We start from the raw sequence: 144,179 nt of genomic DNA, 5'->3' as shown, positions 1-144,179 counted from the left end.
GTCAGGTGGCCGAAAAAATCTCCCAGAATGGACTTCCTTAAACAGTGCCCTAATTTGACAAGACCACAAGGCATGATGAGGCTCATTCTTTTGCATCCTGGAATATCCCCCAAAATCTACCATTAAAAAAAAATGTTTCTGCATTATGTATCAAAAATAATTGCTGTATCTTGGAACCTATAATGCCTCTTGATTCCATTTGTTTTTATAAAGAGTTTGGAGACCTCTGCATATCTGAAGCAGATATGGTTATAGCTATCCTCTTATTAAAAGTTAATCTTTTGATATCTTTAAAATCAGCTGAAGGGTCAAATGTATCAAATTCTCAGAAATGTATTCATGAAGTAAATGACATCCTATTTCTTCGGGATGGGAAGTGTAATGAATTTTTATGTATTTTTACATAATTTAGATTTGAATAAATCCAAAAATATAGGATTAATTTCAAAGTAAATATGAAAATTACTCTGATGCAACCACATATAATATTCAGCCAAAATTTCCAACTGTGTTTTCCAAATAAAAAATATGATATCCATGTATATTTGTGTATGTTCATTAATCATATATGTGTATGGTATAAGATTTTTTAACCAAAGTTATCTACATTATTTCTCTTCAAATGTATACAAAAGTAATTTTTCAATTCAGTAACTATAATAGCTATTTCTTTAATTTATCAGTGAAGTTCTTTTTCAATCTGAAAATAATTCTATTCAAGAACTTGTTGACTTCTGGTTCTGGTTCACAGCGTCACTAGACATACAGAGAGACTCCTCTCCTGTCGACTAGGTTTCCCTTCATTGGTGGACCCTTATATAGGTCCAAAGTCGCCCTGGAGGGTGCGACTTCTGTCGAGGAGGCTGCGGTCTGGCTGCAGAGGAGGGTTGGCTCCTCCAGCTGTCCGGACAAATCTCTGAGGGCTGACGGAGAAGAAGATTGGCCATGAAAATGGCCGATCGCCCTGCCGCTTCAGACCATAAGTCAGAAAATATCTAAGCTTTTAGTGCCCCCATGGTGAATCCGAGTGAGAATTTTTTCTTATTTTTCTCTCTATTCTGCTTTTTTCTTTGTGTGTGTGCCTGTAAAGAGCTTTTGAAATTATTTCCCTGGCTTGGAAAGGCGGCTTCTGCTTTTTGGGGGGAAAGAAGGCATTTTACAAACACTGAAAGGCTATAAACTGGACACAAAAAAGGAAAAAAAAGAAGGAAAAGGTTTCCTCTCTCCTCTATTTTTAAGAACGTTATTATATATATATATATATATATATATATATATATATATATATATATATATATGTGTGTGTGTGTGTGTGTGTGTGTGTGTGTGTGTGTGTGTGTGTGTGTGTGTGTGTGTATGTATGTATGTATGTATGTATTATACCTTAAAAGATAGAAAAAAAGAATTGATTTTTGGAAAAGACTTTCCTAACTCACTGAGGACATCTAGTGGCGAAAATTTAATATTGTAACTTTGCTTACTTTTTTTATGAACTTCAAACATTAAAGATAAGCTGTGCACCTGTGATGCTGTGGGGGTGGATGTTTTTACATTAAACAAAGCCTCTACAAAAAAGAAAAAGAGATTTCCTTTTAAGAGTATTAAAATGGAGAAACCTCAGATACAACTGAACTGTGCACTTATATTGGAAAATATTCATGAGGCTACTGCAGAAATTTGTGCTACATTTAAAAACTGTACTTTAGAATTAAGATCCAGAGACTCTACTACATTTGCTCAAACTGATGTCCAGATTACAACTGATCATGTAATAAATCAAAATGTACCAGAAGAGGAATCTTCAGAGATAGAAGTGGAATTTACTTCATCTGACAATCCCCTCTTCAGCAACTTAGAGAACCAGAAAAAGCAAAGACTAAGACTTCAAAATACAAAGCAACTATATTGCAAAGAGAACTGCAGAGGAAGAGATCTATACTCGCTCAAAGACTACTACAAGCAATAAGAAATGATCTATTGGTTGAAAGAGAAAAAAAGATGTTTACTGCAGAGAAAGAGATATACATTTGCTCAAAGATTATTACAAGATTGAGAATGGAGTTATTGGTTGAAAGGGAAGCGTTTTTATGGAAGCTTGTGTGACATAGAAAGCAACCCAGAATTAGATTGAAAAAAAAATTAAAATCTTTAATGGAGTAAAAGGCAATGTTGACTTCATGGATTGTTTTAAGGATAATGATCTAGAATGGAAAAATGCAATTATATACATGCATGTTTAAATTAGTAAAAACTGTTTAATGGATTAAAAGGTAATGTTGGTTCTATGGATTGTTTTAAGGATTATAATTTAGAAGTAAGAAATCTACAATTATATTTATGTGTGTTTAATTTACTTTTTTGTTTTATGGAAATTTGATATGGAAATATGAAAGTTAAATGTGGAGTGAAAAAAGAAACTTGGCTTTATAGAAACTAGGAATGCATTCCTTGGAATAATAGATTGATTTAGACTGGAATTTTGAAATGCTTAATTGATTAGGAGATTTTTGTGTATAATAATACGTCTTGATATGGTATGATAATTAATTGGATGGAATTTGGTTTCTTTAATGAATGGAAATGAATTAAGTCAAAGACTACTATAAGTAACAAAAATGGATTTATTGGCTGAAAGGTTAAGGATAATGATTTAGATTTAGAAGTAAGAAAACTATAACTATATATATGTGTAATGTTTAATTACTTAAGAGATGTTTGTGTATAATAATACGATTTGATAAGATATGATAATATTTTTTTAATTAAACTAGTTATTATTGGAAGAAGAAATAAATACGATTGGTGATAAAAAAGGGATGAGAGGGATTAAGAACTTGAATATATTTGCAAGAGGTATTTGAAGTGATAATATGTTGATGTAAAACACTATCTGATTATGGTAATTGAAATTGATTTAAAGTTTTAATAAACAGGTTTAGTAGTAATAGAAATTTAGGATAGAAATGAAATATATTAAATTTACTATGTTACTTGAGGGAAATAGAGAGATGATTGTGAATGTATTAAGTTGAGCTGTTATTGTGTGATTTTATGTTGGAATCTTTGTTTACCCAAATACCACGGTGTGTCTTAAACACTTTTTGTTAAAACTATAAAACCAATAAAATATATTTTAAAAAAAAAGAACTTGTTCTATTAGAGTTGTCAGAAAATAAGATGGAAAGTGACTCCTGATACAATTTCAAAGCATTATCTTGTGGAATATTCATACAAAATGATATAATATATAATATGATCTGTCTATCCTTTTAAGGTTCTATTTATCTTTTGATCAAACCCATGAAATCTTTTATGCATAAATGAAAGGCCCTGAAAAATTAAACCACATATTGAGAGAAATAGTTTCAAAATAGAATTATTTCTGGACACAGCTGGATGACCAGAAAGTAGATGAATATTTTTATATTTTTGGAATGAATATGTAGAGCAGGGCTTTTCAACCTTTTCACCGATTGTACCACTTTTAGGATATGGCAATATTCGAGTACCACCAGTTGCCTAGCAAGGTGTCAAAAACTTGATGACCCAAAAAAAGGGAAAAAGTGATAAAGTACAGGTAGTCCTTGACTTACAACAGTTTGCTTAGTGACTGTTTGATGTTGCAACGGCACTGAAATAAGTGACTTATGACTATTTTTCACACTTATGACTGTTGCAGCATCCCCAGGATCATGTGATTACATTTGGATGCTTGACAACTGATTCATATTTATGATGGTCAGTGTCCCATGGTTACAACCTTTTGCAACCTTTTTATTATTATTATTATTATTATTATTATTATTTTAGACCAAAAAAACAAAACAAAACACAACAAACATTACACACATACACACGTAATATATCCTTTTTTGTTAACAGCAGTTTGTAACAGTACTCTTCTATTCTTTACATTTCCCCCCTCTTTCTTCTTTGAAATATTTGTCCTTATTGCCCCATTGTTTCTTATTTACATTTTCCTTCTTTCATATTCTACTGCTTACTAGGAATCCAACATTATTCATTGTAGTAACACTCACATTTTTTATAAGACTTGACCGGGATTCCATCTAAGCATGGTGATCATATAAATATTCTCATATTATTTAGTGCATATACTGTTTTTACTCTAATACTATTTCCAACATTAAAATTCACCCCTTTTCATCCAAGTATATTTATTTAATTTTATTTTTCTTTGACATATATAATAATTCCTCCTTTCTTGTTTTATGCTAATATTGTGTATAATGTTTTTAAATTTTACTTTCTCTAGTAATTTTCTATAATCCTATTTTATGTAAACTTCCTAAAGATACATCACATCTACATCCAATTTCCGTAAATTGTTAAACGTCTAAACTCTTTTTCTTGATATATTTAATCCATTAATATTTATAGAAAAGAGCTTAATTACGTCTCCCATTTTTAACTTGATCTATTTTTTCTTTTTCTTTTGTTTTATCTTGTCTCTATAAGTCTTCCTTTTGCTTCTCTTTCTAACCTTTCTCTTTCTTATAACTTTTGTATTTCTCGCTCTCAATCAACTTCCTCTAATAGATCTTCATCATAACTTTTACTCTCCGGCTCTTCCCTACTTTCTTGTTCTTCTCCTTGTGAAAAGTAACTCTCATAAAAGTCCTGTGCTTTCTCAAGTGTATCTATCTTGTATTTTTTCTCCTGCCAAGTTAAAAGTATGCCTTCAGGTATTAACCAACGAAACTTGACTTTATATTTAATTGAGTCGTTAAAAATTGGTATTCTCATCTCTGATTTTGTATACTACGTGGTATTTGTTTTAATACAATTATTTCTTTACCCTTATACATTATTTATTCATCTCGTTTTTTTATATATTTCATCCCTTATTGATCTTCTAGTAAACTTATATGAACCTCTCTTGCCAATCTATGCCTTCGTGCATAATTTGTGTATACTCTATATGTTTAACTACTGTAGTGATTCACTTAACAAATGTGGCAAGAAAAGTCATAAAATGGGGCAAAACTCATTTAACAAATTTCTCACCCATTCTCCTTTTCTATCCTCTGCTCTCCCCCTCTTCCTTTTCTATTCTCTCCTCTCTCCCCCATCTTCCTTTTATATCCTCTCCTCCCCCTCCTCCTTTTATATCAGGGGTGTCAAACTTGATTTCATTGAGGACCGCATCAGCATTGTTGTTACTGTTGGGAGGTGGGGGTATGTGGCCAACCCAACATCGTTCAGGTCGGGGATCTCCAGTGGAGGGGGATGGGACTGGGGTGGGTGCCAGAGCATGGTCCACTGGAGAAGCCTCCCCTCCTGTCTTGGGCTGTGCGGGGAACTCCCAGGTGGTTTTGAGGGCTGCTCAGAGCCCTGGGCAGCGAAGGGCAAGTGCCCAGTCCAGCCCTCAAGCTCTCAGGGCACCAGGACCCCGCAGCCCAACCCAGTCCAACCCCACTTCCCTGAGAGGACATCCGGCTACGCTTACCTTCTCCTCAAGGCTGTTGTTGCTATGCTTGCTCTCCTTGGCCAGGTTGCTCATGATGGGTGCAGGAGGGCAAAGTGCATGGGTCAGAGGGAGACCCACTCCCTCTCCATATGAGGAGACCCAGCTTTGTAACCAAATTATCCTTAGCGATAGGATGGGAGACCACCAAGATAGCACAGGATAGGCAAGGGGATAGTGAAAGGGCAGAAGGGCTGCTGTTGGCCAAGTGCTAAGAGGCAGAACTTCCCTCAGACCCTCCGTCCCTCTCATTCTAATCACCTCCCGCCCACCCGTTCTTCCTTGCTTGCCTCCATCTTTCTCCTTCCTTCTCTTCTCCCTTTCTCCTCACTGCTTCTCTCACAAAAATTACTTTTCTCTCTCTGTTTCTCATGCACACATCCCTCCAAAATTCTTCCCATTCTCATGCACACGTTCCTCCAAAATCCTTCCCATTCTCACCCACACGTCCCTCCAAAAATCCTTTCCTCTCTCTCTCTCACCGTTTCTCCGAGAAAAGCCCTTTCTCTTCTGACTCTTTCTCTGATGTTTTTTTTCTCTCCCTCTCCCGCCAAAACTGCCTCCTTTTATAGCCTCTCCTGTCTCCGCCCCCTACTACTACTTTCTCTTCTGGGTTTGCTGGAAGTGCCAATCCTGGGGCCTTTGTCTCACCCCTGCAGCTCTTGAGGACTCTCATGGCAAGTCCTGCGCTGTGCTTTGGCTCGTTCTGTCCTGCTACACTTGGCTAGGCTGGACAGGGTGGCATACCACCTGCCAGGTGCCAATGTACCACTGATAGTACCCATACCACTGATTGAAAAGCCCTGATCTTGTCCAACCCCCTGCTCAGGCAGGAAACCCTATACATTTCACTTCAGACAAATGGCTGTCCAGTCTCTTCTTAAAAACCTCCAGTGTTGGACCATTCACAGCTTCTGGAAGCAGGTTGTTCCACTGATTAATTGCTCTAACTGTCAGAAAATTTCTCCTTAATTCTAGGTTGCTTCTCTCTTTGATTAGTTTCCATCCGTTGCTTCTTGTCCTGCCTTCAGATGCTTTGGAGAATATCTGCTAAAGAGCTAAAGCTGGAGAAAGAAGCTGCAAAATACCCTAGTGTGAGGCAAGGAAACACAGAATCAGGCTTTCCTTCAGAATAGCACAGAAGAGACAGGACAGGAAAACAAGACCTAAGTTCGTTCAATTATGGTCATACTTCGGTACTCGACGTTAATTGGTTCTGGGTGTCACCACAAGTAATAAAAACTATGAATGCCAAACAAACCAGGTGACTTACCATGTGACCCTTTGTTTTGGCCAGGAAGAACTTTCTATCTGTCCTTTTTCCTATATTGAAGATCTTCTCAGCATGGCCGACTTCCTGTCCACCCTTCGTGGCTGTCCCCCTCTTCCTTTTGCTGTGTACTAAATATCAAAGAAGCAATGAGTACTGGGACAATATTTGTTGCCTCAAAATGTGTTGAATATTAAATTCAACAAGTTTTGAAGCAGTCAAATACCAAGGCACCACTGTAAATGCATTAAACAGGCACAGTCTGGCCTATTCCACTGCTTTGCATTCTCTGAATGCATCTTCTAACCAGTGGTCAATTAAAAAAAAATAGGAGTTCTATTTTTGTTTAAATCCGAAAGAGGAATTGAGAATTAGGGTCCAACCTGGGATCAGTATTCCAAAGGAAATCAGCAGAACCAATTGGAACTAAGGTTTGCTACTGACCTAGTAGCTCTGATTTCCAGCTTTTATCAAAGCACATCAACTCAGTCTATCTTGCCCATGAATTGTATTTGAAGGCAAGCTGCTAAGAAAAAAGTAAAATTTCCAGGGAAGCACATATTAAAACTTCCTGAAGATATACAGTGGGGGGGGAACACAATGAAGTATCAAAAACTTTGGGCTAACTTCATATGAGGCCAAGGACGCTAGTGTGGATTTGCCAACAGATGTTATTCATCCATTCTCGTTTATTATGTGGAAAACAAGGAAACGGCTTTGAAGGACATGAGGGATAGTTGCTGTTAAGTCCTTTGATCATGGGCAAATGATGGAGACTCATTGTGTAGTTAACAGCTCTTTATTCGTTTAACAACAACACCCCAACAACGCAAACAGCATGCAGGCCTCTCTTTATCTGCCCAGAGACCCAGACACAATGACAACAAATAGCGGAGCATTTTCGCACCCTGCACATGCGCGCAAGGCTGGCGCCACTCAGTCTGGTCCCGGACAGCTTTTGGAATGCCTGGGACCAATGCAACGTCCCGAGCCTGCTTTTGTAGGCTCAGGACACAACACCCCTCCCCCCTAGATGGAACATCTTTGCACACATACATGTATGTCCTACATTGGGGAAGTGATATATAGTTCCATAAATCAAATGCACAGAATGTGGAATATTCTAGGTTACCCTCAGGCAAAACCCCCTCCACTTCGTTTTGGGAATAACTGTATCCAAAATCAGGAAATAATACAAAATAACTGTGCCCCTTTATTCAGGGCCCTTATGAGTAGTCCCCTTTCAACTTGACAGTGACTTCACAGATTCCCTAAGATATTTGGGTGGGCACTTGGCCCACTGCGACCTCCTCGGACCAGGAGAGATTGCTTGGCCCACCTGCTCACCTACCAGGCTAGGTGGGCCAAGGCATTGTTGCCCTAAATTCCCAGGTGACCCTGATGCTGTTGCCTGGCCTACCTACTCGCCTACCAGGCTCGGCAGGCCAGGACTTTGCTGCCCCAAATACCCAGTTGACCCACCTATCTGCTGGCTGGCTGGACCCTCTAAGTCCAGGTCAGCATACCTTGGAGGGGTGGTAGTCACCAGATCCACAATAGACCCTTCTTGGGAACACAAGGCCAGCAGATGGAGAGTGCTGGGTAGCTGAAGTGTCCCAGTACTCTGTGGCCCCCAAGCACGTGTCAGAAGTGCCAGAGTCAGGAGTAGCCTCCTGGCTACTCCGTTCCCTGTTGACCTCCTTCTGGGAGCAATTGCAGAATTAGGCCAGCGTCCCTGCTGTACTTCTTGTTCTCTTGTTGTCTGTGAATTATGTGGATACCCCCAGTCAGTCTCCCTGTCTGGAGCACTCTGTGACATGTGTGAATAATGTGGATACCTCCGGTGTGACTCCCTGTCTGGAGTACTTATGACTGTGTGGGATGACCCTCTATCCTGTGACTTCCTGTTGGGAGCACTTGCAGAACCTTGGGATGACTCCCCCATAGCCTCAGCAGCGGCTAATGATGGTCTGTGAAACTGAACCTCAGAATGCATATTATGGTCCTCCTCCCCCCCCCAGAGCAGAGCCAGGAGCGGAAGGGTGAAAGTCCAGTCTCCAATGCAGTTGGACAATGTGTCTGCGAAGAACGCGGCCATCTCCCAAGGCTACTTAGGATGAAAGCGGTCCAGAGACCTTGCAGACCACACCTGTGACTTAGAGATGACCAGACCCATAGTTCCATGCCCAGACCGGATCGCCCACTTGGAGTCTCCTAGGTGCCCACGGTTGTGACACCTGTAAAGCCACCCGGTCGGGGTGCAACCTGTCCAGTTTAGTGATGAGGCGGCGACCCCAGCGGAGTTCAGCAGGGCTCTTCCCTGTGGCAGTGCATGGTGTGGTGCGGTGTGCAAGAAGGAAATCTGCTAACCTGTGATGCCAGTTACCGTGAGTCAGTTTGTTGAGGGCATCTTTGGTGGTGCGCACCATTCTCTCTGCCAATCCGTTGGAGGATGGATGGAAGGGAGCTGAAGTTGCATGGCGGATCAGGTTGGCCTGAAGAAAAGCCTGGAACTCAGAAGAGGTAAATTGAGGACCGTTATCTGAAACCAGAACATCTGGAAGGCTGTGTGATGCAAAAATTCCTCTCAAAACCTGGATGGTCCTGGCAATAGTAGTGGAGGACACAGGAACAACCTCTAGCTACTTGGAATGGCCATCAACAACAATCAGGAAGAATTGCCCCTGAAAGGGCCCAGCGTAATCTATATGCACCCTAGACCATGGGGTTTGAGTTTCTTCCCACCTGTGTACTGGGGCCTGAGGTATTTCAGGCCGAGACTGTTGGCACACTTGGCACCCGTGCACCTGGGCCTCATTGGCTTTATCGAGTCCAGGCCACCAAAGATGGCTACACACATTTCTTTCATCCTGACTATGCCAGGATGTCCCTCATGCAGAGAGACCAAGATTCTAGACCTAAATGAGGCTGGGATCACTACCCTGCTACCCTATAACAGGCATCCCTTGAAAGTGGAAAACTCATGCTTCTTGTGCCAGAAGCTTTGGAACTCAGTATCTGGGCACTTGCCAGGCCATCCTGACAACACCCATGTCAGCACGCGTGTAAGCGTGTGATCAGTGGCAGTTTCTGCAGCCACATCCCTAACATTGAGGGGAGACTCAGGCAATTCTTGAATGGACAGGATATTAACGGCTGAAGCAGGATCAGGCTCCAATTGGTTCAAGGGCAATCTGTTCAGGCTGTTTGTAGAATTCCTTGAAAGAAATTCAGAGACGAGGTTCGGAGTAGCAGAATAAAGTTTCTTTTATTATCAAAGTTGAGTTTAGTAAAAGAAAACGGTTTGCAAAGCGTGGTGAAACTTAACCATGCACTCCCAAGAGTTGCAGGGAAAAGCCACACCTCCTACAGAAGCGTAACAGCAGTTATACCCCTCCCTATCTCCTCCTATACCTACGTCAGCTATTCCTGACGTGGCAGGTCACAAACCTATCAGACGACACAATTATTCTATCTTACCTCCTACCTTACCATATATGGGTATTCTTTTGTTCTCTACATGCGGACATTCTTTACTTAGTTCCAGGCACGTACTCAGGTTTTCTTGCACATGCTCAGTGAGCCTGTTGCTGAATAGAAAATTTTAAACTTTTCTAGAACCTTCCCATTCAATTCCCCCATTTCTTATTTGGTCACTAGTTTAATATTTTCTTTTTGAAATGCTTTCCATGTTTCCGACTCCTCAAGATTAGCCTTCTTTACTCGGGTATAATGAGTCCAACCCTTTTCTTGTGTTCGAATGGCAGTGTCTGTGGTCAATAACACCAAGAACGGTCCATCCCACTTCGGTTTGAGGGAATCATCTTTCCACGTCTTTATCCACACTTGGTCTCCGACTTCTATGGAGTGGACTTTGAAGCTTAGAGGAGGAGTTTGTATCAAATAGCCAGTTTTTCTGAAAGAATCAAAAGTCTGGGACAGTATTTGCAAGTATTGAATCAGTCCCTTATCTTTACTAGGTAGATTCCCCATTTGTATACCAGCATTTCTTAGTGGCATGCCAAATAACATCTCATAAGGTGAAATCCCAACATCCCTCCTAGGTTGTGTTCTTATTCTAAACAGGGCTATAGGCAAAGTTTTCATCCAATTCATTCCTGTTTCCAAATATAATTTCGTTAACATAGTTTTAATCTTTCCATTCATTTTCAGGTCTCTGTCTTGCTCCTGTTTTAGCTAGACCTACATATATACTAAAATTGAAATATGTTGGCATTGATGGATCATAACATTGTATCTTCTTGTCTTCTCCCTTACAAACTGAATATTGTGTGTTATTTAATTGACACATAGATTGAAATATACATCCCCTAGGTGCTGGGGTATAATATACCAAGGTTTTAATTACTGCGTTTCCTTTGGTGGCATTCATAATGCAGGCTTCACATCCTTCTGTTTTTGTTGCTCTCCTATATCGTTCTCCAGTCATAGATCTGGTTTGGACATTCGATTACTGTCGCTTTAAAGGTTCTGGATTTGGAACACAGGTCCACTGTTCTTTTGGTTCAGCTACTGGTCCCTTCACTCGTGTGTAGTGGGTCCACCCTTTTTCTTTCGTCCAGACTGCTGTTTCAGAGGTCAGCAACACTGGAATGGTCCTTCCCACTTAGGTTGCAGTTTTTCCTCCTTTCACGTTCGGATCAGGATCCACTGTCCCACCTCAAACTTGTGGACAGGAAATTTCAAAGGGGGTGTTTAGATCAGCAAGCCTTGTTTCCTGAGATAAGACAAAGCAGAAAACAGCCCCAGTATCTAATTCTTTATAAACATGTCATTAGTTTTCATATTGTGGAATTTCCTACTTGAGATGATTTAAAATCAATTTGAATGCATTGAAATAGCCTCACCATTAGATGTTATAGAGCATTTTATGTATTTGTCTACATATCATATAACCAACCATATATTAACCATAGAAAAGTATCAATTATCCCTCCCCTAGCCATTTCTTTTATCCGTATTTACAAACACATTGCTTAGTAAAGAGCCAACAAAGGAGCTCTCACCAACTCTGCTTGAGTTTGTTTGCATACAAATCTTTATTCAAAACATCATAGCTCATTTATAATCCCAAAATTTTCTCAACTCCTTCGTTTTAAACAAGGGTTGAATTACCATTCCTTCAGGTCTCCTAGATATTATGTTTTTATCAGTGTGTCCTGCACACAGACATAAAAACATAAAAATAAAACTACAGTATAGGTATATTCAAGTTCTTCTCATATTTCATTACTATAAGAATGGGTATTAAATTTCACATCCACCCCACCTTCCTCCCAAAGCAGAATTCCAAGCGGAGAAAAAAAGTTAAAATGAGCAGCCCCCCCCTTTTCTTTCTGTCTCTCACTCTTAAAGCAACACAGCCAGCTGAAAACGAAGGGGGAGGAATAGCTTTCTCTCCTTCACATGAATTTGCCATAAATTCTCTCACATTCTCCATGGAACTCTTCTCATGCAAACACTTGCTAAAACAATAAAACCTGCAGTTTAAATGGGGGAGAAACTCACTCACACACACACACACACAGAGAGAGAGAGAGAGAGACAGGATCAGCATATCCATACATTCACTTCCATTCAAACTGCTTGTATAAACACTTTCATATAGGGATATTTCATTTCATACTTTCTCTTGACAAATCAATAACTATTATTATTATTTCAAGGAGCTGTTCAAAAGCCAATGAGCTCCTTTCCCTCCCCTAGTAAAAACTATCCTCTTCTTCCCACACTGAGTAAACTTGCTGTTCTCTCGCGCGTTTAGGGCAATTTTTTTTTTTTTAAAAGTGGCCCTTCATTCCACATCCAAAGCACGTTGTCTCCTTATTCTGGTATCCACCTTGAAATCCTCCAAATCCCCTTCCTCTACTCCCATTAACATACTGGTTCCTTTCATCCCCCCTATATCTTGTCTCAAAGGGACTTCTTATCCCCAAACTCTCTTCTAGGAGGTTTTTCCTGCTTCATTACTTGCTGTTCTCTTGCTACCATCATCTGTCACCCAAATTAGCGCATAATCTAATTCATTATCTAAACTCTTACATTTCTTTTTCTTCACATAGTTATATAAATTGTGACACTGAAAATAATCTGTGGAGCCATTCCTTGGCCACTCCACATTATCGTCCTCCCACCAAACAAAACAACATAAATTGACCATATCTTCTTTATTCAACCCCAACCTCAAAATCTCCCGGTTATAGGGCGGGGATCCCCATCCAGCCAATATTTTGCCCAAAGGGCCATTCGGGTCGATTTTAAGTTTGGGGTTTTTACGGATCCTTTTAACACACTTTTTCCCCGGATTGGTCGACCCTGTATTGCCCCCCATTTCTTTTATGGGTGCTCAGCCTATCTTGAGTATGTGTGCCTATGTCCCTCCCAGCAACTCCTTCTCAATTCCACACGTCACCGTCTCCGGATATTCAATAATATCCCCTTCACTCACTCCGTCCTGCAGACCTCCCCGAGGTCCCTCAAAAGGACTTCCACCCGGCCCCGTTGCCAGTTCTCACATCCACACACTCTATCCCGACCGCCCTGGACTCTTGTGTTCTGGTGTTTTCAAACCAGTACTCACCAGGGTCTGCGCGCAGATGTTACCCGGTCTGTCTTCAGGCTGTTCCGCACTTTATTCACCCTTCTCCTAATACTCGTCTTTATTAAAATTTTACGGGTTTTCCAAGAGCTCCGCAGTCCTCTGGGTGGTTCCCCTCCTTTCAAAAGGAAAGGGGTGCACCTAAGGAGGACCCCTCAGAGTCCCAGCGCAGATTGGATCCCGGTCGAGCCCCCAATTTGTTTGTAGAATTCCTTGAAAGAAATTCAGAGACGAGGTTCGGAGTAGCAGAATAAAGTTTCTTTTATTATCAAAGTTGAGTTTAGTAAAAGAAAACGGTTTGCAAAGCGTGGTGAAACTTAACCATGCACTCCCAAGAGTTGCAGGGAAAAGCCACACCTCCTACAGAAGCGTAACAGCAGTTATACCCCTCCCTATCTCCTCCTATACCTACGTCAGCTATTCCTGACGTGGCAGGTCACAAACCTATCAGACGACACAATTATTCTATCTTACCTCCTACCTTACCATATATGGGTATTCTTTTGTTCTCTACATGCGGACATTCTTTACTTAGTTCCAGGCACGTACTCAGGTTTTCTTGCACATGCTCAGTGAGCCTGTTGCTGAATAGAAAATTTTAAACTTTTCTAGAACCTTCCCATTCAAGGCCATCGGCATGACCCATTTCTTTTCCTGGTTTGTGAACCAAGGAAAATGGACCATCTCAGCATACGAGGAGAAATGATATGTGGGGTCTCTTTGTTAGAGGTAAACAACCCCAGCAGAGGCTTATGGTCAGTATAGACCATGAAATGGCGGCCATATAAGAAATCATGAAATTTCTTAATGCCAGCCACTATAGCCAATGCTTCTCTGTCAATTTGAGCATAATTACACTTTGCAGAAGACAGAGTCCTTGAATAATAGGCCTCAGGGACCTGTGTCCCATCAGCCTTCAGATGGCTAAGTACAGCTCCCACCCCATAAGGAGATGCATCGCAGGCGATACAAACAGGCAGTTGCTCATTGAAATGTGCTAAAAGAGCATTAGACGTGAGCAAGGCCTTAACCTCATTGAAACTCTTGTCATGGACTTTAGTCCACTGCCAAGGAGCCTGCTTGTCCAAGAGCCTGTGTAAAGGCTTTGCCACAGCAGCCTTATGTGGGAGAAAGGCATGATAAAAATTTAATAGCCCCCAAAAGGCTTGTAGCTCACTCTTAGATTTAGGGCTTGGGGCCTGCTGAATAGCTTGCAATTTAGTTTCAGCAGGGTGAATGCCTTGAGCATCTATCCTGAATCCTAAGAAGTCAGTAGAAGTGACTCCTATCTTTCAATTATCCTTCTTTAGTTTAAGGCCTGCTTTTCAAAAACGAAGCAGACAGCCCTTAATCTCTCTGCTAAGTTTTGAGATGACTCTCCAGCAATGAGGACATCATCAAAATAGGGACAGACTCCAGGAATACCCCAAAGTCTGCTCTCCATGACACTTTGGAATATGCCAGGGGCTACATTTACCCCAAATTGCAGTCTCTTGACCTTGAAGTTCCCTCTGTGAGTTACAATAGTCTGTGCCTCAGCAGCTGCTCATCAACAGGTAGCTGTTGATAGGCCTGTGCCAGGTCAAGCTTCGCAAAAATGTGCTCCCCTTTGAGGAAGACCAGGATGTGACTTACTACAGGTACTGGATAAGCGTGCTGCTGCAGTGCCTTTTTCAGTGTACACTTGTAGTCTGCACATATACATATGTCCCCATAGCCTTTAGAGGCGTTATTATGGGGGTTTCTCATGGACTTGAGTCTACAGGTTCTAAAATGCCCTGCTGGAGCAATTTGTCCAGCTCAGCATCAATCTTGCCTTTGAGGGCGAAAGGTACCCTCCTAGGCTTAAACCTGATGGGCATGATGGTTGGGTCTAACCGTAGCGAAACTGGAGGCCCCTTATAGGATCTAAGCTCTGAACTAAACACATCTGAAAACTCCTTGCAGACTTCTGCCAGGCTCAACGTTTGCAAATGGTGCAGCCCAGTGACCTGGATTCCCAGAGCCTCGAACCAATCGAGTCCAATAAAACTCGTGTGTTCACCCCCAACAACCACACATCTAGGGGACCTTCAAAATCCTTGTGCTGTACCTTAAGGGTGGCCTCCCCCTTAACACATACCATAGAATTCTGAAAATATGTGAGTATTATATTGTATGGCCTGAGTTTGGCTCGAAAACCATTGCTGTTGCAAATCCTTTTGAATGTGTTAATGGAAATAATGGAGAGAGCAGACCCAGTGTCCAACTCCATGGATAAAGGAACCCCTTGCAACCCTACTTTAATGGACAGATTCTTCTTTAGGGGTTTATGTGTGCCTGTCCTCAAAATACTCCTGCGCGATCTGCAGAAACCCACCCTATGTTGGCTGGGGATCCTGGTACCTTTCAGACGCAATTCTTCACGAGGTTGGACCTTCTGGCGACCCAAACAGACAAATGCAATGTGGCCTTGCCTGCCACACACTCTGCAAATGGCAGAGCGGAACCTTTAGTCAGCTCACTTGTGGCGTCCTCCACACCAGAAGCATTGAAGAGCTGCTGGGGCCTTGTCTGGACATTCCTTCTGCCTCCTTTTAGCTGTCTGGTAAAGCCTATCCACCTCTTCTTCAGGATCTGCTTCCGAACCTTCTCGAGCATCCTCTTTATGGACGGTGGCTGCCTCTGGAGGGCTCCTGGTGGGCCACAAAGTCTTTATTGCCCCGCATGCTGCTTCCTCAGCTGTCACCTCTCGTAAAGCATCTTGGAAAGAGACATCTTCTTTTGTGAAAATCTTCTGCTGCAAATCTCTGTTCCTTAAACCGCATACAAAGCAATCTTGCAGCCTCTCTTCCAGATCCTTGAACTCACACAGTCTGGCTGCTCACCTTAAGGCCGCAATAAAATCCTTAGCAGATTCACTTGCCCTCTGGTCCCTTTGCTCAAACGTGTGCCTCCAAGCAATAACAGACAACTTGGGCTGGAAATGTTCCTTCAGCAGTTTCTTCAAATCAGTATACATTACTGACTCCAGAGGTGCAGGGGCCACCAGGTTCTCTGCAATTTCAAAAGCTTCATGTCACAGAACACAACAGGGTTGCAGCCTTCAAGCCATCTTCTCTAATCTGGTTTACCCTGAAGTAATTCTCCACCCTTGCAACATAGGATTCCCATCTCTCTGGGTGTGAGACATCAAATTCGGATAAATGACCAATCTTCGCCATCCTGTAGTTTAAAACCTTCACCACTCACTCCTCTGCAACTTCTATTGGGGAAAGGGTCTTTCAGCCGAGCTCACCCTCCAGCAACGTTATATTGGCAGGCTGGGACGCTGATTCCAACGCCGTCTTCCCCTCTTCAGGACTTCTTGGGTAAGTCTTTAAAGCTTTCTTTTCTTCAGCTTGTAAAGCATCCCACCTTCATTGCCAGTGTTAAGTCCTTTGATCGTGGGTGAATGAGGAAGACTCATTGTGTAGTTAACAGCTCTTTATTCGTTTAACAACAACATCCCAACAACACAAACGGCATGCAGGCCTCTCTTTATCTGCCCAGAGACCCAGACACAATGGCAACAAGTAGCAGAGCATTTGTGCACCCTGCGCATGCACGCAAGGCTGGCACCACTCAGTCTGGTCCCGGACAGCTTTTGGAATGCCCAGGACCAATGCAACGTCCCGAGCCTGCTTTTGCAGCTCAGGACACAACAGTTGCTACCAAGGCAACATCAGATAAAAGGAACTTGAACATCAGATAAAAGGAACTTGAGTCCTGGCCAAGAAAATAACTTAAAAAGCAACTCAGAAAAGTCCCTTCCTAGCTGACAGAAATATAAAGAGAGGAAGAGGAAAGCATACATTACAAGTTTCTGTTATTACAAGTATTTCAATAAAAGCATCCCAAGCTATATAATATTGGTCTCTTAGTCTGATTTATTTTCTTGGATTGAAACATTATCTCTTTCTTTCTCATCCTGATTCATATATATAAAGAAGCATGCAACACATTAATCATTTCCCCCTATTTTCTCTTTTTTCCCATTTCTTTTTCTTTTCTCTTCTCTTCTTTTTGTTGCTTTTCCTCTTCGCTGCATTCCCAGTAACAATTACAACCTGAAAAAAATGGCCCATTAGTAATAATTCAAATATAGCTACTCCTGCCCCAAAAATCTAATTGCTACCCTGGAGAAATTGGGCCAGTATCCCACAGGAATCCCTTGTCAGCAATAATTCTTTTCACAAAAATGAGTATCCCTATGCTGTAATTAGATTTTTAAAAGATAAAGTTCTCTTTACTTGAACTTAACCTGTTTTGAATTCTTAAGATCAATTGCTCTAGATTGGGGATAGGTGTGGATGGGGGGGGCAAATTAAATCTGAAAGTGTTGTGGGACAAAAATAAATCATAAACACTGCTCATTCTTGTTGCTTAGGTGGCCTGTATGTTCCCTTCTAATTATTGTACAGTGTCTGACCTATTATGTCCAAAAGATCATTGTATTAATTTTCTTACAAAATGAATGGATGCAACAGATGGAAACAATTACTGTATTTTCTGGTGTATAAGATGACCTGGCGTATAAGACGAACCCCAACTTTGGCGCCAAGTCGCATGCCTAGAAAGTCGTCTTATATGCCGGAAACTACCGTTATTTCCAGCATATAAGATGACTTGGTGTATAAGATGACCCCCGACTTTGGCGCCAATTTCAACACTTTCGAAAGTCGTCTTATACACCGGAAAGTATGGTAGATGGGTGCTCAAAGATAGATGGAATTATTGTATAAAGAATTAAAATTATGGCTTTGGAGGATATGCTCTTCTTGCTTCCTATTATAACAGGGAAAAGTTTCAATTATGAGATTCAGAATAGCAGAGCAGTAACTAGAAAAACCAAACCTAGCCATTTGCATTTCCTTGACAAGCAGCTACTGAACGTCAGGATATCTTTTTCACATAATGTTGGTACATTTGTTTTAGCATTGGATAAAACACAGTTAGGAAACTTTACAAGCCAAGCTTTGAGCAGCATGCCAAAACTTACTACAAGTGAGGCATATTATGGCTTTGAGCCATCTGGAAATCCAGCCTGTGTTTACAACAAATTTGAAACAAATTATAGAATTGGATTATGAGGAGGAATGAGTATGAATGTACTTATGGAAAAGTGATTGTTTCTTGGATAAACTGTTTTCTACTATCTACTATCCATCAGAAAAAAAGGGAGGGAGAAGACAGATATATAGCAGCCTTCACCATATTTACAATGATCCAAACAAGTTGACTGATCCTCAGAGCTGAATCACTGTGGAGGAAAGAGAAGACAAATGTGTCAGTCCAAATGCAGAGGAGAGCAAAATTAATTAATCACTTTGCTGCCAGCACTATCTCCGTGGCAACCTGTGGATACTGCTTGATGGAGATCTAGGACGCATTCTTTGACCTTTGAATAGCGCCTATGCATTCTTCCATCTGCATGCTTCATTTGTGATGGCAGTTATTGGAGACACAATTTTCTATGTAATTTATGCAGACTGATACATGCAAAAAGTTTCTAGGTATTTAAGCCCTATCACATGTAAAGAAAAGAACATCAGCTTCTTGGCCACACTTTGACTTACCAGTATTTACATATTCCTATTCTGTGCAGATGTAAGAATATTTCCATTCACATGACTAAATATTACTTCAACAAACTAAACTACATAAATTAGCCGTTAGGCCCATAAAAACATTTCAATAACATATACCAAACACTTTAGGTGCATATTATGATTATTATAAGCAGTAAAACAAATATATTCTTTTGAGTCCCATGATGGAGCTTACTGTCACAATCATTTCCTTTCATGTATTCCTTGCACCCAAATTTATGTGAACTATGTTTTTTTCTTCTGATTCCCCTCTCTTTTTCTTCATTGGCTTGGCTCACACAATATCCCATCCCATAATGCTGAGGCTTAGCTCAGCATGTGAACTACAGCTATTTTAATCCATTGACCAAGTTTTTGGACCTTAATATTTTTCATGAATTAAGCTTATTGTGGAATATTGAATAAACCATAGTTATGCTATTACAAGGAGTGATATACAAACCCAATTGCTATGTCATATTCTTCCATATACCATGCATATCACTAAATCTGGATAATTGGACAACTTAATTTATTTCTGTAGTAAATATTATGTAAATTGTTTCATAAAATCAATGAAACATAGAAAAATTATGGAGTCATTAGAAAAGAAATGGATTTCCTCAATTTGAATTAAACAGGTAGTCCTAATCCAACATACAGGCATGTAGTTATAATTCTTATTTTTCCCCTTTGTTTATCTTTGTTTTGTTTATACTGGGAAATTACAAAGAGCTATTTGAAATTCAGTAGAGAATTCATTGAAAGCATCACTAAAAGAACAGCTCCTATCCAAGCAATTTTCTATTGTTTGGACTTTCAAATCCTAAAATACTCCGCAAAAGGATCCTAGGTAGGAATTCTGGGAGATGAAATGAAGGGTGACCAGATTGGGAACTTGCTACATAACAATAAATCAGATATTATATGCAGACACAGGAATGTGCCTTTTTGACTCTTCCACACCTAAGATTCTTTGTTCTTTGTTCTAGACCTGGTAAGTGCCTCTGAGTTCTATGTTACTTTTTGTTGAAATTGCCAGGGAATCAGTGCCATTTGTAAATATGGAATGTGGAATGTGGAAGAACACATAATTTGGTATATATGCCTATTCTTGAAGTTCAAAATGTTAAGGACACATTACTTCAACAATTTTTTCAGCAGTACTGTCAAGGCTGTAAGGGATTGGACTGAGTATGAAGTGTGAACTCCCTGACTCTTTCTATTCATTTGCAATCAAGAACTATACCAAGTTGATTGCTTCTCTGCACATGGATTGAAGTTGTCTTAATCTGACCCAGACCATTCGTCCATTTCAACTAGTATCTTCTACAGGATAGACTGGCTTACATTTTTGCAGTTCAGTTTGGAAACAAAGATTCAACCTCTGTCCTTATGCATATAAATCAGAGTTTTAACTATTAAGTCATGTCCCTGTCTGATAGAATAAACAGAAATAACATTTAACATTTACAAGTAATCCTTGACTAACAACATTCATTTGGTGGCCGTTTAAAAATAAAATAGCACTGATAAAAACTGACTTACAACTGGTCCTCTCACTTATGACTGTCACAGCATCCCCCATTCATGTAATTAAAATTTAAGTGCTTGGCAACCTGCATATATTTACAATGTTTGCAGAGTCCTGGAGTCATGTGATTGCCTTTTGCAATTTCCTAGTTGACTTCCAACAAACAAAGTTAATGGGGGAAACCAATTTTTCTTAACAAATATATAATTCATTTAACAAATACAGTGATTTGCTTAACAATCATAGTAAACAAAGTCTTAAAGTGTGACTCACTTTAACAATTGCCTTGCTTAGCAATTGAAATTCTTTCTCAGTTGGATAGTAGCTCAAGAACTATCTGTATATAAAATACTGCTGCAAAGAACATTATGCTGTATTTTTTTCCTATCAGTGACCATTTAACTTGATGGAAGAAAAATTGTGTTAAAAATTTGAAATTAATTTCAAGGAAGAAGAGGATTTTAATGAAATTCACATAAGTGAAGTGTACTGAATATGCACTTCTGTAGTTATGAGATGGCCAAGATGGATATCTGTACAATCATTCGTCCCGAACCTGCAAAGATAAAATGAGGAAAACTAAGGCTCAAAATGAACTAAGGCTTGCAACAAAAGTCAAAAATAACAACAAAAATAAGCTTCTTTCAATATGTAAAAAACAAGAAAAAAGTTAAGGAAATGATTGGTCCATTAGTGGGAGAAAATGGCAAGAAAGTTACAAGCAACGGGGAGAAAGCAGAAATACTTAACTCATTTGTTGCATCCATCTTTACACAAAGGGAAGAAACAATCCAACCAATCAAAAACAGTACCATAAAAAACAGATTAGAAACATAAGTTAAAATATGCAAGAAAATGGTGAGCACCTATCCACTGTAGATGAGTTCAAATCATAGGACCAGATGGATTACACCCCAAGGTTCTGAAGGAACTGGCAGATGTGATCTCAGAACCATTGAACTATATTTTTCAAAGATCCTGGATCACTGGAGAACTACCAGAGGACTGGAAAAGAGCTGATGTAGTTCCCATCTTCAACAAAGGAAAAAAAATGGATCCAGGAAACTACAGACCTATCAGCCTGACCTCAATACCTGGGAAGATTCTGGAAAAGATAATCAAACAACAAATCAGCAAACACCTAGAGGCAAACAAAGTCATAACCAAAGCCAACATGGGTTTGTCAAAATCAGATCATGCCAGCAAATCTTATTGCATTCTTTGAGAGGGATGCAAAATTAGTGGACCAGAGGAATGCTGTGGATATAATTTACTTGGACTTCACTAAGGCATTTGATAAAGTAGACCACAACCTACTACTTAATAAGATAGAAAAATGTGTGTTAGACAACATCACTGTCAGATGGATTCATAGCTGGCTGACCAGCCATACTCAGCATATGGTCCTCAATAGAACTGCATCTACATGGAGGGAAGTGTGCAGTGGGGTGCCCCAGGGCTCTGTTCTGGGCCCAAAGCTCTTCAACATCTTCATCAATGATTTGGATGAGGGGATAGAGGGGAAGCTCATCAAATTTGCAGACGACACCAAGCTGGCAGGAATAGTGAATACTCCAGAAGATAGGCTTAAGATACAGAAAGATCTTGACAGACTTGAACATAGGGCACTATTTAACAAAATAAAATTCAATGGTGAAAAATGTAAGGTTCTACAATAAAAACCAAATGCACAGGTATAGTATAGATCCGTGGTGGCAAACTCATGGCACATGTGCCACAGGTGGTACACCATCGCCCCAGTCCTAGGCCTTCAGTCCTATCCATGAGCAACCTGCATCAATACCCGTACAGGGTAAGGTTGCCACACCTGCCCCTGCCTCTCCCAAGCATTTTTTTTTTACTGACCTGCCTTTCAGCTGCATTCCATTTCTTCGCTTCTCAGCCTTCGCCACATGTTTGTGGGACTATCGGTAAAAAAAAAAGTTCCATCAGACTTTTTAACTTCTCGTGAGATCTCAAGAAGTTTGAAAGTCTGATGGAACTTTTTTTTTAACCAATAGTCACACAAACACGTGATGAAGGCTGAGAAGTGAATGGAGAAACAGAATGCAGCTGAAAAGAAGGTTAGTTAAAAAAAACGCTTGGGGGAGGTAAGGGCATCTGAACAGGGGCAGGCACGGCAACCTTACCCTACATGGTGTGGGAGGGTGGGGCACATGCCCTTCTCATGCCAGGCCAGTCCCTGCAGCCCTGAGGTGGCCATGCTGGCAGCGATAGGCAGGGCATTGAGGTGGGAGCTGGCAGGCTGACCAAAGCAGCAGGTGGAACGCGGAAGCTTGGGCAGAGAGGGTGTTGAAGTGGGCAGTTGGGCCATCGGCAAGAGAAACGCATTTGAGCGGAAAGTGGCCTCAGAACAAGTGGGGCAGAGGAGAGAACTTCACAGCTCTGCCTACAGAGCCACCAAAGCTGTAGCTCAGGGGTCCTCAAATTACGGTCTTATTATCTGGCTTGCTTTAACCTCCCGGGCAAGCCATCCAATCACAAAGAGAGGGTGGATGGATGGTGGCGAGAGCCCCAGCCAATGGTGGGATGGTGAGTTGATGGGAGAAGATTTTTTTCCCAGTTTCTCCCTTGTACGCCCAAGGGCATGCTCATGCTTTGGCCATGCCCCTTTCTCTCCTCCTCTCGCCTATTCACGTTTTTACCTCAGGACTGGGCTGAGAGGTTTAGGTCTCACTTGCAGCCTCGGCCTCGCTTAGGGAAGCCAAGCTTTGTGATGATGATGCCACTGCTGCTACTGCTTCTGAGGCGGGCCCCTCGCTAGGCGCAACGGAATGTGAGCACCAGCCTCTGCCACTGCTGCCATTGCTGCCTTGCTGGCCAAAAGGAAACTGATGCCGCTGGCCCTCAACCTCACTCCCACCATTGCCAAAGGACCCAACCCCACCAGCAGTTGGAGTGGGGCTACTGGAGTGGGGTGCCGGTTATAGGTCTGAGGGGAGCAGGAGAAGGGCAAGGTATTTGTGAGGGGCGGCTGGGGTGAGTGAGAAAAAAGGAGTAGAATTTGCTCCTGGAAGATTATTTTGGGGTTGTGAGGGGTTGTGTGGAGCTGAGGCGATGAAAAGTTGGGGGAGCCAGTGGGAGGGAGGATGCAGTCGGCCTTTGGAAGGGCGTCCTGATCCATGAATGGAGAGGTACCGCATCCAGGTGAAGCCCCAAGAGGTAGGCAAAGCTGGAGATGGTGGAGCAGCTCGGAGGAACCGGGAATGCCAGTGCTGGTGGTTGAGATAAACTTCATTGGCCTTTAGGATCTAGCAAATGGTGGAGGAGGGATGGAGGCATTGGAATGTGCCCCATGGGAAAGAGGAATGAGATCCTGCCAGGCAGGTTCTTGTGCCCTGAGATGGTCCAGAATGTCAATCAAGGAGAATATTTCTGGCTCAGAGTTAAAATGCGGAGGGGATATCTCTGAGGATGGTGGTTTTCTTGCAGACATTTCAGGACCCAAAGTGGGATAATTAGTGAAATAATGATGTTACCTAGTTTGGGTCATGAGACATCTATAAGAAAGCCACAAAGCTCAGAGAAGATCAAGGAACCCAAACCACCCTCCTCTTCTTCTCCTCCACTCCACAAACCCCATTTTCTTCTGGCACTGCTGATGTTACCTAGTTTGGTTCATGAGACATCTGCAAGAAATGCTGAATGGAAATGGTACCCCTGCCCTGCCCCCTGCCTCGCCTTGCCTCACCCCATAGGACAAGCCTCCTGCCCACCATCCCACCCACCAGAGACCCCCTGGATCTCTCCAACCATGCCCAGCCCCACAGGCATCCCTCCCCATGAGCAATATTGAGGTGGCCATGCCCATCCTGGCCACGCCCACCCAGTCTTCAATGACTACTGCAGCCATGCCCACCCAGTGGGTCACGCCCACCCAGCATCCAATGATAAATAAGTGGGGTTTGAGTTGCAATTTGGGCACTCAGTCTCTAAAAGGTTCGCCATCACTGGTATAGATGGTACCTTGCTCAATAGTAGTAAGTGTGAGAGAGATCTTAGAGTCCTAATGGACAATCACTTAAATATGAGCCAGCAGTGTGCTCTAGCTGCCAAAAAATCTGCAGTGCTAGGCTGCATTAACACAGGGATAGAATCAAGATCGGGTTTTGCGCCATAGCGCATGGCTGTGGTATTGTAGAGCTCTGTGCCTCATGGTTGATTTCGCCCTACCAGGAGACCCTAAATGAGTCTGAAGTCATCCTGGAGAGGTGACGAAGAAAAAGAGGTGCCCCAATGATCATGGAATGATGGTGGTCATTCTGTTTGATCGAGGGAAAGCCCTCTAACCTGACATGAGAAAGGCTAGCTGCACACCAGCGTCTAGCCCAAGCTACTTGCAGCCAAAGTCCAAGAGCACAAACCAGAACAATGGTGAACAGCATGCTTGGAACTGATGAGAGTATCAAACTTCTCTCCTCTACTCTATAACTAAGTCCTTGGGAAAGATCCCCAAAGTTAGAAAACCTCTGAAAGTGAAGAGATGAGACTATATCCCCACTCTCTCTTAGATGGAAGCAGCAAATTAACCTTTAAGAGGGAAAGAAATATACTGAAATCAAAGTTAAAATATTACAGTCCGGATAAAACTAAAAATTTTAAAAAAACTGCTAAGATTATACTTTAAAGGTTTTTGATGAAACTATAAAAATAATAAATATTTTTGTCTGAAAAAGCTGGAAAATAAACAACTACTGACACCTAGTGGAGAACTAGAACTAGAACATAGTTCATACATTCTCTGATTATTGTATAAACTCAAGAATTGTTTACAGAAAAAGAAAAACTTTGACTCTGGGCTAATCTTTTAGGGGGAATTTACAGGAAAGACTCATTGTGGCTAAATATACTGAATTGCAATTTTGACTGGTTGACAACTGGCCCCTGAATAAAAGAACTATTATAAAATACTGATTTTACTGATGCCTTGACAATTGGAAATACAGTGGATTATAAAAACCATATATAAAGATAAGAACTATACAAAATTGGGCTGTTTGGATTCTGAGTTTGGCTGGTTTGATAATGCTAATTATAGAGACTATGGCACTGATGAAGGACTATTTGAAAGGAGGAGACAACATTGATATTGCATACTTATCAAAAAAATGACAGAAATCCACATTTAATACTTACTCCTGAAGGACCTAGCCTGAAATATCAAAGACCTCCAGAAGCAACATTTCAAGACAAGACAAATACTTTCCAGGAGGAAATGTATGTAAAGTTATGACAGATACAAATGACAATAACTTCAAACCACGAGGAGATCAAAAACAAATTTGACAATATAAATGAGCATATCTCTAATCTAAACCCACAATCAAAAAATACTTAGAAAATGATGGTAAAAAATGAATAAACAAATCAGATAACAGAATATAAACTAGAAGAAAATGACTTAATCAGTGAAGCTACAAATGAAGAGAATTATAATTTAACACAAACAGGAAAAAACCTACAAGACATTAACATAACAATAAAAATGGAAAAGATTCTTTATTCATCAGAACGTCAAAATAAACCTAAGGATAAGAAATGGACTATAGAACTGCCAGCTGAACCATTAGGGTTTGGGAGACAAAAAGCATATATTCTACACATCCCTTCCTCTCCACTCCCAACAATACAAAACACAAGAACTTCCTGGCAAGGGGAATATATCAACTTGGAAAGCTACTTGGCAAAAGAAGAAGGTCAGAGACAGATTTAAAAGATTTGATTTGCCCTACTAGATGGAGTATTACATGAGCAAACACTTGTTTGAATACGGTTTAAAGCACAGATAACTGGATATAAAGGGGCCTTACAATAAGAGAGATAAGAGATATAAGTAATATAGTATTTTTCATAATATATAAAATGTAAAAATATTGGGATTGTTCTGACCCATATAGCTCTATGGCCCATATAGCTCTATGGCCCAGCTCTACATTGGAGTGTCTGGCAGTTATTGGGTTAAATGCTAGGTATGTGGATGGGTCAGTGGGAGGAGTTCCAAAGGTCTTTGGGAGACTTCCTGGACAAAAGCCACATGGGAATCCTTTTTGTCGGTAACAAGCATGGGCCATGGAGGTCATACAATAGCCTCAGTCATTATAAAGATGGTATAAAGAGCAATATCTTCTTACCTAAAGGAAGGATCTAAGAGATGAACAAACATGTATTTCCAGCAGCACCAATCTCAACGTGAACGCAAGTAATCTTTCTCATTAAAATATATTTTGTTTATTATAAGATCGTTTCTTTTGAGTTAACTATCTGACAGGATTTAAAAGAGATCATTTTAAGTTTGTGTCAGAATAGTAAGAAGATATACTCATAATTTGTGCCATCTTTTGAAAGCAAATAGTAAATTGGCAAAGATTAATTCTTCTCTCAAAGCTGCAACAGTTTGAAGAAAGAGAATCAAATTGGTTAGCCCTTTCTCTACATTAACCTTCAAGGAAGTAAAGATTCTCTTGATGCCTTTAAAAGCCTGCAAAGCAAAGCCAGCGTGTTTGTGTAAAAGACAGCTTTCAAGGAGTGATTCAGAAGTTTTGTTATGCTAATTCGCTTGCTAGCTAACCTTCAAAGTGAAAAGTGCCTTGTATCTGATTCAAAATTACTTTGGACCTGTTCTCAAATTAATGTTTATAGCGGGGAGAAAGAAAAACAAAAATCTACACTTTTGTTCCTTGCATGAAAAGTTTGAATTTTAACACCAAAAGGAGCTTGGGCTTTTCCCCCTCCCCTCTTTGCCAGTGAATCACACAGCCTGAAACAAAGAACTGTTTAATGACTGCCTCTAAAGTTCAGACAAAAGCAAGGTTTATTGCCTTTCAATGAACTCATCTGTTGCCGTAGTGACAGCCCTAGGTATGCTCGGAATTTCAGCCAATGTTATAAGGAGGAATCATCGCAGAAGCACCCCCTGGTGGTCATGCAATTTTTTTTCTAGCTGAGTCACAACAGTCACAATTAATTCAGCACACAACAGAGCAAATCTGTTGGTTAAAGTGCAAGCTACTTAAAGTTATCCCAAGCTACCAACATCCCCCCAGAGGGCACAGAGTGATCTTACCAGAAGCATTCACTCACTCACCCAAGCTGAGCACTAAGCTGTTCCAGCTTGAGGGAACTTAGGCAGAAGAAATCAAAGCCAAGTCTCTTTGCTTATTATCACAGCTGATGACCCGGAGTTCCAGCCTGCAACTCGCCAGGTGGGAGTTTGTACCTCTACATTCTCTCAGTGGCTCACTAGCAGTAACGTGGTAATAGGAAGAATTTGGCTAGTTTTTAACACCCCCTAGAGGGCACAGAGCGAACTTACCAAAAGTACTCACTCACTCACTCAAGCTGAAGGCTAAGCTGTCCCAGCTTGAGAGAAAGGAAGCAAGAGCCAATTGCCTTCGCCTATTATCACAGCTGATGACCTGGAGTTCCAGCCTGAAACACGCCAGGTGGGAGTTTGTACCTCTACATTCTCTCAGTGGCTCACTAGCAGTAACGTGGCAATAGGAAGAATTTGGCTAGCCTTTCTCCAGATGCCCCCTAGTGGTTAAAAGAAGCTCTACACGCAAGCCTTTAACCGCACCCAGAGAAGCCCCTCTAGTGGACAAAGGGTGAACCTCGAAGCCAGCACCCTGGTAGCTCACCCACAGCAAGGGACCCCTAGTGGTGAAAGGGTGAACTGCACTGAAGTACCCACAAACACAGGAGAACGCACCCAGTGGCATCTCCACCCACAGACAGCACCTCAGAAGCTGATCTACAAGTAGCGACCCCTAGTGGTCAAAGAGAGAAGTTATTCAAATTCTCTTCAAAATAGCTGAGAAGGACACGGAACCTACCCTAACCATGGAGGAGTGTCTTATTAATTTGGACAAAGCGGTTCAATTAACCAGCCTAGTTGAGACACCCCAACCAGTCAATCAAGGAGAGATGCTGCAAACAGCCAACCTTGACCAGTACGCAGAGGTTGAAACTCAAGCCTCAATAAAGCCAATAATGTCTCAGGGTCAATACGATCTTAGACAACGCAGAAAGCTCACAGACGCCATGCATTCACATCTGATGGAGAAATGGCACATCATCCACAGGCGCCATGAACAAAGCTGGGAGAGATTATACAAACTCTACCATGAGCAGAAGGAGGAACTCTCCCTAGAATGGGCACACACAGTGGAAGGAGATAAGGAAGACGCCTACGTGCAATGGACGGACTCTGAACATCAACTCAAGGACATTCAAGAACAATTAAGAGACCTAAGAGTCGACAGCGAGATGCAAAGCCTCAGGCTAATAAACGAGGAACGTAAGAAGCTTCTAGTGAGCTCACATGGTTCCCCACAGCCCGAACCTCACCAGAAAGGCAGACCGGTCAACAGAGCCAAGTCCAAAGTTTCCTGCTATTCACATGCACCATCACAATGGTCGCATGCAGATCCATCCCATGTGTCTGGAAAGGCCTCATCTTTTTGCCACATGTCCAAGGCACACTCCAGCGTGTCCCAACACTTGCATATCACAGGACCCTCCTGCCATTCAAAGGCATCTTCTCGCCAGAGCCATGCAGAGAGTATTGCCGCCCGTCTCAGGGAAGCACGGATCAATACCGCAATGGCCAACATTGCTGCAGAAGCAGCAGTAGACGACAAGCTACATAGAGAAGACTTGGCCAAAGCTCAGGCCAACTTTGAGATTTTCCAGCGACAACAGAGAGCAAAAGAGGCAGCCGCAATAGAAGCGATCCTGCAGAGAGAGTTAGAAGATGCCATGTCAACGCCCAATTTGGAAAGTTTAGGAAGGGAAAGTTCTCACAGCCGTGTACAGACCTATGTGGACAACCAAAGCGCACTCCAGAATGCACAGATGAGAGCACCACAGCCAGCCACAAGCCCCCCAAGACCGAGTAGACGAACAGAGGAATCTCACCGACCTGATTCGCTGGTCAACCGCAGAGTTGATGTCACAACACCTAGGTCACGAGATCCTCCCGCCTTTGCTGCCACATCGAACCTGATGGGATTACCAGCAATAGCAATGACTGCACAGCGGGGAGCGCTACAAGTTCTTTCCACCATTATTACCCCACAGAACCCGCCAAACCATACCACTAATGGCAATCGGATGGATCCACCTGTAGCACCAACGGCCCTACAGCAGAACCAGCCGACGCTCAGGGACGAGGTTGAAAGAGTTAGAGCCACACTAGAGTCACTAGAGTCCCTGCTGCACCAACAGGAGGCAGCGCCCCAAGGAACTGCCACCAATCCTGACTACAGAGGACAGCCTCGAGCATCAGCTCTGACAGCCTACCAGGGAGCTAGCTACACTCTACCAGAAACACAGACCTTCCAACACGTAAGCAAGCAGGAGCCTGAGCTCCCTCAGCTCAGCGCCAGTGCAGCAGAGTTCAGACCAAGCCAACAAGGTCCTTTGCACGTGACATGGCAAAATACACCCAGCCACCAATATGCCGAAGGAAATTACCAGCCAAACATGGCACACGCCCCTACTCCTGGAAGCGAGGTACCATCGCCACCTGGTTACACCTCTATGAGACTTTACAGAAGCAAACTAGATCTGGCATCCAAGGGTGTACACAAATTCCCCGATAAACCGGGAAAGGACTACGTATTGTGGAAGCTCACGTTCCAAACCGCCATCCAAGATGAAGCTATAACATCGAGCGAAGCGCTCGGACACATGAAAACATGGCTGGGACCGGCTTCCACACGATTAGTAGAGAACACTCAACTAGCCCACCTAGGCAACCCAGCTACTGCCCTTCTCAAAGCTTGGGAAAGGCTCGACGAGCGGTATGGCGGACATGAACTGACAGAAAAGTCGCTCTTGGATTGCATTTACACCTTCCCTAACATCAATATCAATGATCACACCCAGATGTTGGAATTCGCAGACACGCTCTCGATGCTACATTCAGTTCGCGAGCAACCCAACATGCCGAAACTTACCTGCCTCGATCAGTTCGAGAAGCAAAGGATCATAGTTAGAAAACTACCAAAGCAGTCAAGGGATGAATGGGCCAAAATATCCGAAACCCACAGGAACCAAGACCCTGACGCACCACCCTTCGCTGTACTCGCTGAATTTGTGACCGACCAAGCAAAACTACGTCATAATGCCAGCAACTTCGAGCCAACAAATGACAACTTCAGCCCCAACCGAAGTTCTTCCCAAGCTACGGACAGAACCACACCTTTGGTGTATAAAACAGACATCACGCCTTCCCCAAAGAAGTCTCCAGACGAACAAACACCGAGAAGCGCTCTTTCGAACCCTCATCCAACTACCAAAGGCCTAACTTGCCCGATACACAAGTTCTCTCACTCTCTAAATGATTGCAGAGAATTTAGGAAGAAATCCATAGATGACCGAAAGACCCTACTCAAAGAGAATAGGATATGTTTCAAATGCTGTGACTCTATGGATCACATGGCCAAGGACTGCACAGATAAGGTGAAATGCCACCTGTGCAACAGCGACAGGCACCCAGCAGCCTTACACCTAGAACCTAAGATGCTGTCTAAGGAATCATGACAAGCAACTAGCTCTACACCAGACTAATCACTGACCGAGTCCTGTTGCTAAGGAAGACCAGCTTAGACAATTGAACCTCTTCAGTTCCAGCTGTTGTTCTTGATTCTTCAGCTCCAGCTGTTCCTGAGTTTCCAGATCCAGCTGTTTATGTCTTTCCAGGTTTTTCAGTTCCTGAGTATCCTGTGAATCCAGTTCCCCTCATTCCTGAGAAGCTTGGGTTCCAGTTTTTTCTCTTCCAGATTTGGTTCCAGCTTCCTTCACAGGAAGAAGAAGACGTTGTCTCACTGGGAGACAAGACTGCATACCAGAACTATTGGCCCAGGGGACTTGTGCACTGGGCCCACCCACTTGATGAACTAGTTTACCCAGCTGAGATCCAGATCGTGAAGCCACGTGAGTCAGGTCATGACCAGGCTGATCACCGATTTGGTCCATTGCTGATGAAGACTGAACCACAAGATTAAACCTCAAATTATGTATTGTCTTATGCATTGTTTGATGTAACACTTGCCTTTTTCATAATTGTGCATGTTTTATGTTTACCTTATAGTTATGCATGTTTGATACCAAGTTTTTACCTATTTAGTCACAAGTTAACCACAATGAGTATTGCATGCCTTGATGCTACGTTTTTACTATTTTAGTAGTGGAAATATAAATTTCCAAGCGGGGAGTGTTCTGGCCCATATAGCTCTATGGCCCATATAGCTCTATGGCCCAGCTCTATGTTGGAAGGTCTGGCAGTTATTGGGTTAAACGCTAGGTATGTGGATGGGTCAGTGGGAGGAGTTCCAAAGGTCTTTGGGAGACTTCCTGGACACAAGCCACATGGGAATCTCTTTGTCTGTAAGAAGCATGGGCCATGGAAGGTCTCCCTATAAACATAAAGATGGTATAAAGAGCAATATCTTCTTACCTAAAGGAAGGATCTAAGAGATAAACAAACATGTATTTCCAGCAGCACCAATCTCAATGTGAACGCAAGTAATCTTTCTCATTAAAATATATTTTGTTTATTATAAGATCGTTTCTTTTGAGTTAACTATCTGATAGGATTTAAAAGAGATCATTTTAAGTTTGTGTCAGAATAGGGATGATGTATGTGAATGAAAAGTTTGAAATTTAAAAGTAAATTAAGTTGAAGAGAATTAAGACTAAGGAATGACTGAAATACTGAGGGGAAATTAAGTTTAAATAAGAACTTTGAAAATAGGATACATAGTGATTTAACAAATTAACTTTTACAAATATAAGTGAAATATAAACTGATCAGAAAAGATGTTATAGGTAGATGTCATAAGATAGATAAGCAGTATAGTATTTTTATAATGCATGAAATATGAAAACATTGGGATGGTGTATCTAATGGAAAATCTGAATATTTAGATGATTAATATTGAGAAAATTATAACTGATGAATTGTTTGAATATTAAGGGGAAATTAAGCTTAAATAAGAATTATGAAAATAGGATATATGGTGAACTAATAAGATGATTTTTATAAACACACAAATTGATAAGAAAAAATGTCATACATGGATGTTATTGTTATTTGTACAAACATGAAAAAATGTATATATTTAACCATTTATACAATGAAAATATTAAGAATTATATTTGGTTAAGGTTGAAGAAAGATAATACTATTGGGAGAAGGGAAGATCAAAGAAATATATTATTAATTAATATACTAATTATAGAATTACAAAAACTAATTATTATTGATGTTAATTAACTAGTATTGTTTTTTTTCAAAATATATGAACCAAGACAACACGCTGTACACTAGGCATTAAGGATTGTTATTGTAAAAAATCAATAAAACATTTCTAAAAAAAAAAAAAGAAAGAAGAGGGTGCCAAGCTATTCTCCAAAACACCTGAAGGCAGGACAAGAAGCAAAGGGTGGAAACTAATCAAGGAGAGAAGCAACCTAGAACTAAGGAGAAACTTTCTGACAGTTAGAACAATTAACCTGCCTCCAGAAGCTGTGAATGCTCCAACACTGGATGTTTTTAACAAGAGACTAGACAGCCATTTGTCTGAAATGGCATAGGGTTTCCTGCCTAAACAGGGGGTTGGACTAGATGACCTCCAAGGTCCCTTCCAACTCTATTGTTGTTGGTGGTGGTGGTGGTGTTGTTATATTTTCAGCTTTCAAGATTTTCCATCAATTATTTAATTTCCAAGGGAAACCTCCATACTGCCAATACTCCCTTGAGCTTTTTCAGAAGTGATGCTACTGTCACCACTAGAGGATTCTATCCTAAAGACAAGAAGAGCAGGGGATTATGCATGTATGTATGTATGTAGCTGATAAAGCCTGTCCACTCTCCATTGAGAAAAACATAGTGGCTTTGTTGGCATAACACACTTTTCCATTATTAATTGAACCATAACTGCTTATACCATCCAATTATGAGTTCATAATCACATAATAAACCCTGAAGTTGAATTCAGCCAACATATAAAGTTTAAATGTGGCTCATGGTGTCACACAAACACAACCATAGCAGTGATCTCATCTTTACTAATATAATCTGATGAGAAGACAGATATTCTTTCCACAATTTATTGCATCACTGCCACCATAGCAATAAAATGTCTGAGTTCTTTAGTCCTATATTGTCATAGCAACAGCCAGATGATGATGATGCTGTAAACGGCTACTCTAAAATTTCTCAATGACTGACCAGGATTTGAAATCAACTTTCCTGATTTGTAGTCTAGGGCTAATCATTGCAGCAGTCTGGCATAAAAGAACGTTCAGGGTTACATCTTATTCTTCCTGGAAAGATGAGAGGCAGAATAGCTGTCCACTACCGAATTGAAAATGTAATCCAGAAACAGAAATATCTGAATTTTGGACAAAGTCTTTGAGGCTTTACTACAACTCCCCGAGCGTCGTAGACTACACTCCTTTCCACTACTAAAACACGTGTTTCTCTCCAAGTCGCAGAAAAGAACTGCCTCCCGCCCTTAGCCTCTCCATGTGTTAAACTCACGATTTCTGCTCAGCGCACTCCCTTTCAGGGTGGGGGTGTGGCCGGGGGCGGTGTGTCGGCTTCTCCGGGTTACACCTACCCGGCTGGGGGGGAGGGGGGAAGGGAGGGACGCAGGAGCGAACAGTAGCAGTGGGCGCGTCGACCTTCCCTGATTAATTTAATGCCGGCGAACAATCCATAACTTGTAATCAGGAGTCTTGGGAGAGGGAGGAGGAGGCATAAATACGAAGGCAGTAGAGAAAGGCTGTAAGGGTTATTAGTTGTTAAGTAAAAAATCCACGCCTGCATCCCGGTGTCCGGTGGAGTGCGAGGAAACACGCTGGCTCCGGAGGAATGGCGAAGCGAAAACACGTGAATTAAACGGACAGCTTTGTGACAGCCAGTCACAGCCGCGGTCTTTCCTGTCAGAGGCGAAATGATTCCTCCGGGTAACGCGACTGAAGTCAGCCTTGAGAGGGTGGAGAAGGAGAACGACATTCAGCCCCCCTCTCCTGCCTCTACTACCAGCCAAGAATCAAAGGTATCTCGAGCGTCGGGGTGTGCATCATATATCCATACTGATACACATGCACGCAAACACTCACATACAGATGTTTATCTCCAGCGCGGTACCCAATTTTTCATCGTTTCCTATTGGAACCTTATGTGGCAAAAGAATTCTCCGAAATGGCTCTGGAGGGATTGCTAGTTGGTTTGGGTTTTTGGATTGTTACTGAAAGTGAATGTGTTTCAAAGGATTCTTTAGTGGGAAAGTTTTCAGGTATTTATTCCTGGAAGAATGGGAGGCATTTAATTGATTTAAAACAAAGCAAAAAATCATTACTATATCTGGGACTTCATTAACTGAGGCTCATAAATTACTCACAACTGTATTGAATAGACTGCAATTTATTTGTTATAGAAAAGTTGGTTACTATTTTAAATGCTTTGCAGGAATTTTGCAGTTTAACCAGTAAGTAGATCAGCTGTTAAACGCTGATCTTAGTTTGTGCCAGGACAGCCATCCTGTAACTAATAGGATTTCCTCTCCATTTCCTCACCATTTTCTAAAATGATTGTTACTGGCCTGGTTAGCCCCACTTGCATAATACCAGTCAAGGTTCTTTCTGTTTCCAACATTTCAAAACTTAAGTAATTTAGCAGACAAAAAGTTTTTTGGGATAGGATCAATCCGTGGTCTGCAGACCCCTGGGGGGGGGGGTTGATATAATCATAGGGGATCCACAAAGGCTTGAAGAAATATTATGATTTCAATCTTGAGTTAATTCTTGGTGGTCCATGGCCATATTTCATGGCCAGAAAAGGTATTTAAAGAGCATCTGTGGTGAAGAAAAAGTTGAGACCCACTGGATTAGATTAAATCTGGAGCAGGTTTCTATAAAGGAACTGAAGCGAATTAAAGAAGCAATGAGGCATTTCTCTTTAATGTGGGCCTATTATGAAAGGCTAGGAAGTACCTAGGGGGCTCAGCCACTTGTCCACTGAATACATCAACTAAAGAGACTTTTTTTTTCAAGACATTTAACCCAAACTGTCATACAGTATTGCAATAAAGTACTTCAAATATGTGACACTGTGATATAAATTGTGTTGGCACTATTTTTCAGTGATCCCTGAGAATAATACTACATAATGTTTATAATGTCAAAGTAGAGTCAAAATAGGATACAGAGTTAAAGGCATTCTATGAAGGATCAGGGTCAAAGAAGTCTCAGGGCAGGATGGGGCATTCAAAGGAGGGAAGCACCAGGAAGACAACTGGAATGTTCTTACACAAAATCATTTTCAAATGACTTGCATTAGTTCAATTGCAAATACAGCTCCCTTAGCCTCCAATTAGTATTGTCAACTCCAGAAATTCAACCTATCTAAAGAGGCAATGAGGCTTCAATAAAATACCATTACTTGGGGAGAGAGAGGACAGACACTGCTATGATTTCCCTTTCCCATTTGATCAGTATAATTCCAACAAGCATGTCAAAGATAGAAACCAACCAACAGGATGATGCTCTGAATCATATCATATAATCAATGGAACTGCCCCATGCTATAATGAGAAGTTGGATCAAAGATCAACAGTGTGGCCTTGTATCTGTTTGTGTTGTGGGATACATGGAAGACTAAAGTGACTGATACATATATTAATTTGTCCTATGGGAAAGATAATTGGGGCATCTTGAATTTATAACAGGATTGCAGTCTAATCACAGAAAATATCAATTGTTTTAAATTTTTGAATGAGTTTGATGCTATTTGAAGTACCGTATTTCTTTTTGATATAAGTGGATATAAATACTTTGTGGGAAAGCACTTTTGACATTTTGGAAATATTCTCAGTTAAATTTTCACACATAAAAATGGGAAAAAACATACTTCAAATTATAAAGTATGAAATGATAACATTTAAAATCTAAATTACTCTTGAATTTTGAAATTCCAATTCTCAAATTTTGGAGCACTCTTCGATTTGACAATTTTCTGTTGGTCATTATATTCAGTTAACTAAATTCAAATGTTGGTATAAATAGTCAAATTATGCTAGCTTTAAAACTATACAAAACTCTTAGTATGTTTTTCAAATGAAGAATAAAAGAGTACAGGTTTCTTTCTGCCACTACACATTATATCCTACATGATTGGTTTGGTGGAAAGCCATTCTTCTTCTGAAATATTGATAACTAAACTTTATTTTGGTTTTTCTTGTTTTTTCATAAACAAGTTAAAAACTCAAAACTTAGTGCACATACTTTACAAAGTTTATGCATTTTCTAAAAAATAAAAACAATGGCCATCCCCAAATTGGAAGCTTTTAGGACTAGTAAGACAAGAAGATTAAAGGAATTAGAAAAAGGAATGGGGAAAGTATCCTTTTTTTATCTTGAAGTTTCTGCTTTTGTGAGGGCCAAGCCACGCTATGAGACTTATGGTTTGTCCAGAAACTTGAATAAAAGTTTGAACTTTAATAAAAACCTGAATAAAAGACATTATAAAATGCTTTTTATAATTTTGTTTTGTAGACAGATAATTGGAAAAAGAAGAGGGCTTTTTATCTAATCACTGCTTTCTTGTCTTCTCCTTACCCTTCCGTGCAACAGGTGCTATAACTAAAGGGCTGCATTTCCATAGGGCAGCTCTAAATCAGCTGGCTTCTTGGGGACTGTCTTAAAGTCAGAAAGTAATGTACAGCAAGTTTCTCAGTGTTGTACTGTGTAAACACATCTCAAGGGTGGCTATTTCTGCAGTTTACTCTTAAGATCTCAATAACTACTTCTGTAGCTGCTTTTCTATCCTTGCCTTAAACCAAAGCCAGATGTGTTGTCATCAAAGCAAGCTACAGCTGCTATTTTTATAACCCTTTCTATCTTATGGCTTTTAAAAAAGAAAAAGAAAACACTGAGAGTGTTTTCTAAATAAACTGGGTACTTTGCCCTTTTTGAAACCATATTCTATGAAATCAGTAGGGCTTATTTCAAAATGAACATAATTTAAGTCAGATTTGAAGTGCAGAAATTTGGTCCTTATTTCCATTTCATTTAAAATTGTTTTCGAATTATGGTTTAATGGGTAGTTGGAAGTCGGACATGCTGCTGTCCCATTTAAACCACATTACTTCTGCATAATTTGGCAAATATATGTTGCTGAATCCAATGTTCCACGGAGTCCTAGACATTTATAGTTGGGAAGAAAAGAAAACCAGGACAAATGTAAATTCCCTAGTTCAAGCCAGAACATTTGACAAGTTTATGAACTGAGTTAGACAAGCAATCACCTAGCTCCTTTGGCAACTGCTATAATCCTAAACATTGATTTGAAAAATTCATTGGAACCAAGACATGCTCTTTCAAATATGAAATATTACAAGAAAGTACAATTTATTAGAAGGTGTTCTGGTTTCTTCTGAAAAAGTGAATCAACTGATTTTAATACTTATTTGGCCCATTTTTTACAACAGACAAATCTTCCTAGTAAATAATCATTTGTTTAAACTATTGCTTGCTTTTATATCTTGTTATATTTCATGAAGGTTCTTTCTGTTTCCATTTGATCTTTCCTACATTTCTGTGAGGTGTGTTGGGCTGAAAGGAATGATGGTTCAGTGATTTCATGACCAAGTAGGAATATGTTCCTGGTTCTGAAGTTCCATGCTTTCTAAAAGATGGGAGCAATAGATGGTTTGTAAGCACTGCATATGTCCCTCCAGCACTATTTTTTTTTTTAGTTTCTCTGTCTTCTCAGATTGCTCTGCTGAAATTCAGTTGCAAAACAACGATAGTTGGATGGTTTTCTTATTTACATTGGGAGTCAATTGGAGTAGATGGATTACGCCTTCACTAAGATTAACAAACTCTTATTTATTTTATTTGTTTCAGAGACAAAAACATGGTTCAGAAAATATCTGCCGTGCCCAACTAGAGAGCCAGTTGGGACATTAGTATGCTAAAGCTTTTCATGCTGGAATCACTTCTGGGTCTTGATGGATGGTTTAAATTTCTACCATGTAGAAACCTAGTTTGTCAATGAGAAACATAGATTCATCTGTTCCTCTCTGACCTCATAATTTGGTCCCCACCCTGCATCATAGATTTATTCAGACATGCAGCCATTAATCAGGCTGAACTGATAAACTCAAAAGTATTATATTTTCTATCACCTTACTAGAAGACATTATCTTGGTACATACAACCTGAGATGATGTCATAACAAATTACAAGATGAAATGTGTCTGATTTTTACATGTCACATTATTTGAAAATTGGAAAAAGATTATAGAAACTAACTTATATATTTGGTTTCATATACAGTATGCTTAAGTGCATTGTGTGTGATACCTTTAATCCTTTTGTGAAAAGTAATTGAGTAGAGAACTCAGCTTTCCAGGCCCTACAGCTATGGTGGGAATCCTCTAATCCAGGGGTGTCAAACTGTAGGCCCATGGGCCGGATGCATCATTGGAAAACCATGCTCACCCCATTGCCGGCAATGGCAAAAAAGCTCTGATACGTTGCACAATGTCATGTGATGTTGCTAGTTGGACATGTCTGCTCTAATCCATAGGCCTAATTCAGCCCATAGAAGTTCCTAGTCTAGTTTGTGCACAGCATATTTTAATTACTTGGGAAAATAATAAAAAGGCTAAACTGACTTCTTTAACTATTAAGGTACTTACAGACCGGCAACTCCTAATATGTGCAATCATTTTGTCCTGCATTTCTTAAAAAAGCTATTTTGTGATAAGAAAATAGGAGTGCTGGAAAAGAGAATGAATAGAAAGCTGTCTGAATGAGGCAACAAACTTCATAATAAAAGCCTCGTCTGTGAAGGTACGTGTTTTAATTTAGGCCAATAGGATTGGGTATTAATTCTGAGGACAACTGCTAAGTACATCCTGATAAGTATTAGCAATAGGTTAATATTCTCATATTTGAGAAACCAAGGTGTTCTGTGCAAAATGTTCTTTGCACTTCTCCTTCAACAGAGTTCTCTGTTTTAAATATTGTGATTAAAGACAAAAATCATTCTAATTCCTTCTTTAGGTTCACTATTATCTGAGTAGTTGTCAGATTCATAGACTGGTAGTGATGTATTTTAAATGACTGTAAGGTGATTGCAGATCATAATGCCTTGTTATAGTGACTATTAAAAAAAAATAACTCCTTCTTTCACTGAAGTCACTGAAAATGGAAATTATTTATACCAGTTTCAAGGTTGGTATGAAATTGGGCATCCTATAGGGATATATCCAGGCATGGAAGAAGTATGGAATATATCAAAAGTATGTGCCTCCCTGGGGTTAGTTTTTCTTCCTAGGCTGGCAGCACTTAACCCAGCCTCTCATAATTGGTAACAAATCACTTAATTCCCTTTAGCAGAGAGATCCTCCATGTAGGATTGTTGAAAACAGCATTCTAAGGGAAGTCACATGGTTAAATAATTTTCAAAAGTTGCAATAACATATTATATATTTGAAGTGTGCAGTTTTTCTCCAAATTGATGCCCCCTAGATGTATTAAGATTTCCCACCTAGTGTGGCTACATCTGAAATTGAGATCTGAAAGCATCAAGAGGGAATAAAACACTGTAGGGAGTTTTTCACTAGAAATTTATATTCTGTCTCTAGTAAAGAGCATTTATTGATGGAAGGAAGATGAATGTACACTGAGAGCGATAGGAGAGTCTGTAAAATATTTTGTGGATATTGAGCATATTACATTTAGGCGCTTATAGCAATAACACGTATATATTGCTTCATGGTGTTTTATAGCTATGTTTATGTGGTTTACAGAGTCAGCATATTGCACCCAACAATCTGGGTCCTCATTTTACTGACCTCAGAAGGATGGAAGATGAATAACCTTAAGCTGGTCAGGATCAAAATCCTGGCAATGAACAGAGTCAGTCTGCAATACTGCATTTTAACCACTGTGCCACCACGGCTTCTAATTGGTGAAAAAGGAACAAAACATAATTTTCTAAATTAATTCTTTGTCTATTCTTGTCTGAACAGTTACATTAAAAAATAGGAAACATACCTGATGAATATATTTGTATACCAATGAGCCTTGGTTCCATAGACTCAATGAGAAAGCAGTTAGAACATAACAGCTAAGCTAATAGCCAGTGAGAATTTGCTCAAAGATCATTTACAACATATTGTTAACTTTCCCTTCAAAAAATGTCCAGAAATAACCCACGTCATTCATATAACAGTCCCATCCCCACTGCTTAGACAGTAAATATATTTTGATTAAATTTCTTAATATAAAAGCCTAGTCTTCAGCTGGAGTCTTTTCGAAGCTAATTATTTTAAAATCATTGTTTGTTTGTTAAATAAACTCACATCATTGTATTTCCTGCTTAATGGAATTAATGCACTCTGAGTCTCCACTGGGGTACGTTACCAGCTACTGAATATTTTAAAAGGCAGAGAATGGCATATGGACAGTTTATTCAGTCTGCTGAATAAACAACATACAATGTGCAGTTGGAAGGGAACATGAGAACAACTCTTTAAAATCCCCAGAGAAGATTTGACACTCATCAGCAGTTCTAAAACTATTCCCACATTTCAGCATAAAATGGTAAGTATTGTGAATGAACAAGATTTGTAATATTGAAAAAAGAAGAAAGTAATTAACAAGTCTTATTCAAATGGCGTGAACATTTCAAATAACAATCTTCATGGATCAAGGAAAAAGGTGCTGTATGATTGTGACTAGCCTGCTTTTAAACTTTCAGACTTAGATGCATTGTTGGAAAAGTCATTTGACGTGTCTCTCTTTTTCCTCTGTCTTTGCTTTTTCCCAGATAGCTTTTCAGTTCTATTTTATGAATAAAGATTAGTACATTGGAACTAGTATGAGTAACTTGAAATAACATATTCTGATTCAAATCAGTATTATTATACCATCTAGAATAAGATAAAATATTAATTTCTTACTAGGGTTAAATAGTACTGCTATGTAGTAGTTAGCATGTAAAAATCAAAAAGTTGCTTTGGAGTATGGGGTGCACCAACATAACAACTGATGGCAACTTCTTAAAGCAATTGCTCTTTTTCCAGGCTTGCACAATTGCCTTCCACAGCTAATCTCTGAATAGGATGCGTTTGATTTAAGAAATTACCAATGAGTATCTCCCCATTTTTATGACAGCAAGGCAATTCTAAAATCTCAACTAATTTCCATATTTTCCTTCATAGAGCAAAAGCTTATACAATAATTGTTTTGAGATTAACTACTACAATATTTGCAAGTAAAGCACTTGTGCATCATGGAGATATAAAATGTGGCATATTGTCAGATTTGCAAATTTGGCAGTAACTGAATAAATTGCAGCTGACTACTGTTGTATTATATTATTGTGATCCAATGCTTCTATGCCCACCTTCTTTTTAGTTCACCAAAATTTCATTTCTTTAAACTGCTGTTGAGTTTCAATCTGTGAATATTACAAACAGACATAGATAGATAATCTGCTTTTTTCTTATTCTGTGCTTTTAAAAAATAGCCAAAATACTCCAATAATAGTTCTTTTCATGATAAAAAGATATGCATTGAAGCACATTACAGCTACCTATCTGTTTTGGCTTAAAGTTGGCAGAAAACAACTAGGTAATCTTAAGTGGTGAACTTTAATTTGGAAATAGTACAGTCAGAGTGTCAAACATTAAACATTGCTGTTCATTCACATTAACAAAATGCTGGTTGCAGACAATTTAGGGAGAGCAGAGAAGGAGAACAGGTTGTAGTTCTTTACTACTCCCTTTGCAATGGATCAGTGGTTTGGAGAACTTAATGAACAAAGAAATGGGCCCCTATCTTGGAACTGCTTAATCTGTGATATGAAAGCACACCATAAACTTTATCTGCAGTATGTTTTTAATACTTTTCATGATTTAGATATTAGTTATTTAGCTAAGTCACGGATATTTTAAACCTGTTGATTTCATGTTGTCGTGTGCTACTTTGCAGGCAATATTTTATGGCAGAACTCTTAAAAAGTTTTGGTAATGGTAATAACCCTGTATGTATGTTATCAGATCAATAATAATTTTATTAAAATCGTGTGGAGACTCAGTTACCTGGACCTACAAGTCAATTAAAAAATACTTATAATCTATAAAAAACACGAGGCAAATTGCAAAGTGTTATCTGTGGTTCAAAAAATACAAGTGCTATGCAAAACTTTTCCTAAATGTAAAAATGATGTGTCCAAATGCAGATCTCTAATTAAGAGCAACATTGTTGGAATTTCATTAAAACTATAATAACTATCATTAAAAATTTACACTCTTAGCTTTCCTTGCTCTCCCCTTCTCAAAATGTTTCTGAATTTAATTGCATGAGTAATAACACTGTGCACAGATTAGGAATTTCTACAATATTTACATGGGGAAGGGGGAAGGTCAATTGCCTCTATGCTAGCCATGGAGGATAGGGCAATCTAGTCCTCTTTTTCCAGTCCTTCTGCTTATCTGCAAGGAATTCTATATCTTCTCCACACAGTTTCTTCTAGGGAAGACTTACCATACTGGTTAAAATTGTTTCCCGTTCTCCTTCCTGATAAATAAGGTTTCTTATCTCAAGAAAATTGACTCTGTGAAGAGTGCCCTGGTCATTCTCAGAACAAGAAATTAATGGGCTAAATGACATTGATAGTGGATCCATTGTAATTTGAAAATGAATAAAGGTAATTAGAACAGGATGTCTTAGACCTACTACTTGAAATTCCTTAGGCAATTCAAGGCAAGGTTGTTTGATTAGTAGTCTGTCAATCAACCTTATTATCTACAGTATATACTCAAGTAGCAATAATATTAAGGATGGTATCCAGTTGTTTCACCATTCTCAAAGAGTTTTGGAACTACCCCTTGAATTCCTAAATCAGTTCTTTAAAAAAAAAGAAAAATGGTCAACCTGATGAAGCTGTTTTTAAATGGAGTATTATCCAAATCCAACAAACACACTGCCTTTTTTAAATCAGCCTTGCTTAAATAAAGCTAGTGGCTCCAAATAGAAAAGAAAATGTTACTTATTATGTATACATACTAATTAAATACAGACTACTCCAGCAGAAAATCTTTAGTATTTGATGCTGACATGCTTTTTATAATAATAATGTTATATTTCTTTCCTCTTTGGTCATGACAAAACAAAGATTACTATTAAACATGCATGTAGCAATTTTAAGAGATGGTTAATAGATAAATAGATGATAGATGGATAGATAGATAGATAGATAGATAGATAGATAGATAGATAGATAGATAGATCTTAATTCTTCTCTGAATTCTTCTCTGTAAGAATAGCTTTTCTCTCAATATGATCAAATAACATCAAAGTGCAATTTCTATATGAAAGAATTATGGCACTTGATTTTATGCATTTGGAAAATCATTGAGCCAGAACATTCAGACAGTGCTTTCTGATCCATTGTTTTCCTTGCTTTGTTGTTTATGATTCTTGAATTACTATTTTGTTTCATTTTTCATCTTTTGGGTGAGGGTTTAAAGTGGGAAAAAACCCTATATGTTTAAAATCATGGTAGTGAAAACATATCTTTGTTTGTTCTGGTAAGCACAGATGAGAAATTAAGAAATATCAATTCACTTTGTATGTATGAATGAGAACCAGATTCATTAAACCTGAATGGTTCTATCTATAAGGAAATAGTAGAATACCAAAGAGCTAACTATTTTATAATAAAAATAATACAACAACTAGAGCTTATAAAAATTATAACAACATATATAAAACAAATTAAATCAATTAAGCAATACAAAACATAAAAGAGAAGATTGTCATCAAGGCCAGTCCAGAAGTCTGGCATCCCTATTTCTCAGAATCAAAAAAAGTTTTAAATTCAGCTCTCACATGTTTATCTTTGAAAACTTGGCTTTCCTGAATTTTCTTTTCATCCTTCTTAACCTCATTAGTTTCCACAGAACAAGTGATTCTATAAAGAACAACCTTTGGCATGGTGACAATGCACAACGTCTTAGAAATTTAATACTTATTTTCGCTTAGATGTGACTGATCTTGAATTCTTGTTTTCTTGAAATCTTCATTCAGAAGAACAAAAGATATATTTAGTTACAAAATGCAATGCCTATTATGTTAGTATATCTCTATCTCTATACATGAGGGATTTTCATATTTATGATAAAAACATTATAAAGTTGAACATCGTTATACATTTTATCACGTAAATAATAGCATTTGCAGTCATTACCATACTTTCACAGAGCATTTAAACCATGTTACAATACATACTTTAAACTTCAACTCACATTTTCTTGTTTTGCCTATTTTTTAACCTTAAAACTGGACTAATTTCATTAAAATTTAACTAGAAAAACTTAGAGCAATATAATTCTTAAAAATATGTCGATATTCCATAGCATTGCACTTTCATAGGTTTTAGAATGGCACTGGCTTCCAGCTTTGAAGCAAAGTTTATGGCCTGTCCTTTTTTTTTCCCCTGAAGCATAGCAATTGTTGTGATCATGTAAACAGGTTTCAAAATGCCAAAAATGTAATAGTTTCACATTTATTTCATGCTTCAGCTTTTTTCCCCAATCTTCCTACCATATTTTCCGGTGTATAAGATGACTTTCTCAACCATGAAAATCTTCTCAAAAGTCGGGGGTCGTCTTACACACCCAGTCATCTTATACACCGGAAAATACGGTATTTAGAATTGGAACAATGCACACACACATAAAAATCCCTCTGTACCCAATGTAGCGATATTGCACCAATTAAAGCTATTTGTGAGCAAGGGAGGAAACTATTACCATCTTAGATTAGAAATGTAGTAGAAAATTGATTGGTGCGAGTGGAACACATATATTTTCATTGTTGTCATTGTTGCTGAAAACTTAAAAAGTAAACAGAAAAAAAGCTTTAAAACTTGTGAGAATTGAATTTCACAAGAATTGGGGGGGCAGGGTAGGTTGAAACATTGCATTAAGTATTGCATAAAATTTCACTGACAATTAAAACTAAAAGCAATTGTTTTTCCCATAATAAATACAAACTTAATCAGATTCTTAAATTACAGAAAAAATAGATGTATTGGAACTAACAGGAATTATGTTGAATTATATTTTGATTCAATTGTTAGTTCATCAGAAACACATAGTCAAGCTCTTTGAATTTTCTTCAGACTTGTTTCTTGTTTCTTTTTTTTTCTTTTTTCTTTCTTTCTTTCTTTCTTTTTTTTTTTTTGAAGATACTTTTTATTTTGTGGCTTCATTAGTTGTAATGCAAATACCCAAATTTATGTTTAGTTAATGTGTCTCTAAAATGATAATTTTAGTAATGAAAATAAAGGTTCATAACCAAGCTATAAAACATTTTGATTACAGTAGATTCGAGAGACTCAAGTTTACTTTGTTACATTATAACATAAACCTTTTTTTAAAAAAAAATAACAATTTCCCTTCAATGTTTATAACAACAGCCAGATTCAGAAACAAGATCTTTCTAGATGTTACTTTTTTTGCATCAAATAATAAATTGACCAAAAAGGGTAACTGAGACTTTTTCTATACCACGAGAAGACATTTTTCTTTAATTGGTTTTTTAATTGTTTGGTATAAAATGAGAATTGTAAACACTGTTCACTGTCATTATATTATAAAGTATACAAAGACCACAAAAGAGAGTGTTTGGGACAATGGTACATATTTACTGTAACACCTTTACCATATCTGCATTAAGATGGCCTGAATTAATTGGTTCATATGTCTTTGACCCAAAGGAGAAAATACATGCAGCTGATAGAAAATGTGAACCTACAATTAAAGCAGTGGATTAGTTAAGATTTCTCACTTGATTCTCCCTCCAATTTTGCTGGAGGCAGAACTTTTTTTTCTTAGTTCTTAGTTATAAAAATTTAAATTCTCTTCCTCAATCTAAAGCCTTCCAAAGTCAATGGATTTAAAAACAAATTTCAGGATTTCTCATGAAGATGAAGAAGCCTAAATTTTTTCACAAGCATTTTCTTTTTTTTTTTTTCTAAAGGTTAATATATATGCTTTCTATGGGCATAATGGCTTTTAAAAACCCCATTGGTACCAATAAATGTTTTATTTTTGTTTTGTTTTGTTTAACTTTGCTTTTTCTTTAGTACCAAAGAAAGAAATAAAACTGCAGTAATCCCACTCTTGACCAAATATATACTTTAGAGAAAGTGAATTCAACGTTAGTTTAACAAACTTTAAGAAAGAAAAGCTTAAGATTGGTGATTGTTATCATCCTTAGATTTATTATTATTAACATAAAGTATCACAAGATACAATCCTGCCAAAATTAGATACTTGAAAATTCTGCTGATTTCACTGGAAAACGTTAGGTTTTTTGTACTTAGTGAAATTATTGAGGTCTAACAGAGTATTAATTGGACTGGATTATATTATAAAATAAAATATGATATTAAGACAAGTAAAGGATAAAGCAAAACAAAAACTATATAATTCTCTTGCTTCGTTTTGCATAGATTGATTTTAAAAAAAGAAGGGTGGCTTAAAAGACAAATAAAATGACTCAAAAAAGAGTTTGGATAGTTAATATCTTAGGTGAAAAGAAGCATTGCAAATTTGTCATCTTTATTAAAGCACACATTCTACAGCCCGGAGAATTACTGCATAATATCAGAAGAGCAGCTCTCTTCTTTCCTAATGTGCAAAACAGGAACCTACTTAGAGTCTTCAGTCATTAACTGCAGGAATCAGCATAATGCATAAGAAATATCTGTGGCTTTGCATTGTCACATAACCCTCTCAAAGGCTGTATGAATATCCATAGTAGTTTCAGTATCCATGTCAGGAACTAGAAGTTATAATAGGGCTCAGTGAGAAATATATAACCATTGGCCCCAGTAACAAGAACAAATACATAAAAATAATGTACAGATTATTGTGTCATCTTCATAATGGCACAGTTATGTAAGTATGGTTGTGTCATCTGACACAAGTACTTAAATTGCATTGTTTATGGCCATGATGCCATGATGGCATAAACATCATTCCTATGGATACTCATGCCTACAGTCTTGCTGTATGCCAACATGTCTTGAAAGGAACGTATACTGTATCTTTATTTTAGATTCAGCTTTACTTTAAAGTTTTTTCCCTCTCAGGATGGATTCAGGAGCCACTATTTCCATTTACAACATTCACAACATATTGTGATAAATTGAAATAGCAGCTTCTGGATCCAATCAGCTGGAGCTGTCATTGTCAGGATGCTGTAGAAAACCACTAAGTTGTAGGGCAGGACCATTAAAGGACATCTGGTTATACCTGAAGATGTTCATAGCTTTCAGCAATGTTAACAGATAAAAGCAATGATCTTCTTCTCTAAGTCTCTTCAATATAAATAATAGAAATCCCAGTAGATAAAAGTAGAAGCAAAGGAAAAAGAGAAATGGAAATATCAAACAATTGCAGATATGTGAGGAGGTAAAGCTCTGTAAGAGTATATTATTTACATGTTAAAAGTCTGCAATTCAGTTCCCATCAATTCCAATTAGTGATAGAAATATCTAGACTGGACTTTTGACTAGATCTTGTTGACAATATTGTATTAGATGGATCAACTCTGTGCCTTGATATAAAGCAGATCCCAGTTGCCAGAAAAGCATAGTTAAAATCTGCCTTTTTCCAGTGACTTCCAGTGGCATCAGAGAAGCAGGTTAAAAATAATTAAAACAAAAAAGACACTATGATGAATTCTTCTGAGTGTTAACAATTTACACTGATAATTTATATTTATATATAAACACATGTACTATATATTATAACTAATATAATCGATTAAAACAAGTTATCAGCTTTCTATATGCAAGGATAAAAATATAGATGTAGATGTAGATGTGGAATGGATGACCGAGTGGGAACTGTAGCGGTACATTAGAATAAATTGACTCAAATTAGAATATATCACTTTGGGATGCATTTATAAAGTTCAACTAATTCCGAATATTAAGTTACCTACTTTCTTAACTTTCAAGTTACATAGAAAGAAATCTTTGAACTTCAGACAAGGTGTACCTAGAGTTTCTCAGATTGCTCTATTTTTTTATTATTCTGAATAAAATAGGTACATTTAAATTTTATTTTGGAAAAGAAAATTCCAATGTGGAATTCGCCTAACAGTATGAAGCAACTGGGCCAAAGCCGAAAGGACGCTCAGCTGTGGATATATCTGGTGGTGAAAGGAAAGTCCGATACTGTAAAAATCTTTTCTCCATAGGAACCTGGAATGTAAGATCCATGAATCAAGGCAAGCTAGACATAGTCAAACAAGAGATGACAAGACTGAACATCGACATCTTAGGAATCAGCGAATTAAAATGGACAGGAATGGGTGAATTTAACTCAGATGACCATCAGGTATACTACTGTGGGTAAGAATTACTCAGAAGAAATGGAGTAGCCTTCATAGTCAATAAAAGAATAGGAAAAGCAATACTGGGATACAATCCCCAAAATGACAGAATGATCTCAGTTCGAATCCAAGGCAAACCATTCAATATCACAGTAGTCCAAATCTATGCCCCAACCACTGGTGCTGAAGAGGATGAAATTGACCGGTTCTATGAAGCCTTACAGCACCTTATAGAATTAACACCAAAAAATGATGTTCTTATCATCTTGGGGGATTGGAATGCTAAAGAAGGAAGCCAAAAGATAACTGGAGTAAGAGACAAGTTTGGCCTTGGAGTACAAAATGAAGCAGGGCACAGAATGAGAATACGATGGTCATAACAAACACTCTTTTCCACAACTCAAGAGACGGCTCTACACATGGATATCATCAGACGGTCAACACAGAAATCAGATTGACTATGTGCTCTGCAGCCAAAGACGGAGAAGCTCTATACAGTCAGTAAAAACAAGAACAGGAGCAGACTGTGGCTGAGATCATGAGCTTCTCATTGCAAAATTTAGACTTAAATTGAAGAAAGTAGGGAAAAGCACTAGGCCACTCAGGTATGAACTAAATCATATTCCTAATGAAATATACAGTAAAGGTGACAAATAGATTTAAGGAATTAGATCTGATAGACAGAGTGCCTGAAGAACTATGGACAGAGATTCGCAACATTGTACAAGAGGTAGCAACTAAAACAATCCCAAAGAAAAAGAAATGCAAGAAAGCAAAATGGCTGTCTGAGGAAGCTTTGCAAATAGCTGAGGAAAGAAGGAAAGCGAAAGGCAAAGGAGAAAGAGAAAGATACACCCAACTGAATGCAAAATTCCAGAGAATAGCAAGAAGAGATAAGAATACCTTCTTAAATGAACAGTGCAAAGAAATAGAAGAAAACAACAGAATAGGGAGGACCAGAGATCTCTTCAAGGAAATTGGAGATATGAAGGGAATGTTTCATGCAAAGATGGGCATGATAAAGGACCATAATGACAGGGACCTAACAGAGGCAGAAGAGATTAAGAAAAGGTGGCAAAACTACACAGAAGAACTATACAAGAACGAGCTTAACGTCCCAGATAATCACAATGGGTTGGTCACTGACCTCAAGCCAGATATCCTAGAATGTGAAGTGAAATGGGCCTTAGGAAATCTGAGCAACAACAAAGCTAGTGGAGGTGACAGTATTCTAGCTGAGCTATTCAAAATCTTAAAAGACGATGCAGTAAAAGTGCTACACTCAATTTGCCAGCAAATTTGGAAAACTCAACAGTGGCCACAGGATTGGAAAAGGTCAGTTTACATTCCAATTCCAAAGAAAGGCAATGTCAAATGAGGTTCAAACTATTGCACCATTGCATTCATTTCACATGCTAGTAAAGTTATGCTTAAAATTCTACAAGCTAGACTCCAGCAGTATGTGGATCGAGAACTACCAGAAGTACAGGCAGGATTTCGGAGAGGCAGAGGAATTAGAGATCAAATTGCTAACATACGTTGGATCATGGAGAAAGCTAGGGAATTCCTGAAAAACATCCGTTTCACTGACTATGCTAAAGCCTTTGATTGTGTGGATCACAACTAATTGTGGCAAGTCTTAAAGAGATGGGAGTACCACACCATCTTATTTGTCTCTTGAAAAACCTATATGCAGATCAAGAAGCAACAGTGAGAACTGGACACAGAACCACTGATTGGTTCAAAATTGGAAAAGAAGTCCAGCAAGGCTGTATACTGTCACCCTGCCTATTTAACTTATATGCAGAGCACATCATGAGAAAGGCAGGGCTAGATGAATCAAAAATTGGAATTAAGATTGCCGGGAGAAATATCAACAACCTAAGATATGCAAATGCTACTACTCTAATGGCAGAAAGTGAAGAGGAACTAAAGAGCCTCTTGATGCGGGTGAAGAAGGAGAAAACCAAAATCATGGCACCCGGCCCTCTCAATTCCTGGCAAATAGATGGGGAAGAAATGGAGGTAGTGACAGATTTTATTTTCCTGGGCTCCAAGATCACCTCAGATGGGGACTGCAGCCAAGAAATTAAAAGACGCTTGCTCCTGGGGAGGAAAGCTATGGCAAATCTAGACAGCATACTAAAAAGCAGAGATATCACACTGCCAACAAAAGTGTGAATAGTCAAGGCCATGGTTTTCCCAGTTGCAATGTATGAATGTGAAAGTTGGACAATAAGAAAGGCTGAGTGCCAAAGAATTGAGGCCTTTGAACTATGGTACTGGAGAAGACTCCTGCGAGTCCCTTGGACTGCAAATCAGTCTTAGAAGAGACTGGGACCAATCAGTCCTAGAAGAGATCAACCCTGATTGTTCTTTAGAAGGCCAGATCCTGAAGTTGAAACTCAAATTCTTTGGCCACCTAATGAGAAGGAAGGACTCACTGGAGAAGGGCCTAATGCTGGGAAAGATTGAGGGCAATAGAAAAAGGGGACAACAGACAATGAGGTGCCTTGATGGAGTCACTGAAGCAATAGGTATGAACTTAAATGGACCCCAGAAGATGATAGAGGACAGGAAGACCTGGAGAAACGTTGTCCATGGGGTCACAATGGGTCGGACACGACTTCGCAATTAACAACAACAACAATGGAAGGGCAGGTAATATTATATGATAGCTGTCACCATAAAAATTACATAAATTACTTAATTCACAATATTTGTGTGCTATTCTCATGAGTGGGTGATAGTATCATGGTTCTAATGGATGACTGCATGTCTCAGTAATCACTTTGTATTGGAAATGTGTTTGTTTCATTTTGTTTCATTGTAAGATACTGTCTATCTGATAAACTCTAAGTTGCCAGTAAGAAATATTTGGGGGGAAATTAAGGAAAAGACATATCTTGTAGTGCAGGCTTCAGATTATTCTGAAACCTTTTTAAAAGCTTGAGGGGGAAAATGTTCTTTTAAAGAGAAAAAAGTGAATATTTAAATGATTGTCTATTTAAAAAGGAACAATTGTGGTTGTTTTACTGTCTAAAAATCTAGTAAGTAAAACACCATACTTCTGCAGAAGAAGGAAAAGAAACCGTAGGATAATTGAGCCCAATTTTCTTAATACCTTTTATTATTGATAATACATGACATATGATATCTATGTCATTGAAATAAATAAAAGGTGAGTCTAAAATTGAAAATTCTCCTGAGCTTTTCAGATATTCCTGCAACGAATTGAATGACAATGTTGCTATGTTTGTCTTTAATGGAGAAGCTCCTGCTAGATCTTTTTCTGGATTTGATGAAGGCCCAGAAAAAAAGTCCAGAAAAAAATCCAGCATTCCATTTGTTGCAGGAATATCTGAAAATCTCAGAAGAATTTTCAACCAACATAACATACATGTACATTTTAAACCCAAGAATACACGAGGGCAGAAGCTTGTCCACCCTAAAGTTAAAACACCCAGACAAAAAACTGACCAATGTGATATATATAATACAATGCAGTGAGACATATGCAGATGTGTACATTGGTAAAACAAAACAACCACTTCATAAACACATGGCACAACATATGAGATCAAGCCCATCAGAACAAGATTCACCTGTCCATCTGCATTTGAAAGACACAAAGGCCACTGAAGACAGCAAAGTCCACATTTTGGATAGAGAGGATCATTGGTTTAAAAGAGACGTAAAAGAGGCAATTTATGTGAATAAGAAGCAGCCTTCTTTCAACAGACGGGGAGGGATAAGACCCCCATCTATCTCCAGTTTACAGCGTAGCTCTTGCAACAATGCCAAGATGTTTCTACAACCAATTGTACCCTGAGGGCAAAGATAAACCCCCAAGGGGCATCAGGAGCTCTCAGGAAGAGTGGTAGCAGAACAGATATCGGAACTCGAAATAGCTATACCAGTTCTCTCTTTATTCTTTGTTAGCAACCTAAATATATATATGGTGTACACCGCTTAGAGAGTGCTTGCACTTAAAGCGGTATATAAGTCTCATAAATAAATAAATGCAGCTTTTCCAAATCTGATAAGTCAGAGTGTTTGAGAATTGTGAAACTTGCAATCAGGGGATAAGGGGAATATTGAAGTAGGGAAGCAAGGTTTTAATTAGGATTTTTAGTATATGATTTACTCCATGTTTATATGTTTCAAATCAGGCTGTAAATTCAAAATATTTATACTTTGTATGTGACTGTTTTGTTGTTGTCATTGCACAGTATTGAATCATTTCTTATACTGTACCAAACCTAAATAATTTCTGCCTGAAATAAGATTAAGGCTACTGGAAAGAATACAGCATTTCCTAATAAGTGCATCTTGAGAGGAGGATCTTAACATGAGCTTGAAATAAAGGCAATAAAGGCAGATCTGATTTGGATGATGTCTTCTTTAGTTAAATGTAATTTAACTGTTTTTTTAATGAGAACAACATCTGGCTGATGTAAGACTATTTGCAAAAACTAAGTTTTTAGCTGGAATTTAAATCATTCAATCAGAGCATCCTTCTTTTGTGTTTATTCTCAAAACTCATTTCTTTAATGAAAGGTCAGAGAGTACTTAACCCCAGGATGAGAGATTGGAAGCAATCATAGAAACATAGAAAGCTGCTTTATATATAGCCAGACCATTGGTTCATCTAATACAGAATTATCTGCACACTGACTGACAACAGCTCTCCAGATAGAGGGCTATATGGTAGATTACAATTATATACAGAAGGTCAAAAGTTGAATCCTTTTAAAAGGGATTCTAAGTGGCTATTGAGGTGAAAAGATTCTCTTTCCCAGAAATCATTGAGTGCAATTCCCATGGGGGTGCCCTCTAATTATTTTGGCTCCCATAATCTCTAGTCATTAGCCATTTAGCTGAAGATTACTGCAGTTAATCAAAGGTTCTGGAGGAAAATTATCTTAGATGAGGATGAAAAACTAAAAACATGGAAGGACACTAGGGATGATATAGATATGGGAAATATAACAACTGGACCAAACATCACCATGGAGGAGGTTGAACATGCAATAAAAATAGCAAAAATAAGAAAAGCCATAGGACCTGATGATATCCCAGTAGAAATTTTAAAATTGCTGGAAGACAATGGGAAGAATTTTTACTGCAATTTTTCAGTCAAATATATGAAACAGGAAAAATACCAAATGATTAGCTAAAATAAACCTTTGTGACAATCCCCCCCAAAATAAGTGCAATACAGAACAATAAGTTTAATGAGTCGTGCCCTGAAAATATTCCTGAGAATAATTCACACAAGAATATACAACAAAATTGAGGAGTGTCTAGGTAACACACAATTTGGTTTCAGAAACAATCTTGGTACACGAGATGCGCTATTCAGCATTCAAGTTTTTGTACAGCATTGTAGAGATGTCAATTACAGTGTTTACATGTGCTTCATTAATTTTGAAAAAGCATTTGATAAAATAAGACAAGCAAACTATTAGAAATCCTCAAATAAGGGGGACTAGTTGACAAAGACATCCAAATCATAAAGAATCTATATTGGCATCAGGTAGCAAATGTGAGACTAGGCCAAAATACTCAACTGATGCAGAAATATGAAGAGGGGTCAAACAGGGATGTATTCTGTCTCATCAGTCTGAGTCAATCTTCAATGAGGCACTGGAGAACATCGATTCTGGTATCAAAATAAATGATGTTTGGATCAACAATTTAAGATAAGCTGACGATACAGTTCCGCTTTCCAGTAAAAATAAAGACCTTCAGCTCCTCATCAACAGAGTCACAGAAATATCTGAAAAATACGGCTTGAAGCTTAACACCTCAAAAACCAAGATCATGGTCATCAACAAACAACCCGTTAATTTACCACCAATAAATTTGGAAAGAATACCATTAGAAAAAGTTGAAAGGATCACGCACCTCGGTTCTAATTTACATGAAAGCTGGGATGTGAGCACTGAAGTAAAGACAAGGATAGAGAAAGCTCGAACAGCATTCTTCAAAATGAAAGAGGTCTTCTGCAGTCACGACATAAGCCTAAGATTGAAAATCAGGCTTGTCAGATGTTATATTTTTTTTTTATCCTGCTCTATGGAGTAGAGAGTTGTTCTCTGACAGAAGGCCACCAGACTAGAAGCATTTGAAATGAGGATTTACAAGCGGCTGTTAAGTATAAGGTGGGTTGACAAGATCAGCCACATCCCACCTGGGAAAGCCAAGAGAAATCATCAAAACAATTAAAAAATGAAAGTTAGAATATTTCAGGCATGTGATGCAACACCCAGAAAAATATGGCATACTCCATTTAATCCTTTCCTGCCAAAGCATGCTCCTTTTCATTCCCTCTTCACTCACTGGGTCAAGGCCAGATCAGCCAGCAGGCCCTGCTTCCTTTCTCTCTCTTTTCCCTCCAGCCTGTCCCCCAAAGATACCCATCCTTATCATCTCTCTCTCTCTCTCCCTTGCTCTCTCCAATTTCTTGCCAAAACTTCCTCCTTTCATTCCCTTCTCCCTTTTCCCCCATGCTACCTACTCCCCCTGCCCAAAAAACTCTTTGGTCCCCCAAAGAGTGAGAAGCTATTCATCTGGGGTGTCGGGATGGATCACAACTTTGTCTAGCAGTGAGTATTGCCTCTTCTGTGCTAGGGCCCAGAGTATCATATGTTAGTCTGCTAGGGGGATGTATCATTCATTTTGGCCTTTTTCTTTGGGCTCAGCTGTAACGAGGCTTCTCTCACTCAAGAATCTCCAGGGCTGGAGCCCATTCTCTGGTTCTGGCTGTTGCAAGGTATGTGGGAGCCTCTGGAGGCTCATCCGGCCCAGGGGTCTCCAGAGTTGGTGGCACCCTTTCTTTTCTGGCAGCTGCCCAGACTGCTCATCAGCCCTCCACTTGATATACCAACAACTTGTCTCTGTTCCTGAGCTTGAGGTACAAATTCAAGGGCATCTGGCTTGAGCTGCTCTGGCCCCATCTCAGTGCCAGATGTGGAGGAAACTGTTCCAGTTACTCCAGTGACCACAACCAGTTCATAAGCCCTCTTCCTCATTGCTGTCCTCCTCCTCTCCTTCTATGGATGGAGAAGGCTAAGCTTGAGTCACTGGTCTGCTCCTTGCTGGGCAGAGTTCAGTTGCCTTTGGCACAGGGAAGCTCGTACTGCCTTGTTGAAAGGCAGTAGGTAATCTCATACCACGCTTTCAGAGGCTCTGCACTCCAATCAGATTTGATACACTGGCAATCCAGGTAACTTCTCACTGATAATGTATGGCTGGGAGTCCATCAATTCACCAGTTTATGCTCCCCAGAAATACACACATATTGCATAATACTCAATCACCAGGTTGCAAATCTTGAATTCTCATCTTCAGGTCATAGTTCCTCTTGTTTCTGTTCTTTGACCCCTAAAATGGATCTGAGAGCCTTCTCATATGCCCTCTTTAGATTCCTCCTCAACTAGTCCATATAGCTCTAGCGTGAAGTGAATGAGGTCTCATCCAGGGAGATGCAAATGCTATATCTATTGGCAGTCAAGCTTGCCTGCCAAACATCAATCAGTATGGAGTGTACTCCATAGTATCATTTTCCATGCTATTATATGCGTGCATAATGGCAGAAATTTGTTGCGTCCAATGTTGTTGCTTTTCTGCACTCAGCATCCCTAGCAAGAAGAGTGTGATTGAACTTCTCAGGCTGTGGGTCTCCTTGTGGGTAGCAGAGAGTGTGCGACCTCCAAATGCCCAGTAGGTCCAGCAGTTGTTTGATGACCCTGCTCTTAAAATCTCTGCCTTGATCAGAATATACACACTGAGGTAGCCCATAATTCACAAAGAAACTGTGGTGGTGCATTGATCCTTCGTTGGGAAGGCCTGTACATAGTGAATGAAGTGATCAGTCACAACTAATACATTCCCCTGTTCACTGATATCTGGTTTCAGATACAAGAAGTAGATGCAAACTAGATCCATGGGCCCATGACTTTGCACATATCCCACTGATGCAGCTCAGGAGGGTAGGGTTTTTCGTGGATAGAATGCAGACAGGTCCTCAACATCCATTTTCATATAAGGCCAGTAGAATTGATCTCTCACTAATTTGAAAATCCTCTGTGGTCCCAGATGTCCATGCTCATTATGTAATGCAATCAGCACTGCTTCCCTATGTTTTTCTGGAAGGAACAGCTGTCACTTTCCTCAGGTCCATCTGAAGGGCCCTTACAATAAACTACATCTCCTTGGAGCTGTAACTTGTCCCTCCTAGCATACCCCATATCAAATTCATCTTTTGAAAACAGGTTCAAAGCTGTCTCCAAAGTTGGTTTCTAGCCTTCTCCTGCCACTCTGGAGCCAGCTATATGTAGAATTAATCTGTTGAAATCTTACCCTCATTCTTTTCCCCTGTATTGAGTGGTACGACAGGGTTGGCTGGACTCATTTGTCCCAACAATATCCAGTCCTTCAACCTCACAAGGAAGTTGGTAACATTCTGGACTTCAACCGAGCCCCCTCATTCAAGCTGGTGGGAAGCCTGTAAGCATGTCTCTACAAGGCAACCCTTTCTGTTCCATTGGTCTGACTTGTGTCCATGCCAAGGGTGTGTTATAAACTTTTTAAAGTCCTTATGGATAGAATCATATATATTCTCAGGATCATCATCATCTTCTTCTTCCATTGGCACAACTGCACATTCATGCTCTTCTTCATCTCCTGAAAATTGAAAAACAAATCCCAGTTTTCTATCCACCAACAAGCTTTCTGTTACTGGCTTTATTTTCTATTCATCACTGCTTTCCTTGCCTGCTGAATTCAAATTTTCATTTTCAGCTTCATTTTATGAAGATGATGTGACAACAGCACTGACAGATGTGTCCCTGATTTTTTTAAATGTTACACTTAATCCCCAAATTAAATATTAACTTATAAATCAAAGTATCAATAGCATATTTCCTTCCCACTTCTAAAAATAATATCCTTTCCAGTTTCTTTTGTTTTTATAAGAGACCTTAAGAATTCTTTTGAAAGTTTATGTGCTAAGACAAAAATTAACATGAAGTGTGATGCTTTTTGGAAATCCATTTTCTTAATGAACTACAAGTCTTTTAAAGAAAAAAATAAGAAGGTACTGTGGCGATAAAACTGGAGTTTGTAGTGTCATTTTTCGTGATACAAACCTTTTAAGAAAGATGTGTAACAGAAACAAGAGTGTATATTAGGAATAACAGTATTAAAAACAAAATATGTTGGAGAAGCTTGCATATCAAACTAAGATTTTTTGTATTTTTATTGAACATTAAAGAAAAAAATAATATATAAACAAGCAGCTAGAAGACAGGAGTGATGAAATTATAATATAAATGAACAAGCAAGGGATTTGGAAATATAATAGAGGCTATAATTTTCCAGTATAATGTAATTATTTATAAGTAATTTATTATATACACTTGGAATACTGCATCCAGTTTTGGTCACCACGATGTAAAAAAGATGTTGAGACTCTAGAAAGAGTATAGAGAAGAGCAACAAAGATGATTAGGGGACTGGAGGCTAAAACATATAAGGAACGGTTGCGAGAATTGGGTATGTCTAGTTTAACGAAGAGAAGGACAAGGGGGGACATGATAGCAGTATTCCAATATCTCAGGGGCTGCCATAAAGAAGAGGGAATTAAGCTATTTTCCAAAGCACCTGAAGGCAGGACAAGAAGCAACGGGTGGAAACTCATCAAGGAGAGAAGCAACCTAGAACTAAGGAGAAACTTCCTGACAGTGAGAACAATTAATCAGTGGAACAGCTTGCCTCCAGAAGCAGTAAATGCTCCAACACTGGAAGTTTTTAAGAAGAGACTGGACAGCCATTTGTCCGAAATGGTGTAGGGTTTCCTGCCCGAGCAGGGGGTTGGACTAGATGACCTCCAACTTTACTATTATTATTATTATTATATTATATCACTTTAGCCAACTATTAAAATCTAAACTAAGACTAAATGTTGAGAACTGTGGTCAACCTGTATAAATTGCCGGTACAGTTATAGGCTATAATCAGTTCAAGCCATCTCAGTAAAATCTGTTTTGTTTTTAATATTGTGAGATAAAAACATATAATTCATACATAAATAAACACAATTTTTGATGTGGTATTTGCTTATGTAATACTCTAGAAACTGTTTCTAATTTAATTGAATTTTTTTGTCAGATTTGCTTTCAAGTTATATTAGATACCAAAGTAAAGTCACACAACTTAGATATTTTAGTAGAGATCATTTTCCAGAATTATAAGCTTTACAAAATTATCACCAAATATAAAGAAAAGATTGGACTTGCTTATAACATTTCCAGCCATTTTCAGAAAATGAATTGTTCATTTTAGCAATCAGAACTAGAGCAATGTAGTCTAATGCCAGTAAAACATACCAATTTTCTCTAAATACAATATTTAGAGAAACTGTAATGTTCTTCCATTGGAAATTCCCATTGCAGTAGTTCTATTATTTCATTCAGATTCTGCATTCATGTAATTGTGCAAACTTTGACTTGTTCAAATAGTTCACTAGTAGTTTATAGAGAAGGCCAGGCAAATGTTCTGAATTTGTATTATAAGATTGTAAGATTTTCAAATTAATCAGGACTTTCAATATACATCCTTGTTTCTGCAATTCTTTTAATATGATACTACTTAACTGAAAATACAAAAGAATCTAATCAGTTGCAGTAAGTCAAACATTGCTGTAAGTTTGAACCTGGCACTCTACAAAATGAGCATAGAAACTCAATTTTACAGCATTAAATAGAAAGGAGCAGACAAACACATGCAGATATATATATTACAAATCAAATTGGGGGGGGGACTAAGCAAAGGTTCAAAGAAAACTATGCTAAAATCAGATGTTCCTTCAAGGAATAGATTCTCATTCTTTTACATTCAAGGCTATGATCAGTACCAATTGTTATCTCATATTCTATAAATATTTTGTAAATCAGCATAAACAATAGATGTTAGTTGCCTGACAAAATCTTCATATTCTTGGAAAACATAATGGAATGCCAGAGAAGCTCTGAAGATATAGTAATGCTTCATTCACATTAAAAATAACTTATTTGTGGAAAACTTACTTGCATATAATAACAATAATTTGGAACGGGGAATAAAAGAGTTTAGCCAAGCAGTGGCACTGAGTTAGCAGGGAGGAAACCTTATAGACATTTCATTATAGACTCTTGTTTATGGGTGCAAATCTGAATCTTTAAGCCTGCATGTATCCTTTAGGAACTGTGCTTTGGTTCTTCAAAGCCCTCCCCAAAATTGCCAACAACTGTAATATTTAAAGAAATAGAAGGTGGATGCTATATGGGAAGTAAATGCAGCAACTATATTTAATTACTTTAATTTAAATTAAAAGGGGCGTTGTCTTACCTGAACGCCTTTTCTCAGCATGATGATGGAGAATACACAGATGGGTTGTCTTAATCTATCTGCTCCAATTAGACTAAGTCTGAAATTTAGTACCGCCCCCTCTATGCCAACTGCACCCCAGTTTTAGGCTAAGGCGATACTCAGACTTTAGTCCGACGCGTCTGACCAATATGGGAACCAGGCCAACTGACCTAATGGGAGGGAGTGGATTCTCCATCATCATACTGAGAAAAGGCGTTCAGGTAAGACAACGCCCCTTTCTCCAGCATGATTGGATGGAGAACCCACGGATGGGACATACCAAAGCCCTGTGTCCCTAGGGTGGGGAATTAGATTGGGCCTGGGTCCCATCCAACATTAATGCGTGTTCTAGAACCTTGCGGCCAAATGAAGCCGTAGAAGAGGCATATATATCCATCTTGTAGTGACGGACAAAGGAAGAGGGCGATGCCCATGTTACTGCTCTACAAATTTCCTCTATGGAGGCCTGGGTAGACTAGGCAGCTGTAGTAGCTGCGGCCCGGATGGAATGGGCCGTGATATGCCTAGGAGCTTGCAGTGACTGAGTCTGGTATGCGAGAGAAATACAAGCTCTAATCCACCTGCCTATTGTGGGTGAAGAAACCTTCTGTCCTAGTGATGAAGGGTGAAAGGACACAAACAGAGCCTCTGTTTTGCGGAAGGATGAGGTTCTCTGTATATAACAATATAAAGCCCTGCGCACATCCAATTTCTTCCACTGAACCTCTATGTCATTAGATGGGTTCGGACAGAAGTCCGGCAAAACTATTTCCTGAGATCTATGATACAAGGAATTAACCTTGGGCACGAAGGAGGGGTCTAGCCTAAGGGTTACCCTGTCCTTATGGAAAGTTCACAGGTCCTTCCTCACTGAAAGAGCAGCCAGTTCAGAGATCCTTCCGGCTGAAGTTACAGTAACAAGAAATGCCACCTTCATCGATAAATGTTTGAACAAACAAGTGTCAATACGTTCAAAGGGTGGCGAAACAAGAGCCTGTAAAACCTGATGAAGATCCCATGAGGGGTATCTATGTACAGTTGGTGGTCTGGCGTTGTTAGCTCCCTTTAGGAAGGAGCATATCATAGGGTGATGTGTTAAGGATTCATTGCCGCAGGAAATAACTGTGGCAAGTGCTGCTACCTGCCTGCGGATGGTGCTTGTGGAAAGCCCCTTGTCTAGACCATCCATCAGGAACTCCAAGATAACTGGCACTGAAACCGCCAAAAGGTCAATTTTGTGAACCGAACACCAATTACAGAAGCTTTTCCACGTGGCATCGTATATTCTATTCGTCGAGGGTCACCTGGATTGCTGAATCATAGCTATGACCTTCGACGAATATGAGTCTTGGCCTAAGGCCTGCCTCTCAAGTGCCAGATGGTTAACTGGAGCCATTGAGGGTCCGGATGGCGTAGTTCCCCCTGGATGAGGGAGATGCGATTTGCTGGGATCCTCCATGGAGGGGATGCGGAGAGCTCCATCAGGTCGGTGAACCAAGAGCGTCTCGGCCAATGCGGCGCAACCAGGAGCACCTCTGCTCGTTCGCGAAGGATCTTCCTGATCGTGGCAGGAAGAAGCAGCAGGGGAGGGAAGGCATAGAGCAGTTCCCTGGACCAGGGACTGCGGAGCGCATCTGTTCCCTCTGCTGATGGAGATGGGAACCTGGAAAGGAATCTGGGAAGTTGTGAGTTGGTTGGGGAGGCAAAAAGGTCTAAGGTTGGGGAACCAAACCTGTCCACGATCTCTCTGAACACCTTCAGATCCAGTTGCCATTCGGAATGGTCCACGGTGGCTCTGCTCAGTGAGTCCGCCTGCTGGTTGGTCACTCCAGATATGTGCTCCGCCCTGATGGAGGCAAGATTCAGTTCCGCCCAGGACCCCAGCAGTTTGGCCTCCTGCATGAGAGGCCTGGACCTTGTCCCCCCTTGTCTGTTGACATGGGCCTTGGCTGTAATGTTGTCGGTTAAAATCAGGACATGTTGGCTCTGTACTATATCGCTGAATCTCTTTAGGGCCATATGTATGGCTTTGAGTTTCAGCCAGCTTATATTGTTCTTTAGATCCTGCTTGGACCAACGTCCTTGAGCCCAGTGCGTGTGGAGGTGTGCCCCCCACCCAAACAGGCTTGCGTCTGTGGTAATGGTAATCCTGTCTGGTTCTTTGAATTCTGCTCCCCGTGACAGAGCCGGGGAGTCCCACCATCGAAGGGAGTTCAACACCAACCGTGGAACTCAGACCTTCTGGTGGGATGTGCTGGTGTGAAATCTCTGAAATGGAAGGAGAAGCCACTGTAATTCTCTGGCATGGAGACGTGTCCATGGCATAATTTGCACGCAGGACACCATTTTCCCCAGTAGCTGTGATAGGGAGGCCAAAGTGACTACTCTGTCCCTTCGGATCCAATGTACAAGAGTCTGAATAGAGTTCCATTGGTCCTGAGATAGGTAGACCATACAATTGTCTGTGTCTATAACAGCGCCCAAATGGAGGAGCCGGGTTGTTGGTACGGTATGACTTTTCTGGAAATTAACAGAAAACCCATGCTCCTGAAAGACCCTGATGGCTAGGGAGAGGTCTGACTGAGCGTTTTGGAATGATGATGACTGAATTAGTATGTCATCTAAATAGCATTGAATTCAGATTGGAATTTGTCTGAGGTGGGCTGCGAGCACTGCCAGTACCTTTGTAAATACTCTCCGTGCCGATGAGAGGCCAAATGGTAGGGGTCTGTACTGGTAGTGGCGTTGGGCATAACTGAATCTGAGGAATTTGCGGTGGCCAGGAAAAATAGGAATGTGCAAATATGCCTCAGTCAGGTCTATTGAGGTAAGAAAGTCACCTTGCCTGATGCTGGCCAGGATTGATTGAAATGATTACATCTTAAACTTCTTTATACCTCAAGTAAAGGTTTAGACCCTTCAAGTCTAAGATTGCCCTCCAGCCCCCCGAAGTCTTAGGGATGATGAAGAGGTTTGAGTAAAACCCTCATCCTTCTTGGTCTTGTGGTACTGGTTCAATTGCTTGTATTTGTAATAAATGAGCTATGGCCTCTGACATAAGATCAGCTCTGGACCTGCTTGTTGGAATAGGGCAAGAGCGGAATTTGTCAGGTGGTTGAGAACAAAATTCTAGTCTCAGACCTTGGGTGACGGTGTCTAACACCCATGCATCTGTAGTGGTGGCTGCCCAAGTGCTGGAATAAAGGGCCAGCCGGCCTCCTATGGGAGGTGAGACTGCGAGATCACTTGCCTCGTTTAAAGGAACGGCCCCCCGCACCTCGAAAGGGCCGCTTGGCCTGGATTTGTGGTCTGCTTCTGTATGCTGAACGATCTTGCTGTCGTTCTTGTCTCTGAAAGGAATAGCGAGATGCCTGGGCGCAGTCCCAGGATGGAGCTGGCCGAAAGGGCTGCCTCCTGTAATTGCTCTGTGACATGCTGTTCCCCGAGCGTTTATCTCCTTTCTTTGATGAGTTAACCAGAGTTTTACGTTTGCCCTTACCTTCAGTTAAGTATGGTTCTAGTGCCTTACCAAAGAGATGTCCACCTGTGTAAGGTTTAGAGGCCAGACACCACTTGGCCTTGGTGTCTGCTCACCAATTCCTGAGCCAAAGGAGCCTTCGTGCTGAGATTTCTGCAGCGATGGTCCGGTCAGTGTATCTAGCCGTATGCAGAGAAGCGTCGGCTAGGTACTGGGACGTAGCCACTAACTTACCCAGATTTTGGTGAGCTCTGAGCTGGTCCGGAGGGATCATGTCCTGGAGCTCATGTAACCAAAGGACTGAAGCCCTGGCGAAGAAGGCCATGGATGTTGCCGCCTTTGTTGCCCAGGCTGAAGCCAGATGGGACCTACACAATGCGGAGTCAATCTTTTTATCCTCCGCCCTAAGTGCCTCATTTATATCCCCAGGAATGTTAGCATTGGGAAACAATGAGTTCAATAACTCATCAATCTCAGGAATCTCCAATAGGGAGGTCAGAGAAGGGGCAACATTGAATAATGTCTTCTCTACGGCACCAGGATTTGAGAGGGATCCTAAATTCTCCCATTGTTTTTGAACCATATTGAGAAAAAGGGGAGGGCAGGGGATATGGTTCTGAGAGACTGAGGGCTCGGTATATATGGCGTGGGGACCCTTGGATGTTGTAGGTGGGGTCTCCTGCTCTTGAGGGAGGTTTGCAGTTGTGCAGGCCTTGATTAGCAGGGAATTAAAAAGTGAATGGTCAAAGAGACAGACAGGAGGGGTGGGGTCAGATGAAGTGATACCTTCATCCTCTGACATAATCAGGCCCGATGGTTCAGCCCCTGTTGATTCTAGATCTGATGAAGGTTCATCCATGATATCTGGAGATTGGGAATGATACATGGATTGTGGAGGTGGCTGTTGGGCATTGGAAGCCATAAATTGAGCCACAGCCTGGGCTATCATGGACTGAAGGTAGTCCGGATTTAGAGTCTGGTTCTCAGGGGGGCGAAGCCCTGCTGCAGTGGGGGTGAATGTGGCCTGAGGGCCCAAATTAAGGGTATCTTGGCTAGTCAAGCCTGTCCCTGGAGCCGCTTTTGTGGCTGATTCTGGTTGGGAAATTCCCCTGGGGGGAGACCAGGCCCCTGGGGCTGAGGCACAATGTGAGGAAAGGGGTTCAAAAATGGACCTTCCCGTTGTGCCTGTCTGACCTGGGGAAGCTGCCCTCTGTGGATTAGTGGTTTCCCTGCTTGACTTGGCTCGCTTGGAATTATTCTTTCCACTTGCCTCAGTAGGATGTTTCCTCTTGGCCGGTTCATTGGTAGACTTTTCTGCCATGATGAATCTGCTTTGGGCTCAACCTCAGCAAAAACGCCCCCCCTCAGCGTTATACTTACTAAGGGAGCCCAGCACAGATGATCCGGCCCGGTGAGGGGGGTGGGCAATGGGGGGTTGGTAGGCAGTGCGTCCTTCCGGAACGAGCTTTCCCTCCCCAATCCGATCTGCCTGTGAAAGGTTCATCAATTTTAGAGGCCTCTGCCTCAACTTGTCAAAAACTGCCTTCTAGAATGTTCCTGCAGGCAGTCTGGGCCTCTGTAAGTCTCAAAATGGCAGCCGGGAGGTGATTCAAAATGGCAGCCGCAGCTCTGCGTGCCAAAAACAGCCGTTGGAAGGAAGGCCTGTGAGGCCTGAGGCCTAAGCTGCGATGAGCCCTCGTTCCAGGGAATCGCCTGGGCTCCTAGCGCAGCGGAGGGTGTTTGAATAGTCAGCTGGGAGACGCTGAGACTGGCCTAGGCCCGATAAGGCTTTCAGGCCTCGGAAAGTTAGATCATCGTCGATACCCTCTCTTTTGCCTTACGATGATCTACAGAGGCCGAGGGACCTAAAAAAGCTCCCTCCAGGCCTGGCAACCTTAGTCGCTGCTTGCGGAGCCCCCCAGTCGATCAACGAGGCTTACCCTTGCCTCCGGAGCCGCGGGCAGTCAGCGCGTCAAAAACGAGTCCTCCAACGAACAGCTGACAGCGGGGGAATCGACCAGGTGGCGGCTGAAGTTTCGGAGCTTCCGGAGCTGCAGTCAGTTGTAAAAGTCAGACTAGAGCTTGGCTCTGTTAGCAGCAATTCATGGAAGCTCTCAGAAGAGGTGAGGAAAAAAAGGGTCTATGGATGCCCAGCCTGTCAGCCCGGCTGGGCAGTCAGGTGAGGATGATTCCAATCGCTGGAAATCTTCTTTATATTAATGAAATTAATTAATGAAATCAATTAAATAATGAAAAATGAGGAGTTAGAGCTAGGCTAACAGAATAAGAAAAAGGGGAAAATACACAGTCTTCTGCTCCAGGAGCAAAGAAAAAACGCGTCTTAGAGCAAAGAGCTAAGTCTAAAACTGTGGTGCAGTTGGCACAGAGGGGGCGGTACTAAATTTCAGACTTAGTCTAATTGGAGCAGATAGATTAAGACAACCCATCCGTGGGTTCTCCATCCAATCATGCTGGAGAATTAGTGTTAGTTCCACTCAATTTTGGAATGCAGTTCCCAGCACACTATCCAAAGGCTAAGTATAGCTCATGAGCCCCTGAAGTCTGGGTACTAACTGAGTGTGCTTGAGTTCAGTGTGGCAAATACGCAGGTGACTATTGCAGATTTGACTGAAGAAAAGGATTTGAAGGGTTTGAAACAGGGATGCCTCAAATGCCTACTTCTCTGTGAGAGGTCTAAACTAGGTAAGTTTGATGCCCTCTAACATTGCCAACAGTATTACTGGCTTCCTTTTTTGCCCCAGAGCAAATTAGAACACATTTCCTCTTGTGCCCTCTTCCCCATTGCTAGGCACAATGCTCTATTACTTCTGTGGCCCATTTCCCACAGTATCCCTCCCCCTCCCACCTATTTTGAGGCCAAGTATTTGAACTGGCAGCAAGCCCATGCAAGAGTAAACAAGTCTGGGAGAAGCCTGGTGTCCTCAGAGTTTCAGCACAACTAGGGCTACAGCAGAGCTTTTGCTGCTATCCCACCATTATCATGAACAAGCTGGCAGAACTTTTTTCCATATTAATTGTGTGGAAACGAATGAGGTTAACTAGCCAAGGCCACGCAGAACTGGAAGCCAGGCAGATTTGCCTATGTCTTAGTGCCACCTGACAAGGCAAATATGTAGACTAAGATAAATGAGATGCTGATATATAATTGTATAAATAGCATATTGGTTAGAATTGGTTCTGAAAGTATATAAAATTCTCTGATTGAGGTTAACTTCTTTTATCCAGCTTGCATCTTATGGCATCTGAAAGCTCATATTTAAAAAAATAAATAAGTAAGTAAGATTGGCTCTATTGCAGGTTTGTGATTACTATTGAAGGTGTCTTGTCTGTCTTAGAATTCTAGTTATTTGAAATTGCCTGAACACTAAATATCAGTGGGAATTGCATATAATGGTTACATGCCATGTGTTCTGAATTCTGCCTTTGGAGGAGAAAAATGCTATTGTTGATTTTTTTTTTCAGCTCCAGAAATTGAAACGATCACTTTCTTTCAAGACCAAAAGTTTGAGGAGTAAAAGTGCAGACAACTTTTTTCAACAAACAAACTGTGGCACGAAGCTGCAAGTAGATTTGCTATCAGAAATCACCTCTAGATCAGGGCAGCTCCCTAATTTGGAAAGTCAAAACTCTACTCCAACCAATACCCATCTCCAGCCAGAAGACAAGACTCACATTTTTCAGGAACACATCTTCAAAAAACCCACTTTCTGTGATGTCTGCAACCATATGATTGTTGGTAAGAAAGATTTTACATTTTACACTTTTTGTTTTTATCATTACAAAGTAACCTTTCTAGGGAAGGAAGTGATCAAAAGTACTTAGATTGATTTCTTGCATTTGTTTAATAAATGCAAACTACATGGGAAAAATTGTATCGTTTTATGTTTTTGTGCATAAAAAGTGATCCTCTGAGAATCGCTGTTTATGAGAAAGTAATCATTTCTACTTATGACTGTTATATTTAGAAATTCTAAGAACCAACTTTCTAGAATCTAGAGTTAGCTTTCCAAGTTTATGTAGGTCACCAGCAAAGGAGATACAGTCATGATGAGGAAAACATGCTTAAATACTGGCCAGCAAGAAGCTAAGAAAGAGATATATGATACTGATTAAGAACAACACTGTTAGTAGAAAGTTTATGTTCTTTTTTCTCCACTATATTAAAATATATATACCTATAAAAATGCATCAACTTTAGAGCTTTACACATGGATTAATTTATTAATTAGCCGTACTATTATCAAACTTTATTCACTATAGTGACTTAGATGGAAAACATTTTAATTTTCTACACATTATTTGAATGCTAGGTCTCTCATCTGTGTCAAATGCAGGGAGCATTAAAAGTGTGAATTCAGATGAATTAGCAAATTCAGCATGAGCACAAATATATTCAAAAGTGTTCAAAGAATGAACAGATTAAAAAAAGACTTAGATTAGTCATTTTATTTTTTGCATGTTACATTTTGGGTTTAATTTTAAAAAATACAGTTAGCCTTTATTTCTCATACTGCAACATGGAAAGCAATGGCAGATATTGTAAGTACTGTATCAGCCCTTATGTTTTGGGAATTCAAATCTTCCTTCAGCTCTTATTTTACTTTCTGTCTCTTATCAACTATTCATTATTCTGAGCTAGACAGCCTTTGCTCTGCTTTATCATGAGTCTGTCCTCCTTGGAAACATTTATTAGAGACTAAGGAGAGGGCTATTCCACATAGTCTTGGGTAATTACTGCTTTAAAATCCTAAAAGATACCATGGGTAAACAAGGCAATTCACACTAACATGAACTTGATCAAAGGCATGTTTCACACATCACATGACAATCAATCAAACAAGCAAACAAACAAACCTTTATTCAGTCATAGACAGCAAGCAGAATACAGAAAATCACAGTTAATTAAAATAAAAAAAGAAATGTGTTTATATATGTATGTATGTACAGTATGTATGTAGTATCTTAGGATTTGGCTCTGTGTGGTCTCGATTCCAGTTGTCATAGGTTGTACACTATGGGTTATAGGTTAGCATGTTTTATAAATCCAGCCAGTGGCCTTTTATTCATTACTAGACAATCCATGTCCCAGAGGATCATTCTTTCAGAAATATTTCTTAACCAGATTTCTCAATGCCTTCAACAGTGACAGAACTTCTAATGTATTGGCTTCACTGGAAAAGTTGGGATGCATTCAAAGATGTATCTGCCTTGAAAATAGCCCATGTTGAACTATTTAGCACAGGAAACATTTTATGGCATTTTGCATTATGTAATAAACTGTTTTATGATAATTTTATGTTATAAAATGTTTTACATAATTGGCCAAATTTCAATTCCACAGGAGATAGGGGTCCTACATTTGGACACATTCTGTAAAATAGCCCATTTTATGTACTTTGGTTCAAAAATTGTTGCCCTATGATGCACCATTTCACCCAGTTAAAGGTTATGATGAGAAATATAGTAGTATCTATATGTCTTCTGATCAAACTGAGGAGATTCCATCTGTTTCATTAGCTTTCTGCATTTAATTTAACCTGTCCATATAAGGTAACCTGAATCCTTGCCTCACAATTTAATTACCTTGAGTTTTCCAATATTCATAGGTCTTTAAGAATGTGAACTATAGTATACTAGACCAGCTATCTCTGCTAGCTAGTAGCAAGCCAGGTATAACCTACTGGTCTTCTGTTTTTATTAATAAGGTATTTGAGTTTAGTTTCACAATTAACTGTGCTGCCCAATACTTTTCAACGTGTTTTCATTTGTGAGTCTGAGTATGTATGTGCTCTTACATGCACACAAAATTGTGACTCATATCTTCCCTCCTTTAGTATCTAAACACAAGTAAAGTGTATGCATACAAATTGAAGTAGGACTGTTGCCATAGGCAGGCTGCTACTTAGCCATGCCAAAGTAGATACTTTGTATTGACTGTGGGAAAGTATTTGCTTTTATTATTAATAGTATTATTATTATTTTTAACAACACAGTCATGAGAAGACTCTCATTTTAAAAACAATTGTTTCAAAATTATGTCCCTAGGAACTAAGTTCTAATTTTATTCCTGTTTCAAGTGTGTCTGTATGCAATAATATATTCAGCTATTTCCACTAGGGATTTTAATATATATAAAACCCGAATAACCAAAGACCTACACACACACACACACACACACAGTATATTAAGACCTCAAAGATACATCTGGATTGTAGCTAATAAAAATAGAATTGGGAAAAATGTCTTGCTTGATTTTTTAAAAATAACTTTATAAAGATTTTAAACAAGAATGATAAGAATTAAAATAAACTAATATTTAAAGGAAAGGAAATATAAAGGTTACTTCCAATTTTCTTTTATAGTTGTTATAGATATAAATTAAAAATGATGTTTACAGAATGACTTTAATTTTTCTATAATCTATTTTTTTTCTAATCAACAAAACCATATATCATAAGTTCATTTTTTTTCTATCTCACACAAAAGTCTGTGAGGGGTTTCTAATTAGCATTAAACATAGCTAATGTCTTTTCTCTTATCAAAGATGTCAGTTTGCTCATCCCAATCCATTTCTCTCATTGTGACTAATGTTGAATCTTTCCCTTTTTCTGCCTATAATAATCTCACTGCATTTAGCATGTATGGGTAGTCCTCAATTTACAACCAGTTATTTGGTGACTTTTTGAAGTTATGTCATTGAAAAAATCTGACTTATGGCCATTTTTCACATTTATAACCATTACAACATCCTCATGGTCACATGAACAAAATTCAGACACTCGGCAATTAGCTCATATTTATGATGGTTGCAATGTCCAGGGTTATATGATCACGAAAAGTCAATGGGGAAGCCAGATTCACTTAACAACCATGTTACTAACTTAACAACTGCAGGGATTCACTTAACAACTTGACAAGAAAGGTCGTAAAATGGACAAAAAAAATAAAATTCTTGCTTATTAATGGAAATGTTGGGCTCAATTTATACACCTTTATGTATAAAAACAAAAGTCATTTTTAGTAATGTTATGCCTATTTATAAGATATTAAATTTATAATATATAGTATAAGACGACCCCGACTTCGGCACCAATTTCAATGCTTTCGAAAGTCGTCTTATATGCCGGAAAGTATGGTATATCACAAAAACTTTGTTAGTTCTTTAAGGTGCTATAAACCTTTTATTTTTTGCCTATTGCACATTACTAGCTACTCTTTTAGCATTCCTTGACCTGCATCTTAGCTAATTATCAGGACTTATCTTTCCACAACAGCTTATAGAATTAAAGCCATGCAAAATGTTTAATGTCATATTATCAATAATTTTAATCAAAATTCATTTCATTTCAATTCAGTTTTAAAATTCCTACCAGAGCAGAGAGCACTTCAGTTTCAACCCTATTTTAAAATATTCATCAACATCTAATACAAATTCTACTAAAAGACATTTTTTAAATAACCATCAGCAGCAGATACCATTAAAACTTTCAGCTAAGGCCAGGGAGAAGAGGCTGCATTTTCTATTAAATGCTTCTATTTCTTCTTCTGACAATAGTTGAAACCTTTCATATTGTTGCAAGCTTGTTATCAAAACAGCTCAGGTGCACATTTTAAATTAATTCTATTTTTGTTTTACTGAAAGGATATAAGATTTATTGATTTTTACCACACAATCACCAGGAATTATTTTTATAAACACTGCTTTAGTGACAATAGACTTTCATTCCTTATAAACTATTGCTGCTTGCCACAGAATTGCTGTCACAGCCATGGTGATATTTAGAATACTTTCTACTCAACACTAGATTAACAAAAGGTCTTATACAGAATCTTAGGCACAGAATAATTTGTATGAAACCATTGTGAAATCACTATTCACTGCTCTCTGAGAACTTCTACCTTCAACTGTGTTTCCCATTGCAACAGATATGGAACTCCATTTGCTCTTTCACTGAAGAAAACCTCTATTAATAGCCTCAAACACTCCAAACCTGTTTACAACACTCTAAGCCAGTGGTGGGATTCAGCCTGTTCGCACCAGTTCAGCAGAACCGGTAGCTAATTTTTTGTTGCCCAGGTCCAGAACACAGAGAACTGTGTTCACATACTTGAATCCCACCACTGTTCTAAGCCAGGAAAACAGATGAGAAGTCACGATTCTTAACCAGCACTTGGATTGGCCTGGGCAATCTTGGACTGAGGAAATATTACCTAGATAGTTTTACCCAAGTTATTTTTTTTCCCAGTACCAAATTTCTGGAGTTGCAAAAGCAGAGGAAGAGTATTGGATTCTTCCTTGTGGCCTGTTGAACTGACATTCAGTCCCATGCAAATCAAAGATAAAAATCTCAAGGCCCAATTCCAGTTCCAATAAGAAGCTAAGATGCATCCTGGGGCATGTGACTCTTTGTATCCTTTGACAGTCCAGAAGTCATTGATTCCCATCAACATCCCTTTCCTCATTGACTTGTCTGTCTCTGTTCATAACTTTTGGAGCTAGCTTTGCCCAGAGTTCTTGTACACAAGTGTGCAACAGCAGCTGCACAGTTGTGCATGCACTCAGGTTAGTGAAAGCATTATCTGTGTGAAATAACCGCTTAAGATGGAGCTCAAGAACTTTGATGGCACAAGGAGGCCATGTTTATTCTTTTACTACCATTACCATTACTACTTGTTATTATTGTTGTTCTAAGCAGAAAAAGTACCCACTAATTCATGTGCTGCATATAAATTATGAAATGTATTGCTGTGAAACATTGTGCAAGCATAATTTGCTTATAAAATGGCCCAGAGTTTCCTTCCACTTCAAAAGTATATGCTGAAAAAAGCCTTCCGGTTCCAGATCGCAGCACTTCTAGTCGCACAAAGAGACTTGTTTCCTCGTCGGCTAGTTTCCCTCTGCCGGTAGACCCTTATGTGGGTCGAAAGTCACCCTGGATAGTGCAACTTCCGTTGAAGAGGTTTCGCTCAGCTGTGGAGGAGCAGCGGCTCCTCCGGCTGTCCGGGCCAACTCTGAGGGCCGACGGATAAGAAGACCAGCCAGTAAAATGGCCGATCACCTAGCCACTAGAAACTGCAAGTCAAAGAACATCTAAGCTTGAAAACCCACCGTGGTGAATCCGGGTGAGACTTTTTTCTTTGCTCCTATTTTTATTCTACTTTGCTTTTTTTTTTTTTGCCTGTAAGAGCCCTGTTGGAATTATTTCCCTGGCTTGGAAAAGCAGCTTCTACATGTTTGGGAAGAAAGGCGTTGAACAAAAGAATAGAACAAAATCTTAAAGACTACATCTTTTTTATACATATTTTGGGATACTGAAAAAAAAGTTTTCTTAAGAACTGTACTATTATTTTATGCTGTCGTTCTTTTTTGTTGAGCGGTATTATTACCTTATATTGGAAGAGTATTTCTCCACTTTTTCCTTAAGAAATAGAAAAAAAGGAAAAAAATGACTCTTGAAAAAGATTTTTTAGCTTACTGAGGACATCTACTGGTCAAAAGCTAATATTATAATTGTTGACTATTTGGAGATGAGATGTTTGGCCTTCAAACTGTTTTTTTAAGAGAAAGATAACCTGATGCAGCTGAATAACTTTTAAAATGGAGCTGCATTCACACTTAAATTGTAAACTTATTCTGGCAAAGATCTATGAGGCTAAAGAAGAAATATGTGCTACAATGAAAGAGTTTACTAGAGAATTAAGAGCCAGAACCTCTCCTTTAAACTTCAAAATTGATTCTCAGACTACTTCTAACTATTCTATAAAACAGACTACACAAGAAGAGGACTTAACTGAGAATAAAGAGAAATTCACTTTGCCTGATAAGCAGTTCACTTATGGTTTTGAGGACCAGGAAAAGCAAAGACTGAGATCTGAAATGTCAAACAACAAAACTTTATGGTTAAGAGAAACAGAGGGCCAATGCAGAGGCCAAGATGGTTTTCATGGATCCAAATGATACTGCAAGCAATAAAGAGAGACTTATCAGCTGGAAGGGAAGCTCTGTTATGGAAACCTACTTGGCAGAAGAAGAAGGCCAGAATAAGACTGAAAAGAAGTGAAATTTAAAATTTTATATAATGGATTAAAGGCAATTTAGAATTATGGATTGATTTAAGAACTAAGATTATGAGTTAGTAATGGATTAAAGGCAATTTAGAATTATTGATTGATTTAAGGACTAAGATTATGAGTTAGATGTAAGAGAAACTGGCAATTAATGGAAGATACATATTAAATTGACTAAGAATGTACTTTTTGGATTGATGGGTTTATCGATATGAAAATTATTATTTTTAATAAGATGATTTGTTTGTTTGATATCCAATGGATTGAAATGATTTAAAGTTTGATATTATCTTTTCAGCTTAAAGAGATTGACTGATGGATTAGATATGCATAGGATAGATAAATATTTTAGCTTAAAAAGGAGATATTTTTTAGGTAATGGATTAAAGTTAATCTAGAATCATGGATTGATTTAAGGTTTAAGATTGTGAGTTAGAACTAAGAGAAAAAGGGGTGATTAATGGAATATATATATTAAATTGATTAAGAATGTCTTTTTTGTTTTTTAGAACAATAGGTTTATTTGTAAGAAAATTATTATGTAATATTGAGTTAATTCAATAAGATGATTTGTTTGATTGATAACACGGATGTTATTAGTTATGAAAATTAACTGGATGAAATTTGAATTCTGTCGAATGGATTGAAATGATTTAAGGTCGGATTTTATTCTGTCAGCTTAAAGAGATTGATTGATTGATGGATTAGATATGTATAGGATAGATTAATATTTTATTTTAAATAGGGGATATTAGTGGAAGAAGAAATAAATAAGATCTATGATAAAATTAAGGAACTAGAACATATTTGGAAGGGATACCCTAACTGATAATGTTTGTACTTAAAGTTATTTTGATTATGGTAGTATAAATTTATAAAGCTTTAAAAACAGGTTTAGGTTGAATAAATTTAAGCTAGAATTGGACTATTTTAAATAAAATATGTTACTTAAGGGAAAAAGAGAGGGAATATTTGATGTATTGATTGAATTATGTATATATGTTTTGGTTTTGGATGTTTGACTACCCTAACACCATGGTGTGTCTTGAGTACTTTGTTTTAAAAATCAAAAAAACAATAAAACTTGTTTTAATAAAAAAAGTATCATTGGATGGCTATTATTTCCATGTTCTTGTTATAGATTTTCATCAGTGCCTGAGAAACAGGTTGCTGATTTATTTAGATTTTTTTATTTGATTTAGCAGAGATCTTTGAAATCCAGTGTAATTAGGAACTACTCAAGAGTTCATCCAATACTAATATAATTCTAAGGTTTTCCTGCAGACAATAATTGTACAGGGAAATGGTACATTTAGCTATAATTATAGATTTTTGCAATGTTCTAGTATGAAAAATGGCATTGCCATCATCATCTCACTAGGCCAAGCTATTTAGAAACTTCAGACCAAACGTAGAATGAATTGCACTAACATGATTTATGTGGCTTTTTACAAGTGCCACTAACCAATCAAATTGCAGCCATAAAGAGTAGAAACAGTGCTCTGACACATATCAGCTGCAAGTAAAAAAAAAATCTTTAAATTCATAGTACTTTGTCCTTCACAGCACATTTCATTGATGCAAACCTGGTCAGACATATCAGTTACTGAAACAGTTCCAATGATAAGTCAGCTCCCCTTCTAGACACTCAGTGGATTTAAGTCACCCAACATAGTACACTATTTGGTTGGTCCCAAACCCTCTTTAATCAATAAGCCAAGATTGTTGTCATCCCCATATTGTAGAGGTTGTAATTTGTCTGAGGGTACTACATGGTCTTCTTGCAGAAATGACATTTGAATTGGGGCCTTTCATTCCTGGCCTTTACGTAATGCCATACCAGCAACAGTCTTAAGATACATTCAAAGGCACTTAGGAAATGTCATCGTTGACTTTAGTCAGAACACTGGTAAGAAACAAAACTATATATAGCGGGTTCTTTTGGTGTTCTGCTTTTCCTCAGTGAAACTACACTAAAATGTGGCAGCATTTAGAATACTCAAAGACTAAGATTAACTGGAGTAAATGGCTATTTTCTATGTTCTTTAACACATTTAGTACTTAAGTTCTACTGGCTATTAAATTGCTATAAACATCTTGAATTAATACTTGAATATTGGTTAAAACAAAGAAATAAATAATTTCCTCTGCCCCTCTTGGGGAAAACCATGATAGCAATTGAATTTCCTGAATTACCTCCACATTGTATAATTTTTCCTTCTCAATCTAATAATCTTTTTGTGCTGCATTAATTTGACTTTTATTCCAGTTATTGCTTGTATCATTCATTGTAATGGACATTTCTGCTTTACTGCAACTTTCATTTAGAGTTTCACAAAAGCAGCTTAAACAACAGGTTACAAACTTATGTCCTTTTTTTCAAAATTGAGAAAGGTAGGAAGCTACATAAGAGATACATCAGAGATTTGACTTCATTAAGCACAAGGTTTAAAAAAAAAAATAGCTTACCACCTTGCCCTCTTCCAAAAAACAGGGAAGAGAAATTTAGGAGTTTTCTATATCATTCCACATACTTTGAGGTGCTTGAGGTATGGACTGCAGAATTCATACCTGGATTTGAGTCATAATAATATGTCAGCTACTTCAGTCAAATATGCCAATCAAGTTTTTTTAAAGAAAAAAATGTCACGTGTTAGTGTAAATAGACTAATTTGGTATTATTTTCAATGCTCTTCTGAATTATGCTCATGCATTCACTCATATGGTTCTGTAGCATGGTGGCTATGATACCTGATAGGACTTGTGGGGAGGCATATTATTGGCTAATTGTTGGCCAGTGCTGTTTCCTTGTCTTTCATGATCAGCAATGTCCTTCCTTATATTAGCCAGTTTGGGTGGGAGCCTGCTAGTACTAGCTGGTTTATCTGTGTAGTAGGCATTTATATAATGCTATTACCCCACAAGGCAACTGGATTTTCTTGTTTTTCTTTGAAGATGTTTCGCTTCTCATCCAAGAAGCTTCTTTAGCTCTGACTGGATAGTGGGGAGTGGAAGGAATATAAGATATATATAATATAATATAATATAATATAGTATAGTATAGTATAGTATAGTATAGTATAGTATAGTATAGTATAGTATAGTATAGTATAGTATAATACAATACAATACAATACAATACAATACAATACAATACAATACAATACAATACAATACAATACAATACAAGGAACGGCTGCTGGAACTGGGTATGTCTAGAAGAGAAAGACGAGGGGGGACATGATAGCAGTGTTTCAGTATCTCAGGGACTGCCACAAAGAAGAGGGAGTCAAGCTATTTTCCAAGGCGCCTGAAGGCAGGACAAGAAGCAACAGATGGAAACTAATCAAGGAGAGAAGCAACCTAGAACTAAGGAGAAACTTACTGACAGTTAGAACAATTAAACAATGGAACAACCTGCCTCCAGAAGCGGTGAATGCTCCAACACTGGAAGTTTTTAAGAAGAGACTGGACAGCCGTTTGTCTGAAATGGTATAGGGTTTCCTGCCTGAGCAAGGGGTTGGACCAGGGATTGGACCAGATGACCTCCAAGGTCCCTTCCAACTTTATTATTATGGATCATCGCACAGTCAGCCAGATGTTCAGACTGGATTTGGCATTTTGTCTACCTATCAAGTCCTTACCCAGGACCTGGGATAGGCAGATGTGGATGTTGTGATGGTATTACAGATATCGTTGCAGGATGGAAGCATTTCCTAGTAAGGCCGCCTTTTGCAATTGACTAATAGTGAATTTGTCAATGCCAATGGTGTTCAAGTGGTGCTCCAGTTGTTTTGGGATTGCACCCAAGGAGCCTATTACTATTGGTACTACCCTTGCTTGCTTTTGCCACAATCTTTCTATTTCTATTTGTAGGTCTTTGTATTTTGTTATCTTCTCCAGTTCTTTCTCGTCTATTCTGATGTCTCCAGGCACTGCCGCATCCACTATCCAGACTTTTTTGTCTTTCTTATTGACAATTGTTAAGTCTGGGGTGTTATGTTGCAGGTGCTTGTCTGTTTGAATTCTGAAGTCCCAGAGCAGTTTAATTTTATCATTTTCTATGATTTTCTCTATTTTATGATCCCACTAGTTTTTGCTTACAGGCAAATGTTATTTTTTGCAGATCTTCCAATGCACCATTGTTGCTACTTTGTCATGCTGCTGCTTGTAGTCAGTCTGTGCAATATTCTTGCAACAGCTTACCAGGTGGTCCATTGTTTCTTCAGTTTCTTTGCATAGGTGGCACTTACTGTCTGTTGCTGTCTTCTCAATTTTCACTTTATATGCATTTGTCCTTAAGGCTTGGTCTTGTGCAGCCAGAATTAGTCCCTCGGTCTCTTTCTTCAATTTTTCTGCTCTTAGCCATTGCCAGGTCTTGTTATTATCTGCTTTCCCAGCTATTTTTTTAATGTATTGGCCATGTAGTGCTTTGTCTTCCCATGCCTCTATTCTGTTCTTCATTCGGTCTTTCTTGTAGGCCAGTTTGGTCTCTCCAGTAGTCAGTAAGTTATTGTTATTGTTGTTGTTGTTGTTATTATTATTATTATTATGGATTTATATTCCTTGTAGACAGCTGGTCATTTGCGTTCTTTTAGAGAGTCATTGAGGCCACCTGGAGATTTATCTGTGTCTTCAGGGTCACCTGAGTAGTGCAAATGGGTGTGGAGCCTTCTTGGAACTGCTGAAAGGACTGTGTTGTAGACTGGAGATAGATGATGTCATATCACTCCCCCTCTGTTGAAAGATGTCTGCTATTGTGATGATGACTAGTTTCTATTCTGTGAGATTGTTGTGGTCTTCTCTTTGGTCCTGCAGTTACTTTATATTGATGTAATGTGTCTTTTTTTTCTCTCAAATGTTCTTCCAGTAATGTTCAATTTCTGTTGCAGTTGGGAGTAAATTTTGGATGGTTCTTTGGAGAAGAGGGCATTTATCTTCTTGGCCTCTATTTATCTAATGTATCATCTTAGCCTTCTAGCCAGTGCTGTGAGTCTTTGTTTAGCAATCTCTAGGACTTCTAATGGAGCCAAGCTCTTGTATTTTTTCAGTAACCAAGTGTTACTTATCCTTAATCTTTACATCATTCTATAATTCCACCAGCTGACTAACCTCAGAGTTGTCTTGATTTTAGCTCTAACTTCAGTTTCCCAGGGGAATATGTTTATTGTTTTTTTAATCATTTAAACATATACCAGTTCATTAATTTGAATAATGGTGGTCATGAGGATTGTCATGAGGGTTCTGTTGGCATCTTCTAACATACTATCTAATGGTACTTATTTTGAGTATGGGATGTAATGTTCAATTTGTCTGTCTCAAGTTGTGAGGGCAGCATCCTCTTCACTATGTTAAAGCATTGTAAGCCATCCTGGATCTCTATATATGAGTTGGGGAAGCTACATAAATTGTTTAATAAATACATTGAATAACAAGCTATTTCTCAGTTAGTATGGATACAGGTCTTCTTTCCATTCATAATATCCTCATATATTTCATATATCCCCTCTTATTAGATCTGCTGTTATAATAGCATTCCATCAATTCTAGATTCTTTTCTCTCATCCATGTATGGTTTGTTCCAATAGCCCACTTATCATCAGATCTTCCTGATTCTCCAACACCTGACATGGAACTTATTAATCTGATGATGTCCAAGCCAGCATAACTCTCCTAGTTTGTATCACTCTCATATTGAGGTAGGCAGGTGAAGCATTATAGGATCTTTTCCCAGGGATCCCTTCTGGTAAGATAGATACCAGCTGGGATTTGAACCCCAATCTCCCATGTCAAAGATGGTGTTCTAACCACTACATTATTCTGCCAAAATAATTAAAATTTATTTATCTATTATAAAATAATTATTTATTTTTATATATGTAATTTTTATTGAGCATCACAATTAAAAAAGTAAGAACTAATAAAAACTAAAAAAATAAAAGAATAAAAAGAAAAATAGTGAAAAATATATATATACTATAGAGAGAAATTACTTACCCCTTCATAATAACAAGTATAAACAATGTTAGTAACTTTTAATTTTCTCTTAAAATACAACAAATTATATCAGCCCTGTATCTGATGTATGAAAATGTCAAGATAATCTCCAATAGGCAAATGGACTGTTTCAGATGGATTCTTCTTATTTTATCTGTATTCTCAGCTGGATTCTCCATAGAAGATTTCATTGATCCCCACAGGCATTCATATATTACAGGACAAATTCTTCACTTGATATCACTCAACAATACCATTATACTAGGAAAACTCTTACCTTTTTGATTTCTACCTGTCAGGCATAACTGCCCTATTAGGCAAAATGAACTATTAAAGTAGTTAATAGTTATTTTTTTAGTAAAAAAGAATTCTGCAACTGAAAAAAATTCAGTGTAACCAATTTTGCATAATGGAAAGAACATTGCTTTGATTGTCTAGCATAGGCTTCATGTCAGCTGTTTAAAATATGCTCCATGCCACCCTCCAGTTCTCCAGTTCTACCCTTGTGCCAAACATTCAGATATTCAAAGATTTGGTTAGAGTTCAGAGAAATGAGCTGTTGATTTCACGATCAAAGAAAATAACATTGCACAACATATTGAGAAATTAGTTAAGGGAGGATGGGAGAATCATTACTAAAATAAGAACACACCTAACTTTAGTAGTAGTTTAATGCTTAATTCCAGTATCTATCCATCTGTTTATCTGTCCATCCATCATCTATCCATCCATCCAGGAAAATATCTCTGCATTTTTTTCTGGATTAAGTAATATGGAAGGAAGGAAGACTGTCCAGCACATGGAGGGAATGCCTTCCCTCTCTTGACTATTATTAAAGAAGGAACAGAGATGGGATTCTTAGATTAAGTTTCCCATGTTCTGATGCCCAGATTCACATGCTTCAGATGAGATAATAAAACTGTATCTTATGTGACTAGTCCTATCTCTGTCTGAATGTTGCTGTAGGCAAAACAACATTATCACATAAAAAGAAAATAAAAATGTTTATGGGTAGTCTTCATAATATTCTGGCTTTCTAAGTGCAAAATTTCCCATCTTTCATGAAAAAGCAATCATTCAACTTCATACGTCTCTCACTTGTAGTTTGAAGTAGTATACCCTACCAACAAAATTACTACTATTTCTGCTATATTATTGTAAAAATAGCCTCTATGGTACAAGTTACAGAATATGAATACAATAGCTTCTTTTGTCAAGTATCTCCTAGCAACGAATATCACGGTAATGCTGCCTTTAATACAAAAGATAATATTATAACCATCACACTATACAACTATAGATACCATTTTCTTCTATGTTATTCGCTTCTCCTTTAAAAACAGGTTGGTCACCACCTGGTGATAGTGAGTCCCACTGTTTAACTATGTTCTAGGAAGAAGCTGTTATTTCATCTGCCCTGAATTCCATGTCTTTCAGTTCAGTAAATGATGCTGATTATCATGTTAAGAGAGTTTAGAGAAATACCTTATCATCTGTCATCATTATAATTTTGTATGCTACAACTCTCATTTATTTGCTTTTTATTAAGATGTTCCAAATGTTACAATCTTTTTCACAGCAAAATTCCTCCAGACCTTCAAACTAAATCAAACTCTGCACTGAAAATCAAAAACCATTCCCTTTTGATGACTATTCTTTTTATTTTAAAAAACACTCAATCTATCAGCCTGCTTAATTGTGGCTGCAGGCCTCTTTCAGATCCACAGTGAAATACGAAGTTAGTACACGATGACAGACCATGCATTTATCTATCACAATTGTCTCTCCATGACTGAAATAATTATTATTCTATCTGAAAAGTGAGAGAAAGATGTATGTAAAGTCATATGAAGAGTTGTGTTTCAAATAACCAGGTATAGGAGGGAGGGGGCAAGAAGGTAAACTGAAATTATGCAAAGATTATGATCAGTATTTGATAATGTCATGATGTAAATCCTGCCCTCATGTATTTGTGCTCTGATTTGTGCTGACGTTTGATTCAAAGGCATAAGTATTTTTCTTTTCAGCATCATAATTATTCACCTTTCCTTCCTTGCTGCTCTTGCATAGATGCCCATGCTTTGAAAATCATTTAGCATGTGCAAAATAATATCACAGAAGGGCTTTAAATTATTCTTTATTTTTGAAGCTACATTTCTGCCACCCTCTCTATTTACAAAAGAGATCAATATACTGCTGCTTGCTGGATCAATTACCACAAGAAGAAAAAAGCAGCATATTTATTCAGTATTTAAAGTGGTACATATGAATTTATGCTTCTGTTTGCCTTCGTTGTTTTTAAATGAGTTGCAAAGTGGCCACGGAATTATAGTAAGATTCTATGTGCATGCAATCTAACTAATCACTTGCTATCCCTTCATATTTTTTATTCTTTATACATACAGAATCATACTTAAAAGAAATAATTGTGGAACTAAGGATATTTCATGGAGGCTTGGGCCTCTTCAAAATTATCAATTTATATGCAGAGAGGTAGAGTAGTAAATTTCCTACTTTAGCCTAGTCTGACAGTTTCAGTTTTATTGTCTATTTCAAAAACTATTACCAATATCCCACTAAATGTAATTCTGCATGTTTCAAAGTTTTTAATTTTATTGATTGTATTGTCCTAGTAGATGTTTTGCTATATCAAGTTAGCCTAATACTGGTATAGACTATGGATACTGGGATGAATGTACTAATTGGAGTCACTTGCATTTTTCTCTTCAAAAATGTTCAGAAAATACACATTTCTGTTTATATGCACTAACACACAAATTCACAGCATAGTGTTCACACAAACTTGTGCAAATACATATTTTGTTTGAAAATTAGCATCTTAAGCTTCCCTTAAGGAAAACAAATCTAAATACTGCTAGTAAGCTTCAAGCCATTCTACGAAATGAATCCCAACAGGACAATTCTTTATATTTCTGTTATTGGATTGCATTTGTTACCTGTGGGGATATTTGGAACAATTTCAGAGAGAAATTTGCCATCATAGATGTACAGTGGGTTTAAAAAGAATCTGCAGACTGAGATGAAATGTCTTTTAAACACTGTTTTTCTTCTTCTTAAATGCACAATATGAAATGCACATTTTGTTAAGTATCATACTAGCTTCTCCAAAGGGAAGCAAATTTTTCTCTGGTGAATCCTATAACTTTTATTATGTGATATTTTCATCTTTTAAAAAGAAGAAAAAAATTCATATATTTAGTATGTATTCTATTTTTCTGATTTTTGGCAGTCTGAACTAAAATCATAGGCCAATGCAAGGCTGAAGTGAGGTCCCTATTTTTATATTTAATAACATCTATAATTAGACAGAAGAATTTGGAGTGTAATTTATATTAGAAGAAAGGAAAAGTGAACAATATTTTTTTTTCTCCCACTGAGTGAAAAACTACAAAAATGTTAGAGGTGCAAATCAACATAGATTTTCAGGAATTCCTATCAAAACTTACTGGGATTTATTTCTACTGAATACAGTGGGTCCATAGAATGACCTGGATAGCTTTCTTATACTGGATTTACAAAAGACATGAGTTAAAGTTGTGAAGAATTTTGTGGGAAGGGACAAAGAAAAAAATGACAAGAAATCAAATTCCAGGACTTTATCTGAGAGGATTGAGGATCAAGATTATCAAAAGTAAAGGGAATATAAAATGTGTTTATCTGATCAAAGCTAAAATAGATATATTGTTATTTCTTGTAATCCTTAATAGATTTTTGCTGGCCAGGGCTGAATTATGAGGCTTTAAATATTTGCATATGTGAGATGAGATATAGGGGAAAAGAGATCATGAGTTGCAAGGGTTAAGGCACAGAATTAGTTCAAGTCCAGTAGTAAGCAAGATGCCAAGGCTTCTTACACATTATAATTTTAGGTTCAGTGGATGGCTAGTACATGCTGGAAATAAGGCTTGGATAATTTTTCATTACTTTTCTTAAATTATTTCAAGCCTGAAGAAATGTAGAAATCATAGTAGTCTTGCAGGTAACATCACAGGGGTGTGCAGAGCTGATTTTTGTAAAAAAAATCTTTCATAGTACAGTGGACATAGACAATCAGAACCTCTATTTTACTTTAGATCAGTGGTTCTCAACCTGTGGGACGGGACCCCATTTGGGGTCGAATGACCATTTCACGGGGGTCGCCAAACCACGCTGTCCGCCATTTTTTCCCCTTTTCCCTAGCTGTCCTACTCCCTCTTATTGGTGGCCACACCCACTTGGGGGTCACCACAACATGGGGAACTGTATTATGGGGTCACGGCATTAGAAAGGTTGAGAACCACTCCTTTAGATTATAAGGCATCCTGACTGCTCTGGGAATAGAATGCCAGCATTTAAATCAATGTTGTAATATTAATAGCAATAATTCTGCTCTCTAAATTGCCCTTTTACTGCTGAATTTTTCAGATATAAGTTATTCAGTCAACCATTTATATATATAGCTCAATGGCAAAGTGCATATACAATCTCTGGAATCCCCACTGTAATGTGATGCTGCAGGATAGAAAAGTCTTGTGACTAAAATTCTGGATTCCGGCTGCAGTCAGAATAGGCAATACTAGGACAGAAAGACAGTACCCTAATCTGATCAGAGTTATCGAAGTTATGTTTATTGCATAAAAGTCAGTAGGAAATTCCCAGGTGGTGGGGATTACAGGAAAATGTACAGCAGGAAATTGAGAAAGCCTTCATCTTCCCATTGGATTGAGTGAGAAAATAGTGCTGCAGAAGAGTTACTGTCCTGAAACAGATTTCATTTATATCAGTGGATTTGTCTATTTAAATGATGAGGAGCTGGAGCTGGTATTTTCTCTTTTACCAGCCAGGTCCCACTGCTAAATCTGCAGATTAAACTTTACCAATGCTACAAAGTATATGGCAAAAATATTTCAGGGAAGCATTCTGTAAATATCTTTACTGTAAGTGAGAGTGGAGACTAGATCTGCATTTTTCATTCTATTTTGTTCTATTCATACAAAGTCCTTGCTTAACTTGCATTTGTTCAGCGACCACTCTAAATTATGATAGATTAAACAAAGAGATTTATAATAGGTAGCCTTGGCTGCTGCAGCACTCCATGGTCACATGAACAACTTCGGGCCAACTTGGGCTCACTTATATTTACAGTTAGCTCTGCCACCTAGTCCCGCTTGCCATCATGACCACTAGACTCTATGCTAGTACTATAGCATCTGGAACCTTATTTCTCACTGCATTCTTTAGCAGTGGTAGAGCCATGGGAACTCTCACAGGCCTGCCCCCCTTGCAATATTTCATACATTTCTGTTTTTAAAGGGTAAAGATGACAGAGGAGACTGTGAGCTCTAGTCCCACTTAAGCATGAAAAAAAAGTTGATTGTCTTTGGGTCTGTCACTCTGTCTCAGTCCAGCTTATCTCACAGACTTGTTGTGGGGAAAAATAGGAGGAGAGAGGAGCTTTAGATATGTTCACCACCTTGAATTATTTATAAAAATAATAAAGGTTAGGTTAAAAAATCTTTTTTAAAAAAATCCATTTACATATGTGCAATTCTGCTTTCTCATGTATTTGAGATGCAATTATTTGCAGTTAAAAGTTTTTCCAGACTCACTTCATCCTTTGAAAAAATAAAATAGATTCCACTCACTTAGAATAAGACTGGAAGTTTTGCAGTGCAGGGAAGTTGAATCTCATTTGAATTTGTATGCCATGTCATTTGGTGAGTGCATGGAAACTATTGATTGTATCTGTGCCTTTCACAGGGACAAATGCTAAACATGGATTGCGCTGTAAGGCATGCAAACTGAGCATTCACCACAAATGTGCAGAGAGCACTGGACAGCAACGGTGCATGGGCAAATTGGTAAGCCAATATAATTATTGAATAAAACTGCAAATAAGGCTCAGTAAGAGATGTTGGTCCAACAGATCCCTCCAACCTTCTTGATTTAACTGAGTTAAAGAAATATACTTGCATTACTAAAAGAAATCATTCCCAGTCTCTTTGTGTTTACGTAGCATAGGTACCTATAGGCAAAGATAATACTGAGTGTTTTTATCTTGTACGTTCCTCTTTCTGCAAGGACTGTATTGCTGACTTCTACAATCTTCTGGGTCCTTTTTACTGTGCCTTTGACTATTTCCATTCTTTCCTTAGCTTGCAAGCAATGGCAAGACGGAAGAAGTGAAGCTCTTCTTGTCTTACACTCTGCTTTTCGACAGTTTGCAGATCTCCAAATCCACAAATTTGTCAAAAGGCAAATAAGCGGGCAGTAATACAAGTAGGAGGATCAGTTGAGGCGATCTTGAAAAAGGGCCATCTAAATTCTGGACTGTGCCCTAGGTTCAGCAGCAAAGCAAATTTGGTTTCCTGGTTTCCTTCTGAATCAGAGATATTAGTCCTATTAGTTGCTCTCCAGGAAGGCTTCATCTCAGACTTCTCTGAATTAATTTTTTCTCAGTGTTGCTTTACAAATGCAGAGTACTTCCATGGTTGTGGGGGGAAAGTGCAGCTGCTGTAAGAGTTAGAGCAGATGCTAAGTGAATGGGCTCTGAAATGCCTTTTTGCTGTCAAGTTTAAATGAGTGCACCTATTGTTTTTAGTTCTCCTAGTATCATGTCTTTGTTTCCTTTCTCTTTCTTTCTAGCCCAAAGGTTTCCGCCGTTACTACAGCAGTCCCCTTCTCATTCAGGAGCAGTTTGGCTGCATCAAAGAAGTCATGCCAATTGGTAAACTCCAATTAATTTTCTGCTTTTTATTGTTTCTCTTTTTCTATTCTATGAACCTTGATGTTCAGTGGCCCTTATAAACTTTTATATATTTTCATTGAAGACACTCATTTTCCTTCCTAGAGTTGTGCAAATCTTGTTGAAGAGGGAAACTTCAAGAAAGGAAAAAAAAACACACCAAACAGTTACATAAAGTTCATAAATCAGAAAATTTCCATTGCAAGGCACAAAGTTTGAGGACTGTTAACAGGATAAACAGAAGTGGGATATGATTCCAAGTTTTTTTTTCTTTAAAAGTCACAGGGATGAGACAGTCTAATGGGGAATTGAGGTCTACAGTCTGATCATAATAAAGTACAGTTGCATTTGATTAGTACAGTTGCGTTTGATTTAGTAAAAGTAAAGTAAAAAAATAAGTAGGAGGAGATGAATTGCCCATAACTACCAAAAATAAAAGCTATTAGGCAACTACAATTCACCCAAGTAGCTTCCTGGCTGAATTATAATTAGAACTTCTGAATTCTAGCCTGAACTTCTTAACTATCTTACTACGCTATCTTGTCTTAGAGCATTTCTCTACATCCTCTGCAGTGTGGTTTCCTCCAGTCCTCGGTTTCTACTGTTACTATTGGGGGGCCAAGGAGCAGGGAAGATGATTCTGTCTATCAGAATTTCCCACTTACTCTCAACAAGAGCACAGACTGCTTGACTTCCTGCTTGTCTCCCCTTCACTGATTTGATTTCACATACCATCAGTGGAGCAACAATGGCATGAAGCAACAATGCCAGCAGCATGCAGCAGATTGGCTGGCTGGCTTTTTGCTATCTCATTGCTGTCATGGATTCAAAAGGCCAGTAATGGCAGGCCAAAAAGGAGAGGCAAGTATTATGCTGTTAAGTGGTGGTAGAAATTACCAGCAGAAATAGGAATCTTTTGAAATACTTTCTGCAAAATCTCTATTCAGGAAGAGAGAGAGAGGGAGGCTATTAGATGAGGCTTATATTAGGGAGGCTATTATATTATAATTCTCTTCAACAATCAGAGGGAAAATGGCTATGGTGGCACAGAAACTTGCAGTAAGATGGGAAGAGTTCTGCTGCAGTGGTCCAAGAGTAGCGCTATTAATCTCTCAGATTCCTTGCCATTCAGCATAGAATCTTTGCATAAGCGGACTTGCTCCATTTTCTTCTGCAACCTTTTTGATCTAGTTATAAAACAGGGTGGTTCTGGTGTGACAACATGTTTTCCACAAACAATAAGAGTTGATAAAGCATGTTGGACGATATCCTGGGGGCTTTGTTCTAAGATCTAACCCTTTGCCAAACATTGCTGCTGTTGTTATTCTTACTGTTTATTGCATAGTAAGTCAAATATTTACACAGGATTTGGCATTTTCATCCACTTACTGAGTCCTTCCCAAGGACCTGGGATGGAAAGATATGGATATTTGATGGTGTTAAAGGTATTGTCCCAGGATGTTTTACTGTTCCAAGTAAAACTGTCTTTTGCAAGTCATTGGTGGTGATTTTATCAATGCTGATAGTGTTCAAGTGGTGCTCCAATTATTTGGGGATTGCACCCAATGTGCCAATTATTATTGGTCCTACCTTTGTTTTCTTTTTCCACAGTTGTTCTTTTTCTTTTTATAGATTTTGTATTTTGTTGCCTTTTCCACTTGTTTCTCTTCTGTTCTACCATCTCCATGTACTGCCATATCCACTAGCCAGACTTTGTTGTCTTTCTTATTGACAATTAAGAAAATGTGGCAGGTACTTGTCTGGTTGAATTCTAAAATTTCAGAGCAACTTCTTCATTTTCTATTACTTTGTCTAATTTACGGGTTCCACAAGTTCTTGCTTTCAGGCAGGTGTTTTTCTTGCAAATATTCTAATGCTACCTTGTCATGCTGTCACTTGCAGTCAGTTTATATTATTATGGTATATGATAATTTTCACGGTATATGGAAAGAACTTGTTCTGCCTTATCTCTCAAACGTACCAATGTTTTGCTTTTCTCCCCTCAGCCTGTGGCAATAAAGTTGACCCTGTGTACGAAACACTTCGCTTTGGAACTTCTTTGGCCCAGAAAACCAAGAAAGGCAGTACTGGAAGTAGCGCGGACTCTCCCAAAAGGAATTCTGTAATTATATCATTCCTTTCTCTCTGCTTTAAAAACTTTCCTAATAGGAGCTGGGCTTTTTTATGTCATTGCCTCAATTGTATAATCAACATTTCTATTTTAATATATTGGAAGGGAAAGAACAGCAGATCAAAGAGAGGGCTAAGAATATAAATATTAGGGATAAAGATAGAAGGAGTAAGAATGAAAAAAAATTAAAGTATTGAAGGTTTTGAACTAAAGGACTGTTCAAAGGCTTTATAGAAATATGGGAAAAATTAAAGAAGATGAAGGGTTAAAAGAAGATAGTTGCTGCAATATACAGGACACCAAATAAAACAAAAACAGGCAAATCATTTAAAGTTAAAGTTTAAAATCTTGAGTTGTCTGGGACTGACACAATGGGAAGAACATCACTTTCCGCAAAAAAGCCCAAACTATAGACTTTTCTGAAGCAAATTCCATCCTATCCAAAACCAAATCTATCTGGCATGTCAGACTAAACAAACAAACAAAAATATTTTCAATTCTTGTAAGAGAGAGAGAAACAAAAATAGAACTGTTGAGAAACCCAATTTATTCTTTGAGCTAGAATAATAACTAATAATAACTAATAACCTCACCAGAAAAACAGGGCCAGAATTATTTCTGATAATTATGGAGCAGCCAATAATTTTATAAATGTTTACGTCTACAAATACACAAGATATCATACATATAGGATTGCAAATATTTGAAAAGCACAGGAAGAGATACCTATAGCATGGTGCTGTTAGCTGCCAAAAAGGCCAACACAGTGCTAGGCTGCATTAACAGAGGGATAGAATCAAGATCACATAAAGTATTAATACCACTCTTCAATGCCTTGGAATACTGCATCCAGTTTTGGTCACCATGATGCACTTGGAATACTGCATCCAGTTTTGGTCACCATGATGTAAAAAAGATGTTGAGACTCTAGAAAGAGTACAGAGAAGAGCAACAAAGATGATTAGGGGACTGGAGGCTAAAACATATAGGGAACGGTTGCTAGAATTGGGTATGTCTAGTTTAACGAAGAGAAGGACAAGGGGGGACATGATAGTAGTATTCCAATATCTCAGGGGCTGCCATAAAGAAGAGGGAATTAAGCTATTTTCCAAAGCACCTGAAGGCAGGACAAGAAGCAACGGGTGGAAACTAATCAAGGAGAGAAGCAACCTAGAACTAAGGAGAAACTTCCTGACAGTGAGAACAATTAATCAGTGGAACAGCCTGCCTCCAGAAGCAGTAAATGCTCCAACACTGGAAGTTTTTAAGAAGAGACTGGACAGCCATTTGTCCGAAATGGTGTAGGGTTTCCTGCCTGAGCAGGGGGTTGGACTAGATGACCTCCAAGGTCCCTTCCAACTTTACTACTATTACTATTACTAGCTTGTTATTATCATGCAAAAAGGTTGCTTTTCCAATAGTCTTTGAAGAGACCATACTATCTTTAGGGCATCATCTCTTCCATTCTCTATTAGTATCAGTAGTTCTTAACACTTTAGTGAAGAAATAGGACACCTTGTTTACAATTACAATTTCAGGAGGAAAGCAATAACAAGATTAGATTATTTAGATATTTATTCTGATTGTCATAATTAGAATCTCTATTTTGCAATAATAACTTCAATTTACCTTTTTGCAATGTATACCAATCCTGTATACTATATTGGTGTTCTTTAGGATTCCCAACAATTCTCTACATAAGGGAAGATTTACAGTATGATCAGCTCAGAGCAAAACTGGGTAATTCTTTGGGATCTGCTTTCCAAATATATCATATTTTTCAATCTCTTTCAGCCAAATAAAAGTATCCTTGCTAAGCACTAAAATAAAATAAATATTTAGCTCCATGTTTGTAGAGTTAGGCAACCTAGCATCCTTTAGATGCCCCAAACTCTCATCTTCTTTGTTCTCATCTAACTACAATATAGCTGCTGAAATTCACAGCATGGCTTTTAAACCTAATCTGATAACATAAGGCATAATAGTAGTAGCAGCAGCAGTAGTAGTAGTAGTAGTAGTAGTAGTAGTAGTAGTAGTAGTAGTAATACAATACATGATTTGCATTCAGAAGCCTTCCATTTCCTGCATCCCTAATTAGATAAAGTTCCTCTTTTACACATTTTATGCATTGGAGAGCAGCTGCCAGTCAATCCTGACAACGTTCGCTAAAGATATAATAGTATACTTTTTCTAAGCAAGAGCTGACTAGAACACAGTAGTAAGGTGTAGCCTTATATCCTCCATGCAATATCTGCTCTTCTGTAATTACCATTGTTAAAGCTGTTCCAAAAAATTAATACTCACAGAGAAGGATTCTAGATCTTTTGAAAGCTTATTTCCTTATTAAAATCTATATACTACTAAAACTCTCATTCCCATAATGTAAACTTGGTAAAACAGCACATCAAAAGACAACAAATTTTGAACCAAGGTATCTCTTATGGGCTAATCTAAAGAATGCATCCAAAATCTGGGACTCATAACTCCTATGAAATTGAAATTTGGCAAATTTTGTAAAGCATTTTATGTTATAAAAATTATCATAAAATGGTTTATGACATAATACAAAATGCCATAAAACATTTCCTGTGCTGATGTTTGACTGTGCTATACAATTCAAATATGGAATATGCATCCCTCTCTGCATGTATCTCTGTATTGCTAAGAATGTTTTAAGCATAGTAGAAGTTCTACCACTGTTGAAGACATTGGGAAATCGGGTAAGGAAACATCTCTGAAATAATAATTTAAGAGGTCATGGTTTGTCTACTGATCTATCAAACTACCATATTTCATAAACAGAAGACTATTTTTTTTCTAATGTTTTGCTCCTTTTCTTTGATTCCTGCAATTCATTCATGATTAGAATCCCCTAAGTGTATTTCATGCCAAATGAGTAAAGTGTTCTCTTAAATAATAAATTATTACTCAAGCAAAAAAAAACCTTGAACATAATGTCAGCTTGCCTTGAAATTTTGATCAGATGGAGAGTGGGTGTAAGTTTCTAATGCTAACACATTGTGGGATTCACTTCTTATCAAGTAGGGCTGTGAAATACCAGGTGACACATGAAATGTTTAATTTTTAGTACTACAGTCATTTTGAAAAAAAACACACACATGAAATTCAGTTTATTAGAACTTGGAATTTGGAAGTACAGTATATTTAATTAATTGATTGATTTATAATTTAAGTTTTTACATTCTTTCAGATAGTTTATGACAGTAAATCTGATTCATTTTTTTCTGCTTTCTCCTCATAACAATGTTGTGCAATAGGTAAAAATTAAAAAAGAATTAGTGGTCCAAGTGTACCCAATATGGTTCATCAATGAATAGGAATTTTTAAAAATATATCATACATATATTTGAATTACTTATAGATCACCTCCATCAAGACTCAATGCAACTCACAAATCAGTAAATCATAAAATCATGACTTCACACCATTATAGTGTCTCTTAATATAACATATATCAACAATCCACAATCATAAACCAACATAGCAAGACATCCATTAGGCAGCTATTCCCATTTAAGAGACACCTTAGAATCCTAAATTCTGGAAAAAGACTGTCTTGATTGCCTTTCTAAACAAGAAGAAAGTCATTCTGGCTTTTTGCTCAACCTGCCTTGATTGTCCTACTTCTGTTCCATTATTTGAATTAGAAACCCATTAATTATAAACAAATGTTATTATAATCCATTAAAAGAATAGGATCATGTTTGCCTGCCAGTTCTTGTAAACATTTTAAAAACATAAGTAAACTTTATTTTTATCTACCCTAATAAATGTATTGTTGTTACTATTATTATCAAATTTAATTTCTGTCCATCTTACAGTTCAAAGCAAAATGTGTTATTTCATAAGATATCATAGATCATTATCCAATTTATATAGTCCTAAAATGAATGTATTATATTCTATGCATTTGATAAAGACAACAGGATTCCAAACAGTTTTTTTTTAACAATAACATGCTTTAGCTTTTAGTCAGAAAGAATTTTATTTGCTCTTTCTAAAAATCATTATCAATATGGCTGCTTCAGTACTACTGGGCTGCTACTGCTTCAGCTCTCCTGGGCTATTGTTGCAATCATGTGACACCCATTTTTAATAGTCTGCAACACTCTCCCAGTCTCTCACAGTAATTCACTCTATCCTCATCCAGCAACAGCCACTTAACTGTCTGCAGAGAAAGGAAGGGAGGAACAGGGAGGAAGTAACCCATTCACAATTTTCTAGCCCATGTCACTCCCCCACAATCCCTGACTCGCAACACTATCTCCATGTCTTACCCAACCACTGTGGTACCTCCTCCGACTCACGCAACTCACCTGAGCCTTTCCTGACTCATGCCTTCCTGCATATCTTCCTGACCTGTGTGGCACATTGAATACTCCCATGCACCCTCCCTGACCCATACTCCCTTGGCACGCCTTTCCCAACTCAAGTGGCCTCTCTTGCACACCTGTCTTGGTACCTATCACTTACCCTTGCAACCCCCATACATGTTTCTTGATGTACACTGCCCTCCCATACACATCCTACCTTATTCATGGGTTCTACCTGACCTGTATAGCACCTCTTCCATACCTCTATTCACTATCACAACACATGCCACACACACACAGGCCCTTCCCAACCCATGAAGCATCTCTTCAAACACACCCATGCACTTTTCCAACCTGCACAATATCTCTTGAACATTCCCACATATCCTTCTTGCCCCACACCTTTATATATAGCCTAGCTCACTTCTCCACCTGAGAGCAGCCACTCATCTGCCTGCTGGCTTTAGATTTAATCATAGAATAACAGAGTTGGAAGGAACATTCAAGGTCTTCTAGTCCAACCACCTGCTCAATCAGGAGACCCTATTTTATTTCATAATGACTGGGTAGTCATTATGGTCTTCGTAATGAGTGGACAGCCATTTCATAAATGCCTGCCCATTGTCTTTTTAAAATCCTCCAGTGATGGAGCACTCACAACTTCTGAAGGCAATCTGTTCCATTGGTTTATTGTTCTCACTATCAGGAAATTTCTCTTTAGTTCTAGGTTGTTTCTTTCCTTAATTAGTTTCTATCCATTGCTTCTTATCTTGGCTTCTGGTACTTTGGAAAATAGGTTAACCCCCTCTTTTTTTAGCAACTCCTCAGATATTGGAACACTGCTATCATGTCGCCCCTAGTCTTTTTTTCCACTAGACTAGACATACCCAATTCCTGCAGGTATTCTTCATGCATTTTAGCCACTAGTCCCCTAATCATCTTTGTTGCTCTTCTCTGCACTCTTTCCAGAGTCTCAATATCTTTGTTATATTGCGCTAGCTAACCAAAACTGAACGTAATTTTCCAAGTGTGGTCTTACCAAGACCTTATAAAGCTGTACACTAACACTTCATGTGATCTTGATTCTCTCTGTCTGTTAATGCAGCTTAGGATTTCATTGGTGGCTGCAGCACACTGCTGGCTCATATTTAAGTGATTGTCCATTAAGACGTCAAGATTCTCTCACTGTTATCAAACCAGGTTTCACCTAATCTGCACCTATATATTTATTTTTCTTGCTTAAGTGTAAAAGCTTAATTTTCTCTACATTAAATTTTATTTTGTTAGATAAGGCCCAATGTTCAAGTTCATCTGGATCTTGAGCCTATCTTCTGGAATATTGGCTATTCCTGTCAGCTTGGTGTTATCTGTAAATTTGATGAGTTCCCCTTCTATTTCCTCATCTAAATCATTTATGAAGATATTGAAGAGAGCTGGGCCTAAACTAAAATCTAGGATACCCCACTGCTTACTTCCTTCCATATAGATATAATTCCATTAAGGACTATACATTGAGTGCAGCTTATCAGCTAGTTACAAGTCCACATTTTTCTAGCTTACCAAGAAATAGGCTGTGGTCTACTTTGTCAAATACCTTACTGAAATCTAAGTATACTATGTCCAAAGTATTCCACTGGTCCACTAATATAGTCATTTTGTCAATGAATGAAAATAAGATTTGTTTGGCATGATCTGTTTTGAGAAATCCATGTTGGCTTCTGGATATAACTGCTTGCTTCTAGGTATACGTAGATCTGTTGCTTGATTATTTTTTCCATGATCTTTCCAGATATTGATGTCAGGTTGATCGGTCTGTAGCTTTCTGAATCTGTTTTTCTTTCTCTTTTTTTGAAGATGAAAACCACATCAACATTTTTCTAGGCTTCTGGTAGTTCCCAGCTACTCCAGGATCTTTGAAAAATATGATTCAATGCAGTGGTGGGATTCAAATGTGTGAACAACCAGTTCTCTGTGTGAATGCTGCTTCCGGAAATCCATTCTGGGCCTGGGCAACAAACAATTAGCTACCAGTTCTGCCAAAGTGGTGTGAATTCCACCACTGGTTCAGTGGTTCTGAGATCACATCTGCCGGCTCCTTCAGAACTCTGGGATGTAATCCATCAGGTCCTGGAGATTTGGACTCATCTAGAGTGGATAGATGTTATCTTATCATTATCTTGCTTATTTTAATTTGAATCCCTAGTTTATCTTTTACGGTTCTGTTTTTTTGGTAGGTTGGGCTATTTTTGTGTGTGTGTGTGAAAACAGATGCAAAGAAAACATTAAACAATTCTGCTTTTTCCCTGCTGCCCCTCACTTTCTTACCATCTTTTCCCATTAGCGATTTTTTTCTTATTTTTTATATGTTGAAAGAAACTGTTTTATTATTTCTGACATTTGTTGCAAATATTATTTAATTCTGAGCCTTAGCTTTCCTGACCATCTTTGCAGATTGGACTATATGCTGGTATTCTGCCTTAATTATAAGTCCCTCTTTTCATTTTTTTTATACAGGTAGTCCTCGAGTTATGAGTGTAATGGAGCCTGCCCATTCCACTCATAACTTGAAAACTCGTAGAGTGAATTTTGTACCTCAAACAAGATCACTCCCTTGCTCATTAAAATGCACGCGGCTCATTAAGCAAACATGAAGTATCTCAGGGTGGAGAAGGCCATGGAGGGCCTAGTGATGGAACAGATCCCAAGGCATTCTCGGCCCACTAAGATACTGCATGCTTCCCCCATCCTTTCTACCATGCTGGACTCACCTGAAAAAGATCTATCTCCTCTCTGCTGCGGTTCCTGCCGCCACCTGAGGCTGGGGGATGCTTCCACAGTCTCCCTATGGCCTGATCCAAGCTCCAGAGGCCTTTCCTAGGCTGCTGCCACCCGGATATGAGGTCGGGGGATGGTTCCGTGCCCCCCATGGCTTGATTGGCCTGGAAAAGGTCTCTGGAGCTCAGATCGGGCTGCAGGGGGAGTGTGGAAGCATTCACCAGCCACAGATCCAGGTGGCAATAGCCTGGAAAAGACTTCCAGAGCCCGAATTGGGCCATGGGGGGGACAGAAGTGTTCACTAACCAAAGATCCAGGTGCCAGCAGCCTGGAAAAGGTCTCCAGAGCCAGGATCAGGCTGTGGGGGAGCACGGAAGCATTCACTGACCACAGATCTTGGCAGCAGCAAAAGGCCTCCAGAGTCTGGATCAGGCTGTGGGTAGGCGCAGAAACATTCACCGACCTCAGATCCATACTGCAATGGCCTGGGAAAGGCCTATGGAGCCCCGATCCAGCCTCCAGAGACACGTGGAAGCTTCCCCTGCTTTGGTTCCATTCTCTGTTGCAGAGAACAGAGGCCTAAAGTATCGTGAGATCACACAAGATCAGTAATGTGAGATCTCGCCCCACTGATCTCGCATGATCTTGCATTACTTTAGACCTCCATTCTCTGTGAACACACCAAAGGCCTGGAGTAGCCAACAAAGCGAAGGATCTTGATCTTTGCACGGTGAGTATTGAAGGCCTGGTGCCTAAAGAGACCCAGGGTAGGGGTGAGGAGGGAGGGAATAACCAGGGTGAATGTTGCAGAGCCATTGCGGTCACTCGTAAGGGCCAACAACTGTCGTGGTGTTGCAATATAATTTTGGGATTTGCTCATAGTGAGCACTAGTGAGCACTCATCACATAACTTTGAACAAGCATTAAGTGAACGCTCATAACTCGGGGATTACCTATACTTATTCTTTTTTCTTTTAGTTTATCAGAGTTCCTTGTGCAACCATACTGATTACTTCATGGATTTCTTATTTTTCTTTTTCAATAGTATTGTGTTAGACTCAGCTTTTATAATATTTTTCAATTTCCTAAAATTCTTGGTTGTTTTCCCCTTTAAGATTTTCATCCATTGAATCCTTCCCAAGCTTTCTCTGAGTTTGTTTAAATCAGCTCTTTGAAAGTCTAAGATGCTGGTTTGATTGTATTCTATTACTGAATATAATCAGTATTATACTGAATTCTAATATGACATGGCCACTCTCCCCTAACATTCCTGCAACTTCAACCCCCTCTTTCATTTCTTTTGTATTAGTAAGAATTAAGTCCAGTATAGCTGTCCCTCTAGTGTCCTCCTCAAACTTTGACAAATTTGTCAGCTAGGTTGGTCAGGAGCCTGTTCAATCTCCCACTTGATGCAGAGTTTGTCTCCCAGTTGATGTCGGTAGTTAAAGTCCCCCCTTATTAATGTGGTGTATTTCTTACATATATTTGTTAACTTATTAGCAAAAGGTTCATCTATTTCTTCTGCTTGGTTGGGCGGCTTGTAGTATTTACTATGACAATGTTGTTCTTTTTTCTTTTTATATTAACCCATATGCATTCTAGGAGACTTTTATCTGTGGTTTTATGCATTTGTTACATCTCTTTCTTTTGAACAGTTTATATCCTTTCATCAGTATTTTCCAGTTGTGAGTTTCAATCTCACCAAGTTTCAGTAATGGCAATAATATCTTACTTGCCCTCATATATTAGTACTTCAAGGTCTCTCTGTTCCCCAATCCTTGAGCATTAGTGTATAGGCATCTGAGTCCTTTATGGCTGACCTACATCTCTTAATTTGTATCTGAGTTTTTCTTTTTTTCCCACCAAGCTCTACCTCCTTGTTTGATTTGTTGTCTTGATGTTTATGCTTGGAATTAGGACCTAAAGATCCTAAAGATTGGTCACTCTCTTCACCCCCCCCCCAGTCATTTTCCAAATACATTCTTCCAGATTCTTCTGATGCTGGCTTCCCCAATGTCTTTCTCTCTATAATCGTCCCACAAGTAAAGTAAATGGAGAAGCCAGTAGGAATTTTGGAAGGAGGAAGGAAGGAAGGAAGGAAGGAAGGAAGGAAGGAAGGAAGGAAGGAAGGAAGGAAGGAAGGAAGGAAGGAAGGAAGGAAGGAAGGTTTCTGATACTCTTCCCACAAGGAAACTCACTGGGGAAGCCAGCAAGGAATCAGAAGTTTCTCCCACTCCCTCTGCTTGTCATTCTGTAGCTCTACTCAACCTGTGGTCATTTTGCTTCTCTGTTTAAGTAAGAAATGTCTTTGAAAGGATGACCCCGCAAATCAGAAGTTGTCTAGTCATTCATCAAATTTTTCATAGCCAGGGATGTCAGGCATGACCTCTTAAAGGAATGTCAGGCATGACCATGAAATAAAAGCGGGGGGGGGGGGAGAGAACAGTATTGTGTAAATGAAGAGATGGATTATGTTACTTGAATTCATAATTAGATGGAGCAGAATAGACTAAATTCTTTATTAAGCTATTTGATTCTAAATAGGCTTTAGTAAATTTGCTTTAATTATAACTGCATCTGTATCCAACTATCATATTGAATTCTAACAATGCATCTTTTTAGCTTTACCTAAGTAACTGTAGAGAAATAAGCATTGCATACAAGGAAATATAATGTCTTCCTCTTACAATAAATAGCTATGTTGATTAGGGAATTGTATGAGTTGGCCCTTAGTATATTGAATTATATCTATATTTGGGAAGGGCTGTTCTAACCTACTTCACATAGAAGCTCTAAAAAAATTTACTACTCTTTTTCTTCTCCAGTCTAAATAAGAAAACATGTTTGCATTCCATTTAACATCTAGGACACCAGTTTATACTATACATATTGCTATACTTCAATCAAGGATCTAAACTGCCTCTGGATAATATAGTAGAAGCAGCACTGAAGCTCCATTCTAATTCCCATATTCTCACTACCATCATCAAATTGTTGGCACATGTTTGATCTCAATTTTCTTCATCTTATCACTAGTTTTCACTGTGCTGCTTTTTTCTCTATTGCAGACATCAGATCTGGCAGAAGTTCCTGAAGAAAGAGGCAGCCTAGGAAATATGTTTGACATAAATAGGCAACGCAGCAATAGTGGTGAGTGTAAGTTATCAGTTATAGCTAAAACACAGATTATCTCATAAAATCTTGACGTACAAACCCTGTTCTGGGATTAATGTCAAAAGGTGCAAACAGATATTGAGGAGGAAGCTACTATTTACTCTCTACTGCTTTCCAGGGTTTATAATAATTATGGTGTGGCTTCTTGTACACTGCCAGCAAATCATAAAAAATTGCAGCAAATGTTTCTTAGCATATTTAACATTCATGTTTTCCATATTTAAAAAGATCTATTATCTGTGAGATATGCACAATTTCACATAGTGCAGGAAGGTTGTTGATGAAATTCTCTGTGATCCCCAACAAACCTCATCAGAATAGTAACAATTTATTTGATCGTTACTTGATTAGATTATTGTTGCCTCATCAGAAGATTAGCATAAAATTATAAAATATAAAAGTATTTTAAGAGTATAAAATTTTAAGAGTATAAAATATTATACTCCAAAACTCCACCAAAACATTCCTCTTGGCAGTTATAAAATTTTCCATGCTGTCTGAAAGCTTTGATAACACCAAACCTTTTATGTTGTGATCCCAAGGATTCTAATACAGAGTACAAAAAGATTAATTAAGAATATTAAGTGTATTGAAGGGTACGTGTGGGTATTAAATGGTTTAAAGTTTGAATGTATTTATTTATTTATTTATTCATTCATTCCATTTCTTTCTTTTTTTAAGTTTTATTGATTTTCTAGTTTTACATTTAAATATTTAAAAAGCAATGTGGAGGTTGGGTTAATCAATAATTCCATAACATACAAGTGTCTACCACATTAAATATTTCCTCTCTTTTTCCCTTAGTATTTACTGTCTCATGTTTAAGCTAATACAATTCTTATTATATGAATTAAGTAAAATAACATTATTACATTTATCAATAGTTTTTAGCTTATATATATCCTAATTGCTTTAACATTCAATCTTTATAGACAATCAATATCCTGTAATTTTCCCAATTTTTAGTTTTCCGTCAATATTTAAATTTAACATTTAATATTTATAATTTCCAAGTTTTAGGTAACCAAAGTTTCCTTTACCACAGTTCATCACAAAACCTAATGTTCAAGATACGTGTCCTATCTATTTGAATATATTCTATTTCTCACCATCTTACATCATCTAGTTAATAATACAGTATAACATTCTTATTTTCTACTAATTTCCAAATGTCTTAAATTTAATGACCAAAATTTCCCTTATTTCAACATGAAATACTTCCTCTCTTTTTCTCTTAATATCTACTATCTCATATTTAAACTAATACAATTCCTATTTTATCAATTACGTAAAGACATGTTTATTACATTTATTAAAAAATTAGCTTATATATATCTTAATTACTTTTACATTCAATCTTTATAATTAATATCCTATTTATTTGTTTTCCCCAATTTTTAATTTCCCATCAATATTCAAATTTGACTTTTGATATTGATACTTCCAAGTTTTAAATGACCAGTTTTCTTTATCTCAATTCATAGCATAATCTAGTATTCAAAGTACACATTTTGTCTGTTTGAGTATATTCTATTTTAATTAATCCTTACTAATAAATCCAAACCTCAATTTTCTTCAGCCTTATTCTAGCTTTCTTTCTTTGCCAACTCGCCTTCCATGTCCGTGCTTTTAAATCATCAAATAGATCTCCCTCTGTTATGGTATATATTATTTGAAATAAAAGAGACCATCCAATCACCATTCTTTTGGAAGGACTAACAAATTGTCTCTCTATTATTCCATCTCCCCATAGTTGTCCTGGAATGTTTATCTTCCCTTTGGTCTGTTCTTCTTCTTGCTCCTCATATTTCTTCTGGTTTATATAGAAAGTCTTTTCCATTTTCAGTGTTATCAGTCCTTTTTGTGGGTTTTCCATTAACTGTGTTTGTTGGTCCATTGAATCTTCTATCATAGTGTTTGATTGTTCTATTTTTTCTATTGTGTTCTGTGTAGTTGATTCTTTAATTGTAGTCAAAGTTAGGGTTTGAATATCTAGACTGACATCTTGTTCTTTTTCTATAGCGTCTTATTTAGTCAGAAGCTGTAAGAATAGTTTCATGAATTGCTTTCAACATAGAAAGAATCCGTTCCTGATCTTCATCTATATTCTCTTAGTAGTGTATTAAATTAAAAGCTTTACAATCAAGAGATGAAAATAATTTTATCACTGGGTATAGAACATAGCTGAGCTTCTCACAGCTGATAACTGCCAAGGTTAAAGGAGTCTTATCTGTAGTCTGGGCTTCAAGCCAAGTCTCTTTTAGACAATAACAGGTTGTAGTGTCAGATTTAGCCACAAGATGTCACCAATGCCGTTTAAGATTTTTAAGTCCAAAATTTTTATAATTCTTTTTCCAATTTTACTTCTTTTTGTAACTAAAAACCCAAATCTTCAATAGGGATAAGAAACCTTTTGGTCCTCAAATTTTAAAAACATATAAATCCAGTTAAAATAAGGTTATTCTTTCAACGTTTTAAACTCCTCTGGATAGTCAGTCGCTGCTGCTCTTAGAGGGTGGGATAGGATTTCCCTTCCCTCTCTCCACGGGGGGGGGGGAAATACTTTGGGCAGGTAATACTTTTATACAGGTAAAAAGGATAGTTAGGATTGAAGAGAGGTCAGATCTCATCCAGTCTCATCCATGCTGCTTTAGAAATGCCTGGTAGTAAATTTGACTTCAGCTGCCTGCAGCCTAGTGACAGACCATATTTCTTTGGCCAGTCTTTCATTTCTCAGTTTGGAGGCTACCCCAGGTCAAACAGAAGGGCTACCACCTCCTGTGATCAAGTGGGGATCCCCTCCTTGCTTGTTGTCCCTACAAGGCGACTTTTGACCCTTTCCAGGGTCTGCCAGCAGTGCAAAATCAAATGCAGAAGACAGAGCTCACCTTCCAGCCTCCACGGCGGCTGCGATGGTAAACCAGAAGTCTCATTCATTCCATTTCTATAGCTGCCGGTCTTTGTCAATAATTCTGGGTGGCTTACAATTAATTAAATATATTTATACATATATACATGGAAAACATCGGAGATGGGAGGAGAGGGGTGGAGGTTAAATGGGATGACCCCTATGGAGATCACAACTGTGCAAGTGGAGCTTGTGGAGAAGAGAAGAAGAAAGAGTATACAAGACCTAGACAACTTAGATGGAGCAAGGGAAAGGATAGCTTAGAGGGTGAGAATATACGAGTGGAAGGCATCGGAGATGGGGGGGAGAGGGGTGGAGGTTGAACGGGACAATCCCTATGGAGTCACAGCTGTGCAAGTGAAGCTTGTGGAGAAGAGAAGAAGGGAGAGCGTATAAAACCTAGACAACTTGAGTGGAGAAAGGGGAAGGATGACAGGAACACACAATGGAGTGACACAGGAGACATGACCAAACTAAAAAGGGGGGGGAATACCCTGCCCAATTCTGAATTCAACGAAAGGAGGATATGTGGTGCTACGCATACAGACAAGAGATGCAGGAAAAGAACAACTGCCACCCATCCCGCCAAACTGCAACCGGAACACAGTTTATTCAATTAGGTCCGATGATGAGGTCTAGGACCTGGGTGCAGACCTTGACTAACCTATAAAAGAACTTCCTCACTGACTAGCATTTTAAGCCCTGATGATGTCAGCAGTTGCCGATGAAAGCTTGGCATTTTTTATTAAACTTTTATAGTTTAGAATTCCCTAGTGCTCATGCTTATTTATTTTGAATATGGATACACCCAGGGATCATATTTTAATATTATTATTAACATATATACATGTACACATATACATAAACACCACAAACACACACACACACAAACACACACATATTGCCTTTGGAAAAAGGCAATCTCTCAAATACCATGGTCCCAAGCCTTATCGGGCTTTAACTACCAGCACATTGAATTGCACCAAGAACACAGTAGTAACCAATGCAGTTCATTCAAGGGTGGTGTTATCTGGAACTATTTATTATCCACACAGCCACATTCTACACTATCTAAAGTTTCTGAGTGGTCTTCAAAGGTAGCCCCATGCAGAGCATGTTACAATACTCTAGTCTAACCTATATGTTACAATGGCAGGCTTCTCAATCCAAGTATGGGTGCAACTGACATATGATTCAAAAGTATGCAAAGACTCTCCTAGTCACAGGTACAGCTGCTTTTTTAACAGGAGCTGCAAGTCCAAGAGAACCCCCAGATTGTGCACCAGATCTGTCTGGAGCAGTGAAACCCCATGAATGGAAGAACCTATCTCCAGGTGGTCCAAATATCCAGATCAACTCCATCTTGCTAAGATTGAGCATGTTTCGTCCCATTCAGCCCCAGGCACTGGGATCAGGATCAGTCAAATGGCTTAGCATAGAGAAACAAAGCTGAGTGTTATCTGTGTACTGATGGTATTATGCCCCAAACTGACAAATCACCTCACCCAGAGGCCTCATGTTAAATAGAAGTGGAGAAAGAACTGAACCCCTGAGATACCCAATAAAGCAAAGAGGTCTCTCCTCTGTCAACACTGACTGGAACTGTTGCCAGAGAAAGGAAAAGAGCATAGTACAGTGCTGCCCACCTCCAATTTCCAGAACAAACCAAGAATTAGGGATGGGTGGCACTGTATTGTGCTTACTCTCCTTTCTCCAGAGCTGTGTTAACAGAGAGGGAGAGCGCCAGCTCGTGGTCCTCCTTTGTTACCATGGAAAGTGTGATAGATGATTAAAAATCAAGTACATACATATTATAAGGCAGTTTTTAGGCTTTGCCCTGTGCTAACATGGAATATGGCGTTATTGCCAAGGACCAAGCATTTATAGAACTTAAGGAAGAAATGGAATGATCCTTCTGAGATAGAGATATCCACCTCAGATTCCCAGAGAAGTGCCATTATCTGGTGACAACTGATACTTGGTAAAAACTGATATTCATACATGAGCATTATCAGTTCCAGAAAAATAGTTAAGTTTCTGAAAACAGAATTGTTGAATGTTGACAGTAATTAATATGTCAGGTTATATGAATAGTGAGGAAATATATATAACAGAGCAGAATATTTGAATATAAAATATTTTTACATTCTTTACATTTTTCCCATACTTTTCTCTTCAATTAAAGAATAAGTGGACTATTTAAAAAGTGAAGTTTTTAATACCAATAATAGAATCAAAGCCCATGGTTTTCAACCCTTTCTCTTTAAAAAATTTCACAGACTGAAATAGGAGTATTAGACTTTGATGGTTTAACCCTTAGGAAAGGCATCTTAGTAGGAATGCAAGTTACAAATTCTTGCAGGCAAAGACAAAATGAAGTGAAAATATAATATTAGTACAACTGATGGTGTTCTTTGGCAGGTAGGCTCTTGATCCTAAAATATATTTTTCTCTCTGATTACAGTATTTACATATTCAATAAATGGTATGTTGGATTTTGGAGAAGAACCAAAGAAAATTAACTCTGCACTACAGGTGAATTTTTAGATATGTATAAATATAATAGTATATTATATTTAATATGAATATATACATTAATAAATAAAATATACATATATATGTTAATAAATGATAATTTGCAGAATAAGCTTTCTGCTCCCCAAATATTATTTTTTAAAATAAAACTTGGAATTGGAGATGCATATATTGTTTCTATAGCTCCATTCCCAGACCTTTGAATCACAGGATTATAGGAAGATAAATTATAATAATTATAATTATAATAATTCAGCTGAATATAGCTGCCTGCTAAGAATTTCTAGTTCTGTGAAGCTTTCAGGCAAATAGGTTTACAATTTCATTGCAAAACTTTTTCATTAATTTGGGATGAGAGATGGGGGGAAATGGCCAGAGCAAGGCCAAAATGTATATCCCAATCATTTTGTCTTAAAGCTTACCATTTAACCAGCCAAGTTAGTGGCAAAACCTTTGTCATTTTTATTGCAGTCTTACAATGGAGGAAGTTGAAGCCTCCTGATTTTGTAAAGATGGGTTTGTCTGCATCTGTTCATTATTTTAATATCTACTATTAGACTGCACATCAGTGAAAACAAATTTTCACAAATCCAAAGATCTCTTTATCTTTTATCTTTGGCACTTGTCATTATAACTTAAATATTCATTATAACTTAAATAATTTACTTGGACTTTCTTTACTTGGACTTTTATAATAAAATATATAGATAATAGTTCTACATTCAATTCAAGATATAGCCAAAATATAGCCAAATCTATGAACTGAATGGTTTAAAACATTTGCATTATGTAGAAATGGAGAAGGATTTTGTTCAGCATACAGTTTTCAATAAACTGTCTAATTTTCTCTTTCTGTACTAGCATGCAGAAAAATTGTTCCATTTTTTTGCTGTCCAGATCTGTACATATATATTTCTTTGCTGGTAAATGCATGTATTAAGGAAAAGTACTCAGGAAAATACATATTTTAGAAAATGTATATTATATTTTGACGCAGGTCTGGAAATAAATATGAATTTTCATTTTTAAATCACTATTTATGCAAAGAACTAATATGGACAGAAATAGACATAAATACATATTTGATGTGGAATGGTTCCAGTTCCCAATGATTGAATGAGAACACCCATAAAAAGCCTTTTCTCCCTCTCTTAATATACTGAGATCTAGAAAGCTTGAGAGAAAATAGAAATTTATTTGTGTATAAACCTAGTTCTGATACTGAAAAAAATGTCTAAATTCTGTATATAATCAAAAGCAATTTCTTTAGAAATTCTCCATTTATCTTCCTAGATCACTCTTTTGTATATGTCTTGTTTAGTGGATTTGGGATTGTATCAGTTCAGTAGATAATACAAACCTGTTGTACTATCTATAATATTAGCTTCTCAAACAGAATTTGCTAGAGTTGTTATTCATTGCTAAATATCCCTTCTCCAGCTTTTTAAATTTTATTTCAAAATAAGTTTAGACCCTGTCAGATACATTTCACCATTTATGTTCTACTCCGAGTTAAAAACAAAGAATAAAATTAGACCAAAATGAAGCCATTGGTCATGGGTACTCAACAAACAAAATATATTTCAAAATACCACTTCAATGTCTAAGGCAGTGGTTCTCAGCCTGTGGGTCGGGACCCCATTTGGGGTCAAACGACCATTTCACGGGGGTCGCCAAACAACGCAGTCCGCCATTTTTTCCCTTTTTCCTTAGCTGTGCTACTCCCTTTTATTCTATTGGCTTTTGAAAGCCAATAGAATAGACTCTCTTGAATAGAGTCTAATTCTATTGACTTTCAAAAGCCAATAGGAATTGTCCAGGCTGTCTCTGCCCTGCTGAGCCTGCCAAAAGTCCCATTCTGCAAATGGTGCTTCACCAGTTGAGTAGTCCTCAACTTACGACCAGTTGAGTAGTCCTCAACTTATGACCGGTTGGGGGTCACGGCATTAAAAAGGTTGAGAACCACTGGTCTAAGGAAAAGCAACTATGATTTCCAATATGATGTTTTTGCAAAACTAGTAGTAATCTATTTTCCTCTTCTTTGCTCCCTCTCTTCTATAATCAAGGGATCTCTTAATAAAGATACTGGTCAGATGAATACCTATGTTGCCTTGTACAAATTTGTACCACAGGAGCACGAAGATTTGGAAATGAGGTAATGCTAGTATACCCTGTATATTCCATCTATGCATATTTTTATTTGTTTAATATACATATCTATACATTATATTGTCGACATTATCCAAGCTTTAAAAAACATGTGAATTGGGGGCACTGAAGGCTGCATTTAGTTGTGATTGGCTTGTTTTACTAGTTTTATTGAAATCAAAACCAATAGTTTTTAATCCCATCATCTGTATCACCATTACAGATAATTTTGTACAATTCTACAGTATAGTCTGATGGATGAATAAATGACAGAATGTACTGGTGCTTTTGCATATTAGTAGAGACATATAAACTAATTTCAATATTTCTGTTTCTTTAATCATAGACCAGGAGATAGAATTACACTACTGGAGGATTCAAATGAAGATTGGTGGAAGGTACAATCAAAATAGCTTCAATTGTGTTGAAAATGGAAAAAAGTGAATATTGTATTATACTTTTTTGATCAATACATCAATATAAATCCATTTGTAACCCAATATTCTATTGTAGAACTATATTTTTTCTAGCATAGTTCTTTGGTTAGCTACTCTTTTTCATAATGAGAAAATAAAGAAACGTTCCTTCTGTTTCAGACTAAAATCCAAGAGATAAAGCAGGGGAATGCAAACAAACCATCAAATTATCTGGTTATCTACATTAGAAATTGTCATCAATTATAGAACCAACCAAGTGCTCTTTAATTATATTGGATTATAGCTTCCACTATCCTCAACCAGCATGCTGAATATTGATGAAGAGAATTGTAATCTGCCATACATGGAGAGCCAATGTTGGGGAAGATGGGTTAGAGCATCTGGCCAAGGCTAGAATGATTAAAGTTCAAATTCCTCTGAATTTTGATGAAACTCAATGGGTGATTGTAGACTCTGTGGGAACTGTTTTACAATGCTAGCTATCTCAGTAGCTGAAGGGAAAGGAGAACAAATCAACTTGAGGAACTGACTGAAAAATAACATATACAAAATATGAACTTTAATACCATGTAATGATTGTTTTGTCACCATGTCTGTTCACAGGGAAAAATAGAAGATAGAACTGGTTTTTTTCCTGCTAATTTTGTTCAAAGATTACAAGATGAAAAAGTTTTCAAATGTATCAGAACATTTATTGGATGCAAGGAACAAGGACAGATAACTCTAAAAGAAAACCAAGTAAGTAAACTTAGAACTCTTTTCTGTATTTTAAAATTTTAAGGACCCAACTTAACCGTCCCATGAAATTCCATGGTTCATGACTCCCCCACCTAAATTATGAAGATTGGAGATTCAAACCCATGGATAAAATAGTTAACACAATTAATACAAAGCTGATCAATAAAGGGCAAAGGTTGCTCATGCTTACTGAAAAAGAGATTATTAATACACGTGCTAATGCATATAGGAGACTTTGTTTGCTATTTTTATAAACACAGAAATATATTTAAATCAAGGGATTATTATGAAATCATGCTGATATCTGAATTAATAGAAATAAGTTGTGAAATGTAAAATTCTTATCTGCAACAGTGGGATGAAAAAAGTACATTAGTTTTTATTTATCCCAATAATCAAGCTAAAGCAACTTTGTTGGACAATGCTATTAGAGAATATAGTAATGGATAGTCATAGTCATTTGCAATGGAAACAAGTGGGCAATGTCCACCAATTATAAGTATATTTCTTTGTGACAGTACAAAATAGCTATGAAAGAGCAGGGCTAAAATAAAGTGGCAAATGAAGCATACAGAAAATGAAGAGTGAAAAAAAATCTGCCTTACATCAGATTACGCCTTTGGTCATTTAGTTTAATCATAGACACATACATGTTGTTGTTCTTGATAATTGCAAAGTCATGTCTGACTCATCGTGACCCCTATGGACAATGTTCCTCCAGGTCTTCCTGTCCTCTACCATCTTCTGGTGTCCATTTAAGTTCACACCTATTGCTTCAGTGACTCCATCCAGCCACCTCATTCTCTTTTGTCCCGTTCTTCTATTGCCCTCAATCTTTCCCAGTATTAGGCTCTTCTCCAGTAAGTCCTTCCTTCTCATTAGGTGGCCAAAGTATTCAAGTTTCAACTTCAGGATCTGGCCTTCTAAAGAGCAGTCGGGGTTGATCTCTTCTAGGACTGACCGGTTTGAACGCCTTGCAGTCCAAGGGACTCGCAGGAGACTTCTCCAGCACCATAGTTCAAAGACCTCAATTCTTTGTCGCTCAGCCTTTCTTATGGTCCAACTTTCACATCCATACATTGCAACTGGGAAAACCATGGCCTGGACTATATGCACTTTTGTTGGCAGGGTGATGGCTCTACTTTTTAGTATGCTGTCTAGATTTGCCATAGCTTTTCTCCCCAGGAGTAAGCATCTTTTAATTTCTTGGCTGCAGTCCCCATCTGAGGTGATCTTGGTGCCCAGGAAAATAAAATCTGTCACTACCTCCATTTCTTCCCCATCTATTTGCCAGGAATTGAGAGGGCCGGATGCCATGATTTTGGTTTTCTTAATGTTGAGTTTCAAGCCAACTTTTGCACTCTCCTTCTTCACCCGCATCAAGAGGCTCTTTAGTTCCTCTTCACTTTCTGCCATTAGAATGGTATCATCTGCATATCTTAGGTTGTTGATATTTCTTCCGGCAATCTTAATTCCAACTTTTGATTCATCTAGCCCTGCCTTTCTCATGATGTGCTCTGCATATAAGTTAAATAGGCAGGGTGACAGTATACAGCCTTGCCAGACTCCTTTCCTAATTTTGAACCAATCAGTGGTTCTGTGTCTAGTTCTTACTGTTGCTTCTTGACCCATATATAGGTTTCTTAAGAAACAAATAAAATGGTCTGGTACTCCCATCTCTTTAAGAACATGCCATAATTTGTTGTGATCCACACAATCAAAAGCTTTAGCATAGTCAATGAAGCAGAAGTAGATGTTTTTCTGGAACTCTCTAGCTTTCTCCATGATCCAGCGTATGTTCGCAATTTGATCTCTAATTCCTCTGCCTCTCCGAAATCCTGCCTGTACTTCTGGTAGTTCTTGATCCACATACTGCTGGAGTGTAGCTTGTAGGATTTTAAGCATAACTTTACTAGCATGTGAAATGAATGCAATGGTGCAATAGTTTGAACCTTCTTTGGCATTGCCTTTCTTTGGAATTGGAATGTAAACTGACCTTTTCCAATCCTGTGGCCACTGTTGAGTTTTCCAAATTTGCTGGCAAATTGAGTGTAGCACTTTTACTGCATCGTCTTTTAAGATTTTGAATAGCTCAGCTGGAATAGTGTCACCTCCACTAGCTTTGTTGTTGCTCAGATTTCCTAAGGCCCATTTCACTTCACATTCTAGGATATCTGGCTTGAGGTCAGTGACCAACCCATTGTGATTATCTGGGACGTTAAACTTGTTCTTGTATAGTTCTTCTGTGTAGTTTTGCCACCTTTTCTTAATCTCTTCTGCCTCTGTTAGGTCCCTGTCATTATGGTCCTTTATTATGCCCATCTTTTCATGAAACGTTCCCTTCATATCTCCAATTTTCTTGAAGAGATCTCTGGTCCTCCCTATTCTGTTGTTTTCTTCTATTTCTTTGCACTGTTCATTTAAGAAGGCATTCTTATCTCTTCTAGCTATTCTCTGGAATTCTGCATTCAGTTGGGTGTATCTTTCTCTTTCTCCTTTGCCTTTCACTTCCCTTCTTTCCTCAGCTATTTGTAAAGCTTCCTCAGACAGCCATTTTGCTTTCTTGCATTTCTTTTTCTTTGGGATGGTTTTAGTTGCTACCTCTTGTACAATGTTGCAAACCTCCGTCCATAGTTCTTCAGGCACTCTGTCTATCAGATCTAATTCCTTAAATCTATTTGTCACCTCTACTGTATATTCATCAGGAATATGATTTAGTTCATACCTGAGTGGTCTAGTGCTTTTTCCTACTTTCTTCAATTTAGGCCTAAATTTTGCATTGAGAAGTTCATGATCTGAGCCACAGTCAGCTCCTGGTCTTGTTTTTACTGACTGTATAGAGCTTCTCCATCTTTGGCTGCAGAGCACATAGTCAATCTGATTTCTGTGTTGACTGTCTGGTGATGTCCATGTATAGAGCCATCTCTTGAGTTGTTGGAAAAGAGTGTTTGTTATGACATCGTATTCTCTTGACAAAACTCTATCAGCCTGTGCCCTGCTTCATTTTGTACTAGAAGGCCAAACTTACCTGTTATTCCGGTTATCTTTTGGCTTCCTACTTTAGCATTCCAATCCCCCAATATGATAAGGACATCATTTTTTGGTGTTAATTCTATAAGGTGCTGTAAGACTTCATAGAACTGGTCAATTTCAACCTCTTCAGCACCAGTGGTTGGGGCATAATTTGGACTACTGTGATATTGAATGGTTTGCCTTGGATTCGAACTGAGATCATTCTGTCATTTTGGGGATTGTATCCCAGTATTGCTTTTCCTATACTTTTATTGACTATGAAGGCTATTCCATTTCTTCTGAGTGATTCTTACCCACAGTAGTATACCAGATGGTCATCTGAGTTAAATTCACCCATTCCTGTCCATTTTAATTCGCTGATTCCTAAGATGTCAATGTTCAATCTTGTCATCTCTTGTTTGACTATGTCTAGCTTGCCTTGATTCATGGATCTTACATTCCAGGTTCCTATGGAGAAAAGATCAGACAGCATCAGACTTTCACCACCAGATACGTCTACTTTCGGCTTTGGCCCAGTCACTTCATTCTTTCTGGCGCTACTAGTACTAGCCCTCTGCTCTTTCCCAGTAGCATATTGGACACCTTCCAACCTGAGGGGCTCATCTTCCAGCGTCATATCTTTTTGCCTTTTGGTACTGTCCATGGGGTTTTCATGGCAAAGATACTGGAGTGGGTTGCCATTTCCTTCTCCAGTGGATCACATTTTGTCAGAACTCTTTGCTATTACCTATCCATCTTGGGTGGCCCTACATGGTATAGCTCATAGCTTCGTTGAGTTATGCAAGCTCCTTAGCCATGACAAGGCAGTAATCCATACATACATACACCATCATTTTAGCCATTGTCTATCTCCATTGCAGGGTGAAGGCTTCTTCCATATGTTTCCAACCTATACAGTCCTGAACTTTCTTTTGCCAATTGGATCTGCTTATACACACACACACACACACACACACACACACACACATACTTTGATTAAGATGCTGTCTGACTCCAAAATGATTCTGGGCAGCTCACAACATAGCAAACAAAATAGAAACACAATGTAGAACAGATAAATTGGATCCTGCTGCTCATAATAAAACACATACCAAAAAATACTCCAAGAAGAGTTTCTATCTACCCTAATCCAGGCCTGAGAGAACAGCCTAGTCTTCAGGGCCCTCTGGAATGTCAGTAGGGTGGGAGCCTCACAGATTTCAGGAAGAATCTGACTCCAGAGGGCAAGCACAGAAATATTGATGTTGCTGCCTGACCTTCTCACTCCCCACAATCCATTTGCACTTTTTGTTCCCTCCCAGGCCAAGCACCATTCACCAATTACCTCGCTCACTCTACACAGCATAATCCTGTGTGCATCTAAATTTCCAATATGAAGTTACATTCCTTTTTCTTGATAAGGATGCTTTAAAAATTAGTAGTCCTATCTCAGGCCTACATTTTGACATATTCATATTAATGAGAGTTTGCATATACTGGATAAGGCATGAATATACAAATATGCTTGTCATGGGAACTAAAAACGTTCTTACGCATCATGTTTTATCAACAGGAACACTGTATAATGTTATTCAGAAGGGCAGAGGTATTTTTAGTGCCCTTACGTATGCCAAGTCTCTTGCCCAGACAGTGAGGCAATTTGTGTTTATATGGCTTTGTACCTTTTTTCCTTCAAGTTGCTTATAACGCTTGTGAAGAAGCCGAGATTCAAGCGAAATGAAAATAGTACATGTTATTTTTCTGGTCTGAGAGGGAATTAGGAAGCAGTTAACACATAACTCCCCTTGAAAATGTTATTACAATTAAAGGATACATAGCCTATCCAAATAATGTAGCCAAAACAGAGATCCATATTGGGCTGGATTTTTACAATAGAACACTAGGCAAGAGAAAGTACCAGGTGCAAAGGATGGGAAGTCTAGAAAATAGTTCAGAAAAAAGCCATTTTCTCTGAAAGACTGACAGGGTTAAGATAGCTGGTCAGCCACGCACAAATTGTAGTTGTATAATGTAATGTTTGTATATCTACTTAATCCTGGTAATTAGAAGGCTGGTCTCAATAAATACCCAGATTTGTAAAATTCTATTCCTCTAATTACTTTAATTCTCCCTTTCCCTAGACTGTGCTGCCTCATCGTAGTAGTGGGGGATCCACTACTTATCCTGGAAGGGATGAGTGGGGATGTTGGAAATATATGCCAAGAGTGCATAACCTCAACTGTGCAGTAAAATAAGCAGGCATCTATATTTGACTGCAGAAGTATAAGAAGATAGTATAAAATGATTGACAATATAGTGCCAGATTATAGGCCTCTTAGGTCAGATTGCATTCAACATGCTACTCAGGAAGCTGTACGGATCATCAGTATTAACGTATTTATAAAATGGGTAGTTTAAACCCTACAGGTTTTTAATTGCTCACGTTGCCATTCAGAAAAAGAAAATCTGAAGCTGCAAAGACAATAATTCCAGTGGAAACATTTAACTGGGCAGATAGTTACTAATGTAAAGATCAAATGAAGATGAATTTGTGCATTAGAAATACCAATACCCAGTGCTTTTTTGTAAAAAAAAAAAAAAAAAAGTGCCGGAACTCACACATGTCCTACAACCTGCCTTGCCTACCCTACAAGATTCCATCCCGAAAAGGTACCGGAACTCCGTTCTGGGCGTTCTGTGACAAAAAAAGCCATGCCAATACCCAAGGTAACTTAGGTAACCTGTAATGCTAGAATATCAGCACTCTAGTCAATATAAGTCAGAACAATGATACAGTCATAAAGCATGATATCACATGACATGTTGCTTAGCAACATCAATTCTGGCAATCTCTTGCCATCATTAACTGAATTCCAGCAGTTGTTAGGCAAGAACCCATCTTGATCCAAGCTGTTCCAATTCAAACTCTCCCATCCTCAAGTCTTGGGTAAATTAAGTGACTGTCTCCTCTTGAACTCCTCCTATCTCCCCCCAAACCTCTGCCCTTTTAACTGTCCTGCAAAGTGGCATTCCTCAGCAATGGCGTCACTGAGGTTGAAGTATAGGCTCAGGCCTTCAGCAATTTCAGCCAGCTGCCACCATTCCCAGGACTCTACTTCAGCCCCAGCACCACTGGGACCACTACCACTACCATCACTGAGATATGCCGCCTCAACCCCCATGTTACAGCCAGTCACCCCAGCACTGCAGTGCAAAGACTCAGAAATCCCCACCTCCCTGTACTCTGCTGGCACTGCCACATCCAGCCAGTTTTCAACATCTTCTCCCATTGCTGACAAGGAGTGTTCAGCCTGGCCAATGCAAAACTGGTGCTGGCCATGTCAGGCCTTCCTCCTGAGACTGAACATGCTAATCGCATGATACTTTGAATGGCTTCTGAAGCCTTTTGAAATCTCATGAGAAGATCATACCTGTCTTTCTCCAAATAATGCATTCTATTCTCCAAATCATTGGCAGCCTTCTCACAGTACTTTTGGAGATCTTCTAAATCAGTGGTTCTCAACCTTTTTAATGCCGCGACCCCCAACCAGTCGTAAGTCGAGGACTACTCAACCGGTCGTAAGTCGGGGACTACTCAACCAGTCGTAAGTCGAGGACTACTCAACTGGTACAGCACCATTTGCAGAATGGGACTTTTGGTGGGCTCAGCAGGGCAGAGACAGCCTGGACAATTCCTATTGGCTTTTGAAAGCCAATAGAATTAGACTCTATTCAAGAGAGCCTATTCTATTGGCTTTCAAAAGCCAATAGAATAAAAGGGAGTAGCACAGCTAAGGAAAAGGGGGAAAAATGGCGGACTGCATTGTTTGGCGACCCCCGTGAAATGGTCGTTCAACCCCAAATGGGGTCCCGACCCACAGGTTGAGACCCACTGTTCTAAATTATCACAAGAAGGCTGTGGACGATTTGGAGAAAGGTGAGCTCAATCTTCTCATGAGATTTTGAGAAATCTTCGGAAACATTGCAAGGCAACCTGCAATTTGTAGAATGGTCCCTGTTGCCTTGAGAAGAAGTCTTTGCATGGCCAGCACCAGCCTTGCATAAGGGGCTGAAGAAGAGGCCAGAGAGCAGCAGCAGCTGGCTACCCTGTTGAAGGCCCAGGGCTTTTGCTTTAGCCCATTGCTGCCAATTCTGTTGGGCAGAATTGCCAAAAGGGCAGAGATGAATCAAAGATGGGCAGTTGGGATATACTGAAATGTCCCTGCAATCATAAGTACAGGCACGCTGCCTGAAAACTGATCATGTGAGGAGGCAGTCACTTAATCATGTTTATTTAATGCTGCTGTAACCTTGAATGATCACTGGATGCTGTTCACCAAGGACTACTTAATAGTTATCTCAAATACAATAACCAAGCAGGAGAACTGTCACAATCTTAAAAGAAAAATCTGTCATCAGTAGAGCTACTTCAGATTATTTCTTGATGTGATACTCAGAACCTTAAGGATCTTGTCAGATTTCTATTTAAACTGATTTAGATGATAGGCTAATCTTGCCTTTATTGAATGATAGATAAATCTGAACATCCACATCACAGATTTTGCCCACTTGCAGACATATTGTTCATAAGGGAGTAATTCATCTGTTCTCATAATTCAGTGGGGGCGAAGCTATGGCATGCATGCCAGAGGTGGCACGCAGAGCCCTCTTTCTGGGTACACATGTCGTCGCCCCAGCACAGAGTTTGCCAGAGTAGCTTTCACTTCACTTTTCCTGTTTCCATTCTCGCTCTCCTTTAGCAGTAGCGAGGCCTGGCGGCTATACAGGGCCTCCATATTTCAGTGAAGGTGACTGAGCTTGAGTCCATGGAGGTGGGAGAGGGTGAGCTGTTTTTTCAGACTGGAGCCCCTGCTACCCTCTCGCCTGTGCTATGGCATCAGCAGAGGAACTAGCCTTATCGGTTGGGCACTCACTACTGGTATCCTGCTGCAGCCATGATGCATTGCTGAAATTGGCCGCGGCACCAGTGGGACAGCATGAGAGGCTGCAGCAGGATACTGGAAAGTGGGCGGATGGGTCCGATCTCCCTTTCCCCACCAGCTTCCCCTCATGGAAGCGGCACTGGCAGCTGCCCCCCAACCCAGCCTGTTTCCCTGGCTCTGTTACAGGCAGCAGTTCCCTCAAGTGGTGCTCTACACAGCCAGTCAGTGTATCCGCTTTCACTTTTGCTGTTTCCAGTCTTGCCCTCCTGTGGTGGTAGTGGCTGTGGGGACGATGGCGGCTGTATGGGGCCTCCATATTTCTGTGAAGGTGACCGATCCCAGAGCTTGGTGAGGGAGCTGCTACTGCTAATGGAGCTGATGAAATGGGCTAGGTTGGGGGGGGAAATGCCCATTCTGCTGCCACAAGATGAAACCTGTGGGGAAAGGGGGATCAGCCCATGCACCCCGCTTCCTGGTATCCTTCCGCAGCTTTAATGCGGCAGCGTTGCCAAAATCAGCCGCAGCACCAGTGGGACAGTGTGAAAGGCTGCAGCAGGATACTGGGAAGTGGGTGCATGGGTCCGATCCCCTTTCACCTCATGGCAGCAGCACTGGCAGCTCCCCCACCCCACCCAGCCTGTTTCCCTGGCTTTGCCCCAGCAGATGGAGATGATGGCAAGGGGCTGGGCGGGGTGCACGAGATGATGCAGAGTGGCAGCTGTGAGGGGTGTGTGCATACCAGAGCCCACCTTCACTTGCCACCACCCCCACCAGTGCAAAGATGGGTGGCACAGCTTCACTTCCAGAGCTGCTGCTGGCCAGGCCTAGCGATACAGGGATCACCGCCACTGCTGCTTCCTGCCCAGCATGCCGCATAATAAAGCAGGCAGAACCACAACCATCCCTCTCTTTAACCAGCCGCCCGCTAACTCACTGAGGTCCCACATGGCCGGATGCATCCCAGCATGGTTGATTTCTCTTCTCCCTGTCCTGTCCTTCTTGGCCTCACATGCTCTCTTTTTCCTGGGCACGACCCATTGCATTGCCTCCTCAGCTGTTGGCCAGCCATCCAGCTCAGAGGCGACTTCTCTGAATTGCTGGGTGAGGTGGAGCTGCTTTTTGCTTTCTCCTCAGAATGGCTTCAGCAGATCCGCCCTCACCTACCCACCCACCCTCTTCCCTTTCACTCCGCTTCCCAGCCATTTTTGCAGCTGATCCGCCCTCACCTACCCACTCACCCTCTTCCCTTTCACTCCGCTTCCCAGCCCTTTTTGCAGCTCTGCCCACACAGCCACCGAGCTGGAGAGATTGCCCCACCTACCACTACCCAGATGGCCTCGCTTCCCAAACCATTTCTTTTCTGACCTTTCTTCATCATGCACATTTCCCCTCCCCTACTCCACCTGTTGCTGGAGGGCTGGCCCAGTATTCACAGCAGACTGCAGAGCCCCAGAATGTGCCACCGCCATGTGCTCACTGAGCTCTGTGGGGGGGGCTGCCTCGCCTTGCCCCAAGCAATGGCAGCCCCACCTGCCTCCTGTTTTACCTCACCCTCCAGAGACCCCCTAGATCTCCCCTAACCCTGTCCGGCCCCCACAGGCATCCCTCTCCACAAGCAACATTGAGGTGGTCACACCCACCCAGTCTGCCATGACCACCACAGCCATGCCCACCCAGTGGGCCACGCCTACTTGGCAATAAATAAGTGGCTTTTGGGTTGCAGTTTGGGCACGCGGTCTCTGAAAGGTTCGCCATCACTGTCATAACTGTTCATAATGCGCAAGATTTCAGAAGCTAGAAATACTAATCTGAGAAGCTTTGCCCTTGGTACACATACTTTTTTGTTGATACAGTGTCACCTCTGGTCACATAGGCTTTTCTGCTAGTTGAGCATTATACAACCCAACAAAATAAGTTTATCAGAGACAACAGTGGAATTAGGACATATGAGCAGTTCTACCTATTCATGTTGCTGTCCATGTAATAGGCATAACTGCAGGATAAAACCAATGAGTGATACCTCTATCATAGCATTCTTAATTAAGTCAATGCAGTTCTTGTTTAACTATTAGTGGACTCCAGAAGGAAATTAATTATGGGATAAAAAGAAAAGGAACACCTTAATAGCAAAACTTAACTTCCAGACTAATTTAAATTTCACTCAGAAATTGCATAGTTTTTAGGGCAGGAGTTCTCAGTCCAGCAGTGATCATTTCACAAGGTCATCTAGTATATTTTATTGCTACTTTTATTGTAAATTACTTAGAAATGAGACACAGAAAACATTACACATATCTATTTAATAAATAAATATGACTATGTGAATTGGAAATAAATACTTGTGTAAAAATGCCATCTGGATTCAAGTCTGAAGTGAGAATTACATGGCTAATGCATGCAAAGCCCATGTAACAGTAAATATTTATTAAGTCCTGGTGAGTTATAATATAATATTTAGCTAATAGGTTTCCTTTGGCTTAATGTAGGGGTCCCCAACTGGCCCATTCAGAAATGGGCCACAGAAGTGGGTGAGCACATGCATGTGCACAGCTCCATTTGCACTTGCGGCGGGTGGGCACACTCACATATGATGCTCCATTTGTGCTTGTGGTGGCTGTATGCGCCTGCCGCTTGCATGGAACCATCCCCTCGCTCCTCCCACAGCCGGTTTACCAGGCTGGAAAGATTGGAGACCACTGGCTTAATGGATGACAAATTGGGCAAGTCTGCCTGGATAAAGAAGCAGCTAATATAGAAGGTCTTAAAAAAAAAGAAGACAGTCGGACCGAAGAGGATTTAAAGTTTAGAGAACAGGCAAGAGCCAATCAGCTTTATTTTTAAAGAAAGGATGACAAGGGAAAGGAAAAGAATGTCAATTATATTAGCACTTTTCCTAAGTTAAGAACAATAAAGCACTAAATAAAATAGTCATCTTTGTAGATAACAAATTTTATAGGGAGCAGGTATTATAGCTATTATATCTTCAAATCATTCTTGAGTCCTGGTGACTGCCTGGACAAATCCTGCAGTTTTCTTGGCAGCATTTAATAGTTTACCATTGCCGCCTTCTTTTAGACTGAGAGAAAGGGAGTCGTCCAAAGTCATCCAACTGGCTCTGTGCCTAATGCAGAACTAGCGCTCAGAGACTTCTGTTTTCTAGGCCAGTGCCTTTAGCCGCTCTACCAAACTGGCTGTCATGCAAGATGTAGCTGATGTTATGGGTATAGTTATTTAGATTGCAGTATACCTCTTATATGATCTGTCCATAATTTTCATGTATATTAAGTTTGCTTACATATATATGTTTTAATCTATCAGTTCAAAACTAGTTTATTTTAAGAAGCCTTTGAAAACACTTGCTATTGGCATCTCTGAAACTGAGTCAAATAGGGTTGATTTCTCTTTCTTTATCAAAGAATATTGGAAAAATTGGATTTATTATTTATTATTTTTAAAGTACCATTTGGATACAAGAAGATACAGATTTCTGATAGCAGATGAATTTTAAGACATTCTTTGTTCTTTATGTACTTTGTGCAAGTTGTCAGTAAAAATAATTCTGATTGGCTAAGCAGAAGAAACTACTTTAAAAGCATACATTTGGAAGAAAGTTGTCACTGTTGTGCATGTGTCACCCAAAGATGAAGACTATGTTCTTCACGATTGCAGAATTGTATGAGGTATGTTGGGGATGTGGCTTTTGTTTAATTGTTACTTGCATATAAAATGGACATATCTAGTGAAGTTACAGTGTTTATTCATGTAGTTAACTTATGTTTGGACTTATCGGAACATAGGATTAGATTAATACATAAGCCATCAAAGGCAATATTATTCCCCTAACTCTTGAGAAAAAGTTAACAGTGATCTCAAGCCACCAAGAAGAATTCGGTGCTTAATTAAACATATGAGTTCAGTGGAGTTAAAGTTGTACAAACCATATATAATTTTATAGGCAAAATTGCAACTAATTGAAATTGTATGTTTAGAATTTCTCTGAGCCATCATCCCAATTAGTTTTAATTCATTTATTATGCAACTCTTAGCAAACTTCTCAGCCACAGTAATTTGCTTGTTTTTAACAGCTTTTATCACAGAAATGGCTTATTGTCAAAAGAAAAGTGGCTAATAAATATGATGAATAAATAAAACAGTGTACAGCACATGAACTGAACATTTATGTTTAGAAAGCATCTCAGTAGTTTCTAACTTCATATCCTCTGCAAACATCAAAGAAATCTAAAAGAGGGCTGCAAAGTTAGGTAGCCTGGTTCAGCTCAATCTATTTACAGCAAGTTGTCTCATCTATGCAGCAGCTATTCGGGTTCCATAATAAAAGTAGTGTTTGAGTGTGAGAAATGTTTAACTGTTCTCTCCATTGTTTATCTTTAGATCTGCATAACTTCAGAAAAGGAACACGACGGGTTTATCAAAGTATACAGTGGGAAGAAAAGGGGCTTTGTCCCAGTAGATGTCTTAGAAAACATCTGAAATTTGCCCACTCAGCAACTGCAGTACAGTAGTGAAACTTTGCCAGCAAGATCTGTCTGCTTCATTTTGCACTGTGTCTACCCAAACAAGGTGTCTTAAAGATGACTAGGGAAATCAGGAGACAACTGCAAAGATCAACTGTTATCATACATTTAGTTGCTTTGAAGCAACAAACAGTGGTTGGTCAATAACAAAGTGTATTATTAGAGAATGAACTAAATAAAGGTGGTATGAGTCTTAGGGGAGGGGTGGGCTGCTTTTCTAAAAAGACAAGTAAAAAATTAAACTGGATCGTGGGTTTTGTTTTCCTTTTTTTTTTTCCCTGAGCAAAGCTACTAATGGTTACCCTTTGGCAACAGGCAACTGACCTGTAAGGTTAAGTTTTAATCTTGTTGAGATGTCTTAAGAAAACTGGTAGGAACTTTTAGTCAATGTTGTTTGATATGTGACTCATTAGGAAGGGTTCAGACTTCCTGTGAACTACTGTGATTTGATGGTTGAAATATGTAATATGAGTCTAGTCTTTAAAATATTGTTCCCCATTTTAGGGAATCAGGATAATATTTGGTTCTGACTTTTAATTTTTTATTAAAAAGCAGCTTAAGTAAAACATGTAGACATCAGTTTAGGAAATATGCTGCTACCCGGTTTAAGTTTTCTGCAGGTTTTTTTTTTTAGGTAGGTTAAATTGGTGAGCTTGTATATCTACAACAGTTGCAATTTACAGATGTAAATTCTGATTATGCAAGTGATGCATAACATTTTCCACAGTGATGCTCGTTAGACGTTGTTACCAAAAGAAGAACATTGTTTGAAACAAGAAATTTAGCTGCAAACATATTAAATACATTTTCAATTTTTAAATATTATGTGTGTGTACATGGATGTGAACATGTTTGAGGGTACATGCACACAAACACAACATGGGCTTGTTTCTGTGAGTAGTCAGTTCCCTTCAGAATGAAAAAAGCATATATCAGCAGATATATATGGGCTGAAAGAAAAATTAACCAGGACACATTAAAAAATGAACACAACATTCAAACAGTAAAGTTTAACAATTCACCTGATAGCACAAACCAGCTGCAATCCAATAAAAAGTCAGATGCACATATATAAGCTTCTATTAATAGAATTAACACTGCCTTGGGATAATAATAGCGTCTGACAAAAGACAGAATTTTGATCATTGTTTCACATTCTGTTTTGACACCCAATACAAGCAACATCCTTTTGATTCCAGTTGAAGTTTGGAGTCAGCTTTTCATTTCTTTTTTATGCAAGTGGATAAGAGATTGTCTTTGAGGCTGAACAAAACCTATTTGCATAGCACTTAAGGAGAATCCAGTGTGATGACTCTTAAGAAGGCCCCTTTTTAATCTATGATTCGCTTGTTTGATTTTACAATATACTAGAATCTTTTGAGATATGCGCTAACCATGAACTGGGATACACTTTCATACTTGTGTGAGAGATAAGAATGAGCAGTGTCCTGTTTTTATTAATGCTAACTTGAGATCCTTATGACCCAAAAGAAAATCACCGCTTGGTTTGTGTTTCAATATCTGTCTGGATCTTGATGTGTATTTGCTACCACAGTAAATGCCTTCGGGGACATGAAATGGTTTTATCATTTACTCATTTGAAAGGCCCATTTTCCAGAATTGTGGAATGGTATTACATAGCACTGATAGCCATTCCATTTCCTTATACTTGTTCATTTAAATAAAGCCACTCCAAAGGCAAAATTGTAATAAATGATCCCTATAATGCTAGAAATATTTATTATATAGCGTTCATTTGAAAGCATTTTATTTTTTGAAAAGAGAAGCCGGTCAGTTTACTAGTTAAATAAACATTTGCCTATGACAAAGTAGCAGTACAGAAGAGATACTATTTACCTGACCTGCTTTATATCATTTTTTGGTTTCAAACCACTGACCAGAATTAGGGGGTTCCTCAAATAATGATCTTGTATTTTAGTATGCAAAGACTAGATAATGTTATACAATTGTTTGTACATGCTATTGTTTACTTCAATGCAATATACTGTGATTTTGCCCTATTTTAACTGCTTCTCTTAGTTCAATTTTTCTTTCATTCCTACATCATAGGATAAATATTAATATTACTTTCAATTCATAATGGCCTTTAATCATTGTCTCATTTCTTTTGATACTAAGCAATAAAACAGTAAAGTAATTTTTAAAAGACTCTTGGATTCATGTCATACTGATTCATGTTTCTGTTTCAAACAAATGACTTTCATCTTTTTCCCTACTACCATTGATGTTGAAATCATATGTGAATGTGCACATATACATATCCTTAGCTATGGCCAATCAAAGGCTTTAATATCCGTACAGTATTTATGTTTAATATTGGACACTGTTTTTAAGCCACTGCATGAATCATTTTTGTTAAATGTTCATATTTAGACATTGTGTTCATGTACATCTTAACAACTTTATTCAACTATATCTTAGTTATATGCTACTTTGCACACCTGTGGTCATGAAAATACACTTAGAAATAAATGTATGGATTATTCATTAGGGTCATCACTAATACATCACTGTCCTCAAGACAGTGTCACTCTTAGCATCATGTAGACAGACCTTCTCCAGGAAATCTGGCCCTAATCTAGCCCTTCAGGTCTCCCAAAAGCATTCCCATTTCCACTGAGGTCAAGCCCATCCTTCCTGATGGTTGTTCTCTTTTTTCTGTTTCTTTTGACCTTTCGCGGCACTAAGGACTTCTTAAAGGAACTGGGTGTTTGCATAATGTGTTCAAAATTAATGTGTCCAAAACTGGGGGACAGATGGTAGCCCATTAAATAAGCACTGATTGTTGTCAGACTAATTCTTTTAACATAATGTAGTGGGGAATTTCCAGTCATGTAAATGATATTGTAGCAGAATTTCTATTATAGCTGACCATTGGGCAAGGGAATTTGAATCCCACAATATCTAGCATGCAAATGTTTCTCTAGTCAACATTTTTGATGACATAACCAAATCAAAAGAACAAATTACTTTTGGACTAATCTGATTACTCATATATTTTAAAAATGCCACCTGTTAGGGTTGGGGTTAGGTTAAATATTAAATTCACCCAACAGAGGAACCTGCAAAAGTTTAGAAATCCATCCTTTCATCAGTCATATTATGAATGCATATTGGAAATCTTTCTTGCATTTTTATATGAATTCCCAACTAATATTCTTTTAGCACAAATTAGCACATTTAACACCTACTCCATTTACCACAATAAATTATGCAAGCACCGAGCACATAATATTTGTCTTCAGTGAAATATATTGTTGATTAATATGCTATGCTTAGATACAAAATAAAAATCATCGATAAATTGCTGCCCATTGTTAGTTTAAAAGCCAGTGATAAACAGCACTAAGTGAATTCTCCTTTGGAATAGACCAAAGGCAAGGATATTCTAGAAGTCAAATGAAATTGGATGAGAAAATTTTGCATAATGGAACTTGCAATTTGAGTTTATACCTATTTACTCCAAAAGGTCACACTGCATTCTGTATGACTGCAGCCCTATCAATACTGTTATAAATATTTAAGCTTTATGGAGCTTATGACCTGATAAGAATATTTAGGATTACAGCCTCATATTTCTGACCTATCAGAATTCTTCCTAATTTATGTTTCATACTGTTTATTTGGGAATAAGCTGCACTATGCATAATAGAACTCATACATGCATAGAATTGTACTGTAAACAACATAAAATGGATTGAAAACTTTTGGTTCATTGCCTCTTACTCAGATATTCCAATCATATGATCAGCAACAATTTTGGATCCAAACTGATGGGATTTTGAGTCTAAGAATATGTGTAGGATCACAAATTCCCCACTCCCCTTTTAAAATAAGACAGACTTGCTATGTCTGTTATGATAAATCCTAAAAAGTGTATAGATATGTACCACCCTGAGAGTTATTGAGTGCAATCAATCCCATTATAGACATGTTTAACATAATCACACAGCAAGCATTTTATAATTTGCTAAGTAGCAATGATTCATTATTGTAAGCACAGCAGTTGTGAATTATGCTATCTGCTTTGGTCAAATGTTTTGTAGCATTTCCTTGACCTAATGAATGTGTGTCACTCTTAATTGTCAGCCTTATTTTAGAATACTGGCAGAGAAATAAAAGAAAATGCATCTGTTTTCTAGCTTTGGAACAAAAGAAAGAGGGCAGGACAGGGCAGAAAGAGCCTCACAGCCAGCCATCCTGAAAATATGAGCAAGAAAATGAAACCTTTCCTGGGAGTTGTAATAGAAAGAATTCACCGATGATGCACTCACTACATTATTGAAGACATCTCAAGGGAGAGTTCCATGCTATTAAGGACTGCCTTGACTCAAGTCACAATTAAAGGGCTACCTCGGTGCAATTTCTGTCTTTTTTTTCCTGTTTTGTCCAGGCTAATGATGATTTGTGTGTTATAGAAATGTCACAACTAAATTGGACAATCCCTCAAATATTTTTCTGTTATTCTTTCAAAGTAATTTTCATAAATATGAAATGACTGTAAATGAGAAGGATACTTTGTGTAAGTCGACGGGAAATTTGCTTCAGCATTAAAGGAGGAAAGATGCACATCAAGATAAACTTTTACAATAATTGCAAAATAGACTTGCCACAAAGCATTGCAATATGGGGGTCTCTTGTTCAGAGCACTTTTCACTACAGTTATTTGGTCATTTGAAAATAAGAAACATAGAAAGTAAAGATATAATGCATCTCCCATGGGTTTATCTTACCTATCTCCTTGGCAGTGCCCCTCTTATTCTCCCCGGTCATCCACAACCCTAACTGGAAGGGCCACTGAATCCAACCCCTTTGTCAGTGTCTAATGACCCAGGCCTCTCCTTAATTGCAAACAATTTTTAATAATATATTTTAAATGAGTGTGAGAACTCAGATTGGTAATCAGTTCTCCCAATTTAATCTTAAACATAAATCTATTTTTTCAGATTGATAAGAGATCTAGAAGGCATTTCCAAACTAAACAAGTACAATCTGCCCCAACTGCCCAAAAGAAACAAGCTTCACCCCCTTGCATTTCTCTCAAAGAAATGAAAGAGAACCAGACTTTTCCAGCCTAACTTGCCTACATAAAAGTTTCTCATTTGAAAATAGAGTATTTATCAAATTCATGTTCTTATTATACTAAAGTGTGTATTTAGAATATAATAATAACTTTATTGTCACTTTGAATGTACACTAGTCGGCATACATTAAAATGAAATTTTGTTGCATACAGCTCTCAAAGGATCACCATTTCTGATATACACTACAGAAATATGACATAAATAAATAAATAAATACAGAATTATGCATATACCCACATATATTATATGACATAGAGAAATAACGCAATCCAATTTGGATTATGTATACATGTGCATGGCGAGAAAAACTAATCTTGCGAGTTTACCATACAGATGGCATAGGGAACAAAGCTATTACAGAATTGGGTAGTCTTGCTAGAAATACTTCAAAACCTCCTCCCAGAGGGGAGCAACAGAAACAGACTGTGAAGTGGGTGTGTGGGGGTCTCTAACAATGCTTTGAGCTCTAAGCACAAAGCATTTATAAGCAGCATCCTGACTGCCAGGGATTGAGCTCGCTAAAATCTTCTTGACTGTCCTTACCATTCTCTATATGGACTTTCTATCTGAGGCACTGCTGCCACCCAACCAGACAGTGATGCAGTTTGTTAAAATGCTCTCAATCGTGCCTCTGTAAAAAGTGGCCAGGACAGAAGGAAGAGATGTGCTCTCCTCATCTGATGCAGGGAATGCAGGTGCTGGTTTGCACATTTCACTAAGGATGACACGTGGAGAGACCAATTCAGATTGTTAATTATCTGCACCCCCAGATACTTAATACTGTTGACCACCTCTACAGCTGCTTCCTTGATACTGAGAGGAGTATGACTATGCTAGCCCTTTCTAAAATCTACAATGATCTCTTTTGTTTTATCAACATTTAGAACCAGGTTACTTTTATTGCACCAGTCCCACCACAGAGCCTTCACCTCTTCCCTATAAGCATCTTCATTGTCATCCCGGATAAGACCCACCACTGCCGTGTTATCTGCATACTTCACAATATGATTCGTAGCAGATTTGGCACAGCAATCATGGGTCATCAAGTTGAACAGTAGAGAACTCAAGATACAATCCTGTGAAGAACCTGTACTCAAGGAGATAGAATTGGAAACTTTTTTCCACCTAGCACAAACTGGGGCCTATCAGTAAGGAAATCAAGCATCCAATTACATAAAGAAATATTAAAATAGGCCGAGTTTGTTCACCAGATACTGAGGGATGAATGCGGAACTAAAATCCACAAACAGCATTCGCACATGAGTATTCTTCCCCTCTAGATGTGCCAAGCTAAGATAAAGCACACAGGAAAGTGCATCTTCTACAGAGGGGTTCTTCTGATGGGCAAACTGTAATGAGTCAAATGTAGGGGGAAGGCATGAAACCATGTAGTCCTTTACCAATCTCTCAAAACATTTCATCATAATGGATGCAACAAGAGATTGAAGATGTCTGTGAGAATAGTGGCCAGCTGGTCAGCACGTTCCTTAATTATTCACCCAGGGATGTTATCAGGACACACAGCTTTCTGAGTATTGACTTTCCGCTGGACCTTCTGAACAGCAATTGTTTCAAACCTGAACACCTGCTCATCAGGAAGGGAAACAGACTTCCTTGCTGGAACATTGTTTGTGGCCTCAAACCATCCAAAAAACATATTTAGCTTGTTTAGAGAGTCTGTGTCACCCTTACATGTCAGCAGTGCTTTTTTTCTTAAAAAAAAAAAAAAAGGTGCCGGAACTCACACACATCATACAACCCGCCTTGCCTATCCTACAAGGTTCCTTCCCAAAAAGGTGCCGGAACTCCATTCTGGGCGTTCTATGAGGAAAAAAAGCCCTGCATGTCAGTAATCAGTAATATAATCAGTAATTACCTGAATACCTTGCCACATATGTCTCAGGTCCATAGGATCTTGAAAGAAATTCTGCACTTTCTGACTATAGGCCCGCTTTACTGATTTTATAGCATGCCTCAAATCATCTCTTCCTATTCTAAGTGCTGTCACATCACCTGATTTGAAAGCTGTGTTTCTCACCTTCAACATTACACGGACCTCCTGTGACATCCAAGGTTTCTCATTTGTTCTCACACAGTAATAAATAGACTTAAGAACACTGACATCCTCCATGCACTTTTGGATATAAGCAGACACAGTAGAAGCATACTCGTTCAGATCAGTATGTTGTCCATTCATTGCAGAATCTTTAAATATGTTCCAGTTTGTTTGCCCAAAACACTTTTGTAGAGCTTCCATAGTCCTGCAGGCCACACTCTCACTTGTTTTCTAATTGGTCTCTAATTAACAAAGGCTTATATGCTGACATAAGCATCAGAGAGAGATGATCTGAGGAGCCAAAACAAAGGTGGGGGCAGCCTTAAATGCTTTCTCAATGTTAGACTAAGCTAAATCCAGAGAATTTACACTTTTAGTAGCAAAATCCACATATTCTTTCAAGTCAGTCTGACTGAAAACCCTGTCTAGGTGGATAGTTTGCAAGTCACTAAAGAGCAGTCAGAGCTTCATTCTTGTTGGCACTGGGGGGAATACACACAGCTATGATAAGGATGACAGTGAATTCTCTCAGCAAATAAAAGGATCTATATTTCACAGCCAGACACCCAACATCAGGAGAGCACTGGCTGGAGAATATCTTAGCATTGGTACACCACTTCTCAGTAATATACATACATACACCCCCACCACAGGATTTTCTACTCAAATCGCTGCTCCTGTCCAGCTGAAATGTTGAAAAGCCCATCATACTGATAGCATTGTCTGGAATAGAGGACTTTAACCATCTCTTTGTTCGGATTATAGCACAGCAGACTCTCATCTCCTTGTTTGTGACCAGCTCAAGTTTCAGATCATCCATTTTAGTCTCTAGGGAGCGAACGTTTGGCAAACAGGACAGATGGAAACAGCACTCCATGTGTATTAGCCCTCAATTTAGCCTGTATTCCTTCACGACAACCTTTCCTCCTTTTATTTTCCTGATCCTGGCTCTTCAACCTTTTCCCTAAAGGGGCCTCGCTCCCTTTCTCCTCCAGAGCATGCTGCTGCCGCCTCCAACTTCTCCAAAATCCTCTCTCCCTTCCTCTGGGCCTGCTGACAGCCTTATTCAGTTCCTTTGTTCCATAAGCCTTGGGACCTCTCCTCCCCTGCCTCCTGTGGAAACAGCCCTGATTTGCAATAGAATCCATCACTGTGCCAGCAGTCAGATCTTGCTTATAGTGCAAACAAATTTTAATGGTCTCAACAACAGTTCTGAAACAGCTAAAAACTCACCATACCAGCAAATATTATCAGTTGTATGTTAACTTAGTCCCACTACATTGCTCAAACACATTAAAACCGTCCCGACCATGAGGCCTATATTCCTTATATCCTTCCAAAAAAGGATATTCCTTATATCCTTCACCTTTGAGAGCTAATGCAGCCACAGCCTATCCAGGCATCACCATCGTGTGTATTGTTGTGTCCTGAGCTTCCAAAGGCAGGCTCGGGACGTTGCAATGGTCCCGGGCAGTTGCAAGCTTCCCGGGACCAGACTGGCTGGTGCCGGCTTCGCGCGCATGCGCGAGGCGCGGAGCGCACCTAATTGTTGCCATTCTGCCTGGGGACGTTATTAAAAGGAGTCTGAGAGGCCTGCGAGCCTCAGAGCTGTGACGGAGTGGAAAAGACTTCAAATAAAGAGCTGTTGGAACCACAAGATGTTTTGTGTTTATTCGCCATTAATCCGAGGACCGAACACTGGCGACGAAGGTGGGATGGCTTACAACAAATAAAAAAAGAATTGTAAGCTTACCCAGGAGTCCTGAAGAGAGGAAGATGGCATTAAACTCAGCACCTGGCCTGCCAGTACAGCTGATAGACCCTTTCCTTACAAAGCAGCAAAAATGGCGAAGATAGGGAGACTGTCTGAATTCAATGTCACGCACCCTGAAAGATGGGAGTCTTATGTTGCCAGGGTAGAAGATTATTTTAGAGTAAATCAAGTAAGAGAAGATAGCTTAAAGGCCACTACTTTGCTGTGCGTTTGTGGTCAAGATGCATTTGAAATTGCTGAAAATTTAGCAGCCCCTGCTCCTCTTGAATCTGTCACTTACACAGATTTAAAAAAATTATTGAAAGAACATTTTCAGCCAAAGTTGTCTGTTATTGCGTGGAGACACACTTTTGAACAGAGGAATCAAAGAGCTGGTGAATCAGCTAAAGAATACATTGCAGCCTTGAGAAGAGGAGCTAAGCCTTGTGATTTTAAAGACTTAGAAGAAAGGTTGAGAGACCGATTTGTATGTGGGCTTAGGAACAGAGACTTGCAACAGAGACTTTTTGCAAAGGAGGACATATCATTCCAAGATGCCTTGAGAGAGGTCACTGCAGAAGAGGCAGCAGGGGGGGCAGTCAAGAACATGAGGCCTATCAGAAACAATCCAGAAACCGTCTCCGTGCACCATGAGGGAGTCCAGGAGAGCTCGGAAGAAGATCCTGAAGATGAGGTGGATCATCTCTACCCAGCCAAAGAAAGGAAGCAGAAGGAAGGCTGTACCCAGCTGTACCCAAGTGCTTCAGATGTGGAGGTCGCCACAAGAGGACCAACTGCAGGTTCCGTTCTGCAATCTGTTGAGCATGTGGAAAGCAAGGCCACATAGCAGCTGTGTGTTTGGGCCGTCAGAAGGTACAACCCCAAGAAGAATTGCACCTGAAAGGTACCAGGGTCTCCAGCCAAAACAGGGTGGGTTTCTGTGCATCACGTAGAAGTATTTATAGGACAGGCACACACAAGCCACTTAAAAAGAAACTGTCACTTAAGGTGAAGTTGCGAGGAGTTCCACTGGTTATGGAATTAGACACTGGGTCTGCACTTTCAATTATTTCCATTCACACATTCAGAAAGATTTGCTCTAGCAGTGGGTTCCAGGCCAAACTTAGGCCATCCAATATAGTCTTAACGGACTTCCAAAATTCCAAGGTGTGTGTTAAAGGGGAGGCCACCCTTAATGTACAATACAAGGATTTTGAAGGTCCATTAGATGTATTGGTAGTTGGGGTGAGTGCACGAGTCTCATTGGACTCGATTGGTTTGAGGCCTTGGGTATACAAGTTACAGGGCTTCAGTTTGTAAACATTAGGTCTACAGGAAGTCTGTAAAGAATTTGCAGATGTCTTCAGCCCCCAGCTGGGAACATACAAAGGCCCCCCAGTTTCCTTGAAACTGGACCCCACTGTCACTCCTATCAGAGCAAAAGCAAGGAGAGTACCCTTTGCTTTGAAAGGGAAAATTGATGCTGAATTGGACAAATTGATTCAGCAAGGTGTCTTACAACCTGTTGACTCAAGTCCTTGGGAAACTCCCATCGTCACGCCTCTTAAGGCTAATGGGGACATTCGCATCTGTGCAGATTACAAATGCACTCTAAACAAGGCATTGCACCAGCATGCATATCCTGTACCTGTAGTCAGTCATATTTTGGTCTCCCTCAAGGGGGGGGGCATGTTTTTGCAAAGTTGGATTTAGCACAGGCTTATCAACAGTTACCTGTTGATGAAGCTGCTGCTGTAGCACAAACCATTGTAACACACAGGGGGGCATTCAAAGTCAAAAGACTACAATTTGGAGTAAATATGGCTCCTGGAATTTTCCAAAGAGTAATGGAAAACACCTTGAGGGGTATACCAGGGGTTTGCCCCTATTTTGATGATGTCTTAATAGCAGGAGAATCCACTCAAAATTTAGCTGAGAGGTTGAGGGCTGTTCTGCTGCGTTTCAGGAAAACAGGCCTCAAGCTTTAAAAGACAAATGTAAAATTGGAGTGTCTTCTACAGATTTCCTGAGATTCAGAATAGATGCCAAGGGCATTCATCCTGCTGAGTCTAAATTAAAGGCTATTCTGCAAGCCCCTAGGCCTAAGTCTAAAGCTGGGTTACAAGCTTTTCTGGGCATCTTGAACTTCTACAATGAATTCATACCTAACAAAGCTAATGTAGCTGAGCCACTTCATCAGCTCTTGGACAAACAGGCAGTGTGGCAGTGGTTACAAGCACATGAAACAAGCTTCAATGAGGTCAAGGCCTTACTTACATCCAATGATGTGCTTGCACATTTTAATGAAACTCTTCCTGTGTGCATCGCTTGTGATGCTTCCCCTTATGGGGTGGGAGCAGTACTTAGCCATCTAAGACCTGATGGAACTCAGGTTCCTGTTGCATATTACTCCAGAACCTTGTCTTCTGCTGAGCGGAACTACGCTCAGATAGACAGAGAAGCCTTGGCCATTGTTGCTGGAATTAAAAACTTCCATGATTTTCTATATGGCAGACATTTCATGGTCTACACTGACCATAACCCTCTGTTGGGGTTGTTTACTACAAACAAACAAACCCCCCATATCATCTCCCCCAGAATGCTGAGATGGTCCATCTTTCTGTCAGCCTATGACTTTTCTTTGGTTCACAAACCTGGCAAGGAAATGGGCCATGCTGATGGCCTTAGCAGATTACCTTTACAAATGGTAGAGGCTGACCCTGCCCCTGCCATCAACATCCTTTCCATTCAGGCGTTGCCTGAGTCGCCTTTAAATGCCAGGGATGTGGCTGCTGAATCAGCCACGGACCTCACACTCACTTGTGTATTGTCCTGGGTTTTATCTGGATGGCCAGAAAGTTGTCCAGGTACTGAGTTTCAGAGTTTCTGGCTTAAGAAACATGAGTTATCCACTTTTCAGGGTTGTCTGCTGTGGGGCAGCAGAGTTGTTATTCCTACCTCAATGAGGCCTAGGGTCTTGGCTTCCCTTCATAAGGGCCATCCTTGCATTGTCAGAATGAAGGCGCTTGCACGCAGCCATTTATGGTGGCCAGGGTTAGACAGGGAAATAGAGGCTCAGGTGCACGGATGCCACTTGTGTCAGCGCTCACGCCCAGAAATGCCCCAGGCTCCTGTACATAGATGGGAGGAAACACAGTCACCTTGGTCTAGGGTGCACATTGATTACGCTGGGCCCTTTCAGGGTCAATTCTTCTTGGTCCTTATTGACAGCTATTCAAAGTGGCTTGAGGTTGTACCTGTCTCTTCAACCACTGCTGCCAAGACCATTCAAGCACTGAGGGGGATTTTTGCTGCACATGGGCTTCCTGATGTCCTGGTGTCTGACAATGGCTCTCAATTCACTTCTTTCGAGTTTCAAGCTTTCTTACAGGCCAACATGATTCGTCATGCCACCTCTGCACCATTCCACCCTTCTACCAATGGTATGGCTGAACAGATGGTCCGCATCACCAAGGATGCTTTAAAGAAACTGACCTACGGGGACTGGCACCACAGGTTGGCAGACTTTCTTCTTGCTTACCACACCACACCTTCAACTTCCACTGGGAAGAGCCCAGCTGAACTCCGTTGGGGGCTCAAACTGATCACTAAACTTGACAGGTTGCACCTGGACAGACTGCCTCCTAAGGTCACCCAACCCAGGGCACCGCGGTATCTGCAAGTGGGTGCCCCGGTATGGACCCGGAACTACGGGCCTGGTCACTTGTGGGTTCCTGTTGTAGTATGCAAGGTTACTGGCCCTTTGTCATATGAGGTCTCCTTGGACGACGGTTGTGTCCTTCGGCGGCATATCGATCAGCTGTGTATGAGACTGGACTTACCCTCTGGAACTCCTGGGTTTTCTCCGGGGGAGAAGGGGACCACTATGGGCAAAGGGAAGGGTGTTGGCAGCAGCCGGGGCCCAATGGAGAGGCCACAGACGGCCTGTTCCAAGGTTCCACAAGTGTTCCAAACAGGAATTCAAGGGAACAAGAAATCACACAGGCACCAGTGCCTACTCCAGCCAGAGAGTCACCCAGGGGGCATACTCATCATTCACAACTACCATTCAGCACTCCAGTCAGGGAGAATAACCGGGAGCATCCTAATAACCCAAACATTGCAAGAGAGCTGGCACACAAACAATCAAGTTGGCCCAGTACTGCTACTGTTTCCAGAAGGAAGCCTTCACACAGGGAGGTGGTTGGAGAGGCAAATCCCAATTCTGGCACCTCCGGCACAGATTGGGGGACAACTGAGTTTTGGGGCACTGCAGAAACCCCAGACAATCCCGTTACAGGGTTCGGGAGTGAAGGGATGCGTTCCCTTGATAGGTCCATTGTGGGCTTGGAAGGCTCTACAGAAATGCCAAACAGTGGCAGGCTTACAGAGGGGCCAGAGAGCCTACAATTAGGCAGGTCAACCAGGTTCATGGGGGAGCAAAGTCCTGGTCTGACGAGCCCGGTGGGCAAGCAAGCAGACCAGGCAATGGGGCACAGTTCACGGGGACCACCAGGGTTTGAAAGAGGGGGCAACTCCATGTCATCCTCTGTACAAGAGGAAATAGGGGATTCTCAGAATCTAAGGAGGTCACAGAGAGTAAAAAGATCTCCCAAGTATCTTGAGGACTTTCTAACTCTGCTGGCAAAGCAGAAACAGTGAGAGGGTGCCTGCTGTTGTGGAAATTGGAAGTACGGGCATTGGGTATTAATCCCAGAACTATAGCCCGGTACCATTTGTGGTGTGGGTATTGCACAACTGCAATAGATGTGCAGGTTTGGGGTTGGCACATCATGCTCGTGTTGAGGCCGCGTATAACTACCTATATAGTTAATAAGTCTCATCCGGGGGGGAAGGGGTATTGTGTCCTGAGCCTGCAAAGGCAGGCTCGGGACGTTGCAATGGTCCTGGGCAGTTGCAAGCTGCCCGGGACCAGACTGGCTGGCGCTGGCTTCGCGCGTATGTGCGAGGCGCGGAGCGTGCCTAATTGTTGCCATTCTGTCCGGGGACGTTGTTAAAAGGAGTCTGAGAGGCCTGCGAGCTTCAGAGCTGTGATGGAGTGGAAAAGACTTCAAATAAAGTACTGTTGGAACCACAAGATGTTCTGTGTTCATTCACCATTAATCCGAGGACTCAACATGTATTGTCCAATTATAGGTTCCAGTACAAGCCACAATGATGCTACATCTGTAATATCATCAGCATTATCATCATTACACTAATGATGCAAATTCTGTAAATTTCTTCATTTGTCTGATGACGTAATAACACTTCTTTCCCCTAACCCCCCCACCTCCACCTCTATTCGAATAGTATGTACATGTCATAGCCCTGAGAAGGGCACAATCATTTGGCTGCAAGCATAGGCATTAATGCCAATTCACCTAGGGACTGAAGAGTAGCATCCAACTCTGGGGTACTTTGTGGCCTAATGGCTCTCCTTCTGCCTTTAACTTATCATTTTATCACTGATTTTTAATTTATTACTTTGTTTTTAATTCTGTTTAAATTGCATTCCTTTTATACGTTTTTTATCTGTAAACCACCTAGAGTCACTAAGATAGCTGAGTTTACAACCTAAGTGAAAGATTATCTTTGTTTCTTAACCTAGCATTCCCCATAGAGGTAGCAGCATGATCATATTTGGCCCCCTGTACTCAATGAAGAAAAGAATGCCTAGCATCTTTGGAATGTTTTACAAACATTTCTCTCTATTTCCACAGTTTCAATGTAAGATTTGCCAGATTTATTGTATTAGTAATATTATTGTCCCTACAATAATATACTACAGGGCTCAGAGATTCCTCCGTCATGGCATAGAGCTTTTATATTTTTGATTCCAAAAGAGGATCAAGATCTCACTTTACCAAAGAATTATAGACCTATATCTCTTTTAAATGTAGATTATAAGATTTTTGCAAAAATTTTAGCCAATAGGCTTATGAGGGTTTTGCATCAGCTTATACATAAGGACCAATCGGGTTTTATAACTGGTAGGTATATGAAGAATAATGTCAGACAAATTATTAATTTATTAGAATATTTAGATAAGAATAACCAAATCTCCGCAGGGCTGATATTTTTAGATGCTGAAAAAGCTTTTGATCAATTGAATTGGCAGTTTATGTTAAGATTAATTGAGGAAATGAATTTTGGAGAAAAAATATCACAAGCTTTTGGTGCTATATATCAAAAACAAACGGCACAACTTATTGTTAATGGGGGTTTGTCAGAGGTTTTTACAATAGGAAAAGGTACAAGACAGGGATGTCCATTGTCACCGTTACTGTTTGTTTTAACTTTGGAAATTTTGCTGATCAAAATTTGAGAGTCGCAGGAAATAAAAGGAATAGAAGTTAACAAAAAAGAATATAAATTAAGAGCTTTTGCAGATGACTTGGTGGTTACTTTGTCTCAACCTACCTATTCTGTAGCAAATTTATTACAACTGATTTACCAATATAGACGGGTTTCGGGTTTTAAAATTAATAACAATAAGACTAAAATATTATCTAAAAATATGACTAATTTGGATAAGCAGATTTTGGTTAATCTGACAGACTTTGAAGTTGTTGATAAGATAAAATATCTGGGGGTTACCCTATCTGTTTCTAATGTAAAATTGTATAAAAACAATTATGAAAGGCTGTGGGTCAGGGTACAAAAAGATTTGAAAAATTGGGAGAAGTTACAGTTATCTCTTATGGGAAGAATTGCAGTGATTAAAATGAATGTCCTGCCAAAATTTCTCTTTTTATTTCAAATGTTACCTATTTTAAAGAATGAGGTTAATTTAAATGAATGGCAGAAAGGTATTAACAAATTTATTTGGGCAGGGAAAAAACCAAGGGTAAAGCTTAAAATTATGCAAGACTTCTGTGAGAGAGGTGGACTCAAGGTACCGAATCTGAAATTATATTATGATGCTGTGGCTTTAACACTAATTAGTGATTGGGTTAATTTAACAAATGTAGAAATACTCCATTTGGAGGGTTGGGATTTACTTTTTGGATGGCATGCCTATCTAATTTTTAATAAAAAAGTGGATCGGGTTTTTAAATCTCATATTATAAGGATCTCTTTACTTCGGGTTTGGAGGAAATATTATAAAAGTGAGTTTAAAATACCATTATGGGCTATACCTTGGCATGCGATAGAGGGGATAAGAAGAGGAGTTAAGATGGATAGTGTTTCTTATGCGCAATTACTCAGGTGGGATGGTAAAAATTGGCAGTTAAAATCTTTGGAAGATTTAGCACATGAAAATATTATATATTCATGGTTTCAGTATAGACAAATAGCTGATAGATGGAAGATAGATCGTAATGTGGGTCTGCTCAGAGAAGATGAAAATCTCTTTAAACAAGTAAAAGATCAAAGGCGAACTCATATTAAGAGAATTTATGGGGTGCTAGTAGAACTGGACTCAGAACCAGAACTAATTAAAGAATGTATGATTAAATGGGCACAAAATTTTGGTGAACCAGTTCTACTAGATACCTGAGAAACCATCTGGGTGAGGAATGTTAAATTTACACAAGCCCAGAACTTAAGGGAGAATTTTTACAAAATGTTTTACAGATGGCACCTTGATCCACAAAAAATGTCCCGTATGTATCCTGACTTACAGCCTAAATGTTGGAGATGTGGTTGTTTGGATGCTACTTATTATCATATTTGGTGGTCGTGTAAAAATATAAAAGTTTTTTGGATTAAGATATGGTGGAATATTCAAAGAATTTTTAGAAAGAGGGTAAAATTTACCCCACAATTGTTTTTGTTAGGTATTGTTACTGATTGTGATGCTAAGGAAGTTATATTGATGTTAAATTTGATTACGGCCGCTAGGCTGTTAGTAGGGCAATATTGGAAGAAGGAATCTTTGCCTACCTTGCAAGAGTGGTTTTTTAAAGTTTCTTATTTGGCGGAAATGGCAAAGATTTCGGCTTTCTTAAAGGAGCAATCGCAAGAGAATTTTTTTGCGGTATGGGAAAAATGGATAAATTTTATACAATATAAACTGGATATAAAAAAATATCATTTAGCTTTCTAATAACTTGTATATAAACTTTAATATTTTATAGATTGTACTTTTTTATATCTCTTTTCTTCTTTCTCTTCTCTTTTCTTTTTATTATCTCTTTTTCTTTCAAGTACTTTTTCTTTTTAATACGTATGCCTTTTTTACATATATTTTATTGTTAATTATTTTATAAATTGTTTCTGTGAGGTATTTAGATATATTTATGATTTATACTTTTTCAATTTTTTTAAGATTTTTAAAAAATTTTAATTAAGCCTATATTCAGCTCTGGGAAGGTTGGGGGGGATGGAGAGGGAGGGTTGGGGTGGGTGGGTTAGGGTTGGTTTTTTTGGGGTTTTTTTGCTTTTTGTAAAAATATCTAAAAAATTTTAATAAAAAAAAAAAGAGGTATAGGGGAGCAAGGGCTCTCTCCAGGAAGATACAAATCCATAGTGACTGATAGGTAGAAGGACATTACATACCTCTCACTGGATTTAGCTAATCACTATAGTACTTGATAAGTGAGCTATTCTGTATTTTCTCTATTTTTTTACTATGACATTTGTATCTCTTCAGTTTAATCAGCAAATGGTAACACAGCTGACACAATTGGAACATAAAAAGCAAAACATGACAATAATTATTTCCTCACCACATTCACATACCATCTTTCACCACCAGAATAAGCATTCTTGTGCATCAAATTGTTCTAAAAGGCTCTTTGGTTAAGTCATCTCTTAATGAGTTCACAAATTTCCTTAATATTATCAAAGAAGGAGTCAATCTTATCCCAAGGCCATGTTTTTCCCAAAGATAGGACATCTGATAGAGAATGTTTATTTCTGGGAGGCCTCCCAACAAAATTCTCAATAAGTTGGAGAATTTCAACATATACTCCTACTTATATATTTTGATGGACAGATTCAGTGGGCAGTTTCAATATAACCATGATTTATGCATTGTTCCAGTCTCTCTGGGACTAGCTCAAGATATTTTAGTGAATTAGGTATAATAGTATGTGGATGCACCTCCCTTCAAATTATTTTGGCATTTAAGGCAAAAAAAAAAAAAAATCTCACGGCTTGACCATCAGATAATTGATTCACTATCTGATGGTCAGAGCAATTGTAGGAGCACTCTTGCTTATGCCTTCTATGCTACTTGAAGACAAAGATCTGTGTACTATATGGCCTGTCCTATACTTCTAACCTAGTTTATTATTCTCAGGAGGAAACTCTATCAACATCAGTGATTATATTTACAATAAATAAGAAGCCTGAATTAATAAGTGGCTTCTTTGTGTAAAAAAAGTAATAATAATTGACACACTGCCATTTTTTGACACTCAGAATCCATTACCAGAGATGGTGCCTTACTCTAGCTAATGATAAGAGATACATCGAGGAAGGCTCAGACCTCAGTTCTGTCATTGACAAAGAACTATCACTGTCCATCCCAAAGTTGTAACATATTCTAAACTCTGGGTATTTATTCTCAGGTTACTCAGCTGATATTTGAACTTCATAAAGAGCAGAAGAATCAACTGCCTTCCTACACAGTTGGAGAATGCAGATTTAATTAAAAGACTTCTAAGGTTAAAAGTAGTTGAAAGAAAAGAAAGAAGCATGTGTGATGAATGACTGAAATAGCAGTTGTGGCAGACAGTGTATGAAGTAACTTGGGACACATAAAAGGCAATCTGTTGTGTCAATCTGAAGTTAAGAATGAGCAATAAAGGCTGATGTATCATTTCTGTCTATGAGATTATAGCAAGCATGGTAAATTCTGATTTTTGCCTCAAAGGACAGGAAGAGGAAGAGGAAAGGCATCTAAATCCATTATATTGAATTCTGAAAAATTCAATATAATGGTTCATTTCTTTTCTTTTTACAGGGTTGTGGAGTTCAGAGAGTGCTCCAGATGTATGACCAGAGGCAATGAAACTCATCAATACTAAAAATCCATTAACACTACTAAGGTGCTTGACTGACTTGACAGTGTGTAATGTCTAAGTAACCAAATTCACTACCATACAGTAACTGGCAGCCAGTAAAGCATCAAGAATCCTATCTTTTACTGTAGTTGGAAGAACTTCTTGAATAGTGAAGCTTTAAGAATAGTTTTGCAAAAACCAATTTCATTTCAGTTCTGCAAGTCTTAAGTTCCGCTTTTTCTTCTAAGCAGTTTATGTTAGATCTTGAAATTCATTTATTCTGATAATAACCTTGTAAATTAGGCTGGAAGACAATGTCTGGCCCATGACATTAGTGAGTTTAATAAGTGGATGAAGTATTGAATCCCAATCTTCTTTGTTCTAATCCAAAGCTCTAACCATTGCATCACTATTCTATGAGTGAGTTAGGACTAACCTGATGCATTTTCCAGCAGGTTATGGTCTAATCTGTCAAATGCCTTACTGAAATCTAAATATACTATGTCCACAGCATTTTGCTGGTCTACTAATTTGGTCAGTTAATTAAAGAATGAAATAAGACAGATTTGGCATGATCTGTTTTTAACAAACTTTGTTTCCTTCTAGTTGTTCGCAGATCTGTTTTTTGTTTATCTTTTTCAGGATCGTCTTAGGTATTGATGTTAGACTGATCGGTCTGTAGTTTCCTGGGTCTGTTTTTTTTATCCCCCTTTCTTGAAGATGAGAACCACATCAGCCTTTTTCCAATCCTCAGGTACTTCCCCAGTGCTCCAGGATTTTTGAAAGATATGGTGCAATGATTCTGAGATAATATCTGCCAGCTCCTTCAGAACTCTGGAATATAATCCATCGGTGATTTATATTTGTCAAGATCAGATAAGTATTCTCTTACCATTTTCTTGCTTATTTTAATTTTGCTTTCTAGTTTGTATTTTGCAGTAGTTTTTTTGGTATGTTAGGTTATAATTTCTTTTTGTGTGAAGACTGATGAAAAGAAGGAGTTAAGCAGCTCTGCTTTCTCCCTACTGCCTGTTATTTCCTTGCATCTTCTCTCTTTAGTGGGCCTACAGTTTCCTTGAGTTTTTTCCTGTTATTAATATGTTGAAAGAAACTTTTTTTATTATTCTTGTTTTCTGTTGCAATTCTTTATTCATTCTGAGCCTTTGCTTTCCTGGCTTCATCTGTCATTGAATCCCTCATAAAAGCATCCCTTAAAAAAGGCAGAATGATCTAGCTCCAATTACAGCTCTTCTATTTGATTTTGGTTTGCAGGATAGATGCACTGGAGAGAAGCCTTAGGTAATGTTGCACAAAGTCAAGACTCTGCATATAGAAGTCCCAAAAAAAACCCAAAAATATATAGAAAGAAACAATAATACACAAAACCTCCTTTACAGCAGATATAAATAAAATTTGAGTTCAATTCTTGTTTTACAATTATCCATGTTTTAAATCTATGTTGGTAATATTCATATCTGTTGTGTCCTGAGCCTGCAAAAGCAGGCTCGGGATGTTACTATGGTCCCGGGCTATTGCAAGCTGCCCGGGACCAGACTAAGCGGCGCCAGCCTGATGCATGTGCAAGGCGTGAAAGCACGCCATTTTCCGTTGTAACCTTTTTGCCTGGGAATTCTATTTAATGTGAGAGAGGCCTGCGAGCCTCAGAGTTGTGTTGGACTGAGCTGAAGAAGAATAAACAGTTGTTGGCTACAGAATGCATGCTGTTCTTTTGCCATTAACTTGAGGAATTAACAATATCCATAAGTCATGATTTCATTTTTTTTTCTGTTTTATGGAAACAGTCCAAAAGAGACTTCCAATTGATACTAAATTTGACCAATGTCTTTTCTCAATAATAGACATCGTTTCCAGCTCCCTCCATTTTACTAACCAGTCTCCCATTGTAAATATTTTGGATTCCTTCCAACACTGAGTACTGAGAACTCTTGCTGCTGTTATCAAACATAAGAACAAAATACCATGCTATTTTTTCCAGACTTTGGTCCATAAGCTCTAACAAAAATTAGTTTTTTGTTAGTTTTTTATTTTTTACTTTCAAAAAACTTAGTTGCCAAAAAGACGTCTCTACACTTGGAGATCACCAGCAGATACACGAAATAATGTAGTAAGGAACCAAATTGACTATCTTACAATAAACAAAAGATTTAGAAACTCAGTAAAATCAGTAAAGACATACCCAGATGCAGATGTACCATCCGATCATAATCTACTACTTGCTGAAGTCCAGCTGAAACTAAAAAGGATGAAAAACCCAAACCCTGCTAAATCAAGAATCGTCAGAGACTTCATCATTAAACACGGAGGCAAGATTAAAGAAGAACTAGAAAATCATTTAAGGGAAACCAACAACCTGAATGATGATAATGTAGAAGCGAACTGAAATAAATTTAAAAATGCAATAGTAGAGGTAACAAATTCAAAACAGAGAGAGGGGTACCACAAGAAACAACAGTGGATGACGGAGGAAATTCTTCATCTCATGGATGAAAGAAGATCTTATAAAAATAAGAACAAAGAAAAATACAATGAATTGCAGAAAACAATTAGAAGAAAAATTTGACTGGCAAAAGAAAAGTGGTTTGCAAAGAGATGCAAGGAAATAGAAGAGACAGAACGTATACCTGATAATTTCAATTTACACAAAAAGTGAAAGAAGCAGCAGGCCTCTACAAAATGAAAACCAACAAATTAGTTGACAGAGAGGAGGAAATTATCTTAGATGAGGATGAAAAACTAAAAAGATGGAAGGTATATATTGAAGAACTTTTTGAGGACACTAGGGATGATATAGATATAGGAAGTATAACAACTGGACCAAATATCACTGTGGAAGAGGTTGAACATGCAATAAAAATAGCAAAAACAAGAAAAGCCACAGGACCTGATGATATCCCAGTAGAAATTTTAAAATTGCTGGAAGACAATGGGAAGAATTTTTTACTGCAGCTCTTCAATCAGATATATGAAACAGGAAAGATACCAAATGATTGGCTAAAATCAACTTTTGTGACAATCCCCCCAAAAATAAATACAAAGAAATGTACCAAATACAGAACAATAAGCTTAATGAGTCATGCCCTGAAAATATTCCTGAGAATAATTCACATAAGAATATACAACAAAATTGAAGAGCCTCTAGGTAACACACAATTTGGTTTCAGAAACAATCTTGATACACGAGTTGCACTGTTCAGCATTCAGGTTCTTGTACAGCATTGTAGAGATGTCAATCACAGTGTTTACATGTGCTTCATTGATTTCAAAAAAGCTTTTGATAGAATAAGACACAGCAAACTATTAGAAATCCTGAAACAAGGGGGACTAGATGACAAAGACATCCAAATAATAAAGAATCTGTATTGGCATCAGGTAGCAAATGTGAGACTAGGCCAAAAATACTCAGCTGATGCAGAAATAAGAAGAGGGATCAGGCAAGAAATGTATTCTGCCTTCACTGTTGTTCAATATCTACTCTTGAGCCAATCTTCAATGAGGCACTGGAGAACATCGATGCTGGCATCAAAGTAAATGGTGTTTGAATCAATAACTTAAGATATGCTGACAATACAGTTCTGCTGGCCAGTAAGCATGAAGACCTTCAGCTCCTCATCAACAGAGTCACAGAAATATCTGGAAAATATGGCTTGAAGCTTAACACCTCAAAAACCAAGATCATGGTCATCAGCAAACAACCTGTTAATTTACCACCAATAAATTCAGAAGGAATACCACTAGAAAAAGTTGAAAGGATCACACACCTTGGTTCCAATTTACATGAAAGCTGGGACATGACCATTGAAGTAAAGACAAGGATAGAAAAAACTCGAACAGCATTCTTCAAAATGAAAAAGGTCTTCTGCAGTCACAACATAAACCTAAGACTGAAAATAAGGCTTGTCAGATGCTATATTTTTGTTATCCTGCTCTGTGGAGCAGAGAGTTGGTCTCTGACAGAAGGCCACCTAAAGAGACTAGAAGCATTTGAAATGTAGATTTACAGGCGGCTGTTACGTATAAGTTGGGTTGACAAGATCAGAAATGAGGAGGTGATAAGCTGCCTGGGAAAGCCAAGGGAAATCATCAAAACAATTAAAAAACGAAAATTAAAATATTTCGGACATGTGATACGACACCCAGAAAAATATGGCATACTCCATTTAATCATCCAGGGAAAGATTGAAGGCAAATGAGGTCCAAGCAGAAGAAGAACATTGTGGCTTCAAAATCTAAGAGATCGGTTTGGACAAAATGTAGCAGCACTTTTTCTTGCGGCTGCTGATAAAAACAGGATCGCCAACATGATCGCCAATGTCCGATAACATATATGGCGCAAGAAGAAGAAGAAGAAAAAACTTAGTTATAAAAAAATCCCAATAGATTAGTGACCTTCATTACAATAAGATTTAAGAATGATAATTCTACAATGAATGCTACAATTGGGGAACAATAGGAATGGATTCACAAAGGCAGTTTCCTCACAACTTCAGAGATAAATATGCTGATTTCAGTTTGTCAAATGTAAATGTATTCTTCCTATTTCTGCATCAGAAAATTGTTGTCTTTTTAAAAAGTGCTCAAAAAGCCAAATTATGCATTTTTTCCAGTCTAAGCATTTTTACAAACAAGTCCCTTTAACATATCTTTGCAATTTATTTTGCAGGCATACCGTATATTCCGGCGTATAAGATGACTTTTGAGAGCGATGAAACAGCCTCCGAACTCGGGGGTCGTCTTATACGCTGAGTCGTCTTATACGCCGGAAATAAGGTAGTTTCTGGCGTATAAGACGACTTTCTAGGCATGCGACTCGGCGTCGATCATCTTATACGCCGGAAATAACGTTATTTCCGGCGTATAAGACAATCGATGCCAAGTCGCATGCCTAGAAAGTCGTCTTATACGCCGGAAAC

The 144,179-nt window shown here is 38.8% G+C and overlaps 1 protein-coding gene and 1 long non-coding RNA gene across 5 annotated transcripts; one reads left to right on the top strand and one right to left on the bottom strand.

Moving 5' to 3' along the window:
- Window positions 1-16,792: 16,792 nt before the first annotated feature.
- LOC120305066 lies at window positions 16,793-21,115 on the bottom strand. The gene is made up of 3 exons (XR_005555903.1): window positions 20,794-21,115; window positions 18,610-18,658; window positions 16,793-17,465 (listed from the first exon to the last, which is right to left on the bottom strand). It is a non-coding gene; the product is annotated as an uncharacterized LOC120305066 (long non-coding RNA).
- A 13,082-nt stretch (window positions 21,116-34,197) lies between these two features.
- On the top strand, window positions 34,198-125,392 carry STAC (SH3 and cysteine rich domain). 4 transcript variants are annotated; one of them, XM_039336904.1, is made up of 11 exons: window positions 34,198-34,610; window positions 67,361-67,634; window positions 85,724-85,824; window positions 86,609-86,690; window positions 88,715-88,830; window positions 99,017-99,098; window positions 104,495-104,565; window positions 106,632-106,720; window positions 107,060-107,111; window positions 107,754-107,888; window positions 124,542-125,392. In XM_039336904.1, the coding sequence occupies exons 1-11, from the start codon at window positions 34,506-34,508 to the stop codon at window positions 124,662-124,664; spliced, it is 1,230 nt and encodes a 409-aa protein (XP_039192838.1). In that variant the 5' UTR covers window positions 34,198-34,505; the 3' UTR covers window positions 124,665-125,392. The 4 variants fall into 4 exon arrangements, with proteins under 4 accessions (XP_039192838.1, XP_039192837.1, XP_039192840.1 ...); XM_039336903.1 differs by having other exon boundaries at window positions 99,017-99,104; XM_039336906.1 differs by lacking the exon at window positions 124,542-125,392 and adding an exon at window positions 120,236-122,545.
- The last annotated feature ends 18,787 nt before the right edge of the window (window positions 125,393-144,179 follow it).

This window comes from Crotalus tigris, unplaced genomic scaffold (genome assembly GCF_016545835.1).
Source record: "Crotalus tigris isolate CLP2741 ecotype Arizona unplaced genomic scaffold, ASM1654583v1 scf7180000017666.379230911805:20528666, whole genome shotgun sequence".
NCBI classification, from domain to species: domain Eukaryota; kingdom Metazoa; phylum Chordata; class Lepidosauria; order Squamata; family Viperidae; genus Crotalus; species Crotalus tigris.
This window is presented reverse-complemented; position numbering and strand designations above follow the sequence as displayed.

What these genes read in the sequence shown, in the direction of transcription:
- STAC (XM_039336903.1), top strand. Translation starts at nt 34,506, where the DNA reads ATGATTCCTCCGGGTAACGCGACTGAAGTCAGCCTTGAGAGGGTGGAG. An exon ending in CTACCAGCCAAGAATCAAAG is followed by an intron (nt 34,611 to 67,360) that starts GTATCTCGAGCG and finishes TTTTTTTTTCAG; the next exon opens with CTCCAGAAATTGAAACGATC. An exon ending in CACGAAGATTTGGAAATGAG is followed by an intron (nt 106,721 to 107,059) that starts GTAATGCTAGTA and finishes CTTTAATCATAG; the next exon opens with ACCAGGAGATAGAATTACAC.